Genomic DNA, 144,179 nt, shown 5'->3' on the forward strand with positions numbered 1-144,179 from the left:
ATTTTTGAGAGACATTATAACTAAGAGACTCATCTCTTAGATTCTCTCCAATTCTATATTTCTTATATTTCCTATCTTGTGTAGCTAGAGGGCCCATTTGAGTGGGAGGTTGTAATTCCTAGTCTCGGACTAGAGGACCTACTTGGTTTAAGTAGGGGGTTTTAGTGGATGGTTTGAAAAATCCTTAGTGAGGAGTTAAGGTAGTGGATTAGGCTTAGGTTAAGCCGAACCACTATAAATCCTTTGTGTTCTTCTCTTGTGCTCGTGTTATTTAGTTTGTTTATCATTGCTAGCTTTTCCATCAAAAGGCTTTCAAGTTTCTATCAATCTTTCAATATATTCTTATTTGTTTTGAAAAAGATTTCAAGATTTTCTATCAAGTTTTTAAAAATACCCAATTTACCCCCCTCTTAGTGTGTGGCATAGCACATCTCAATCTAACACTATCCAATGTGTAAAGTGGACATGGTAGATTTAATGCATGCTCATGAGTCGTATAGGTACTACATGTTCGGTGATGTGATCACTGGTAACAAAGACCTAGGGTATGGTTTTTGCAGAAGGAGTTAGACATGTGGAAGCGACTGAAGGACTAGGATGAGACCGAGCAGTTTCACCCGAGGCATACCCGTGTGGGGTCGACGCTTGGTGTAGGAATAAGCCTACTATGTGACCAGGTTGATGGTAATAGCTTGTGTGCTGACTGACAGTAAGTATAATGCCTAGTAAGGACAAATTTAATGGTCGTAAGCCGATAGCCAGATGTATCTGAAGAATGAAATACGAGAAGTAGTGGACTCTAAGGGAGTAAGAGAAAATGTATTCCCTAGGGGATTCTTTAGGATCCTTCCCCAAAAGGATTCTTTAGGATGCCTTGCAGAAAGGAAATGTCTTCCCTAAAGGATTCTCTAGGATGCTTCCCCAAAATGATTCTTTAGGATGCCTCATCGAAAGAAAATGTCTTCCCTAAAGGATTCTCTAGGATGTTTCCTCGAAATGATTCTTTAGGATGCTTACTCTAAAGGATTCTTTAGGATGTCTCCCCAAAAGAAAATGTCTTCCTTAAAAGATTCTCTACGATCATTCCTTGAAATGATTCTTTAGGATGCCTCCTCGAAAGAAGATGTCTTCCCTAAAGGATTATCTAAGATCCTTCCCCGAAATGATTCTTTAGGATGCCTCCCCAAAAGAAAATGTCTTCCGTAAAGGATTCTCTAAGATACTTCCCCGAAAGAATTCTTTAGGATGCCTCCCCGAAAGAAAATGTCTTCCATAAAAGATTCTCTAGGATATTTCGCCTAAAGGATTCTTTAGGATGCCTCCCTGAAAGAAAATGTGTCATTAGAAAACGTGTCAAAAGTTCACTCTTCTCTTTTTACAGTGCTATTTATAGGAAATAGTGCCATATTTTCCCTCGAACCATTTTACCCCCCAAACCATGAATATTTACATTATAAGGCTTATTAATTATTTTCTTACTATTTATTGATGATTAATTCTTGAAAAAAATGCTCTCACTTGAAATTATTTATTAGAAACACGCCTACTTGTATTTATTAATTAAAAACAGCCCCAGGTGGATGTTCTTTAAAAAATCTATGGCACAACAGTCACAAATTGTTAACACTTAAGAATTAGACTTTGATAGAGAATTTAAAGGCTTATTCATATGATTAATTAGAAAGATATGAATGAAGATATGATCTTAAAGTATGAAAATATATTTTATTATATTTGCAAGAATTATATCATTAGACAATTGCTAGATGTCATCTAAATCTAGTATTAGGCATTAAGACTAGCAAAGACTGTTTGTGGCCCTAGCCATGTTGTGCCCGCTTGCACCATGCATAGCCATGCATGGCCCTGTGAGTGCCCCAATGTGCTAGCGATGCCTCTGCCTTGCCCGCTTGTGCGCTAACCTCGGTTATGTCATGCCATGCATGGCCCTAGTGAGCCATACATAGCCATGCCGCCCCATGCGCGGCCCCAATGTGCTTCACGCGGCCCTCGCCACGCCCATGCAGCTTCTTGCCACTCCTCGCTTCATGTCACAAGTAATTCATTTATAGATATCCACAGATGACCTTTTTGGGTAGCCACACACATATTTGGTCAACCCTTTACATGTCAAGGCCTGGGCCTCACCCATAACCTCCCAACCCCAAGTCACTCTATGGCTTCGAAAGCTTTTCGGATCCACCTGGAGTATACTCATCGGGTAACTTTCACCCCGAGGGTACCTCCAGGCCCTTCGACCTCATCGGGATTCTATTTACCCAGACACTCACATTGGACACATCATACATACATACATCTACACATCATTTTCCAGATATCAGTATCTAACTTAGGCATCAGGCCCATGTGGGGAAGACCCCTACGTGTCCCATGATTGCCCTCTGTTTTGCAGACCCTATAGCTCTTGTGAGCCTCCGCCTCTCAGCTCCCCCCGCCAACGGGTCGAGCCCCCCACTGTTCGTTTCTTCCAATGGTACTTGGCCTTTGGCTTCTCGCTTAGACTCTGCTTTGGCTGATCCCAAGACAAACAAATGTTAATTGTTGTAGTCTAACAACAACACTTACCATATATCTTATTAAGATGGACTTGACATATCCTTAAGCAGTATGCTAAAGTGGGATAAAATAAATTCCTCATATATTAAAACTATCAAAAAATCCTTAACAAAAACATATGAAGATATTAAAGTTTTTACATAAAACAATCATTATCAAAACATTCAAAACATGAAACTCAACAGTATATATGGATGACATTATGGTGTCCGAGAATGATTAGTAGGAAAGGCAAAATCTAAGACAACACTCAAGGAAGGAATTTGAAATTAGGGAACTCGGACACCTTAAGTACTTCCTAGGAATAGAGGTAGCACGATCCAAGACAGAGATTTTTGTATCTTAACAAAAGTACATCATTGATCTCCTGAGGGATATAGGAAAGTTGGCATGCAAGCCAGCCAACTCGCCTATATATTCAAATCACAAACTCGAGGAAGCTGAATGTGACACAACCATAGATAGAGAAATGTATCATAGATTAATTGGTTGGTTGATTTGTCTATTTATCTCAACCATAGATAAAAAAAATTCATAATTAAATTTGTTTTTCTGATTTTTATTTAAAAATACTTAAGTATACTCGTTATATGTGCCTGTTGTAGCCCTTCCTTTGAGGGTAGTTCTCATAGAGAAGGTAGTATTTTTGGGAGAAACAATTCTCTTGGAAGGTCCTTCCAAAGGGCTTCGCAATATCTTTCCAAGGATAAGCTTCCTGAAATTGAATCTTGTAGAATAACAATCGTTCCGATCGAGCCTATCTCCTGAAATAAGCTTAGGGAAACTTGTCTCTCAAACATTTTTACCCCACATTGTCCCGCATAACGTGGCTCGCTTGCTTCAGGCTCTTCTTCCTCTAGGGGACCTTTTTTTCGAGGGGATTTCTCATGAAGACCCTATTCCAAGTTTAACCTCAGGACAACACCACATGTGTTAGAAGCGCTTCGCATTCTTACGCGTGTGTGTCACGTGTCTCAATCACCAAACAATGCTTATAAATAGGCCATGACCCTTTATATTCAGGGATCCTTTTGAGGACTTTTGGCCTCCCTAACTCCTAGTTGACTTTCTCTTTTCTCGATTCTTTTCCAGACTCTCTAGATACTATATCTCTACTTTGGGTGATCTCTCGCATCCCATACATCTAACAACATTGTTTCTACTGGAGGAACCTTTTCTCCTGGATACTTTACACAACATTACATTGCACTTTGCATATTGAACTTCACTATGACACTATTTGACTTAAGCATCGGATGGTTCACACAAGAAAAATCCTCACGTATTTTCTAACTTGTTCTTTCCTTGTAGATCATTCTTAGTGCATCTTTTTCCAAATAGCGGAGATCCTTTTAATTGACCATTACCACTCATTTTTGGCTAATTCGAATTCTCTCGATCAACGAATTGAGCTTGTCTCAGACAACTGCTGACTTTTCCTTATATAAGGTCCTCAAGCATAATTGATCTTGTTTTCTACCAAGTTTTGTTGACTTTTTGTTGAGACTCATTTGAAATAAACAAATTTTAATTATTGTATCCAACTAACAAAAGTGCTAGTGGTGGAGCCACATGTTGGCCAGCTAGGGCCTTGGCCCCAGCTGATTTTTTTATTTTTTTATATATATTAGTATGAATAATTATAATTTTTATAATTTGACCAGAGCTAAAATTAGCTCTTGGGCTGGACTAAAATTTTTCTTTAGTTCCGACATTGAAAAGTGCCATTACACCGTGATTAAAATTTTATTACCCCAATTAACAATTTTGAATATTAAGATATAAAATTATTATTGATAGATGTGACAAATGTTAACATCTGGTGTATCCATGTATTTTCTCTTAATTTTACACGCAGTTTGTTGGAGCTGACAACAAACCCTAAGCTGGAGCAACCACGGCTTCAGTTTAAGAAAACCCTAATTCCGATCCAAATCTCTCTCTCTCTCTCTCTCTCTCTCCAAAAACGATGACACCAATGGCTTTGCAGTCTACAGTTTCTCTCTAAACATACACAATTGTATACAGATTGCTCTCTCCAGAGTTATGTCTCTCGACGGAGCAATTGACAGGGGCACAGGCGCCGGCAACGGCACCGCAAACGGCGTCCTGTCTCCAGTGCTTCCTTCGTACTCGACGCATCGTCTGAGGCTGAATCCTAACACAGATCACAAGCCGGCCAACTATGAAGACCTGCAGGCGCAATTGGAGTTCAGCCCTTTGCTCTTTAGCTCTCTGGAGCGGTACCTCCCACCCAGCTTGCTTGAGAGACCCCGCGAAACCAAGGTCAACTACATGCGCGAAATTCTCCTCCGCTATTCGCCCGAAGGCGAACGCACCCGAGTGAGTGGATATGCTTTTACCTTTTATGTGTGTGTGTGTGTGGTTATAAATATTTTCGTAGAGAGAAATGTGTAATTCGATTTGGTCATTTCTGGCCTTTTGATTTTCGGTGTGTTGGTTTGCTGGGAAACTAAACAAAGGGGACGAATTTTGTGTTGGTTTGCTGGGAAACTAAACAAAGGGGACGAATTTTGAACATATTTTTAGTTCCTTAATCCAGTCGTTTAAATGGATGTAACAGAATGGGAACAGTAAGGCTAAGAAATCTATGTTAAAAACCTGCGGCCCCCTTTTATATCTTTTTTGACCGGTGATCAGATGGAGGGCTGGCCTATTCGTTTTGCCAATTTTTTCCTTTGAGCTTGATTAGTGGACGAGAATAGTAGGAAAGGAAGTATGAAATACAATATTGGCAGTGCTAGTCAGAGTGACATGTTCTCGGAAGTGAGTTTTTTTTTTTTTTTTTTTGGTAATTGCATTTTATTTGGATGGACTGTTGATGATGTTTCCTCATGGATTATTTATACTTGAATTATAGAAATGACCTCCTGTCTCTTCCTTTGAAATGCATGATGTGATGGGTATTATGTGTGGTGAGAAATGTGGTTGTTGTTACTAGTATCAAGGTTTCCTTCTAATGACAATTTGTGAGTTTTGATGCATTGAAAATTAAGATGCTGGCAATCAGCGACATGTATTTACTATGAATTAAAATTAATATAAATCTAGTTTTTGCATTATTTTTTAAATGAGATGAGATGAGGAATTTTTGATGCATGTGTGAAAAGCTAATATATATAGAGCTAAAATAATTACTTTGTAGGAATCTAAATAGATGATAAGTGTAACGACCCATTAAAGGGCCTAGAGTTTTTATTAAAGTTTATTTATATGTGTTTGGAATTTTTGGTTTAAGTAGAATTTTAGATTATGAGAAAATTTTGAAAAAGCATAAGAAGGGCAATTTTGAGAATTAGGAAAAAGAGGAATATGCATGTGATATGATAAAGGTATATTTGGAAAGATAAATAATGGGCCAAATACGTGAGAGATTAGGATTGTTGAAAAACAAATTAATTACGATTGAGATTAGGATTGAAAACCAATATAAGATGAGATTAGGATTTATGTTGAAAAGCGAAATTCATATGGGATTATGATTTATGTTAGAAACCAAACCAATATGGGATTTATGTTGGAAAGCCAAAATAAGATGGAAATAGGATTTATGTTGAAAAGTCAAAGTAAGATGGGATTAGGATTTATGTTGAAATGTCAGAGTAAGATGGGATTATGATATATGTTGCAAATCAAAGTGAGACGGGATTATGATTTATGAAAAGCCAAGGTAAGATGAGATTATGATTTGTGTTGAGAAGTCAAAGTAGGATGGGATTATGATTTGTATTGAAAAGGTATTTATATATATATATATATATATGTTAGATGTTGTATGATGGTAAAATGAGGATTACTACACGTATACATATTGGATAAGAATTAAGGTGTTAAGTAGAAGATTGGATTGGGAGAGGTGAATTACAATTGGAGTTGGAGAATGGACAACTATATATATATTTTACACGTAAAATAATGAGCAAGTAAGACTTTCAATTGGAGTAGGAGTCTGAATTGGACGAGGACTTAGGTGCATATAATTTTAAATTGTGAGGATAGTATTAAATGGGATTTAGATTATGTGGAATTTTGGATTTTAGGAAATAATAAATGGGAAGATAATTAGGAAAAAAATAAGAGGATTTGAAGATAAACCCGTGACAGAGGATACTAAGAGTTTGAAGTTTGAAATTGATTAAGGATTAGGAGTTTGAAATTGTAAAAGGATTAGGACTTATGGGTTTCTCCTCTATATATATACCCCTAGAGCTTATATTTTTCTTCACGCCACAAAAAGAAGAAGAGAGTCCAAGAAGTTGTAACACTGTGAGAATTTCAGTAGGAGAAGTTGCGTTGCAAATTTCGAATCCAGTCAAGAATTATAAGGCAAGTTCCTTCCTCCTTTTATTTCTTTTAGAGACAAGTTCTCCTTCCTCCTTTTATTTCTTTTGGAGGTAAGTTCTTTAATATTCATTGCAAATTCTTTAATGTTCGTTGCAAGTTCTTAGTTCTTTTAGTGCAAGTTCTTTCTTCTTCCCCTATGCAAGTTCCTACTACTTTTTTTTCTTTTAGAGGTAAGTTATCTTCCTGTAATCATTTTCTTTACAGGATTCACGTATGTAAGTTCATTCCTTTCGTTGATTTTTGCAAGTTCCTACTATCTCTTTGTCTTTTAGAGGCAAGTTCTCCTTCTGTAATCCTTTTCTTTACAGGATTCATGTATGTAAGTTCCTTCATTTCGTTGATTTATGCAAGTTCCTACTAGCTCTTTTTCTTTTAAAGGCAAGTTCTCTTCCTGTAATTCTTCTTTACAGGTTTCATGTTTAGCTTCGTTCTCAGATTTTTATCGCAGTCAATAGATATATATATATGTGTGTGTGTGTCTAGTGAGTTCTTGTTTTAATGGGTAAGTCTTGTATTTTTCCATACAATGATTTCTTCCAATACGATCTTTGAATCATTCTTGAGATTGTTTCATATCGATTGGGATTTGTTTTCCCAAGTTTCTTTCAGAATGGTGTAGCTATGGTAGGTTTGTATAAGAACAAGAATACTGATATCGTATATTTTATTTCATAAGATGGTTCAGGTATCCGGATGAAATCCCCCACATCCGGATGGTTTTGTTTGATGTTTGTGTCTGATATCCGAATGCATCTGCCAATATTCAAATATGCATATATGTGTGATATCTGAATGTCATATACAATGTCCGAATGTTTTCCCTTATATCCGAATACAAGATAATGATATTCGAATATGTCTCATAATATGAAGTATCTCACATCCAAATGCGTGAGCCATGCATCTGAATGCTAGCATATGATATTCGAATACCCTTGTAGCTAAAAGCCTCATATCCGAATACTTTATATAATATTCGAATGTGATCCTAAGTATATCCAAATGCAAGTTATTATACGAATGTAAGTCGTTATTTGAATGCAAGGATAAATATTGAAATCCCACATCAAAATATGATAAATCTCTCATGCTTATTCCATTAATCAAGAGTCCTAATAGTTATACAATCCAATAGTTTGATGAAGGTTATATCTTGTGCCTAGCATTGTTATGTGGTATGCATGATATTATGTGCATGCATCTTGGTATGAGCATAGAACACGATTTTATGTGGAGCACTTCATATTGTGTGCGAGCATGTCTATGTGCATTGCATTGTATGAGGTGGCTTAGTCTGCGGGGCGCAAGGCCAGATTCAGTTTCAGTTTTGCTCGCCTGGTGTCGGCTAGGGGGCTAGGGGCACAAGGCCCACAATACAATTACAGTTCAGTTTCGGTTTTAGATTATGTGCATTGATACACAGTTCAGTTTCAGTTTCAGATTGTGTGCATTGATACTTATCATATATGTGCAACTATACAGTTGATGATTAATCCCTCAGTGCAAGATCAGTTAACACTTCATGAATATCGATATTCCTTGATTCAACTACAGTTTTATTTCATGATTATTACTTGCTGAGCTTTGTGGCTCACCTGGTATTCTTCACCATTCTAGGTCCTAGTGGGGGAGTTCCTGACGTCGGGCTTAGCAGTGTTAGGCAGTAGATTGTGTATGGGGAGCCGTTCAAAAACAAAAGATTTCTGGGAGTTGTTGTGTCTTGAGATTTTTAGAGTATTTTATATTTTCAATTGAGGGATACCCTTAATCAATAGTATCAGTTAGATGTATGTCCCTTGAGGACCAATGATTTTTGTTTAGTTATGTCAGTTTGGAGTTTGTTACAGTACGATTGAGATGTTCTCAGATAGGATGTGTTTAGATTAGTCAATTTTATTGATGATTCAAGTTTTCAGAATTATTGTTAGTTTTTATTTTATCTTTTTCCAGTAACACCTCCTCATCGGTAGTTCTAGGAGAGGGGGTGCTACAATAAGTGCATGATCTATTGAAAATAATAGTAAATTAGAGATGACTTGGATGTGTACAAAATTGATTAGAAATGTTCCAGTTAGGAGAAGCAACAATATTCATATTCTTGGTAAGGAATATCTTGAGGTCAAAATAAACAAAAATTTAATGAAAAATATTACGATTTAATTGAAATTAGAGTCCTTGGTGGAACGATTAGAGAAAGAGGATCCATGTAGCCAATCACAATTAGTTGAAGAAAATATTTGGTTGAATTGAGTTCATAGAGGCTTTTCTATTATTCATTAGGTTGGAGAGACTTGCTCACTTTTTATGGAATTGGAGTTATTATTTATAGGAAGGAGAAACTCATCATATATATGGTGAACTGTTTGCATTTCTTGTCTATTATTTTTCTTGCCTCAATTATACAAGATGTTTTCGTTTGATTTGTTAGATTCTTTGAACATGCATATACTTAAATCTCCAGTGGTTCTTTTTCTCAATTTATACATAGATGAAACATCTAAAAGTTGCATGATCCCCAACCAAGTTGTGGTTAAGTTTTGTCGTGTACCTAGGGTTTAACCTAGGATTGGATTGGAAATTGGAAGAATGAAGGGGGGAAAATTTAGAAGAAGAATAGGGAGAATTAGAAGAACAAAAAGTGAGGGAGAGAAAGATAGAGAGAGAGAGAGAGAATTTGGAGGAGAGAAATCAAAACTTCATTTATCAATCAAAAACATAATTTCTCATCCTCAGCTGTGGCACATATATAGCCTAACAACCTCCCACATGCACCCATGTGCAATACAACAAATAGCCTAACTGCCTATAGCTAAGGACAAGGCCTTGTAACAGAAAATACAAACGGAAATTACAATTATTATATAATGCATAAAACTCCTATTATATTTACTAATCTATCCTTGAGGATCCTTAGGGTTATGACAATTTCCCTTTCCTTGAGAGAGTTCTTGTTCCCAAGAATTTGCAGCAATTGGGCCACTGCTCTTATCCAATGCCAGCTTTCTCCATCTGTGTTATTCCTAGCTTTCTCCATCTGTGTTATTCCTCTTTCTTTCTTTCTCCTTCTAGGCCTTTTCTTCTTTGTTCTTAGGTTTCCAAGATCAATTCCAAACATAATTTGGCCCAGAACTTCAATAGAAGCAACCTGATTGAGTTCAAACCCACTACAACCGCCTCCTACAATAGTTGTCCAATCAAGATTGGTCTCCACTTTAAGAACATAATCAACCATTAGTTCATCTCCTAATGCATTAGACAATAACTTGGATTTGCCAATGGGAGTAAAAACCAGCACAACAACGGAAGTTTTGTTCCTTTCGGCAAAACCTTTGGCTTCTTCCACTATATCCCTTAGCTTTCCTCCAACTAGTGCTGTCTTCACCTTCTCGTTGCCTATTTTAACCCAAGTCAAGGACGGCTTAGCCTGCTTCGGAACCAAAATCCCATCGAAAGAATGCCTTTTCTCAACCTCCAGCTTCTTTCTTAATGCCGGTCCAAGTTCATCAGCCTTATGATTAGTTTCTGTAGAGCCAATATAAGATTGTTCAAGTCCTAATTGTTCAATCAGACCTTCTTCAACTGCATGTGGACCTTTACAATCTTGACCCCGCCTAGGATAGATGTTACAGGCATTTCCATTCTCAACTTATTTAATGGATCCATGTTTTCTTCCAAATTTGATTGTTCCTTAGATTTCGATAAGTCCAAAATCTGAGGAAAGGCTCCAACACCATCATTCGCACTGATGGATGGTCCTTCAGTTGAATTTGCCTAATCCCATGCTGTTCCATTAGCATCTCTATCTCTCTGTTTCTTCTTCAGTGCTTCCAACGTTAGTTCATGGAGCCTGGCACTATCAACAATATGCTTGAGAGTCCTAGGTTGAAGCACCGTCACCATTGGCCTCAACTCTTCGTTCAAGCCAATTGTCAAGCTTGAAACGAAATAGGTCTCTGTCAAATAGGAGTTATGATTGAGCATCAAGGCCATCAGCTCTTCAAACCTCAATTGGTACTCCATCACTGACTCTAATTGCTTGATTTTGTTGAACTCTTCCACCACATTAGACAAGCCTCAATCTCCAAACCTCTCCTTAGGCTGCCCCATTTTAAGGGACTTCTCTTGGTTAGAACTTCTGCGAATCATCTAAAAGATTTATTCTCAGTTTATAGAAGAAGGCTGCATTTATTCCCCATTGTCGACATCTCACGAATAGGACATCCCATTTAAAATGCAGCACTTTTCTGCAGCAATTGAGACTCCCATTGTCTCATGCATGCATTGCTCCCCATGGCCGGTTTCTCATGAACATGACACTTCGAAGACCAAGGGGTAGGGGTTCTATACATACCGCTCTTCTTCGAACAAGTTAACCAAAATTCAAAGCCAAAATTAACCTTTGTTTCCCTTGACTCGCAGCCTAGAATTCGATTGGAATCACCTCCTGTGGAACTCTCTTCACTAATTCGCTGCTATTAGTCGTTGGACTTCTAATCATTGAAATTGATTGCCTCGGCCTTCAACTTGGATCTGTTGGAATTGCTGAAGTTCACTGGGATCTGCTTCACACTTCCACTTCGCAAGATTACCATATTTAACAACTGAGAGTCACAGAATTTGGCTTCGGAACTTGTTGTATGAGTCGTCGGAAGCACTGTCGAAGCCAATTGGCCCAGTCGCCTTCAAATTTCCAAGCCTCTGTTTTAGCCGACACTCCCCTCCTCTTGCATCGGAATTATTTTCGAGATTTAACCAAAAATCACTTGGTTGCTTCTCTGTCTTGAACGCTAAACTTCACCGGAATAATCAAAATTGCACACTGGAATCGCCTGGGCTGCTCGCCTCCCTTGATCAACTGTAAGGATGTTAAGATGTGCAGCCAAGAATTAACCTCCCACCTTCTTGAATCGCAACTGTAGCAACTGAAGTCCCTCATTTCTGTTGCGGCTAAGGAATTTTGCACAATTTGAATTGAAAGCCCAGATTACTCTTGTGACTCGATCGGTCTCTACTTCCCTTAAATCGAATTGAAACAACAATCGAGGGAATTCGCGCTTGCCTCACCTAGAATTGCTTATCACCGTTTGGGTCAGACTTGCTTGCTCACCTCACCCAATCATCGTTTGTCTAAGTTGGAATCGCATCCGCATTGATTTGCTAGAACCGCCTATGATCAATAACTCGCTGTTGTTCAACCGTCGCGCAAGAACTTGCTTCCCGTCGTCAACTTCCTAATTTGCGTCAATCGCCGAAGGCCACCTAAGTTCCCGCAGAAAAATGATTGGCTCATCTTCCGTCACCAATCACGAACCGATAGTTGTTTTGCTCTCTCGGTTATGACCTGTCATTTGATTCCTCGAATCTGATTGGAATTGTTGCTTGCACTTGCCTATCAAGAGCTGAGAACAACCGGTTTAGACCATTGCCAAAATTCTATCATTCGAACCATATTGCTACGAGTTTGTCGGAATCACAGTTGAGAATCGTTGGCTCTGATACCAATTGTCGTGTACCTAAGGTTTAACCGAGGATTGGATTGGAAATTGGAAGAATGAAGGGAGAAATTTAGAAGAAGAATAGGGAGAATCAGAAGATCAGTAAGTGAGGGAGAGAAAGATTGAGAGAGAGAGAATTTGGAGGGGGGAAATCAGAACTTCATTTATCAATAAAAAAACATAATTTCTTATCCTCAATTGTGGCCTATATATAGCCTAACATCCTCTCACATGCATACATGTGCAATACAACAAATAGCCTAACTGCCTATATCTAAGGACAAGGTCCTATAACAGAAAATACAAAAGGAAATTACAATTATTGTATAATGCATGAAAACTCCTATTATATTTACTAATCTATCATTGGGAATCCTTGGGGTAATGACAAGTATCTTCCTCATTTGACCTCCCACCGTTCTGAGTATACTGACGAATTACTAGGAATTAGAAATAAGAAAACTGTTATGGACTTTTTGGAGGTTTCGTTGACTGTCCTGGCTCTTTATATGTAAAAAAATCTATACTAGGGACAAAAAATATTTGGTGGTTCTTTTTCCTAAACTGACCATTGTAATTAGATGAAACTCCCAAAAATTTGCATGATATTGGTCATGTGTTTGACTATTTGCCTCATATAGACCTTACTATCGTCCCACATACAATGAATAACTAGGACATAGGACTAAGTAGCTATGGACTTTATTATTAAGGTCTCATTGATAAATGTGCATGGAAGAATCCATATTGTGGATGTAGAAAATTGGATCAGAAAGATGTAGGAGAAACAAGAACAATTCTACTATTCTTGATTGATAGAAACTGGTATTTCCTTCCCTATTAATAGGGAAGAAGAATACAACATAGGAAATATACATAAAAGGAAAGATATGCTGTACGCTATACAAAGAAAGTAAAAAGATATAAAACTAGAATAGGAAATATCTAAAACAAAGCTTCTTTCTAAATTCTAGAGATAGGATCTGTTCTGATTTAGGAAAGCTACATTGAAAAATATCACCAACCAATTCCCATAATTCAGATCATCCAATTTCCATAATTCCAAGAATAATCAACACTCTCTCTCAAGTTGGTGAATAAATATCTATCATTCCCAGCTTGCGTACAAGCTTTTCAAGCCTCTTGATAGGAGGATCCTTTGCTAGTAAATCAGCTCGCTGGTTTTCTGAAGTAACGAAGGGCATACAAATTTCTCTAGCCTCTAGTTTTTCTTTGATAAAATGGTGATCAATCTCAACATGCTTGGTACAGTCATTTTTTTTTTTTAAATAAGTGAGGACTAATATGATATTAGTCAAACCAAAAGAGTAATACAACAATCCTTAGAAAAACATTGGCCCCACCCACCAACGAACCAGAAAAAATAGAAACCCATAAAAAACCAACTGCCCCCCCTCCCTGGCCCCACTAGCCATTAGGGAAGCCTAATCAACCCAATTCGACTTCATAACCAACCAACTTAAAAGAGAGTGAGGAACTTATTGGCCAAGAGCCAAAACAGACATGATGACCTGGTCTGCTGAGTAAGGGAAAGATGGCTCCACCACTTTAACCCAAGCCATTGACTTGGCTAGCACCAAGTTAAAGATGCCAACTGCACTAGATCCCCGATCCTTAAAGACTAACCTGTTCCGTTCTAACCACACCGTCCATAGTGCTGCATACAAAAGAGACTTCTAAATCTTCCTCTGCACTTTACCCTGACCAAAAAAATCCCACCGATTAAATAGATCCCCCACCGAGCTTGGACAGACCCACACATCCCCACCACCTAAAAATCTGCCGCCACAAACACAAGATTGTCTCAAAGTAAACGAAGAGGTGGTCCACAGACTTCGAATTAGAGCCGCTAAACACACAAAGCAAATCATTCCCCTACAGAATTCCTTTCCTACCCAGATTATCCTTGGTGTTAATTTTCACTCAAATGACCAGCCACACAAACAACTCCACCTTTGGAGGAGCCAAACTGCCCCAAACATGAGCAACCACAGAATTGCTTGAGGGAACATTGGAATGATACAGAGAAGATTAAATTAGAACGATACAATTGCTGATAGCATGGAACGATAAAATTGGAACGACACAGGGAAGATTAGCATGGCCCCTACTAGGTGCGGTCATGTTGTACTAGATTATGTGCAATGCTAATTGTTAGAGATTTGTCTGTCTAGAGTATTGAGGCAGTGACAATAGTGTTTTTGTATAGGTTATTATGCGATTTTAGAGGGTAGACATAGGCGGTAGACTCTCTTGTAAAAAGCTATCAAGCTGGGGGTAAAATCGGTAATATCCATTTTTAAATAGCCTAGGAATTGCTGCCCTAAATATTCTATAAATAAGGAGGAGGGCTAGGCATTAGGGAGATAATTTTTCAGTTGTTTCTCAAGAAAGCTTTGAGAGAGGAAAGGCTGTGTTATAGAATAGTTTTTGTAGTCTTGAGAGAAGGCTTATAATCGAGGGGGTGCAACTGATGCACGATCATTCTTTATGAATCAAAGAAGGCTGCTCTTGGAATTCAATTGGCATGAACCAGGATAATCTCGGTGTTTTTGTGGATGTGTGGTTTGCGTTTCTTGTTTGTTTTAATTCTGTTTCTATTTATATTTTCTGTTGATTTTATTAAATCTGTTCCTAAGATCAAATCCGTGCATGTGTGAGAGTAGGTGTGGTAGAATTCCTGTCTAAGAAAATAGTTCCAGTGACTCTAGGTATTACACTAATTGCTGATTGATTGTCACAAAATAGTTTCATTGGACCATGACTTGGGATTTGTGGATCATCTAGCACAAATTTCAACCACAATAATTCACATAAACCAAGAGCCATTGCCCAAAACTCAACTTCAACACTAGACCAACCAGGCTACTACGTTTTGTTTTTTACTCCTCCAAGACACCAAGTTTTCTCCTAAGAATACACAGTAACCTGTAGTAGATCTTCTATCTACAAGAAAGCCTCCATAATCAGCATCTGTGTATCCTATAACTTCCAATTCCTTTCCTGATTTGAACAAAAAAGACCTTTTCCCGGTGTTGTTTTAAGATAACACAAAATTCTTTTCACTGCTTGCAGGTGTTCTTCAGTAGGATTATGCATAGATTGACTCACCAAGCTGTTAACCAATGCAATGTCAGGCCTGGTGTGAGATAGGTAGATTAATTGACCCATTAGCCTCTAATATCTCCCCCTATCTACCATTGGACTGTCAGTTTGTCCCAACTTTAAATTAGGCTCCAAGGGAGTATTTGCTGCCCTGCCACTTATCAATCTTGTTTCTTCTAATAAGTCCATGGTAGATTTCCTTTGGGAAAGAAATATACAATTCTTAGAGTAGGCAACCTCTATTCCCAATAAGTACTTGAGTTTGCCAAGGTCTTTAATGTCAAACACATGGGCCAAATTCTCCTTTAGTAGTGATTGTTCATCAACATCATTTCCAGTCATTAGCATCATTTCCAGTGACAATAATGTCATTTACATACACAAATAAAACTGTTAGAGTGTCTTTCTTTGAATGCTTAATAAATAGGGTGTGATCTCCCTTGCTTTGCCAATACCCCATTTCCTTCATAGCCTTTGAAAACCTATCAAACCAAGCCTTTGGGGATTGCTTGAACCCATAAAGGGCCTTTTTTAATCTGCAAACATGACCTGATACCCCATTAGTGAAACTGGGTGGTGGCTCCATAAAGACTTCATCTTCTAAATTACCATGTAGGAAGGCATTTTTGACATCTAATTGCATCAACTCTCAACCATAACAGCTATCCAGAGATAGGAGTCTTTTTTTTTTTTTTTGTTGTAAATTAGATAGGAGAATTATCACTGTAGTTAGTTTTGCCACGGGTGCAAATGTCTCTAAGTAATCTATGCCATAAGTTTGCGTATACCCCTTTGCTACCAACCGGGGTTTATACCTTTCCAATGTGCCATCAATATTGTATTTCACATTAAACACCCATCTGCACCCTATAGGTTGAATTCCCTTTGGTTTAGGCCCCATTTTCCATGTTTGCTTTTTCTCCAAGGCTCTTATTTCTTCATGCATAGCCTGCACCCAATTTTGATTTTGTAATGCCTCTTCTATGGACTTAGGAATAGCTATGGAATCAAGAGAAGACAAGAAACTTTTGTGTTTAGGTGAAAGCCGGTGATAAGAAATGAAATGTGCTATAGGGTGCTATGTGCAGCTCCTAGCACCTTTTCTAACAGCAATGGGTAAATCTAGATCACTGTGCATAGGATTAGAATAATCAGAAGGCTGAGTTAGTTCCAAACCTGACCTTAGGGCAGATGATGGTCCTTGCATGGCACATGAATTAGGTTGATCCCTCCTCTTGTACACATAAGGTGAACCCTTGAACTTGACAGGAGATGTCCTTGGCTGGAGGTGTTCCCATTTCTCTTGATTCCGTGGACTTGGGGTTAAGAGAAGTAGGTAAGGCAGAGGAGGTAGGATCTGGTAAGAAGGTGAAGAATGTGGCAGAAATTCTAGCTACAATCTCCCGCTGGAGACCAATAGTAGGAGGTTTAAAAAAGGATCGAGTTTCCACAAAAGTTAGATATTTAGACACAAGGATCTTTCGAGTGGAAGGATGATAGCTCTTGCACCCATTTTGGGTAGAGAGTAGCTAAGAAAGACACATCTAAGGGGTCAAGGATCAAATTTATCCTTGTGATGTTTAGAAGTATGAACAAAAGCCACACATCTAAATACCTTGAGAGGAAGAGAAGTATGAAGACCAAGTTCTGAAAAGTGAGAAGAGAGGCACTGAAAAGGGGTAAGCTGACTTAGCACTCTTGAAGGGACCTGATTGATCAAATGGGCTGCAGTTAGCATTGCTTCACCCCAAAAGGACTTAGGGACAAAATGTTGATGCAAGAGAGTTCTAGTTACATTTAGGAGATGCCTCATCTTTCTCTCATCTACTCCATTCTACTAGGGAGTATCAACACAAGAGGATTTATGGATAATCTCCATTTGTTGAAAAAATTGATTGAGTTAATGATTAAAGTAATTTCTTGCATTATCAATTTTGAACCTTTTAATGGAAACCCCAAATTGGGTGAGGATCATCCTATGAAACAAAGGTAGGATGTCACTGATGGTTGTCTTATCTTTTAGTAAGTATACCCAAGTCATTTTAGTGTAGTCATCGATAAATGAGACAAACCATTTAGCCCCTAAACAATTGGGAACTTTAAAAGACCCCCACACATCAAAATGCACTAAGGAGAAAGGAAACAAAGAGAGTTTATTGCTAATAGCATAAGGCACCGTTTAGATAATTCACACACATCATAGTGGAAATTATTGACATCTAAACCTTGAAATAGAGTTGGAAACATGGCCTTTAACAAAGAAAAAGGTGGATGCCCTAATCTAAAATGTTGGAGCCAAACATCAGATTGAGTAGAAATTGGCAGAGAAGAGCAGGCTAGGATAGGCTGATCTCCTGCAGGTGGCTCACTGATCCTTTGTATTTAGTACAACCCACTTAGTGCCTTAGCTACACCAATCATTCTCCCTGTGGCCAGATCTTGAAACACACAATCGTGAGGTGAAAAGATCACACGACAATTAAGATTTTGGGTAAGTTTATGAACTGAAAGTAGATTGGTGGAGAGGCTAGGCACATGTGCACATGTTGGACAGGTAGAGAGGGGTTCAAACACACATTTCCTTGCCCAACTATAGGAACAATATGGTTGTTAGCTACTGTAATTTTTCTGGAGCTGGTTATTGCTTCATAATTCTCAAACACTTTTAGGTTAGGAGTCATGTGATCAGTAGTTCTAGAATCTAAGATCCATAGTTCATTCCTAACTGTATATGAGGCAATAGGGAGTTCAGAATTAAAGCACATACCTGTTTGAGCCAAGGAACATGTTTCTCCTTGAAGAGTCTTTTTAAGAAAGACTTCAGCTTCCCGATTTCCTTTGAATTTAATTGTCACAGATTAGAGGAGACAATAGAGTCAACTTTCTCAACTGGCTCCTCTGGTTCTTTAGTTGAGAGGTATGCCTTTGCTTGATTTTTAGGCTTTAAGTTCTTAAATCCTCCCATTTTGTTTAGCACTGCCTCTTTTCCATGCAATTTAAAGCATGTTTCCCTCATATGCCTTGGCTTCTAGTAGTAAGAACACCATAAACTCTCCTTATTTTGCTTAGAGGAAGATTGATCTCTGCCTTGCAGAGACTTCATCCATGAACCCTGCACCTTGTTAGGCACCATAGCTGACCCCTCCATGTTATGATCATTAAACATGACTGTCCTCTTGTGCTCCTCACTCCTTACTATAAAATATACCTCATTTAATGATGACATTTTTTCCCTGCTAAGGATTTGTGCTCTCACCTGAGACCTGCTAAGAACTCTACTATTTTATCTCTCTCCAGCATAGAGGTAAAAATAATAGCATCCTCACTACACACCATTTTTATGTTTTGATAATGGTCTAATTCAAGCCAAAAGCCATTCATCCGATTGTAATAATCTGTTACAGACAAAGACCTTTGTTTTGTGCTACTGATCTTTGTTTTCATCTCATATATAACTGATGCATCTGGCACCTTAGAGTAGGTCTTCTTAACTATTTCCCAAATATCTCTAGTCGTAGATAAAAATCTATAGTTCTTGCTTACCTCGAGAAGCATTGAACTCTAAAGCCATGACATCAACATTGAGTCTTCTACATCCCAAGTAGCAAACGCAGGATTTGAAGCCTTAGGTACTGGTCCAGTGAGGTGAGCAATTTTCCCTCGGCTCTTCAGAAAAGTTCTCACCAGCTGAGACCACTGAAGGTAGTTCCCACCATCTAGGTGATAGGAATGGTGCATTCCTAGTAGCTCGCCAATCAGAGCCCCACCAGTAGATTGCTCAATTTGCATTGCTTCTCTCATTGAGATGGGAGAAGCTGTTTCTGAGATCTCTAACACTATAGGGAATTACAGTAGGATAATGAAGGGGAAAACAAAGGAGTAATTGTGGCGATAAAGGCTCACAACTGATGATCAGAGAGAATAGGTTCTAATACCATGTTGAAAATTGGATCAGAAAGATGTAGGAGAAACAAGAACAATTCTATTATTCTTGATTGATAGACACCAGTATTACATTCCCCCCTATTAATAGGGAAGAAGAATACGACATAGGAAAGATCCATAAAAGGAAAGATATGCTGTACACTATACAAAGAAAGTAAAAAGATATAAAACAAGAATAGGAAATATCTAAAACAAAGCTTCTTTCTAAATTCTAGAGATAGGATCTGTTTGATTTAGGAAAGCTACAATAAAAAATATCACCAACCAATTCCCATAATTCCGATCATCCAATTCCCATAATTCTGAGAATAGTCAACAGTGGATGACTATCTTTCGGCTGGCTTTGGTTGCCAGTTAGTTGGTGATAATCATGTCAAATGGCACCCTGGTAAAATGAAAAAGACAACACTCATGTTGGAGTTTAGTACTAAATGTTTTTTTGACTTCCTTATTCTTTTATCTTTTAGATAATTACAGTATATTAAGGAAGAAGAGTAGCCTTTATGATCACAAACACTATATGAAGGAAATCTCCAAACTTTCTACTGCTAAACAGACAAAAGTCTATAGATCTATGTGTACACAAATCATTCAGAAATAAAACAAAGGAAGAGTAAAATGACATTGTTCTCTAATCCATGAGAGAGAGAGAAAAGGGGGGGGGGGGATTGGGTTTAGGGGGAGGGAGGAGGGTGGGAGGGAGGCTCCTCTAAGACAACCAATGAGCTCAATATACTCCCAAAAAGTTGTTTGGTTGTGCCATAAGCACCACATTACGCACCAAGGAACAGTTTGGTAAAATTCTACTCAATCTGTGATCCAGGCAGCCTTTCCCCTAAGACAAAAGTGAAGTCATCAAAGAAGCTGATATCACCTATTGGATACAGAGGATTGAGAAAAATTAAGCACCATATATACCTAGCCACCTTGCAGTGGAGAAGAAAATGATGAACAGATTACTTCTAATGACTAAGGGAGTTTCTCTAGATTATCTTTCAGGATATATATTTTCTACTAAATTGATTTAGCTAACGATTGTCATTTTATCAATTTGATTTCTCGCTAGGAATTTCATTTATATTGGTAGGTTCTGTGATGCCTTTTCTATAAGCACATGTATTGGTCAGGGTTGAATCTCTTGATGGTATTAGCCATGTGGAATGCCTTAATTTATTGTTCTTATTTTTCTTGATTATCCATATTTGATTTCTCAATCTCTTAACTCAAGAAAGAAAAAGTACAGTCTATTTCAGAATTTCTTTTGAAATTTGAAATCTTAATTTGTTCATCATTGTTTCATAATTGGTTCTTACTTGCTGGGCTTCTTTTCTATCTTGCAATTTCCACTTTAGAGTGATTGTAACCTCAGATTTGAATCAGTCGTCAATTTTGAATTTTGAAACTTGCTATATCATGGTACTGGGGGAACACAAATTAAGAACTGGAATAGTGATATGTGTTCTGACTGTTACTTTGAATGAAGGAAAAGGGAACTATTGTCTTCTTGTTTATTCATGTATGTACCATATGGTGGCCATATGTGTGTTTAATGTTTTCTCATCTTTAGTCATATCATTGCATTCATTGAAGAAACCAAGACAGCATTTATTGTTGGGTTATCGATGGTTTATTTGTATAGTTTTGTTCTTTACCTTTTTGAACTGTTAATCAAGAAGGAAATTATCCTTTTCTGCTTACTCTATTTACCCCTCTTTTTTTATTTTTTCTTGCTCTTTCATCCTTTACGTGCCAAACCCACCCAAAAATTAGTCACATTTATTCATCTTCATAGTGAGGCCCTGCCTGTATCCTTTTCTTTCTTGATGGATACACGAACTCTTTGCTAACATGCTTCTATTTTTTTAATTAATCTCCAATCAGCAGTTATCTAATTTTTGACTTTTTTTTTTCTGTATTTTAACAGGTTCAGAGGCATAGAGAATACAGACAAAAGATTATATCTAACTATCAGGTATACTTAATGGTGTATTTGGATTTAGTAGTTATTCATTCTTCCACAATGAAGACTTCACAGATTTTTCACCTAAAAATCTTTGTCATACATAAGAAAAAAAAAGTTTCACTATTAATTTCATTTTCTAATTTTCCTAATTTCAGGAAAAGTGGGTGTGATAAACTCTAAAGAAGGCACTGAAACTAAAAACAAGTACTGGCTTGTAGTCTGGGTTGTCAATCTCTTACATGGCACTTTGTCTTGGTTCTAGATTTAAAAGCCAAAGTATTTGTGGTGGAGCGATAAGGGATTTGAAGAGAGATTAGTTTGTTAGAAGAGGCATTACATGCCTAAAGGCTATAGCCTTAACCCTGGATACTGTGCTTGCCTTGATTGCAAGCACCCTTTTAACTGTTTTTAGGTACATGTGCCTCTTTGCTAGTATTTTGTTGCTGTTGTTGATACGTTGAGAATTAATTTGTGAAGGAGTTCTAGGGATGAGTACATCTACCTTTTGATTAGTTGAGATAAGGTTTTTATGTGACTGATTGACTGATACTTTTGGTTTTACAAAGAAGGGGCAGCGTTTTTGAAGGCTCTAAGAGCACTCAAGTGCCAAAGGCCTTCTAGACCTTAAGTGCAAGCTCACAGTCAATTGAAACAAAGCACAAATGCTAGAAAAAATAAATATAATATACAATAATTGCAACCAAATTACTAGATAACAGTTTTTTCAAAAATGCTAAGTGCATTTAAGTACAGAAGGCCTACGGAGCTTAAACGTAAAGCAAAGTGCACGTTTAAGCGAAGTGAAGTGGACATAAATGAAATAAAGAGTATAAACTTCTATAAGCATAAAATATATAAACTATTAAAACAATAATCATTAAAAAAAACTAAATAAGAATGAGGATGCAAATTTAACACACGATGAGATACTGTTTTTCATTTATATTTTATATTAGTTTACAAGTTCATACAATCATCAAAAAAGCATAAAGAAAAAAACGTCCCTAATTTACACCTATCTCCAATAAATCGACCCCTAATTTGCATCCCCAAACAATCAATCCCAAATTTATAATCAATCAAGAATCAATTATCAATCCCTAATTTACGACAATCAAGAATATATTAACAATCCTTAATTTACATCTAATTACATGTTTCCATTAATATTTTTTTGTTCGGTAAATACAGTCGAGTCTTTTTTTTTTGTATAAATGTATATATGATTTTATCATATCTCAAACAACTTTTTTTGGAAAGGTTTCCATTCATGCAGCCACATTATTACAATAATTTAAACTAATCCAACCATTATATTGTTTGATAAAAAAAAAAGAAGTATATTTCTGAAGAGTGCTTTTTTGTGCTTCAAAGCTTGGGTAAAAGTGTGCATAGCTAAAGTTGCTGACAAAAGCCCGAAGCATGTTGCACTTTGTGCTTAAAGCACCCTTTTGAAACACTGCTAGATAATATTGTCAAGACAAAAATTCATGCTAAAAGAGAACAAAAGTGGCTCTTTTAATTCATTTTCAATGATTTTGTCCAGATTAAGAAAGTCATCTTCATTGAAAATGGCTAAATTGACTCCTTTAACCAAACTGGCTGTGAACTAAAAGTTTAAGTGGGTGTTCCAAGTGTTGCATTGCCTCTTTTACTTCTAATATTAAATCTACACTCTTCAACTCTAGCTATATTAGCAACAGCACCCATGTCAAAAAATCATTACCAAATACTAAATCATTCTCTTCTACAACACTCCAAGATATTTATATAATAGATGGATGTGCTTTGTTTGGTGTACAACACTAAGCTAGGGCTGTAGAACAAAACCCCTTCGATAAATTGTTGTGCACATTTTCTTTGGAGACAAGATGACCATGGGAAGAGGAATGGTTATGTAGAGGTTGTGGTTTTACACGGGAGTAAGGCTTTCTTAAGGGTGCGTATTATCATGGCAATATGGATTTGGGATAAGTTCTTTAGCTTTGTGTGAGTAAAAATTGGTAATGGTGTTACTTATCAACTGGGGTGGTTTCTAATGACCTCTTGTGAGATCTTTATGGACCTTTTTAATTGATGATAAGGATGGTGGTTAGTGATTGTATTTCTTCAACCTTGACAACATAAATTTGCAAGCATAATCTCCATGAATGCTTAGTAATCGATGAACTTACTAGACATATTTATAGAGAGGTGCCTCAGTGTCCCCAATCAATATTTAAAATTATAAACATTATTTTTATCAAATAGTATTAGCTACATAAACACTTTTGTCAATAGCGTCTTTGGCAGCTTTACTGTTACAACAATAAAAATAGATCAAGCCTCTATCTCACCATATGGGGTGGGGGCTACTACATGAATTTTAGATCTCCGTTCATTTTTGTTCATTACCTATTTTTTTTTAGTATGTCAAACCTAATTGTCTATCACCAAGTTTGTTTGGTCTTCCTCCACCTCTTTTGCTAACTACTTGTCTATGGCATCAACTCTTCTCACAGGGGGTTTCTATTGATCTTCTTTTCACATAACCAAATAATCTTAATCATATCACGTTATTAAGAATAATCTCATTTTTAGTTTTATTTTTTCTTATATGGCCACACATCCATCTTAGCATTTGCATCTCAATTACACTTATTTTACAAATGTTGGTACTTTACTACCCAACATTCTTTCCCATAAAACAAAGCTGGTCTTATAATTATCTTATAAAATTTTCCTTTAAGCTTTAGTGGGATCTTACTATCACATAAAATGCAGATGCACTTTTCCAATTTAACCAAGCCGCCTTAATTCAATGAATTACATCCTCACTAATCGCCGCATCTTTTTGGATGATTAATCCAAGATATCTAAATTGGTCTTTTCTTGGTATGATTTGATCTTCCAATTTTAGCATAACATCATCCACCCTTATATTCTACTAAACTTAAATTCTATATATTCAATTTTCACCCCACTTAATTTAAATCATTTAAATTCTAAAGTGTTCCCTTCATAACTCAAGTTTAGTATTCATGTCTTCTTTTGTCTCATCTACCAACACTATGTCATTTGCAAATAGCATGAACATGTTCAGTGAGTCCATCTACTAGGGAAAATAGGTAAGGACTTGATGCTGATCCTTGATGTAATCTTATTGTATTTGGGAAAACATCAATATCTCCACATGTTTTTGACACTTGTTTTTGCTTCTTGATACATGTCTTTAATAACTTGTATGTACATAATTTAAACTGCTTTTTTTCTTTAAAACTCTCCATAAGACTTCTCTAGGCACTTCGTTATAAGCTCTCTCTAGATTTATAAACACCATATATAAATCTTTTTGGTTATCTCTATATCTTTTTTTTAGGCACCTCAGCAAATATATGGCTTCTATTGTTGACCTAACAAGCACAAAACAAAATTAGTTTTCAGATACCTTAGTTTCTCTTCCTAATCTCTACTCAATCACTCTCTCCCAAAGTTTCATTGTGTGGCTCGTTAACTTGATTCCTCTATAATTTCCACAATTTTTAACATCTCCTTTGTTCTGGCATACTTTTTGTGGTAAAGATCACATTAAATAATTTCGTTAACCAAATATGCCCTCTTATCCCATGCATTTCCATGTTTTTAATGGTTTATTATTTGGTCCAATTGCTTTAATATTCATCATCTCTTTTAGTGCTTGCTTTATTTCATTTGGATATACATCCATAGAATATGTAATTTCTATCTTCTTCAAAGTTATGCCCCAACATAGCACTTGTTTATCTTTTTTCATTGAATAACTTCGAGAAATACTCTATCCATCTCTCCTTGATTGCCCCCTCATTTACTATTACTTTTTGGTTTTCATCTTTTATGCATTTCACTTGGCTTAAATCTCTAGCTTTAGCTAGTTTATATATATATATATCTTTCTCCAGCTTTTGTATCAAGTTATTGATTTAAATTTTCATAAGCTTTTGACTTTGCTTCTCTAATGGCCTGTCTTGCTTCTTTTTTTTGGCCAAACTGTATCTCTTTAGATTTTCCTTGTTACAACAGTTATGTAAAATCTTGTAGCAAGCTCTCTTACTTTTGATTTTCTCATGTACCTCTTCATTTGACCACCAATACTTTTTTTGATTTGGACTTTTCCCTTTGACTCCTCCAAGAACCATTTTTTCCTTACTTCACTTAGTAGTAGCCATTTCACTCCATATTGTTAGCTTGTCCTTCTACGGTCCAATCTCTACTACCACACCTTTTTCTCGAAAATGAATTGTTTTTCACCTTTAGAATTCCAACATCTAAATCTTGGACTTAGTTTTTTTTTTTTCTTCCATTTCTTGATATGGACATCTAGGACCACAAGTCTATTTGAGTAGTCAAGCATTCTCCCAGTATAACCTTACAATTCTTAAACCACAATGGCTCCTCTTGTCTCATAAGGAAGTGTCATGACCCTAGGGGTAAAATAAGTCATTAGGCTGCTAATGCATAAGCTGATTGTACCTTTTAGTTATTGTTGTAACCATTTGTACTTTTTCAGTTAGACATGACAACTCAAAGGAAGAGCCTATAAAAAGGCTAAGTGTAGAGGATGGGAATTATGTTGGAGTGATAACAAATTCTTTCCCTCTAAATTTCTCTTTCCCTCTCCTTTCTGTGAAAGGAAGTCCCTCTCCTTTCTGTGAAAGAAAGTGTTACTTGAAGCTGTGTCTCTACTGCTTTGTAATTATATTGTACTGCTATATGTTGGTAGTCTTAACTGGTTTTATTTCCTACAATAGTGTTCTGTTTTGCGTGCTTTATGTTTGTGCGCCTTGTATCTGCTGAGTCGCTGAGTATATAATCAGCGGCTCTTCTATTCTTTCTTATTCTTGATCATTCTAAATTCCAGATTTCAGTTCTCGAATTCCTGTCTTTGTTTTCCCTAGTTACTACCTCTGTGTATACTTTTACACTTTCTCTCTCTAAATTCTCCCTCCTCCTTTCAATTCTTTCTCCCTTTCTATTATCTTTCTTGGATCTTCCAGAATTTGTCCCAAGTCTGAGCCCCGAGACTTGACATTTGGTATTAGAGCTAGTGGTCCTTGGCCATTGGACTGAGATTGGGCGAGCAAGAAGGCACCAATTAGAAGCAGATCTGAGTGATCATGACTCCACAGCAATCTGGATCAGATCTGGAGGGTTGTTGTTCAGTGCAGTGATTCCTAGCAATCGGATTGGATTTGTGAATTGTTGATTTGCGTGGTTGGTGGTGGTGATCGTTTAGTTGCAGATCGGAGGTGTAATTCAGTTGTAGATCGGGAGTGGCAATTCAGTTTGAGGAATGGTAGAAGGAACAAGATTGAAGCAATTGGAGGTCAGGCTTGAGACAATGGATCTTGGGTTGCACCAAATTCAAGAGGAGGTGAGTCTTGGCAGAGTAGAAAGTGCCGCTGCCAAAGAGGCGGTGCGAGCACTGGATCAAGGAATGAAAGAAGAACTCTCCAAACTTCACATGGAGATTGCTATTGTCAATAAAAGGATCAACAGTGTCCTAGACATGATTTCTAGGTGGCCTCAAGTGAGTTTGCTGGCAGATTTTCCCTCTTGATCCATGGCAGGAGCAAGAATTCTGTCGCATGCTCCTGATTCACCAGCAATGGATGATTGGGTTGAATTTTAGCTGGAAGTCCAAGTAAGCGGCACTTACACTACGCATCACCACACCCCTGTGCCTAGGTTAGAGATATGACTCATTGAAGGAGACAAACGTAGGTGGTGGATTAGACGGCGTGAGAGATTCTTCCACCACTATCAAGTGGCTGAGAATTTGAAGGTAAACCTGGTGGCAACATATCTCAATGATATAGCTGATGCCTGGTTTCAAGGATGGAGCCAGATTAGGAATGTATGTAGGAGGCAGGAATTTGCTGAAGATTTTTGTGAGCGATTTGGGGAACGATCAATGGCAGATGTTATTGAAGAGTTTTACAAGCTAAAACAAGAGGGATTGGTCATGGAGTATCAAGTCAAGTTTGAGGAGTTGAAGTCACTCATGCTTAATTCCCATCCAACCCTGAGTCAGTCTTATTTTGTATCGAGTTTCATTAGTGGACTGAATGAGGAGCTACAACCTACGATGAAGATGATGCACCTTGTCACTGTACAACAGGTTGTGGAGAAGGCCAGGCTGCAAGAACTGGCATTGGAAGCCATATTTAGGAAGCATGAGCTTCAGCCTAAAATGTATCCTATGAGCAGCCTGTCAATTGGAGGTAATTCTAAAGCTGCTAGCCAAGTAGTTCAGAGAGGGACCTTCATTCCTTAGGCCGTACCAAATCCAGTCCCCGTTAAGCCTCTATCAATTGAGTAGAAAAGGCAGCTTGGGCTGTGCTTTAGATGTGGTGAGAAGTACAGCCCCAGCCACCAATGTAAGAGGCAATTGCTGAATGTGGAAGGGACAGATGAGGAAACAGAAGAAGTGGGAGGGGTTGTAGAGGAGGCTGAAGTTGTTCAGCAGGAAATGCAAGGGGATGAAGGAGGAGAAATCTCCTTTCATGCATTAAAGTGTCACGACCCCAAGGGTAGATTAGGTGTAGTATATTACACATATTAGTTAGTGGTTGTACCTTACTGCTTGATAGTTTGTACCTTTACCAAGAAATCCTATAAATATGGCTGTAACCTAGAGAATTAGCCATGTTGTTGAATGAATTGAATTCTAATTTTCCCTCTCAATTGTTCTATTCTCTCTCTCGATCTCCTTTGTCCTCCTCTATTCTTGCTGTGTCCCTCCATTTCTGTCTAATTCTTCCCCATACTCTTCTCAATTTCCCATCCAAACCCTAGGTTGTCACAAAAGGGGAGGCCCTACAGGGAAGATTATCAAGGTGAAAGGAATGGCAGGTAAAAATGATACTCATTGTGCTAATTGATAGTGGCAACACCCATAGCTTCCTGAATGAGACCACTGCCAAGGACTTGAGTGCAGACTGACAACCACCACTTCCCTCTCAGTGACTGTAGCCAATGGGAACAAGATGTACTGCCACTATAAGTGTGTTGATTTCAAATGGCTGATGCAGGGACAAGAGTTTATGACAGATTTAAGGATTTTGGAACTGGGAGGTGCTAGGAGTAGATTGGATGAGGTTAGTCAGTTCTCTGGTTTTGACTTCAACAAATTGGAAGTCACAGTGGAAATTGATGACAGGAAATTGACACTGGTTGGGAGTCTTGAAATTGGAGAGTGCAAGATGATAACTGGCAGGAAGTTGCAGAAATTGTTAACCAAAAAAGGGGGGCAGGTATCACAGCTGTACTCTATACATGCTGCGAAAGTGGATGAGGAAGAAGATACCGAGGAACACAACATGACTACAAATTTTGCTGTCCTCCAACTCCTTGCTGAGGTACAATTTTCTGATTCTTTGCAGTCACTGTTGATGGAATTTAAGGATCCATTTGCTGAGCCAAATTCCCATCTCCTATTAGACCCTTTGACCATTTCATCCATCTTAAGCCAAACTCGGAACCTGTAAATATCAGATCCTACTGATTCCCCCTTATACAAAAGGCTGAAATAGAGAAGCTAGTCAAGAATATGCTAGCAAATTCCATAATATAGCCTAGCCAAAGCCTATTTGCCGCACCCGTTCTTTTTGTTAAAAAAAAAGATGTTATATGGCGGTTTTGTGTTGATTACCTCCATCTCAATGCCATTACCATTAAAAACAAATTCCCTATACGTATTATTGAAGACCTGCTACATGAGCTAACTGGTGCCATCATTTTTTCCAAATTGGACCTGAGGGCAAGGTATCACCAAATTAAAATGAAACCTACCAATATCCCAAAAACAGCACTTAAAACCCATCAAGGCCTCTATGAATTCACTGTCATGCCCTTTGGGCTCACTAATGCTCCTGCCACGTTTCAAGACTTGATGGACCACATTTTCATCCCATACTTGACGAAGTTCATTCATGTTTTCTTTGATAGCATCCTCATATATAGCCCCAATTTTGATCAACACTTATCCCACCTAAAGACAACCTTTGAGATCCTTAAGTCCAATCAACTGTATGTTAAGCTATCAAAATGTACCTTTGCTAAGGGGGAGGTGGAATTCTTGGGTCATGTGATCTTGGGAGAAGGAATCAGCACTGACCCTAAAAAGATGACAGTCATGGTTGAATGGCCTAGGCCCACAACAATCAAGGAAATAAAGGGTTTTTTTGGGCTGACAGGGTATTATCGGAGATTTATACAACATTATGGTATGATTAGCAAACCATTGATAGAGTTACTTAAAAAGGACAACTTCCATTGGAATCCCAAGGCTAAAGTAGCCTTTCTAACACTAAAGAGGGCTATGACTTGGGCCCCGGTTTTGTCACTGCCTGACTTATCTAAATCTTTTGCGGTAGAAACGGATGCATGTGACAATGGAGTGGGGGCTGTGTTAATGAAAGAAGGAAAGCCACTGGCTTACATTAACCAGGCTCTTGCCCCAAAACACTTGGGATTAGGTGTGTATGACAAGGAGTTGATTGCTGTGTTGGTGGTAGTTGATAAGTGGAGACATTACCTCAAAAGGAACCAGTTCATTATCAAGACCGATCATGAAAGCCTTAGTTTTTTGTTGTAGCAAAGGCTACAAACACAATTACAAAGGAAGGGGGTTTCAAAACTATTGGGCTTGGATTGTTTCATACAGTACCAGAAAGGGAAGGAAAAAGTGGTGGTTGATGCTCTCTCAAGAAGGGAAGAAAAGGGGACTTCCCAGGCCATTACTGTTGTTGTGTTGGATTGGGTGAAAGATATATTTGAAAGTTATGAGAAGACTGAGTGGTTGAGGGATCTTTTAACTCAACTAACTATCCAACCAGTTGGAAATCCTGGTTATACACTCACAAATGGGTTAATCAAGTTCAAGGGGAGACTGGTAGTGGGAGATGATAAGTAGTTGAAGGACTGGATTTTAGAGACACTACATGGTTTGCCTTTGGGAGGCCATTCGAGGGTAAGGGCAATGTGCTAAAAGGCTAGACAACTATTCTTTTGGCCCGACCTAAAAAGAGATGTGGTTGAATTTGTGTTAACATGTGCAATTTGCCAACACTGCAAACATGAGCATGTTTCTTATTCAGGTTTACTACAACCACTGGCTATTCTTGAACAAGCTTGGGAAGGAATCTCTATGGACTTTGCAGAAGGGCTGCCAAAATCAGAAGGGAGAGATGGAGTTTTGGTAGTGGTGGACAGACTAACTAAATTTGCTCACTTCCTAAGCTTGACGCACCCCTGTACAACACAAGAGGTGGTTCGGTTGTTCCTAGACTTGGTGGTAAAGATCCATGGGACTCCAAAATCCATTGTATTGGACAGAAATAAGGTTTTCACCAGCACTTTCTTGCAGGAACTATTTAAGAGTTTAGGGGTTGGGTTGCATATGTCTACAGCCTATCACCTTGAAACTAACGATGGCTATCATTGACACAATGGTGGTACAATTCTAACTACCTTAGTGCTATTAAGAGGGCCCCTTTTGAGGCACTGTTTGGATATAGCCCTCCCCTATTAACAATTGTGATAAACACCCTCCAAACTCTATGGCTGTGGTGGAGTAGTATTTGCAACATAGGCAGGAGGTTTTAACGTTGCTTAAGAAGGAATTAGCTACAACCCAAAACCGAATGAAGCAAATTTCTGACAAGAGAAGAAGTGACATGGCATTTAATGTGGGAGATAGGGTGTATTTGAAGGTGAAGAGATTTCTACAACACTCTTTCTCCACTAATCATGTGTCCAAGCTGAGCCCTAAGTACTCTGGACCATTTCCCATAGTGGCTAAAGTGGCTTACAGGTTGCAGCTACTAGTTGAAGTGAAGACCCACCTGGTGTTCCATGTGTCACTACTAAAGAAATCGCTAGAACCTAATGCAGCCACCAGCCCTAACCTCCCATTTGTAGATGAAGGTCTTGAAGTGGAAGTTGAACCTCGGGCTATTGTGGATAAAAGGGTAATATATCAAGACACACTGCCCATTGCCCAAGTTCTAGTGCAGTGGACACACTTACACCCTGAACATATTCGACCCCTAGAGTAGAGAACCTAGAATTCAAGTCGAGTCTTTGATGAATGAACTCGATGATTTGATTCAATAGTTAGGAACCATTCAATAGTTAGGAACCCTACTTATACAAGTTTCTATGTTATCTAATCCTAGAAGTTAGGAGCTAATATACAACATAATTTTAGAATACAATAAGATAAGAAAACTATTATCTGTACTTCTATATGCTCTTATTATTTTTAGGAACTTATCTTTCTGCATCTTATCTTCTATCTTCATCTGCTGCATTGGCTTCTTATCTGCTTCCACTCCCGTGACTTCCTCATAAGCTAAGACTCTCCAATACCCCCCCCTCAAGCTAAAGAATAGATATCTCTCATTCTTAACTTGTTGATGAGAGTCTCAAAACCTAGTCTAGCTATGGACTTAGTAAATATATTTGCCTTTTGGTCTGTTGTGGGAATATAGATAAGTCTTATACCTCTATCTTCAACTTCTCTTTGGATGAAGTGTCGATCAATCCTGACATGTTTCATTCTATCATGCTGTACGGGGTTGTTGATGATGCTTATAGCTGACTTGCTATCACTGTAGAGCCGTGTTGGTTTAGTTAATGGCATTTGTAGATCTTCCATTAATCTTACCACCCAAATTAATTCACAAACTCCTTAGGCAATTGCCCTACATTCTGCTTTAGCATTGCTTCTTGCTACAACGGATTGTTTTTTACTTCTTCATATGACTAAATTACCCCATAACTTTGTACAAAAACCTGATGTAGATCAACTATCAATCACTGATCCTGCCCAATCTACATAAGAAAATCCTTTTGCCCCTCTTTCATCAGTCTTTTGAAACAACAGTCCGTTACCTGGTGTGCCCTTTAGGTATCCCAGAATGTGATATATAGCTGTCAAATGTTGTTGAGTTGGGGCATGCATAAATTAACTTATGATGCTCACTGAATAGGCTATATCTGGGCGTGTTAAAGACAAATAAATTAATCTCCCAACTAACCGTTGATACTTCTCCTTGTCTACTGGTGGATCATTATCCTTCTTCATATACTTCCAATTCCTCTCAAGTGGAGTTTGTCTTGGTTTGCATGCAAGCATTCCTTTATCTTTTAGAAGATCAAGAGTATATTTTCTTTGAGATATTACAATACCTTCTTTACTCCTTGCCACTTCCATTCCCAAAAAATACTTCATAGTCCCCAAGTCTTTTATCACAAATTCTTCTTTCAACCTTTGTTTTAGAGCTGCAATTTCATTAGTATCATCCCCTGTAATGATTATATCATCCATATACACAATCAAGATACACCTTTTTCCATTTTAGTGTTTAATAAATAGAGTATGGTCGGCCTCACCTTGCTTGTAACCAAATTTTGTCAGGGTCGAGCTAAACTTTTTAAACCATGCTCTAGAGGATTGTTTTAGACTGTAGAGAGATTTGTGTAGTTTGCATACCTTCCCAATCTTTTTTTCGTTTTCAAATCCGGGTGGAATCTTCATATATGCCTCTTCTTCTAGCTCTCTATTTAGAAATGCATTCTTGATGTTGAACTGAAACAACTCCCAATCTAAGTTAACAACAATGGATAGAAGTACTCTAATGGAGTTTAACTTTGCAACCAGAGCAAATATCTCTTCATAATCTATTCCATAGGTTTGAGAGTACCCTTGGGCTACCAACCTGGCTTTATAACGATCTATACTCCCATCTGATTTATATTTGATAGTAAACACCCATTTGTAGCCTACAACCTTCTTATCCTTAGGTTTGTCCACCAGTTCCCATGTGTTGTTGCTGTCCAATGCCTTCATTTCTTCCATTACAGCATTTTTCCAGTTTGCATCACCCAAAGCTTCATGTATATTGCTGGGAATAAAAGCTTCATCCATAGTTACAGTAAATGCCCTAAACTGTGGGGACAATTTAGAGTAATTTAGATAATTCGATATGGGGTATTTCACACAGGATCTTACCCATTTTTTGACTGCAATAGGCAGATCCAGATCATTCCTAGCTGTTGCACTGATTTCCTCATTTGCTGGACGGATCGCAGGTTCTAGCAACTGGCTGATTTGAGCAGGATTTTTAGGCTTTCTTGAGTACACTTTAAGTTGTTTTTTTGGACTCAATTCTTCCCTTAGATCAGTCTCCCCTAGTTCATCTGGTCTGTGATCAGATTTTGGGTTTGTAGCAGCTGATGATTGGAGATTGCTGGGTTCAAACGTTGCAGGCTGTGAACAAACAACTACAGGATCATCATCAGTAATAGAGGGGGATATAGGCAATGTAATCGGTATTGAAACTGTGGGATCCCAATAGTTCTCTTCCACCCGTGATGCAGTACTGGTGTGATAAAAAACTGTGTCATCAAATATTACATCACAAGAAACAAAGAATTTTTGTGATGTAGGACAATAACATTTATAACCTTTTTGGGTAGAAGAGTAACTAATGAAAATACACTTGAATGACTTTGGTTCTAGTTTGTGACGATTTAAGCTGGTTTGATAGACATAGACCACACATCCAAACACTTTTGGGGTAAGAGTATTAAGAATCCGAACATAAGGAAAGGTAGTCATAAGGTTGTGCAAGGGTGTTTGGTATTTTAGAACTTTGGTTGGGAGCCTATTAATCAAGTAAGCAACTATTAATATGGCCTCCCCCCAATACCTATTAGGAGTGGAACTAGTGAACATTAAAGATCTAGCCACTTAAAGTAAATGACGGTTTTTTCTCTTAGCTACCCCATTTTGTTGGGGAGTGTAGGGGCACGTGCTTTGATGAAATATTCCATTTGTAGTGAGATATTGGGTAAATGGGTAAGAGAAATACTCTCGGCCATTATCAGTCTTAAGGATGCAAATGGAGGACTGAAATACGTTTAGGACAAGTTTATGGAAATTCTGAAAAATTGCGCATACCTCAGATTTTTCTTTCACTATGTATACCCAACATACCCTTGTGTGATCATCAATGAACGTCACAAACCACCTAACACCATTCAAGTTTGAAACCCTAGCTGGACCCCATATATCACTATAGATCAAATGGAATGGCTTGGAAGGATTATATGCCTTTTGTGAATAGGAACTGTGAGTTTGTTTGGCAAGAATGCAATGGTCACACTTGAGCTCCAAATTGGCTTTATTGATGAATAAATTAGGAAACAAATGTTTCAAATATTGAAAACTAGGATGACTAAGATGTCTATGATGTCTATGCCATAACAAGATTTCTGAATTCAAACTAATTGAAAAGGAAAAACTACGAGTCAACTGACTAAGAAAAACCTTGTTGTCCAATACCCAATAGAGCCCATCTTTCTCCTTAGCACTGCCAATCATCTTTCCCATAGATCGATCTTGAAAAACACAATGTGAGGAGAAAAATGTCACGGTGCAATTTAGATCTCTAGTGAGTTTACTCACAGATAACAAGCTACATTTTAAATTTGGCACATATAAGACAGATTCAAGTACTAAACCAGCCACACACACTTTTCCTTTTCTCTTAACCGAGGATATTGTTCCATCTGCCATTAACACAGTTAGATCCTTATTTTCCAACTGAAAATTTTCAAACATAGCTATGGATCCGATCATATGATTGGATGCTCCTGTATCCATAACCCAACTGCTGTTGCTTGTCCTTCTAGTAGTTAGGGAAAAAACTGAGTTACCTCTTTGGGCCAAAGATGGTGCAGGGGTGGCTGGTGCTGGTCCATCTAAATCCTTTGGAATATGTGCACCATTCAATAATTTCTACAAGAAATCTACCTGATCTACTGCTAAATTCAATCTCATACCTCTTTCGTTGTTAGGAGTACCTACAGTTGTAGGCATACTCGTGGTTGTATAAGCTGGTCTTTCCTTCTCCTTCTTGTTTCTTGGTTGCCAATTCGGTGGCTTTCCATGAAGTTTCCAGCAGTTGTTCTTTGTATGGTGGGCTTATTACAGTATTCACACCATTATTCAGCCCTTAGATTTTCTTCTTTTTTTCGTTGTAGCAAGGGCAGATCTAGTATTCGGTTTTGCTGAAACAAGCATGACTATCCTTCTGCTTTCTTCACGTTTAACTTCCGCGAATGCTTCTCTAAGTGTCGGCAGTGGCTTGATACCTAAGAGGCGTCCCTGAACCTCATCCAAGTTTGAATTGAGGCCTTGAAGGAAGTCGAAAACTTGCTTCTTTTCCTGCATCTTGTTATATTTCTGGTTGTCACTTGGGCATTCCCACTTTGGATCATAATATAAATCCATTTCTTGCTATAGCTCCACTAAGTTGTTGTAGTATTTAGTAACTGAGAGTCCACTTTGTTTTGTAGTCCGAATGGTTGCTCAAATCTCGAAACAATGGACAATATTCTCAAGATCAGAATATAGCTCCTGGATTGCATCCCATATTTCTTTTGCAGTCTTGTAAAACAGATGGGTTCGGCCTATCTTTGGTTCCATTGAGTTGATTAGCCATGCCATGAGAATAGAGTTCTCTACTTCCCATCGCTAGTAATCTTCGGACTTTTCTTAAGGTGTTGGAACGGTCCCAATGAGGTAGCCAAATTTCCCTTTGCCCTTAATCACCAAAGTCACAGACTGAGACCATTCCCTGAAATTCCTGCCATTCAGCTTGTGCTGTGTGATTTGCAAGGTTTGGCTATCCATGGAGGGTGTGCTGGCAGGAATGACGATAGGTTGCACGCTCGGCTATAGGCGTTGATCCGAGAGAAGACTCCTCAGTTGTAGGGATGGCTGTTGGATTAGGGCTAGTCATATTGATTAGGATACTCAGCTATGAGAAATCGAGCTCTGATACCATGAACAGATTCGGCCCCTAGAGTAGGGAACCCAAAATTCAAGTCGAGTCTTTGATGAATGAACTCGATGATCTGATTCAATAGATAGGAACCCTACTTATACAAGTTTCTATGTTATCTAATCCTAGAAGTTAGGAGCTAATATATAATAGAATTTTAGAATACAATAAGATAAGAAAACTATTATCTCTACTTCTATCTACTCCTATTATTTTTCCTTATTTTTAGAAACTTATCTTTCTGCATCTTATCTTCTTTTCTTGATCGGCTGGGGGCCTATCTTCATTTGCTGCATTGGCTTCTTATCTGCTTCCACTCCCGTGACTTCCTCATAAGCTAGGACTCTCCAACACACCCAAACCATACCACTTGGGAGTATTTTCCAGGCATGCTGAAGTAGTTCCCAAAGGCAGCCCAATTGCTATAATTTCTTAGGGGCAAGAAATTTTTCAAGGGAAGGGGATTGTCATGACCCTTGGGGTAAATAAGTCATGAGTCTGTGTCATGACCCTAGGATTTAGCTAGGGTCTTAGAAGGAATTGAAAGGAATTTGGGGAAGAACAAAGAAGAAATGAAGGGGGAGATTGAACAGAATTAGGGAGAAAGTTAAGAGAAATGAGAGGGAGAATGGAGAGAAATTTAGAGAGAGAATAAGAGTTTCAATTATCAATTTCAGCATATTTTTCTCCTCTTACAATTGGCCTTTTTATATGCATAGCTAGATGTTTAACTAATTTCTAACAATATCCTACCAGCACCCATGTGCTTCTAACAACTTGTAAAATATCTCTAACTAACTATTATACCCTATTACAATAATGCCTCTTTATTACTCCTAAGGTCATGACAGGCTGCTAACACATAAGCTGATTGTACCTTTTAGTTAATGCTGTAACCATTTGTACCTTTTCAGTTAGACATTACAACTGAAAGGACCAACCTATAAAAAGCCTAAGTGTAGAGGATGGGAATTATGTTGGAGTAATGACAAATTCTTTCCCTCTAAATTTCTATTTCCCTCTCCTTTCTCTCGCTGAATTCTCCCTCCCTTTCTATTCTCTTTCTTGGATCTTCTAGAACTTGTCCAAGTCTCAACCTCGGGACTTGACAGGAAGTAGTCTATTTGGGTTGTTGATATGCCATTTTTATATGCGATCACGTCTTTATCCTGTTTCTTAAACATAATATTGGCCATGATGAGCTCATATGCCATGGCAAATCCAAAATAGCTTTATTCTTAGTATTTATTTCCTCAAATTACCTCGATGTACATCTCTATATCCATTGCCCTCTCTACCCACATGGTCATTTAAGTCACCCTGTCACCCTCTATAATGACCTCTCCTGATTAACCCCACTCTAAATCTTTCCAACATATTGCTTTTATCTCCTCTTCTAACCCAAGTTGCAATGCATATGTACTAACAATATTCATAGTTACGTCTCTTAGAACAACTTTAATTACAATAATCTTATCTCCTATTCTTTTCACATCCACTACCTAAGTCTTATTGATAATAATCCTCATTCCATTCCTTGCCCCCTTCCCTGTGTATGAAAGTTTATATCCAGATTTTGTTAATATTTTTGCCTTATCTCCAACCCATCTCGTCTCTTGGAGGCACATAGTAGTAATCTTTCTCCTAATCATTACACTTATTACTTCCATAGATTTACCTGTCAAAAGTCCCAATATTCAATGACTCAATCCTTAATCATGATTTTGGACTAGCTTTACTCGCATCCATCCATGAAAAATGCAAGAATCCTTGCAAGTTTAACACTAGATCTGGGTGCTGATGTGGCAGCTGTAACCCATTTGTCACTACACTCTAGCAGGGTAGCGTGTCACTATGAAGGGTTACACCCCAACGGTTTTTCATTTGTCTTGAATTCATGTTTGTTTTATTTGATTTGACGAGTTTTTAGGTTGTATATTGGCTACCTAACACAACCCTAAGGCATTTCTCCAATGGTTTGGCCAAATGCTAAATTGTTTTTTCCTTGAAAATATTCTTATAAGGGTGTTCTTTACAGAAATGATTCTCATGACAACAGAAGTATACACAATGCCAGATGGGCACTCAATCGGCTAAGATAACATTCAGTTGACTAAATTCATGTTCCAGTCAACTGTGTGTCCAGAACACAAACCTTGGTAATCTGCCAGGTTTCAATTTTCTGTGTTCTTCTCCCAGTTGACTGGATTACTTCAGTAGATTAAGGTTTTATTCTCTGCAATGTTCTTGTGGTCGACTGAACCAAGGCATTTTGTAAAAAGTCATTACTTTTAAGGCCAAAATTTGTGTCAAACATCATCCAATCACATAAGACCAAGTAAAAGTTATTTTATTTAATTATTAAGTTGTATTTTGTGAAAGCATTAGTTTGGACAAATTGATTGTAGATATATCCTTGAAAACATTGAGCCTTATTCATTTTAAAACATGCATCCAAGATCTTACCATGCTCTTGGAGGCTGAATGATCTTTATTTTGCTTCAATGCATCAATGCTTCCACTTTGAGTCTTCAATGCATTTATTGATCCAATATCTCAGTTGTTTTTCTGTCTTTTCAGCCTCTTTACAAGGAGCTGTATACTATGCATGCTGCAAATTTCTTTGTACCCTCATTTCTGAAGGCAGTCAATGAGAACACAGAAGAGAGTTTTAGAAATATAATGGCTGAACCTGCTCCAGGAGTTTTTGCATTTGAAATGCTTCAGCCACGTTTTTGTGAATTATTGCTTTCTGAGGTATTGCCTGGCTTTGTTCTTGTCATCTTGCGTGTTAATTTTTCTCACTCTAGTTTATTGTTTATGTTTTCTTATGAGGTTTTAATTGCTTAGGTAGAAAACTTTGAAAAGTGGGTACATGAGACAAAATTCAGAATTATGCGACCAAACACAATGAATAAGTATGGTGCTGTTCTTGATGATTTCGGCCTGGAAACCATGCTTGACAAGTTGATGGAAGATTTTATACGCCCTATATCTAGAGGTAGTGGTTTGGATGACTTTTAGGTCAAAGAATAGACAAAGTTGAATGTTGGATTCAATATTTACTTTATCCTTTTGTTCTTCAGTCTGATGGATATTCATTTGTTGCAGTTTTCTTCACTGAAGTTGGAGGATCCACATTAGATACTCACCATGGTTTTGTAGTTGAGTATGGAATTGATAGAGATGTTGATCTTGGTGGGTATTCTCTTTAACGCCCCCTTCCCCCTCCCAAAGAGTATAAATAAAATCAAATAACCTTATCTACCCAGCCTTTTATTATATATTATAGTGGTTTATTTGCTTGCTTTTTTGCATATAATTGTTGTGCAAGTTTTGGCATGAAGTTCTTACACAGAAACAAGATTAAGGCATTTTCTAGCCAATTGAAACTTAACAAGGGCATAAATTTCATTGCCGATTTTCATAATGCTATGTCCTATTTTCTCTTTGATAATATTATTAGATATTTTTTGAATTAGACATTTTTTTTTATAGGTTCTAATGAGGAATTATGTAATTTGGTAAGTGCTGAGCCAAATGACAGCTTGTTGGTGACTGTATGAATGTGGTGCAAAATGGCTAGTTTTTTTTTTTGGTTAGACATGCATGTAGTTTTAACCTGTTGGAATCTCGGGTAAAAGAGGGCTGGATAGACAGCTTATACAGCTGTAAACATATGGTTATTATGGAAAGGTTGACTTTTGTGGTGCAGGACTGTAAATGGCAGATTCTATGGAGGCAATTAAGGAAGACAACAAAGCCATCAAATCTAAAGAATTGTGAATGTATATGAGCTGTAATTAGGATGATTCTTGTATATACTTTCCTTATGTATTATTTCCTTTTGTTTAAGATTTCTAAGCTGTAAATTATGAGGTTATAAATAGAGGATAATCCAAAGGGCCTAGGTGTCTTTGCCTATAGTTTCAAAACCTAGTTGCTGCTATTCTTACATAACCTTACCTTTTTGTTTTCCTATTTTCAGTTATAATTTTTTCATCTATGATGCACAAAATTCTGTTTTTTATTTTTGTTTGGTGCTTAAATTTTTTATATGGACATTAGAATGGGGATGGTTTTACCTTTGTAGGTTTCCATGTGGATGACTCAGAAGTTACTTTAAACGTTTGCTTGGGTAAGCAATTTTCTGGTGGAGAATTGTTCTTCCGGGGTGTTAGATGTGATAAACATGTAAATACAGAAACACAGTCTGAGGTATGTTGTAAAATTTGTGATATTCAACTGTGACAAAATTGATCACATTTAGCAAAGGCTTTTATTTTACATGCAGTTATTTGATTAGTTTGATGGCCATTTTGTTCTTCATTAACAGCTTCAAGGACTACAAATGTTTTTAGAAATCCTTTTTTGTTTTCCTGCATGTGACTGTTTATTGAATATGGTCCTAGGAGGATGCTCCTTTATTTACACTGCATGGAGAAACTTTAAGGTGTTCCTTCTATTTTCTTTATTCTTTATTCTATATTCTAAAGTATGGTACTAGTTACTCATATGGCTATTTGTTGCCATCTACTGTTGATATAAAAAATGCGGCTCCTTACTTTCACATGCATTGATTTGTACAATAAAAGGTCATCACATAAACCATAGTGACTTCTTCAATGTAATTGAAATTTAAAAATGAAAAAAAAAATTGAAGAATGATGTTGTGAATAAAATAATGTGTGTATTCTGTCAAAAGTGTAAAATACAAGTATTTTAAGTTAATTATACTAATACCCCGTACTTTTTTTATTTAACACTTCCCCTCAAGTTGGAGCATATATATTGAGCATGCCAAACTTGGTACAAATGTAATTCATACGAGAATCTCTAAGTGACTTGGTGAGTAAATCAACCAATTGATCGTTGGAACCCACATATGTTTTAACTACCTCCCCAGAGAGCACATTTTCTCTAACAAAGTGACAATCAATTTCAATATGCTTGGTTCTCTCATGAAACACAGGATTGGAAGCAATATGCATTGCGACCTGATTGTCACAAATCAATTGCATAGATTTGACATGTGTAACTCCTAACTCCTCAATTAATTGTTTCGCCCACATTAGTTCATATATTGTCACGGTCATTGCCCTATATTCATCTTCTACACCGGATTTGGCGACAACAGTTTGTTTCTTATTTTTCCAAGAGACTAGGTTTCCATCTACTAATACACAGTATCCAGATGTGGATCACTTGCCATTAGCTGATCTTGCTCAATCAGCATCTGTATATCCCACAATTTGACTGTGTCTATGATTTTGATACAAAACACCTCGACCAAGGGCAAACTTAATATACCAAAGAATACAAATTACTGCATCCTAGTGACTGTCACAAGGTGAATCCAAGATTGACTTTCCACACTCATAGCAAATGAAATATCAAAACGTGTGACTGCGAGGTAATTAAGTTTCCCAACTAGTTGACGGTGGTAGCGCCCAAGGTCAGAAAAGGCTCCCCCTGTCTTGGTAATAGTCTGATATTTGGATCTGTAGGAGTATCTGTTGGCTTACATCCAAGCAACCCCCTCTCCTCTAACAAATCCACGGCATACTTTTTTGAGAAATATAGATGCCTTGCTTAGACCGAGCTACCTCAATACCCAAAAAATATTTCAAGGAATCTAGATCCTTAGTCTGAAATTGTTGGTGAAGATGTGCCTTCAATTTAGTGATGCCAACATTATCATCCCCTATAAGTACTATATCATCAACATATACGACTACAAGAATATAGTGGCTAGACTGAGAGCGATAAAAGACAGAATGATCAGCTTCATTGCGAGTTAACCCAAATTTAAGAATAACTGAACTGAATCAACCAAACCAAGCTCAAGAAGACTGTTTTAAGCCGTATAAAGATTTTCGAAGGCGACACAGTAGCCTAGACTCCTCCTGAGCAACAAAGCCAGGAGGTTGCTCCATATACACCTCTTCTTGTAAATTGCCATGAAGAAATGCATTTTTGATGTCTAGTTGATGAAGAGGCCAGTGAAACATAGCAGCAAGGGACAAGAAAAGGAGAATATAGGAGATCTTAGCAACAATAGAAAATGTATCGCCATAATTAAGGCAAAAAATCTGAGTGTATTCTTTGGCAACAACGTGGGTCGTAAGGCGATCAATTCGGTCGTTAGGATCAACTCTAACAGTGAAAACCCAGCGAGAACCAACAGTAGACTTACCTTTGGGATGAGGTCCCAAGTCCCAAGTCCTAGTGGAATGTAAGGTAGACATTTCTTCAACCATAGCAGCTCGCCACCCTTCCACAAATGACAATGGTAAAGTAGGAAGGGGTGATGCTATGCCAATACCCACAACTGAGGTGTGAGAATGCTCATTAAAATTAGTAATAGTCACCCAAATAGGTGGTCATATCTAAATTAGCTTGTTATAGATTGAACAAAGCACCAATCACATCGTAAATACGAGTGATGTCACTCGTATACAACTGACGAGCCCAAGTCCATAGAGCACTACACTCATGAAAATGTTGAAATATAGGCATTAAAGTCAGCTTAATAGTCTGCCTTAGTAAACTGAGTAACTGTGTATCTACCTGTTGAAAGAGGTTGATATCCCTTTGGAATATTTTAAATGATCGTTGATAAATGAGCCAGAAGACCATGTCCAAGAAACAAAATTTCAGTTGCGGATGACCAAATAGAATAATTTTGTCCATTCAATTTCTCTGTGGTAATAACTGGTGTGCTAAAAAAATGGGGAATAGTCACAGTTGTGGACATGGTGGAGAGGCTTGTGGATGAAGAGTGTGTTGTAGATGAAGACATGGTACAGAAAGAACAACCCACTATTTTGGCTGACTAGATCTGGAGTAGGTCGGATCTGGGTGGGTCGGATTTGGTCCATATTTGAGAAACTTGAAGATCTGGGTAGCTAGCTTGGTTGTTGCTTCAATGGTTGAAAATTTGATGGAGGCTGGGAGGCTCGCGGATGATGGCAACAACGGATGGCAAGGCCGCTGAGTGTGTCGACGGTAGGAGGAGAAGAAGCCCGACGAAGGCAGAAAGTGGCGATGGCAAGTACTTGGCGGAAGGTGAAGTGGTGGCTATGCAAGAATGAAAGTTACATGAAGCAGGTGGTGGCGATGGCAAGTGCTAGGCGGAAGATGAAGAAGAAGTGGCCACGGAAGATCGATTGATAGCAGAAACCCACAACTGGAGATCCACAACGGAAGAGACTGAGTGGCAATGCGCGACATTGGATTGGAAGGTGATGGTTGACTACAACAAAGGCAGCAATCGGAGAGCTGCTTGACGACCGATGATTGCGTGGGAGATCGACAGTGATGGTTAGATCGATAGGATGAAGGCAGTGGCTACGCAAGAACAGTGATCGTGTCTTGAACAATGGATAGAGACGATGCGGTTGATGACAGGAAGAAGGGGTTGACAGCCGCAGTGACGGCTAGATCTAGGGTTAGGGTTTGTCTAATAGCTTTGATACCATGTGAATAAAATAATTTGTGTATTTTGTTAAAAGTGTATAATATAAGAGAATATATGTACAAGTAATTTTAAGTTAATTATACTAATACTCCGTACTTATCTTATTTAACACATGTAAATATATACGTAATATATTCCAATAGCAATTAGAAGACGGGCAATGAATAACACGCATCTACTAGTTCCATAAGATGGTTGGATTAGATGCCAAAAGATTGTAACATTTATATTTTCATATCTCCCTCTTTAACATGATAGTGATCATGAAGGGTTTTGTTTTAGGCTTAACAAGCTCAGACAACCCAAGAGTTGCTGTCTTTGTATCATACACCAATCCTTGTCCAAATGCATCCACTTTTCCAGTTATTGAGAACCTCATGTTTATCGTGGGTACACATCTCCTTTGCTTGCACGTATAAGTTGAGTTGCCGAAACTGTTTTTCCCTCTTCTTTTGGCTTCATAGTTTTTAGAATCATAAGACCTAAACTTCTAATTACTTATGTATTAGAGATATTTGGAATAGAGAATAAATTTCTTTTCTTTCCACTTACTTCCCAATATGTAGTGCCAAATTAATTTCTTTAATATTTTTGTGTAATATAAATGATTTGTAATGTAAACATTTGAAGTGATAGTGTTTTCATATATTCATATAAAAAATGGTTGATGGTACTTGCATAATAGTTATATGGCCTCTTTATATCCACCAATTTTGGAAGCATGAATGTTGGTTTATCAAAACAAAGAATACAGAAGCTGAGACTTAAGTTATTATATTTCATTAATCAACTGGATTTATACAAGTGCAAAAAACAAACAAATTGTAATTGTTTCCTGAAAATCTTGAACCAACTTTTGACTATTATTCAAATTTAAACAGAAAATTCAAACTGAAACAGAATAACGAAATGATAAGACTTCAAATGCTTGCAGCCTTGCTTAACAACTTTGTAGACAACCTGGCATTGACCGGGTCTTCAATTGCAGCCACAGAGGCATCCTTTAACAGTCGTCCTTGCTTCTTTCACTGCAAATTCTCAAATTCTTTCTCAGTTCTTCAAATCTGGCTTTAGACAAAGCCTTTGTTAGAATATCAGCAAGTTGTTCCTCAGTCCTGCAGTGAACCAGAACTATTTCCTTGTTTTTCTGAACCTCTCTAATAAAATAAAAGTTGATTTTAAAATGTTTGGTTCTGCCATGGAATACTGGATCATTGGAAATAGAAATAGCAGTTTCATTATCAATAAAGATTCCAGTTGCTTTATTCTGATCATGCTCCAAATCTGACAGCAGGTTCCATATCCATAAAGCTTGATTCACAACTGCAGTTGCAACAACACTTTTTGCTTGTGCTGTTATTGAGCAACAATATCTTGTTTCTTTGAACTCCAGGAGAAGCAACTTGAACCAAGACTGAATAAGTATCCAGAAGTACTCCTCATATCATCACATGATTTAGCCCAATCACTATCAACAAAACCATGCAAATTCAATTTCTCAGATTTCTCAGACCAAACTCCGAGATCAAGAGTGTCTTTGATCTAAGCATCCCTTTTGCAGCCTCAAAATGCAAGCAACTCACTTGCACAATAGACAAACTTGTGAGAAAATAATTATAAGAGAAAAACCTAAATGATTAGCCTCTCTTAGCTTGTTATTTATAATAGGCATAACGAGCCTTAAACACCTATAGACTTATCCTAATTACAAAATAAAACATAAACATATAATAATCACAATTATACTAATAATTCTAACACTCCTCTTCAAGTTGGAGCATAGATATCATATGCACCAAGCTTGTTACAAATATATTCTATTCGAGAACCCTTTAGAGACTTGGTGAAGACATCTGCAAGTTGATCACTGGAGTTATAACAAACTCTATAACAATAACACCTTCAACTAGATTTTCTCTAATAAAGTGAGTTAATTTCAATATGCTTAGTTTACTCATGGAACATTGGATTTTAACCAATGTGTAAGGCAGTCTGATTATCACAAATAAGCTTCATAGGGGACACTCCACAAAACTTGAGTTCCTGCAAGAGTTGTTAAGCCAGATGAGCTTACAAGTTGCATTAGCCATAGCCCGATACTCTGCCTCTACACTAGATCTAGCTACTACATTCTGTTTCTTACTTTTCCAAGAAACCAAATTTCTTCCCACAAGAACACAATACCCAAAGGTTGATTGACGATCAGAAGGAGATCCGGCCCAATCTGCATCTGTATAACAACAAATATATGTGTGTCCCTTATCTCCATAGAGTAACCCTTTACTTGACGCTCCTTGATATATCTCAGAATCCGAATAACAACATCCCAATGAGAATCACATGGAGAACTGAGGAACTGACTAACTACACTCACAGCAAAAACAATGTCGGGACGAGTGACTGTGAGATAGTTCAACTTCCCTACCAGTCTCCTATACCTACTAGGGTTTGAATAAAGCTCCCCCTGTCCCGGCACAAGTTGAATATTCGGATCCATTGGGGTGTTAACTGGTTTGCAGTTCACCATATCAGTTTCTTCTAGGATGTCAAGGGCATACTTCCTTTGAGAAATTGAGATACCATCTTCTGATTGAGCAACTTCAATACCTAAGAAATACTGAAGTCGACCTAGGTCTTTGGTCTGAAAATGCTGATGTAGATGTTCCTTCAACTTTTGTATTCCAACCTGATCACTCCCTGTGATAATAATATCATCTACATAAACAATAAGGTAGATACATAAAGAAGATGAATGGCGATAGAAAACTGAATGATTAGTTTCACTTTGAGTGATACCAAAGGCTTGAACCTGACAAACCACGCCCGTGGAGATTGTTTCAGACTATAGAGAGACTTCTTGAGTTTGCAGACTACATTAGACTCTCCCTGAACAACAAAACTAGGTGGTTGCTCCATATAGATCTCTTCCTGCAAATCACTATGAAGAAAGCCATTTTTAACATTGAGCTGATAAAGTGGTCAATGACGCGTGGTAGCCAGAGAGAGAAAGTTCGCAATAGGAGAGAAGGTATCACTATAATCCAGCCCATAGATCTGTGTAAAGCCTTTGGAGCGGGTCTTAAGACGTTCCACTTGGCCATTAGGACCCACTTTGGGAGTGAATACCCACCGTCAACCAACAGAAGTCTTTGCTAGTGGTAAAGACACCAAATCCCAAGTACCATTCGAATATAAGGCGTCAATCTCATCTAACATAATCTGGTGCCAACCAGGATGAGATAGAGCTTCACCTGTGGTTTTAGGAATAGAAACAGAGGAAAGACTTGAAACAAAGGCACTATAAGAAGGGGATAAATGGTCATAGCATAAAAAGTTCTAAATAGGATGTGGATTACGAGTAGACTATGTACTTTTGTGAAGAGTAGCGGGGAGACTTTCGGGCTTAGGATCTGAAGCAGGAGGGATCACAGACGAAGAGAATGAGTCAGGAGAGTCCTAGGATGGAGGAATGCTGGCACCGGTAGCAGGATGAGGACGGCATTGATATGTAAGAAGTGGAAGAGTCGTGAAAGGTGGACCGAAAAATGGTAGGGTAGGCGCTACAGAGGAGACAAATGGACCTGATGAAGATAGCGGAAAAAAAGAAAAAGGAATGGGCAAAACCTGGTGAAGACTATGAATCAGGTTGAGCAACTGAAAAGAAAGACTGTTGTTCAAGGAACGTGATATCAGCAGACAAAAGATAGCGGTTCAGCTCAGAAGAGTAACACTTATAGCCTTTCTGCAACTGGGAATTGTTGAGGAAGATACACTTGAGAGATTTTGCAACAAGTTTATTCTGTACAGGTGAAAAAGAATGCATAAAACAGATATAGCCAAAAACACGAAGAGGAATAGAATAAAGTGGCTGTGTAGGGAACAAAAGGGAATGAGGGATTTGGTCCTGTAACGCTAAAGATGGCATGCGATTGATTAGATAACATTTAGTTAGAACAACATCCTCTCAAAATTTGGTGGGAAGATTAGCATGTAAAAGGAGCGTCCGGGCAGTCTCAATAAGATTACGCTCAGCAACACCATTTTGTTGAGGTGTGTAAGGACAAGAGAATTGATGCAGGATGCCATTAGCAGTCATAAAGGTAATAAATTGAGAAGAAAAATACTCAAGGGCATTATCACTACGTAAGGCACGTATAGAAACTCCAAATTGTGTTTTTATTTTAGCAGTGAATGTCTGAAAGATAGAAAACAACTCGGACTGACTCTTCATAAGAAACAACCAAGTGTAACGAGAAAAGTTATCAATGAAAGTAACGAAATATGAAAGACCAAGAGTAGAATTGACGCGATTGGGCCCCCATACATTAGAGTGCACAAGGGAAAATGGAGCCTCAGTCCTATTATGGACTCAACGAGAAAAAGAATTACGAGCGTGTTTACCATGTTGACATGACTCACAATTAAACATGGACAATGACGACAAACTAGGAACTCACTTCTTTAGTTTGGAGAGGCTGGGATGACCGAGACGATAGTGGAGAAGATCTGGGGAAGTGGCACTGGTGCAAGCTACCAGCGAACTAGGCACAACAAGATGATAGTGACCCTGTGACTCACACCCAATGCCAATCGTCCGCCCCATACCCTAGTCCTAAACACAAACAAAGGTAGAAGTAAAGATAACATAACAGTTAAGGGTTTTGGTGAGTTGGCTAACTGAAATCAAATTAAAAGGACTATCAGGAACATATAAAACATAATTTAATGAGAAATACGAGGTGAGTGTGATTTGGCCGATTCCTTTAGTTGCAGTTTTGGTGCCGTCAGCCAAGATAACAGTAGGCAAGGTATTAGAATAGGTGAGGAGAAAATAAGTTCATTACCATACATATGGCCATTGGCGCCAGAATCTATAATCCAAGGACTAATAGATAAGCCTTGAGCAACACAAGCAACGGGATTACCAGGATGAGATTGCTAGGTGGCCTAGAACTTCAGGAGGGCATCATACTCAGCTGCAGACATAGGTACCAATTGCGAATCTGGTGGAGATTGAGTAGGATTAGGATTGCTCTAAAATACATGAGCTGCATTGGTAGATGATACAGGTGGAATAGCTGGCTGACTATGTTTCTTCCAGCGTTTGTCCTCAAGATGACCCACTTTCTTACAAAAGGTACATTGTGGACGTAAGCGATTATTATTACGTCCTCTATTTCCTCCTACGGTGGAAGCCTGAGACACAAGAACTGAAGATTCGACTAGAGGAACAACATGAGAAGAAAAAGACATACCATGTGCACTTATCATATTCAACAACCTTTTGAAAGAGTTCTTCATGGTAGGGCTAGCGGAGCTGGTCAAGATTTGATGCCTAATGGCGTCAAACTCTGGTTTCAGATCAGAGAGAGCAATAACCATAAAAAACTTCTCTCGTTAAGCAATCTGTTCAGTAGTGAGAGGAAGAAGAGCATCGAATTCTTGCATGAGAGCTCGAACCTGCCTCAGATAAGATTCCATAGACGACTCTTGCTTGAGATTTTTGATATTAGAAACCACAATATATATATATATATATATAAATGTTAGATGTCGTTTGTATAACACTCTTCAGCTTTCTTCCACACATCAACACAAGTTTCAAAGGGGCGAAAGAGCTGCATGATGGAAGGATTAATAGACTGCCATAGGAGGCTACATAACTGGGCATCAACTTGTTCCCATCTTGCCCGATTCGCTTCTAGCACACTTTCAACCTTTGTGGTAAGATGATCCGCTTGGCCTTGCCCTTTGAACCGCATTTTGACAGAGGCTGCCCATGAGAGATAATTGGCTGACCCTATCAACTTGATAGTGGTAATATTGCCTGTCCCAAGATTGGAGACAATAAAGGATTGAGAGGCAGTAGGGGCAACAGGTGCTGGAGCGGGAATAACATCGACAGAAACGGCGTCACTGAAATCAGACATAGCGAGGGTTTTGACATCAGAAGTGGCTTGAGGGGTCGCCGACGATCAGATCTGGAGAAGCTGGAAAATATTGGTTGGCGGATGCGCTATCACGCCGCCGGCACGTGGAACGGAGGCAGGAAGTGGCGGTAGCACGTGGGGGCTCGTGGGTGGTTCGGCGGCAGCGAGTCTTCGGCGGTCGGCTGATTTAGTGGTGGCGAACCCGATGGTGGTGGCAATGTTATCCAATGGTGGCAGGGTAGTGGGGTTTTGGTATTGGGCAGCGACGTTAGGGTTTGACAGTCACTGGAAAAAGATATACAGCGACAGCTAGGGTTTTTCTCATCTGTGGCTCTGATACCATGTGAGAAAATAATTATGAGAGAAAAGGTTAAGAGATTAACCTCCCTTGTTATTTATAATAAGTATAATGGGTCTTAAACACCTACGGGTTTATCCTAATTACAAAATAAAACATAGACATTTAATAATCACAATTATACTAATAATTCTAACAAAACTCACAGCATACATAATGTTAGCCCTTGTAGTCAAATACATTAGACAATCTATGAGACTTTTGTACAGACCACCATCAATCTTTTCAGCCCCATCATCTTTACTTAATTTTTCATTTTGCATCAAGGAGTACTGATGGACTTACAATCCTCCATGCTAATTTTTTAAGCACCTCCCTTGCATATTTTTGTTGTCCTATAAAAATGCCTTGCTATGATTGCCGAATTTCCATGCCAAGAAAATATGGCCTCTCTCCCAAATCAGTCATCTCAAAAACTTCCATCATCTGTTGTAACATCCCGCATCGAGCGATAGGAAGGACCGGAACAACTTACCCTGATGGGCCTACACGAACTTCCCAGGGAGGTCACCCATCCATGGATTACCCCAGGTCAAGCACGCTTAACTTGGGAGTTCTTTGCCAACATTCAACCCAAAAGGTATCCAGCTGGTGTTGTTTCATTCCTTACACTATCCTCGATATATACTAACTTCTCTGGGCTCTCGGGGTATTACATTCTCCCCCCCTTGAGCACATGACGTCCTCGTCATGCGACCTTACAACTGGTCCCAGACTTTTTCCCCTTGGGGGCTGCCATCCTAGAAGCCTGCCAGAAGCCGCTCCTTGTACAGGCCCTCAAGCCCCGGCGCCACTCCCCGCCCTCATCGGACCGCCTTCGCCAAGGGTTGGCTCTGATACCATTTGTAACATCCCGCATCGAGCGATAGGAAGGACCGGAACAACTTACCCTGATGGGCCTACACGAACTTCCCAGGGAGGTCACCCATCCATGGATTACCCCAGGTCAAGCACGCTTAACTTGGGAGTTCTTTGCCAACATTCAACCCAAAAGGTATCCAGCTGGTGTTGTTTCATTCCTTACACTATCCTCGATATATACTAACTTCTCTGGGCTCTCGGGGTATTACATCTGTTCTTTAAATTGATGCACCGATCTTGCATTGCTTCTTGTAACAAGTAGATCATCAGCATATAAAGAAACAACAATTAGACACTGTTAGCAACTTTCACATATAAGGTTGATTCAATTTAGCTTTTTTTGTAACCAATCTTCAATAAGTGATCATCAATTACCCAAATGAGTCACCTCAAGTGCCCTCAGCCCCTTGAGCATAAGAGAAATAGAAAGTCCATGTGGCAGAAAAAGCTAGAATTCTCGGGAAAAATCTCTAGGAAAAGGTTGGTCGATAGTTACTCTTCCCTTTGGGAAACATAGAGAAAAGAGTGAGGAACAATTGTAATGCCCAAATAAATAAGCCCAAGTATGACAAAGGGGGCCTGCAACACAATGGGTCGGCCTATCTCAGGATTAATTGGAAATAAGTTAAGGAAAGGTTTTGACTAAGTATGAACCGAGAGACTAAGGCCATGGGATTTACTAAAGCCATGAGACCACCATGCCAAAGGGGTCGTGAGGGACATGTAGCCCAGTGGGCCGTGAGAGGCACCAAGCCTTGCGAGATTTGTGGCCTAGAGACATGCGCAAGGCTACCATGTTGCATAATCGAGAGACCTACCGTGTGGGGGCACCAAGAGACTCGCTCATGTGGTCATGCGGGTGACCTACCATGCAGCCATGCGTTGCGAGAAGTTGTGCCACCCACAAACCATGGTTGAACCGGTCAAGCTAACCCCCAAGATGCTTATCGAAAATTGTGGGTTTCCTACCACTTGTCAATCTCCTCCTTTTCTATAAATAGGATGTCATGACCCCAGGGGTAAGAAGGGGATTTGTCAATAAATAACAATTGTATCAGTTTGCAAGCTAGTTGGTAGTTGTTAAGGGGGGTAGATAGTTGGCAGTTGGTTTGTTAAATAGTTAGGGAGTTGAATAGCTAAAATAGCCTAACCTCTTCTGTTATATCTGTTAAGAGGGAGGCTATATATGTAACCACAGGTGATGGAGAAAGGCATCAAATAATAGAAGTTTACCCTTCTGTCCCTCTCTCTCTCTCTCTTCCCATTCTATTATGTTATAACGACCAAAATTCCATATCTGTCCAAGCCCAATTCTTGGGGCTTGACAAGTGGTATCAGAGCCAACGTTCCTTGGCTGTAATTCCTATAATTGGTTGCAATTGATTCCGATGACTCTCGACGGAATTGATAGAGTAGAGATTTCGGGTGATTCCAGCTAATACAAGAACTTTGACGAGTTCAATTGGTGACGGTGTGATTGGCGAGTGCAAGCATCCGAAAGGAATCAAGAGCGATTGAAGAATTCAGGTAATCAAAAACGATTCAAGAATTTAGGTGAATTCCAATCAGTGGTCGGTGATTGGGTGAGCAATTCTCTTAGGCGACTGATGTGAGGCAATTGTCGCCTGTGAATTTTGGCATGTTTGTTCGAATCTTGAAGGCAAAGTAGGTGGTAGCCTCGTGGTTGTGAATTTCGCTAAGTCTCGCCCCAAATTTGAAGACGTGTGAAGGTGAAACTGACCCAAGCAACTTTAGCTATTGTTCCAAAACAATTGGATCTTGGTCGTTGCATGTGGAAGGGCGATTTAGCGAAATTGAGATAAGGCGACTCGAAGTTTGAAGGCGAACTCAAAGGTGGGATTTCGATGATTGTTGATCATCGACGATAGTTGTTTCTTGGTTGTGATTCTGACAACTCTAACAGCTAATCCAGGCAGTTTCTCGCAAGTAGATAGCGAATAGTTGCGGGGGTTCAGCCAATCGGTTTGGATTGGGGTGTGGGTCACGACCGTTTTCAATCTGGATTGGGGGCAAGTCCAATGATTCTTGGCTGTGAATTCCGGCAATCCCTTGCGGTAATTTTGATTCGACTTCATCAAAGTAGACTGTAATAGAGTAGTGATTTCAGGCGATTTTGACGCATTCAAAAGTTCCGACAATTTCAATTGGTCTCAGCTGTACAGTTATTTGAAACTGCTCAAGGCGATTGATAGATTGCTGTTTTAGAGGCGAATTTGCAAGGATTTGAACTGAGAAGGTGGGTAGAGGAATTGCAAATACTTGGGACAATATTGATAGCAAATTGAAAGGTCTATCAAGTAAGTTTGATGAATTTTTGATTAAGTTTATCAAGAAAGTTGGAGACGAGAGTTACAAAGAGGAGCTTAACAAGCTGAAACAAGAGGACTCAGTTATAGAGTACTTGGTCAAGTTTGAGAAATTGAAAGCACTAGTGCTTAATTCCCATCCAACCTTGAATGAGTCTTTATTTTGTATCAAGATTCATGAATGGTCTTGATGATATGTTGAGGCCTATGGTGAAAATATTCTATCCTACTACGGTGGAACAAGTGACGGAGAAGGCAAGGCTGCATGAATTGGCACTGGAAGCCGTTTACAGAAAGTATGGGCTGCCACCGTAAAGTTATCTTAAGAGCAGCTCACAAGTTTGTAACGAACCACATGTAGCTAAAGGAGTTTTGACAGAACAATCTAGACCAGAACAATTTTACAATGGCTCTAAGGAAGCTGATACTGAAGTTGAGGATGGATAAGCAACCAATGAGGACTCAGACCAAAGAAAAAAACTGGAGGCTGAGGGCAAGAATGGTTATGAGGGTGCAGATTCTAAGAGTATGGCTTCTTTGCCTTGGTTTTGGAAAAGACTGAGGAGTCACAGGTTAAGATAATTCTAGCCGAAGAAAATCTCCCTGCTATTTTGAGCAATTTTGATTTCGGTCAATATGACAGTATTGTTGTGCTGTCATGTCTCCTGGTGTAGACCAGATTCGGAGGATGAAGGAAGAGAAGGTTGCTGGCATTTGGTTTGGGAGATTTGACATTGGAGAAGAGAGCCTTGACATGATCCTTGGAGTATACATTTTATCTTTGCAGGAAAAACAAAAGCAATAGAACGTAAGAGAAGATGGGACAAAGCTTAGAAGGAGAAAGAAAGGAAGGAAAAAGAGGAGAAGAAATCAGATTGTGAAGGCTGGAATTGGATGAACAACAAGGTCAGCAGCTGCAAGTTCTTGGGGACAAGAACTCTCTTGAGGAGGGGGGAATTGTCACGACCCTAGGGGTAAGAAAGGGGATTTGTCAATAAATAACAATTGTATCAGTTATCTAGTTAGCTGGTAGTTGTTAAGGGGGGTAGACGGTTGACAGTTGGTTTGTTAAACAGTCAGGGAGTTGAATAGCTAAAACAGCCTAACCTCTTCTGTTATACCTGTTAAGAGGGAGGCCATATATGTAACCAAAGGTGATGAAGAAGGGCATTGAATAATAGAGGTTTACTCTCGTCTCTCGTCTCTCTCTTCCCATTCTATTCTATTCTAACGACCAAAATTCCATATCTGTCCAAGCTCAATTCTTGGGGCTTGAGATAGGAGAGCCATCCTCCTTGTTCAGGTATACTCACTACACCACACCACTGAAACTATAATTTCACTTTGGGCACGAGACTAACTTAAGCATCGAATGGTCCATGGGTGACCTCACCTATGCCCCTAACTTGCTTTTTGCTCAGCAGGTCACTTGTCATCATCAAGCATCATTAGGTCTCTTGTCACCAAAAGGGTCACTTGCACCCCATCGAGATACTCTCCCGCACTACAAATTCATTGTTGTATCTTGGCAACAACACTTACCAAGTAAAAGATCTAGTTATCACCGAATAGCCTTACTAGGTCTTCATACGATGAAAACTTGCATTGATATAGAACTTGCATTTTTGTTTAACAGTAGTACTCTTAATGAAACTGGCTGTCAATTGTTAAATGTATTGCTGTTTGCCAACTTGTTATCCTTTTGCTTGTGGCTTTTTGCCAGTTCTATTAATTTTTACCCACTGCTTGCCAATAACTTTTGCACACATCTTAGAAATTTGGATTTCAATAAATGATGTCCTTTTTAATTATTATAATTAGTTATTGTTTGTGGAACCACTCTTGAGAAACATTAGCTCAACTTCATGATAGGTACATTAGCATATCATAGTTTGCTGCAGATTATTTTTCTAAGTGGTTGATGGAATTCCAATGGTGCATTCGTAGGAAATCTTTGATTATTCTCATGTTCCGGGACGTGCCATCATTCATCGTGGTCGCCATCGTCATGGTGCTAGAGCCACAACGTCTGGGCATAGGATTAACTTACTGCTATGGTGCAGAAGGTAGCCCAGTTCCTCAAATTTGCTTCTCTAGTTGTTGAATAAGTATTTACTTCTTTTTTAACCCCTTTTACTTCCTGCTGTAGTCATTGCTCGGTAAATTGTAAAGTTTAATTACCAGACTTGGTCATTCATTAACTCACCATACAATCCCATAGTTAACTGTAGGAAAGAAAAAAATTCCTGTTCCCCCCAAGCTGAAAATAATGATGAAAAAAATCTGGGGATAATTGACCTAATAACAAATGCTTCCACACAATTTTGAAGGACAGGAAACCATGACTATAATTCTAACTACCAGATAATGTATGGGAAGATGGTATACCAATTCAATGTCCCCTTCCCTCATGGAATGACAGTTAACACAAATCTCTGTGTCTTCATCGAGGATGATACCCTTCTTTGCTGTCTTTTAACTCAGAGGCCTGGACCTTTAGCCTTCTGTAAAGAAAGACCATATAAGGTTCTTGTCATTTCTCAGTGGTTCAAAAACTCCTTTGTTCAGGAATTACATTTCCTTCTTCCTGTAAAGACTGAAATGAAAACTTGCTTGCCACTGATGCAGTGTATTGGTTCATGCCAGTCGTGAACTTGGGATTGATCTCTTTTCAAATCCTTCATCCTGTTCTTACACTACCCTCTTTCTGTTAGTGGGAAATTGAAACTTGCCTGCCTTACACTTTATTGGTTGGTGGAAATGCATAACCTGTTTGGTATCGCTGTCTCTGTATCTTACCTTAATACGTGAACCATTGGCGTCTTAGGAACTAAACAAACCTTTCTAACAGGTGGGTTTGAAATAAATGTGACTTGGTTTGTCAACATACGCAAGATGAACTTGTGAGCTGGTAACTTGTGGGGTGAAAGAAATATATAATGTGAATCAGTAAAAATATCCACCACCCCAACCCCCAGAAATTCTTAGTGATGTTTGTTAGATTACCTAGATCTGAGAGTAAGGTGTCCCCTGGACTTTCGGTTAAAATGGACAAAAATTGCCGAATAGACCTCACTTGCAATTCGGTGTCAGAGTGAGATACTTTTATGGCCTTCTATTTGTCCTCAGATTCATTTTTAACAGAGTTGCTATCCACCTGTGAGGATGAGAAAAAAGCTTATAAAAAAAGGTACAGATCTGGAACTTGTAAAATATTAGAAGCTTCCAAGTCATTGTTTGGGTTTAGTTTTGGCTAGATATTCCCAGGTTTCTTATTGGGAAATCATGTCTATTTGTTTACCAACGTCATGGGCTTAATTTTTGTTCATATCCCTGTGTTTCTTGGAAATTGTTGAATACTTACCCTTTTTCCAATTTTTATTTTTGGCTCACCCAGCATTTCTGCAACTTTCACTTTACAGTTCTGTCTTTAGAGAGCTGAGAAAATATCAGAAGGACTTCTCCAGCTGGTGTGGAGAGTGCCAACGTGAGAAGAAAGAAAGACAGCGCCAGTCCGTTGCAGCCATCAAACTGGTATACAATGAAAATAAATCCTATATCCTCTTTACTTCAAAATTTGTAAAAAAAAAACCCCTACAAATTTAATCCGGAACATACATTAGATTGCAGTCTACTTTTACTTAAAACTCATCAGTAGGTGGTTAAAACTATAAATTTACTAAAAAGAAATAAATTCGTTTTGGTTGTCCAGGAATTACTGAAGAGAGAGGGAGAGGCCGCAAAAGAAGCTGCATCTTGAGCAGTTGGATTGCAGTTTTCCGCATGCTGATACTGTACGACACAAAAATTGTGGCGGTTGGTGGTTAGCTAGCTTGAAGTAATCTTGTTGGTACAGAAGGGTAACGTGACAAGGTGTTAAATGAATTGCCCCAAGTCCTTTTGCAAACTACCTAGTGTACATCCATCTAAGTCAAGAGTCGTGAGTGTCGCGCCAAGTAGGACTCTCATGTCCTAATTTGTCAGCTGTGATTACCAACAATATCATTTTTGTACTTAATTGCTCTTTTTGTTAATGAAATGATAACCTTGCATAGCAATCATAGTCAAACTGGGTTTATGTTATCTGTAGAAGCTTTGCTTCAGTGGTTTGGCTTGAGTAGTTTAAAAGGCTGCTTGCTTTTGTTATATATAAATAATCAAAAGAGATTCCATTTGAAAATTTTGTTTTGATGAATTTCCTCAGGAGAGAATTAATTCTATATACATTTGTTTGGGCACCACACCATTAATAAACTCTGCAATGCAGTGTGCTCCCATCGCCCTGTCGACCATCGGGATAGAAAGGCTATTGCAGGTTTGAGATTCAAATGAGGCCTTCATGGAAAGAGGTCGAAAGACTCGGGGGGTGCAAGATTAGTGGTAACGCACTTTCATCCCTTAAATAGGATCAATTGATGATGGGATACCCTCGCTTTCAAAAGCATTAAAAACAAGCTAAAAAAGATCTATGCGAAACGTGGAACACCGAAGGTAAGGTTCAACATAACAATAATTTGGGGGCCTTTAAGATGAAGAATTTCACTTTTGCACCCAACATAGCAATAATTTATGCTACATTTTAACTCTTAATAGAAAGTGAAACTGGAAAGTGGGATCAATTTCATTACACACACCATTACCAGCAGATAAAAAGTCGAAGTTGAGAGTAGAAAAATCTATCTACTAATCAGAGGGTCTCCTTTTTCTCCCAAGAACAGATGCTTTCTGAAATCTGGGTCCACCCATTCTCCACTTCTTAAATGCAGCCATTGAGGATTGGGCGGCTTCATACACTTTCAAAAGCACAAGCATAACATTAGTCAGCATTTGATGAGATTAGACGCTTATATATATATATATATTGTTAAAAGTGTCAAAGTACTTAAGGCTCACATTTCGTCTCCTCTTTTGTCAAGAGTGTCAAGAATTTAGGAGCCACTGCCAACGCTGCAGGTTGCAACCTGATTAGGACTTCCTTATACCGGATCCTAAATGCAGCTAAGAGCAGCAATGCAATGGTTTTATCTCCCACTCTGTCCATCAAAAGGAAACATGCATTAGTATACAACATTTTGCCTCTCAAGATAAAGCTATATCAGAAGAAGTTACACTACTAGCAGCAAAAATTCCGAAAATTATTATTTCTTATTTTTAAATTTGTGCAGGAGACCTCCTCCAGTAGGTGAGAAATAATACATGTCTTTTTAAGATATGAGCTGAATTGAAGAATTTTTATGCATGGTAACTTCCAAGGTATCATGCATCAGATGAGTGCCAGAAGATAGGTATAAGAAGGGACATTGCTGGTACTATTCACAATAGCAATCCCCAATATTTAGCCAAGATATTTATCATGAAACGAGTGAAAGTAGACCCTCCTAGCTATGACAGTAGATCTGTCCCCCAATTTTTTCCTACACCTGCTAACATAGAAAACTATTTTGACTAGCATCACATTGTCAAACATTGAAAGAATTAATTGGCAAGGTGAAACAGAAATTGAAAAAGAAATAACCTCTAACTTAATATCAAGAGATCAAGAGATAATAACATGATTAATGGAAAATTTGAGACAAAAATCCTTAAGTGTAACTGATTAATTAAGCAAATTTGAAAAACTTTTTGCAAGAAAATAATATTAAGCAAAGCATTTCGGTTATAGTCTGGTGAGATTATGGAGTTCCAAAGGTTTGTGAGGATGTGAAACGAGGAGTTTACAATAGGTCTCCTGTTGAGACCTACTATGCCAGAATGGCATTACATTCTTGGACCTATATATTATGGGTAATGATAACCAATGCCCTAAAGGCACAACTCAAGGTTAAGGTGCAAATTGCAATAAATGCCCCATCTTGTTAAAGTGCAAGACAATGTGCATTTATTGTACCTTGTTTTAAAACAGAAAAAAAAAAAAAAAAAATCTATTGATTGATGGAATGCTTTAAAACACAATACATTTATCACGAAACAATATGAATGTTTTGGGTGCAAAAAAAAATATTATAAATGCATTTTGTCTCATCTTGCGCCTCTCGTTAATCCATATATTATTTATCTATGGTTTGTGGAGACCAATAACTTTATAGTTGGCATCAATTCCTGCCTGGTAGTGTATGTACATGCCTAATAATGCAATTATTACTTGTGGACAATTATAAGAATTCCACAAAATGGTTTGAGTAACGAGGAAACACAATGTGTCAATCATTTCTAAATAGTCCAAACATACTTCACACAATCAGCTATAATTAAAGTGAACAGAAATAGTTTAAGAATTTCCACTTGCAACTGAAGTTATGCCACGTATCAGATAGGAGGAAAAAACAAATGCCTAAAAGAGGACATTGTTGGTAAATATAAATTTATTTATTTTGGTGGATATTGGAAATTTATTTTTGGTTGCAAAGAATAACAAGCAGGGTTAAAGACCTTACAGTGAATATAACTTGCGTCCCAATTCATAGAAGTATTGACATCGACTCCTTAAATCCACGTGTGCAGCATCAGCTGCAATTTCCTCTCTTGTCCTGGCATTCGAAGATATGATGTAAGGAGAAATGAAAAAGAAACAAGAGCAATTAAAATTTTCAACAAAGAACAAGAAATTCATGTTCATATTTTGCCATGGTTCTCTCAGGACACAGGAATTCAGAGCCATGTTTTTCAATCTCACCAAATTTCAGATAGGATTTGCAAACAGAGAGTTGCTTCACCTTAGGAGATTGCAACGGGTCAGTTGGGCAAGTTCATTCAATTAGTTATGAAAGATGGATGCAGCTAACAAAACATGTTCTGTATGAAATGAAATTTAAGAAACTAGGCATGAAGACCAATTAGAGATCCTCCATTACTGTTTAAATTGGGCATGAACACCAGTTAAGACATATATTGAGCTTTACTTTTGGTTGAAACATGGGGGAAGACTAATAGATGCTGCTTGTCTTAGGTGCAGCTCACGGGCAAGCCAAAACGGAAGCTCTACCTTTGAACCTTGTTCTACCTGAAATAGTAAAACACACCCATCAAGCTTAGGGCCAGCAACGTGTTCCTTGGCCTTCCACAATGACGCCTTAGAACTTGCATTACTTATTTCATACATTGAACTCACCTTATTCATTTCATCACTAGAATCGAAGAGCCCAACTCCATTAGCTGCCACTTGAAACACAGCAGGGACAAGCTTTGAGCAAAAGCAAAGACCTCGGCATATTAGAAGCAGAATTCCAAAGAAATTTTGTGAGACCTTCAAGTGAGAAGTGTAACATACCTTATCTTCTGCTATAATATCATCAATGTCATAATACTGTGGCATTTCTATAAGAAGAAACTTCTATTCCTTATATATTCTTCCTTGCCTTGACCAACACAATCTGCTCAGTGGATTAATGCCATTTGAACATTATACATCAGCTCTTAAGCTTTCAACATCCTGTACATCAATAGAAAAGAACACAGGCAAGTATTATCAAATTTATACACTAATTTACAAACAAACCATATATACAAATTGCCATCATAGAACTAGGAATCAGTACCCAACAAAACAATTAGGTCCTGTTTGATTGTCCACAATTTCTATGGAAAATGACTATTTTCTACCCAAATTCCAGGTTTTGATTTGTTTGATTACCCAAATTTTCCATGGAAAATGATTTTCATCTTTTGGTCATGTGATGGCCAATTCCCACTTTTGCTGGAAAAAATTCTTGCCCGGGGGGGGGGGCGTGTGGAGAGATCAAATTTTCCAGGCAATTGAAAGCAGCCGGCCCTTCCCCTTGACGTGCAAGGCTGCAGCTTAATGGCAGGTGCAGTGGCCAGCAGGGGGGGCGACGGAGCGAGAGAGAGAGAGAGAGAGAGACTCACTGAAGCTTGGCGGATCGAGCGGCGGTGAAAGGGAGGGACGGCGGGAGCGGCAGCGGAGGAAGGGATGGACAGATCTAGCGGCGAGGAAGGGAGGGAGGGCTCGAGCGGCGGTTTTGGGGGGCGACGGCGGTGCAGCAGCGTTGACGGTGGGGGACGACGGCGGTGCGCAACGTTGGCGGTGGGGGTCGACGGCGGTGGCGGGAGGGGGAGAGAGAGAAAGTGAGAGGGTGAGAGATTGAGTGAGTGATGAAGGTGGGGTGTTTTTTTTTTTTTTGGGGGGGGGGGGGGGGGGGGGAGGAGGCGCGCGCCCGTATTCAGAAAATATAAAAAAATTAAAAGAAAGTTTTTGAAAAAAAATTAAAAAAATTGTGTATAATATATCTAAATGTAATGATAAAATAATTATATATAATTTATTAATATATACACAATTATTTTGTGTATTTGATTTTTTTTAATTTTTTATTTATTATTTTGTGTATGCGTATCTGATTTTTTATTTTTTTAATTATTTTGTGATTTTTTTATCTATTACTTTTTAAATATATCTATATTTTCTTATTTTTTGTATTTGATTATTAATTTGTATATTTTTTTAATATTTTTAAAGGAATAATTTTCATGAAAAATAATAACTATCAAATAACAAAAACTAAAAAAAATAACTATTTTCATAAAAAATAATAACTATCAAACACCAAATGTTAAAAAGATATAACAATTTTTAAGTAGAAAATTAGGTTAATCAAATATTTTCAATTGACATTTTTTTAGACAATTTAATTGTCTAGAAAATATTTTTTTTCATATAAATTCCATATTTGCAATTAAATGCATCATTATGGTGAGCTTGATTGGCATGGAAAAGAAAATATTTTCTAACTAAATTCTAACTTTGGGTATTTGATTGATAACTTTTTTCATAAAATTTATTTTTCACCTAAGTATAAAAATACTATATTTTCCACAAAGGAAAATCAATTCTTAAGGGTGGGGGGAATGGTTTTGATTTTTCATGAAAATTATTATTTTTTTTCACACAATCAAACACACCCTTATAACATTAACCTATTTAATTCCTTATAACATTAACCTATTTAAAAAATTAACAAATCTCTAAAATGAGTAAGAAATCTTGCAACCAAATTTGATTATTGATCACACAGAATAGCTCGCATGTGGATTAAATGGATGGTAATTGCACCCGAACCGAAACCGAATCGGTCAACGCGATTAAAAATCATTTGACTGGGTACTGGTTTAGTTTTGAAAAAAATTAAACACTGTTTCAATGGGTATGGTTTGGTTATGGTTTTCACTAAAACCAAACCAAAACCCGAACCGAAATCGAAATCGAAACAGAACCGAATGGTGGGTAACCGAACCAAACCAAACTGAATCGAATATATACATAATATAATATGTATATATAATATATATTATATACAACCCAGTCCAGCTGAGCCTAGCCCACCCCAACCCAATTGCCTTGCTTGCAAACTCTTTTCCTTCATCTCTCGACCTCACTCTCGCTCTCTCTCACCCTCGCTGCCTCTCACTCGTCCGCGCGTCGTTGCCCTTGCTCTCTGCATCTCTCTTATTCATGCTCGCCCTCAATCTCTCTCACCCTGGCTGCCTCCTTTCTCTTGCTCATCCGCGCGAGCTCACCAGTCGCCCTTACTCTCTACATCTTTCTTGCTCTCGCTCGCCCTCGCTGGATCTTGTTAGAACGGGAGGTGCTATGGCACACACCAAGAGGGGGGTGAATTGGTTATTTTAAAAACTTAATTGAACTTGAAAAGCTTTTTAACACAAATTGAGGTTTTATGGAATAAAACGTGAAGTATATAAAAGTGACAGATGAAAGTTTACAAAAAATAAATATGTGAACCAAGTGAGGAAAAACGAAATGCTTGGAAAGATAAATAGATCAAAGAGTACAAGTACAAGAAACACAAGGATTTATAGTGGTTCAGCTTAACCCAAGCCTAATCCACTACCTTAACTCCTCACTAAGGATTTTGCAAATAATTCACTAAAACCCCCTACTTAAACCAAGTAGGTCCCCTAGTCTAAGACTAGGAATTACAACCTTTTGCTTATACAAGCAAGCCCTCTAGCACCTAACTAGGAATTATAGCCACTTGCTTTAACGAGCAAGTCCTTTAGCACAAAGCTAGGAAAATAAAAGTGATACAAATGTAAACGAGATGCTAAGAGTTGGCACTCTTAGTTACAAGTTCTCTCACAAAGAAAACAAGGCTTGAATGAATTAATACAAGTTAAAATCAAAGCCTTGAAGAGAGAAAAAAATTGAAGCCCAATCACTGTAAATACAAACGAGAGTAACAGTAAACTCAAATTATTTCATTCCCGTCCATTAGCCTTCTCTTAATCATCCATGACTTGTATTTATAAGATTCTCACAAGATTGAGGAGAAATGAAGCCGTTTGTGACCGTTAGAGAATGAGAAACTAGCCGTTGGAGATTGAAAAACTAGCCGTTGTAAGTTTCTATGAAACACATAGTCGACAGATCAAATGGGTTAGTCGACTATTTCTTCAAATAAAACTAGGCATAGTCGACAGATGAGAAAGCATAGTCGACTATTTTTCAACCAAAACTTCTCATAGTCGACAGATCCTTTTACATAGTCGACAGATCAAAAATTACAAAGAAAATTTTGAATATCATGTACAAACATAGTCGACAGAATAAATAGCATAGTCGACTATCCTTTCACAATAGTCGACAAGATGAAATATAGTCGAAAGATTCCATACATAGTTGACAGATTAAACAAGCATAGTCGACTATCCTTATGCATAGTCGACAGCACTAAACAACATAGTCGACTATTTTCTTGAAAAATCTGGAAACTTAACAGATAACATGTAGAAGCACACTTGATTAATACAAAACATCACCACATATTTACATTTTGTTTAATTTATATTTTACCTTCCATTTACTTTAATACATAAATGTAAATAAGAAAGTACCCCCATTTGGATTCAATAAAAATATCAAAAAAATCAAAATCCATAAGAATAAAAAAGTAGAATTTGGATTTTAGTAGGAATTTAGGATTTTGTGATTTTACCACCTCTAAGATATACACTTTCTATTTCTTGAAAAATTCGTTAAAAATCATTTTATCACTAATGAATGTTAACTATTGAATTACTGGGAGTTAGTTTTTTAAAACTAAAACATTTTCATATATGTCTCCTTATAAGGTGCTCTAACCTTCCAGACTTAGAAAAATATGACTTTGAATTCTCGATACTTGAAATTCATTTGCTTTTCATTCTCACAAAATAATACTTGATATTGAAATTGATTTATGTTGAAAACCACAATCTTGATTCATAACTTAGGGATTAAATAAAATATTATTTTTCATCATCAAAACTAGGTATATAAAAGTAAAACAACAGATCTCTCTTGCTCTCGCTAGGGCTCGGCCCCTGTTCTCGCTCACCCTTGATCTCTCTCACCTTCTCTGCCTTCTTTCTCTTACTCCTCCGTGCGAGCTCGCTAGTCGCCCTCGCTCTCTGCATCTCTCTTACTCTTACTCGCCCTCGCTGGATCTTTCTTGCTTTCGCTAGGGCTCGGCCCCTCTTGCTCTCGCTCGCCCTCGATCTCTCTCACCCTCGCTGCCTCTCGCTCTCTGCCTTATCTCTTTTCATATTAATTTATTTTTTATATTTATAATTTTGTTAGATGGAGTTGGCTCATTCATTTCAGATAGATATGCATCAATTTATGAAGAATATATTAATGTTGTTGATAAAGGTATTAACTTTCGTAGCTAATTTTTTTTAGCTTAAATTATAATTTAATTATGCAAATATTAATTTATTGATCTTAACAATTGTAGGTTTGGAGATGTGATTTTATATCCAAGAAGTTTTGTAACTTTATGCAAGAATAAGGTAACTTTATTAGAATTTATCTTTGTTTGTTGTGAAATTATCAAAAAAATTTATGAATGCTATTTGTCTTTGTTTGTTGGTATGGATTAAACTAAAAAAACCATGGTTAAACCGAAACCGAATGGTTTGATTATGGTTTTTAATTTTTAAAACCAAATGGGTAATGGTTTGATTTTGGTTTTAGTAATTTAAGTTTGGTTTGGTTATGGTTTTGGCAAAAATCAAAATCAAACCGAACCATTGCCAACCCTAGATTAAATGCTAAATTCTATATGAATGTAAAATCACAGTTGTTAAAACCCCAACAATTAACATGGTAATCATAAAATTGGCAGTGAAAACATCAGTCTAGGAAAACATGAGATACAAACTTTTGGAATTAGGCTACTAAAATCAATATCATTAATCAATGTCAATTATCAAAGCTAACTTCAATTACAATCTAAAAGAACTACTTATAAACATTTAATAGATAAAATCTACTCTAACAAGGATTTCTTGATGCAATCTAATTAGCATTCCTTCTAGGTTTGTTAGTGCTTGATTCCATAGTTTTGTACAAACCGGCGGTAGTATCCGGTTAAACCTAGGAATCCCCTTAGGGCCTTAACTGAGGCCGGCCTTGGCCAATTTATCATAGCTTTTATCTTCCTTGGATCAGTGCTAACTCCTTCATTTGATATAATATGCCCCAAATACTCAACTTGTCCTTAACCAAACACACATTTAGATTTCTTAATGAAGAGTTGATTAGATCTAAGGATATTAAGGGTAGCTCTAAGATGGTTCAAGTGCTGCTCAAAGGTAGGACTATAGAAAAGTATGTCATCAAATAATACAAGTATGAATTTTTGAAAATGTGGTTCAAAAATTCTGTTCATGAGGGATTGGAAAGTAGCTGGGGCATTGGTGAGCCCCATTGGCATCACCACGAATTCAAAGTGCCTATGGTGGGTCCTAAAGTCCGTTTTATGGATATCTTCAGGATTCATCCTAATTTGGTGATATCCCAAACACAATTCCAGTTTAGAAAAGTATTGGGCATGATGAAGTTCGTCCAAAAGATCCTCTATCAAGGGTATGGGAAATTTATCCTTGACGATAAGTTGGCGATAGTCTACACAAAATCGCCATGATGCATCATTTTTTTTAACTAAGAGAACAGGAAAGGCAAATGGACTTTGGCTAGGTCGAATTATGGCTTGTTGAACCATGTCCCTAACCATATTTTCTATCTCATTTTTTTGAATTGGGGGGTATTGATACGACCTACTGTTGACAGGTTCCATGTTGGGTTTTAGATGGATGGAATGGACAAATAATCTGGTTGGGGGTAGAGATTTGGGTTCCATGAAAAGATCCTCATATTTTATCAACAGTTCATTAATAATCTCTTAGTAATGTACCTGGTTTGGACCTCTATGGGCTGTGCTGACAGTAAGGCCAATCTCATTCTGCATCGTTTGATCTTCTAGCCCTTCCTCTATGGCCACCATTGAGAAAAATTGTGCCAACTGATTCCATCTTCCTTTGAACACTCTTTGTAGTCATTTTCTAGAAATCATTTTACAAGTTGCTGCCTCCTTATTCCCCGATAAAGTCATCCTCCTTCCTTCCTTCTTGAAGGATACTTCCATTTTGTTAAAATCGAAGCTGATGGGGCTTACCCCCTTCATCCAATCCACCCCAATGACTATATCGCAACTCCTCAGCTGCAATAACCTTAAATCTGCCTCAAACTTTTTTCCCTTGCATTTCCCAACAAAAATTGCTACAAGACAACCTGCTCAACACCTTTTGGCCGTTGGTTACTGTCACACTCAAAGGAAGTATCCCTACCAGCGGACACTTCAACCTTCTGGTAGTGCTTTCATCAAGAAAGTTGTGGGTGCTCCCACTATCAATCAGGATCATGAGGTTACCCCATTTGGCTTGTCCCTCCACCTTGATGATTTTGTTGTTAACTACTCCCTTTAAGGCGTGAATGGAAATCTCCCCATTATCTTCCTCTTCAAGGTCCTTGTAATCTCCTTCCTCTATCACCTATTCTTCCTAGTCATCATCCCCTTCTAGTAGTAGGACTTGTCTTTTGCATTGGTGCTCGACGTGGTATTTATCTCCACAACGGAAGCAAATGCCAGCTAATCTCCTATGTTCTCTCAATTGATCCTCGTACGACAGTGAACTTGTGCCTACTCCACCTCTATTCCCATTGCTTACCTTTACTGGCTCTCTAGCGTAACCCCTTCCCCCCGAGTTAAAGGCTCCCGCAGCCATTCCCCTTGTTTGTTGCCTTTATTTTTTTAATAGCGCCTCCACTGCTAACTTCTATAGGTAAGCACTCTCTGCTGTTTGCTCTACCGTTTGAGGCCTCAATACTTTAACCATCGGCCTAAGCTCCTCGTTAAGCCCACTTAAGTAGCTGGACACAAAGTATGTCTCGAATAGATGGGGGTTATGTTGAATCATGAGGGACCTTAGCTCCTCAAATTGTACCTGATATGACTCTACACTTTCGGTCTGTTTAAGCTTATTGAATTCTTCTATGACATCCACCATGCCCTTTTCTCCGAATCTTTCACACAGTTTCTCGAAGAACTTCGCCCAAGTACAATCCCTTATCTGCCTTATGCACCCTTGATACCAGGCATCAACCACCTCATTGAAGTAAGCTGACCCCAATGACACCCTCTGCTTGTCGGGAATGTTGTACCAATCAAACATTCTCTCACATTTTCTTAGCCACCATCGGGGATTCACTCTGTCGAATGTGGGAATGTTTACCAGGGGCATGGGAAATCCTAGTTGGTGGATATTACCCGGACCATTCCTTTCCCACATGGAGTAATCCTTCCAGCTCATCCTCGGGTTCACCCTCTATCTCCATAGCACCTTGTCCTTCGACTCCCCGATTCCCCTGAAGAATTGGCTTTGTTTCTCTCCCTAGGAGGAAATTCGGGAGATATACTTACTTGATTTTGGCGGCCGAACATTAACATAAACTATTGCATTTGGGCAGCCAGATCCTCTCACACCTGCATTATGGAGCCTTCAAGTCTTCGTTCCAATCCTTCCATGAAACTCTCTACCTTCCGATCCATTGCCACAATCGCTTCGTGACTCTGTTTAGCTCCTAACTCCGATTGCTCTATCTGATTATGGGTGTTGGTCATAGCCGAGCTGAACTGTTGTAATTGCAACTAAGGCCTTCATTTGAGTTCCCTCCGCCATCGTCATTATCCTAGCTTGATCGAGGATGGTGGCTCTGATACCAATTTGTCACAACCTGATTGTGACAAGTTAAAAACTAGTTCTGGAGTAATAAAAGAAGAGTAAGAATAGAACGAGAAAGGTAGAAAGAACGAGACGAAGAGGGAGAATAGAGAGAAATATAGAGAGAAAATGAGAAGTAGGAAGAAATTCTTATTCTATTTCTTGATTGTCTCTCTAGAGAACCTTACTAGCCGGAGGTAGGGTAAGTTTGCCATAGCAGATTCCTTCCCTCTTGCGGTTGCAACCAACCTTTTTATCCTATTCGCCCATTGCATGTGGGGCCTAAAACTAACTCTTAACAGAAAATTACAGCTAGATAACTAAGAGTTACAACAATAAGAAATAACAGAAATTCGGCTACGAAGGAATTAAAAATCTCGAAGCAAGCTGGTTCATCTCGTGACATAAGGGTTCTAATGAAGAGGGTGAGGAAGAAGAGGAATGGTTAAAAGAAAAAGATGTTTCCCATGAGGAAATAAGAGAGTGCAGGGTGATCATCGAAAAAGAATTATAACTATATTCTATATAGCCTAAAGTGTTTGAAAGAAAGGCTGGCGTAACAAAGGAACAGCCAAAGGCGGACACTGCTACACTTCTACTACTCAAAGGGGAAAACAAAAACAATAAGAAGAAGAGATTATTTATTCATACTTTCAAGGAAAAGATCTTGGAGGTAACATTTTGTATTAAATACCAGAAGAATGCCCCAAGAGAGATTTCCCGAAAGAGTCTCTCAAGACCTCATTCTTGGGTTTACCAAGGGGGTTCCTCGGGAGCCCTTCGTTCAAGATGATCTCCTGGGTCCTTTCACTCAACATATTTTTCTAGACTTGTGGGTTTTATCTTCTTGTGGATCTCTTAATCCATGTACCCATCAAACTCTTTTTAAAGTACAATAACTAAATTGATTATCAACGACAATTCAATAATTTGTTCAACACTGCAACTTTGTTCATTTAATAATTTATTCAAAGAGGGGCGGATCCAGGAATTTAGGTTTAGGGGGGGTTGAAATTTAAAAAGTTAATGTAATAAAATTCTTATGTAACCAAAAAATCAGTACAATAAATTTTCATTAAACTTGTGCTCGACTAGGTTTTGAAGCAAAAAATTCATTAAACTTGTGCTAAATTGATTTTACTCACTATGAATTGAAATACTTTCACTAGTGTGATGATCTCTCTTTCTGAAAAAAGATAACAATGTTTTTCCTTTCTTCACAGAATGTTGTTGTTTCATCCTAAATTCTGAGATACACAAATACAAAATAGCACAATTCAATAATCGAACAATTAAAATATTTAATTCAAAATTTGAGGCAAATACAAGTCTAATACAACAATTGTATTTCTAGAGTTTAAAAAAGAGAAGACAAAAGTATGGTCGATTCAAATATTCAATAACAGATTCACAATAACAAATTCCAGGCTTCCAGCCACGTCAATTCCTAAATTCCTAACTAAATGCAATAGTCAAATAGACAAGCAAACACAAAGTTACCAGAAAATCACTTACTTGCTGAAAAAAGGTAGCAATTTCGTTTCAACAACAAATCAAGCATAAACATGGAAAAAAATATGGGTGAAAAATAGAAAAGCTATCTAGATTTAGCTGTCGAGAATCAAAGAACTGAAAGAAGAGAAAACATACTTGGGCTCGAATGAAGCAAATTTGAAAGTTTGGGGAGGGGGGAGGGTAAAACGAAGACCTAAATCAGAGGCAGGATAACGAGCAAGAGGGTGAAGCTGACTGTCTGAGCGAGTGTGGGGGTGAGGGTGAGCAAGAGCAAGAGAGAGACAGTCAGGCAGAGAGGGAGAGCCAGAGAAAGACAGCGAGAGCTGGAGGACGAGCAAGAGCGAGAGAGGCAAATAGCAAGGGCGAGTGAGAGGCAGATAGCAAGGGCGAGTGAGAAAGAGACAACGAGGGCGAGCGAGAGCAAGAGAGAGGCAGAAAACGAGGGTAAGCACAAGCGGATGAGCAAGAGAAGAGGAGGTAAAGAGCGAGAGACAGCGAGGGTGAGCAGTGAGCGAGAGCGAAGTCGAGAGAGGAAAGAAAAAAGAAGGGTTTGCAGGTAAGTGGGCTGGGTTGGGAAAAATTGGGTTGGGAAAAATTAGGATGAGCTAGACTAAGTTTGGGCTGGGCTAATATTAAATAATCAAAAAATTTACTCTACAAGTAGGCTGGGATAATTTTTGTTGTGGAAGCTCATGGCAGCTCATACATAGATCCACCCCTACAAGTTTATGTAACTTTGAGCCCAGAACTATAAAAATAATTGATTATTTAACAACAATTTCATCAGATTGTCACCCATAATTCTATTCTATATATCATATAACAGCTTGTGTCTTAAAGAAGGATAATTATTGTGTGTTAATTATTCTATATATCATATATTTAGGGGCTTTTAGTGCAATGCAATGGAATTGAAAGGATGTGCGGTGTAGAAACAAGGTGAGAAGGTACCAATATCCCTTGGATATTCTAGATTTCACCCTAATTTTATGATTACGTCCATATTATAATTGTCAAATGTATGTATGTTTTTTTTTTTAAAAAAAAAAGATGTATAAAACATAAATTCCTCCTATTTGCTTTTAGCGACTAAGGTTCTTGTGCTTTATTTCTTTTGTAATCTTTTCAATTAAGGTTTTCGTTGAGTCCGTATGATTTTTTTTGTTTTTCTTTTTATCATGAAAATTGAGAAATCCTTGATACACAAGTAGCCTTCTGCCCCAGATCGTCACACCTTTCTTATAAATCACATTCTATCCGCTCATGCTAACGAGTAGGACGGTAAGTTCGGCTCAAAACTCAAGCCCTAATCTCTTGAATAGAAGTAAATTAATAATACATTGTCTACATGAATTTAAACTCAAACCCACAACCTTGCAACACCCAAACTCTCGAACGTGTGCGGAGAATCGTCTACGGTACCTCAAGGGGTTGAGCATGTATGATTTTACTTGTGGTATTTTGAATTTCCATGAATTATCTCAATTTTTTATACTTCAAAAACAATTTGTTGGGGTTATTGACTTAATAAAGGGGGTTTGAGTGAAAATGGCCTAAATTACATTGAATTTGAATGGAATTTACTAAAATAAAAAATGTAAGAGTTATTTTGAGGTCACTCATCAGAACATAAAGAGATAATGAAAAATATTTATTTTGTATCTTGACACACTTGATTAGCTTTATACTCTCTTAAGATCTTCAACAATGTCACTGAGCTCCCGACTTAAACATGAGACCATTTAAGCATTATTAAGATTCGAATACACAACTTTATCGAAATATTTTTACAACTAAATTGCCAGGTCAATCAATTATATGCCACTTTTGATGAATGGGGATTTCTTCATCAATTCAAATCAGCCCTTGTGTCTATTTGATGAAAAAAAAAATGTAAAATTCTATGTTATTGCATTCAATGACAACTCGAGCAATAACCCAACTTTTGCTACACACACGAGGTCATAGATTCGAGCTTTTTCATGTCTTTTAATGTGAACTTTTTTGTAATTTTTAATTACTAAACGATATAAATAAATATAAAAAATCATTTATCTATATTTTTTCCTAATAAAAATTCGTTATTCTAAATCATTAATCACTACAAAAAGTGTCACTAAAACTTGTGTCTTCAACCATGATTCAATGGCGCTTCTAAAATCTTGTCATTGTTTATGAATTTTTATGATTATTTTCAAAGAAACGTCATTGAAATAATGCCACTAAATAAAAAAAACTATTACATTATTTTATTGGTCATTTATAAAAATATTTAAATATGCCTAAATTTAGTTTTTAGCCAAACACATCGAACACCTGCGACAACATTGGCTAAATATTCTCTATCGAGTTTACTCTCTTTGCCATTAATGGTCGTTGGACGAAGGCGATGGAGAAATCAATAAAAATTTATTTTTTATTTAAGCTTTTTTACTTGTTATTTTGGGAACAAGAAACAAAGTCTTTTTTTGATTGCACTAGATTTGCTTTTTCTGTTTTAAAAAAAGTTTTAAAATATTAAGAACATTCTAAAGAAATTGAAAACAAAATATGTATCAATGATGGAATAAAAGACCAATCATTGTGTGCTGCTTCAGAATTGACACCTCGAGAACTATACCATCAAGAGAATGAGGTAGGGTTACGTTCTTCGGTTTGGCTTCAAACACTCAAAATAGTAATGATACTTGGAAAAAATAAAAGGCAGGGTTAAGCTCCTTAGTTTGCTGCCGATATGCAGGGCAATGACGAGTTTGTTACTATGTCACACGTGTCTAAAAAAAATCTCTCATATCTCTTATTGTCTCTCGAGATAATGATTCAATTAGATAAATGATGTATGAAAAAGCCCAAAATAAGTTTTTGGGTTAAAATGTTTAAATTTTTATGTACATGTTGGGGGAGTCACACACAATGAGCAAATTAGATAACTATAAGATTTAATTTTTTTTAGAAAGATAAATATCATTTATAAGAGATAGATGTTATTTGAAAGAATATAAATTCTAGCAGAGGTTAAGAAAAGTTAAAATAGATATTATCTGTAAAAATTCTAAAATTTTTAATCCTAACAGAGTTAAGAAAAGTCAAAATAGATATTATATGTAAGAATTATAGTTCTAAAAAAGTTAAAAAAATTTAAAATAGACGTTATCTATAAGAACGTTAATCCTAAATTACTTTGGATTACTTCATACCCCTCTATAAATAGACAAACACTTATTTTAGAAAATATACGTCTCTAATATTGATTTCAATACAGATTTTATTATTTTTAGTATCTGATTTAAATAGTGGACTGTTTGTGCAGGAACTTTCCTGCATCCCTTGACTATTTCTTTTCTTGTAAACTCAAGTAACTTGATAATAACGTTTTTAGTCAAATAAATTTATTATTATATTTTGAGAACAACAATTATAATTGAAAACTAATATATATATATAACCATTGGCGACAGAGACAATATTATGGCTAAATAGAGATGGGTTTTATTAGGATAGAGATTAGAAATTTGAAGTAATACACATATATACATATATACATACATAAATACATATATATTAAGAATTTAAAGTGAAGAACTGCAATTGGTCGAGATCTTGGGGATTAAGAAAATGGAATTGGACACTTATAAATTTTACTTCTTGCTATCTATTTTCCTTCGCAGGAAGATATCTTTAAAAAGTATGTGCCATTTATTACTTTAGATAAAAATTAAGATTCTCAATTTTTTTGTGAACTAGTTTAACAAATACCTCTTTTCAATTCGATTCGATTCGATTCGATATTAATAATGATAAATTATACTCACACCCACTGAGATTAAGTAAAATTCAAAGGTAATCTCTTTAAATTTGAGAAATTACATTAACCTGTCTAATGTTAAAAAATATGAAATGGAAAATTTTCTCATTTCTATTTCTTTTTCTCTCTCTCTTCTAAATGTTTGTCTTTCTTCTCCCAATAATAAGAAAAAACAATAATATAATTATTAGCGGTCAGCCATCAAACCCTAGGATCAATGGGTGAACCTATGTTGGCAGTGGTTAGCGTTTGATAATGAATAAGCATGAGTTTTTTTTTTTTTTTTTTTTTAAAGAGGGATAAAAGTGTTGATGAAAACTAAGAAAAACTAAGAAATGTGGACCTTAATAGATATGGCTTCGTTAGTTTCTTAAAAAAGGAAAAATTAGCAAGATAGAGAAAGAGAGCGAGAGATCAATGCTAGCGAAAGGTAAATGTTTAACATTTCATATTGAATGATAGGAAGGATCGGAACAACTTACCTTGATGAGCCTATGCGAACTTCCTAGGGGTCACCTATCTTTAAGCTTTCTTAGCTCAAGCACGCTTAATCCAGGAGTTTTTTTTGCCTTCATTCAGCTCAAAAGATATCCACATGGTGTTATTTCTTTTTTTACTTATTCTCGATATATACTACCATTTTCTAGACTTTTGGGGTATTACAAAATGTGAGCACAACCATCTCCTCTAAGGTAGTGTTTGTTAAAATGAGTAAGATAAGATTCTATCAATATAACTTATATGTAAAATTCAAGATAAATTATCCAAAGAGGGAAAGGGATAAATTTATTTTAAAAGTTCAAGATAAGAAATCACGTGACTTTTTTTTAGAAAATTTAACAAACACAATGAAAAATATTTTGTTTAGAATGTTTTTCATATCCCACTTTTTCTGATCTATATCTTGATTAACAAATGCTAAATACGAGAATGGGAGACAGAAAGATAGATAGGACAGGGAGAAAAAATGAAGGGCATTTTCTTCTTTACTTATAATTTAATGACAATTAATTAATGTTAAAGGACTAAATTATTTGCATTGTTAATCTCAAAGGAAGTCATAATTTCTCAAAATCAATGAAATGTCCCTTGAGTTTCACCTAATTTCATAACTTCGCAAGTTTAATTTACCTCTTTAATGATAATCCACTCTAATTGCTTATGGGAGGAAGAGTAAGAAATGGAAAAAAATAAATTCAAAAACATAAAACAAATCATAATTATTGAAACACAAAAATTTAGTTTCATCTAAAGTAAAATTTGAGCCAAAGATAGACAATTAGAGTAAAAGTAATAAGAAATATTTTTCATTTATTTTTATTAGATAAATTATACTTGAACCCTATGATTTAAAATATTTATAGGAAGAATCCAAGAGATTCTTATCTTACCGTCTTTTGCAATGACACCCTTTTTTTTTTTATAACTTTGTTGATTCTTGAATTTTATATTTTGTAATAAATTAGTTTTTATATTATAATTTATTTTATAGCAGTTATCAAACTTTTAATCTTATTACAATTTAATCATTTGTTAAAAGTTCTTTCAAAAAGTTGAGTTGTAACAAATACATAAAAAAATAAATAAAAAATAAAAAATATAGAAGTAGTGATTGTCAGTAGTAGGGCTGGCAATAAGCCGAGCTGAGCCGAGCTAGGCCCAGCTTGATTGATTTTAGCTTGGCTCATAGCTCGGCTTGAGCTCGATATGAGCTGATTTTTTTAGCTCGAGCTCGGCTTGATGATGGCTACAAGCTGGCTCGGTTTGGCTCAGCTCGAAATTGACTATTACCTTACTTTTATGTATATATATATTTAAATAATATATGCGATATATATAATATATATTTAAATAATATATTTATAAAATTATTAAGTATATATTTATATTATTGAGTATTAAGTAATAAATATTTTTTTATTTAATAAATTTATAAAATTAATATATATATATATAAGTATATCGAGCTAGGTCACGAGCCAAATGAGTCGAGCTAATGGTAGTTCAAGCTCAACTCATTTACTAAATGTGCCAAATATTTGAATTCAAACTTGGCTCATTTGTATCATGAGTTTGCTTATTGAGCTAATTTTCGAGTCGAGTTTTGAGCCAGCTTGCGAGTAGCTCGGCTTATTGCCAGCCCTAGTCAGTAGCCATTGCTAACAATCCCTGCTACACCTAGTAGTGGAAGAATCCATCATTTCATTCTTTCTTGTTTTTAAAAATTTGTTAGATTTTCTTCGAAGTTACTTTTCTTTTAATTTCTTGAAAAATTACCACCAAAATCAAAGAAAATATTCTCTTTGCTTACCAAAATTTTTATGCAAATTTCATATATATGTGCGTGTGTGTGGTATTATGCATATTTATGTATTTATATAAAATTTTTAAAATGTTAAGTGAAGGGCTGGCAATTGTTTCTTCTTTATTATTATTTTTTATTATTTTCATTTTATATATCTACAACATAACAATTTTTGCCCGAATCTAACAAAATTTTTAAAGAGAGATTAAATCGTAACAAGATTAAAGTTTAATGGTTGTCATAAGACAAGTTGAAATATAAAAACTATTTTGTCACAAAATATAAAATTGAGGGACTAACTATATTATTTGCCCGCCCTAATGTAATTTATAACCCTAGAATTTGATATCACATTCCAAAAGTAAAGTCTTGTCAAAATTTTGAAACTTTTTAGAAGCCCGTTACTACTAAATTTGCAAACAATAAGGCTGCATTCTCTTGTTTTTCAATTTTCAATTTTGAGTTTTGAATTCATTTTTATTTTTCTGTTTTGATAGTCTATTTTTAGAGAATTGAAAATGCGTTCTCTTTGTCATTTTGAAAAACTATTTTTCAAAACAGAAAATTAAAAAATGCATTCTCTTTGAAAATTTGAAAATAATTTTTTATGATATTTTATTTAAGAAATTTGATTATTCAATAAATTATAAATATTTAATGTTAATATATTATTAAAAAATATATAAATTTTAGAGTTAATGAATTTTGTAATATTTTTTCCCATTACAATAATAAATATGAATAAAGAAATAAATAAATGTGTTTTGAGTTTAGAATTTGTTTTGAATGAAAATACTCAAAATAACTTTTTGTTGTTTTGAGTTTTCTTTATATATATTTTTTGTTTTCAAAAATGTATTTTTAAAAACAATAAAGAGAATGCGTTTTCATTATTTTAAAAATTTGAAAATTAAAAATAATTTGAAAACAGTAAAGAGAACGCAACTTAAACTTTTAATATATAAGAAAACAAAAGTTTTTGCAGTAGTAAATTTAAAATTTTTAATAGGAAAACTTTAGTAAAAATAAAAAGACCTAAAAATATGTTAGTAAACTTCATACCACCTAGCCATGGTTTGGTATGATTTATGATGGAGTTTAAACTTAAGCTTATGAAATGTTGTAACTAAGACATGGGCCAAGTCCAAAGAAAGAGGCCCAAAAGGGAAGAAACCCAAAATGAATAGGCCTTAAAAACTTATTGGGAGACTTTCTTAAGAAAATTGGTCTCCAGTGACTTCGAGTGACCCTTAAGAGGACACGGGCAAGTTCTCCAGGCCAAATTATTCCAAAAAGCCTATCCAACTCATATTGAAGAAATACCTTGAAAAGAACAAGTAACCATTACGAGAGTCTCTCATGGGTTACCCAATCTCTGAAGTTTTCTAACAGTGGGAGACCTTTCTAAGAGACTCTTAGGTCAAATAGATGTGATCTTTGGAAGACTATTTATGTCACGATGCCACTAGACTATGAAGAATGGGTTAAATTTACCTCCGATGTGTTCGCTTGAAGACCATAAAAAGTAATCTCAAGAGATTTAGGTATTTCTTTACTTGTCAATTTCACTCTTTATAAATAAGAAAAGATCCATCCGGTTGAGATATCTTAAGAACTCTAGTTTAATTTTATTTCTATTATTATTATATTTTTTTAAAAAGAGACTAACTTAAATATTAGAAGGCTCACATAAGAGACATATCGTGAGACAACAATGCATACTCAACCCAAATCGATGTTTAGTTTTTACTTCAAGAAAATTGGAAATCTTCTTAATATTTATATTTTTATTTATAAATATTTTAATAACAATTTGAAAAATGAGACATATAAGAATATTGATGTTTTGCCTTTAATATGGTTTTGATAATGAAAAATAATTTTATTTTGATAATGAAATTATTTTGTTAATGCCTATTAACTTGGTGCACCAAATTACTTAACAAAAAAATAAAAATCAATTTCATCATGTAATTCAATGCAAAAAATTTTGTAATAAATTTTTTTTATGGCATTTGAAATACTATGTTTTATTTGATTAAAATGTGCAAAAAATTATTTAAAAGACTTTTTATCGTTTGCTAAAGTGAACAATGAATAGTAAACAATATTGAACTGTTATAAACAGTAATCCGACCATTGTGAACAGTAACGACTATAAAAATGGATAGTTTCTTTTGAAACTCTTGAGATGCCTATAAATATCATTTAAGGATGCTCTTAAGACCACAAAAAAGTATGAATAAATTTATTTGAGCTAACATTTGTATTCTTACTTCTCCATTATACTTGTGCTTTTTTTTCTCTTTCAAAAGACTTTGATTATCATTTGTTCAAGTCTTTATATTTATCTTTGAGAGATCATTGTAACTGAGAGATTCTTCTCTCAGATTTTATTTTTGTACATCTACCAAGGCCTGCTCTCGAATTTTTTCGCTAACATAGGAAGTCCAAGAGAAGGACCATTCAAAACGGATATAGACACAAAACCACTCATAATCGCCAAAATTTATTTTCATTTCCATATTTGCTTACTATCAATAGAAACCAAAATAATATTATAACATTCTTTACATCATATCTCGGGCTTACCACCCATACATTTTCAAAATAAAAGGGCACTAAGACTTTAAATACAAAATGAAACCCTCTACTTATGCCCTCAAAATTTACACGCATAGATCTTGAGGCCAGGACATCTCTATACACATCTAATCGGGAATCGCCCCAAATAACTATCTTTTCCTTTCTTAAAATGACAAAAGAAGTAAGGGTAAGCCACAAGACTCAACAAATATATAGCAAATGGAAGCATTAATAGATCGATATATGAAGGTATGAATAACTCGGAGCCAAAAGAAAATCACTACTCGACATCTAGACAACAATTAGGTTCATGCTTTTTACACTTGACAACAACATCCTCAAAGAAAATATAATTTATTACATTTTATCAAAACACATTTTTAAGGTGAGCCACATGGCTCAACAAGTGTATAGAAACAACAAAAAATGGATACGATCGGACTTTCTTTGAACGTCATATATATCATGTCGTATATGGGAACACATGACAGTCTCATATACATAAATGGCACACAATCCATGCCATGTGGTTATATAACACAATACCTAAGCATAACATAAATGTATAGATGCACACATAGGGTCTTTGGAGCCCACATAAAATGCAGACATTGGCACCTAAGAACCGGTATACAATCCTGCCAGCAGCCACGAGCAGGCTACCAAGGACTCCTAAGGTATACACTAGATCATTCCCTGGAGTCTCAAAGAACACTCGCGGAGTATACACCAGATCATTCCCCACCAGGCCCAAACAATTTCAGTATCCAAGGACTCATCGTTATGCAATGCCACACATAAGGAATGCAATGGTTCTTGCAACATTAATGTGATGACAAGATCCTCATAAACCAAGTATCAGGCTATGCTATGTCCACATAAGAATCCACACACACTAATGTTTTAATGCAAATGCTCGCCTAACATACACAAGTCAGCATTCATAAACTATTTGTGTCATGCCAATGCTCACACTCCCAACACATACAAAGCATAACCCCCCAATGAATGCAACCCATGACCCAACATCATAATGCGAAACAATATAGTAACACGATGCTATGCAAAATAGTCACAAATAATGTTATAACCAGTGACATTCACACACCCTCAATTTTTGTCCATTAAGGTTCTTTACTATTTCACATAATTCAAAATTTAAATAGGTTTCACCACATAAATCAAGTGCAATTATTTGATAATATTTATAATTAGGTCAAGGAGGAAGCATTTGTTTCCTGAATTTAAGATTAAATGAATTTTAAGGAAGGAGAAACCTACGAACCAAATATACATTTGAAAGGAATCTCACAAGCTCAATATTTGTCCAAATGAATCAAATACTATACCAAATCAAAGCTTATCAAGTTAGGGTCGCAACAAAAAAATGGATCTTAATTATGATGTTGGGACAAAAAGTTATGGTCTAAAGAGTACAAGGTGCACAATCTGAAATGGAAAGTTGACTTCTACATCAACTTAGTTGACCCGGTCGAGAACTTAACGTACAGAATCGACTTTTACACAAAACAATTGACTCTTACCCTTACGAAGTCGACTTTAAAGAACCCAAAAGCGAGAAATACAAACAACAACACACAAAAACCCCTATGGATGATTTTCCCCAAATTGCCATTCCTTGAAGAAAATATGGGATGAACAAGCCCAACGAGACCAACAACAAAACCTGACAAGAACTTTAGACAAGGTAAAAGATTTGAGGGAAAAATGAAGATAATCGCACAACCAATACAAAAATAGTTTTAACAACAAGGATATGAAAAATAAAGATATATTTTGACATTCCAACTGAAAGAAGGGAAAACTTGCACAATAAATAAAGAAAAAGTGCAAGAGGAACTTGCCTTTGATGATTATTGGAAGAAGAAGAAGCTTGTCCCTTCCAAAATCTGGAAATCCTTCCTCTTAAAGTTTCAATTTAAGAAGATGAAGAAAATAATAGACCAAAGAGAAGAAGAAGAAGTAAAGTTTCAATTTAAGAAGATGAAGAAAATAATAGAACAAAGAGAAGAAGAAGAAGAAGAAGAAGAAGAAGAAATGGAGAGCAATGAGAGAGAGCGAGCTTGGAAATTAAAGAAGGAAACAAGAAGGCATGGAGAGGTGAGGGGGAAGGAATGGGTTGCCAACCTCCCCCTTTGCTTTTACCCTTTTGTCCCTACTTCATGCGCGCGCGCACACACACACAAATATTCAAGCCTCTTTTAGTCTTTTGCCATTTTTCTTATTTCTTTTCTCTTTTCTTTATATCCTTATTTATGTATTTCCACAATTACCCTTAACTTTTTCTCTCCTCCAGTACATTCATGAAACCCACAATGGTCATTTTACAATTTATTCAATTTCATTTTAATTTAAAACATTATTTTTGCAAATGGGCTCAGCCCAACCCATCACTCCAACTCATTTTAATTAGCCCAACTCACTTAAGGCCCTAAAGGGTTTATTCTTCAACATGACCCAACCCATTAATTAAATACACAACACGCTAATACATGGCTTAGGCCCAAATGGGGAACCCAATCCATTTTAGCCCATTTTTGTCAAAGACTTATTCATCCCCTTAGCCCAATACATTTGAGCCCTTTAACATTACTTTAATTAATTAATTTCCCCCTTCTACAATGCAAAATATTTTTCACTTTAATTCACATAAATACCAAAATTCTCACACAACATAATCATAATTTAAATAATTATTTTAGACCCACTAACAGATCGTTACAACATCATTCTCGTATTTTCTAGCTTGTGAGCTAGAATGCTTTTTGGGGTTTGGTAAGAGGTTTTGTATTTTTGGTGTATGCTAGATGGCCTATTAGGTGTTGGTAGGAGGTTGTAATTTCTTAATTTGTTGCTAGATGACCTATTTTTGATCAAGTAGAAGGTTTAGTGGATTGCTTTAAATTCTTTAGAGGGAAGCTAAGAGAGTGGATTAAGATTGGTTTAGTCGAACCACTATATATCGTTATATCCCTCTTATATTTATTTTTGTTGTACTTTATTATTTTCTTACTTATTTTTTCAAAACCTTCAAAAAAAGTTTTAAATTTCCAAACCCCCCAATTCATTCTCCCTCTTGGGTTGTGATGCTATTACTATATAATTATAACAAATATACGTGAGAAGTTAAAATAATTTTTAGAAATATATTATTTATAAAATTTTAAATAAATTATTTTTATTTTTAAATATTTTAATAACAATTTGAAGCATGAGACATAAGAATATAGGCGAGAACCCGATGACTTATTATCAATTCTAAATTCGTGCCACGGTGGTAAATTAATTATTTGGTCTCAAGACGACCCTATTGTGTGTGCCTTTTGTCCAGAATGCATACACGTGAATTTGGTGATTCCGATTTGTTTAGATCCAGCGGTGGCCATTGCAATGTGCCAAAATTCCCTACAAATCAATCAAATCTCTCCACAGCAGCAGCTTTTAAGTTACATCTAATTAATTAAGAGCGAGCTTGTTGTATTGTATGCGCACTGCGTACCTACCAACAGCCAATTGTTTGTATATTATACCCACGGAGAGAGAGAGAGAGACTGTCTCTTTAATTTGCGACATTTGTTGGACCATTAATTAAACAAACTCCCAAAACCAAGTAAACGACGCGTTCAGAGGCGGTGGATGGGACGTCTGAGATAGAGATTTGCCGTGATCTCCACGATTTCAACAAACAATTTTAGATTCTCTCTAAAGTCTTGAGGCGGTGGTCCAATTGATTCACGGTAGATGGAAGAGTTGGAAAATGTCTTCGAGTGCTATTTTCACTTTCTCTTGTGGATTGGTGAAATATAGAGTGCATATATTTTACAGATTTAACGCTGAAAAATATTATTAGTATATTTTTGTGTATATTTTAGGTTACGTAAAGGTGTATTAATGATAAAAAAGTTTATCATGAGATGCATGTGAGGTAAAGAGTATTTTGATCATAATATCCCCTTATATAGTCTAAGATATACAAAAATGATGTACATCTAACATAATTCTTTAATGATATAAGAGTTTATGATGTTATTGAGAGAGTCGTGATGATGGATAATTTTGTATTTGAATTGAATTCTTGTGTGTGGAAACTTGTACACGCACCTGTTTAGACAAAGTTTGTTAAAATGAGTAATATAAGAGAATATTAAAAACTAGTGTTAAAATGAGTAAGATACTGGTTCTTGCTTAAGATAAGTGATTGTATGTTAGTTTTATCTTCAATTAAAAATTAGTATTAGTTTTAGTTTCAATTAAAAAATAAAATTAATTCTCCTCATTAGAAAAGCTAAGCTTTGAAAATCTTCAAGTTTAATCTTAAAAGAAAGGATTAGACTCTAACTAAATCTCTATAAAAATTTTTTTGTTTCTTGTGGTTGATTGTTTTAGGCGAAAAAGTTCAAAAATATCTTCACATGCTATTTTCAATCTCTTGTAGATTGGTGAAATCTCGAGAACATACATTTCACAGATTTGACCGTATCAGAGTTAATAATGTTATTGAGAGTCGTGACAATAGATAATTAACCACATTTTGAGAATTTTTCTTTTTTTTTTTTGGGGAAAAAAAGTTTTATAAAATATCAAAAAAAATAATTAATGTGAAAAGAGATTAGTTAAGATAAGGAGAAAGAGAGGAGTTGGAGTTGGAAGATTGGGATGTACACGAACGAAGATTTGCGTATCCACCGACCATGCGACTGGGTCCTATATAAATCACAAGTTGCCATTATTATTATTATTTTGAATTTTTTTTAAAAAAAATGTTTGCGATTGGGGGTGGGGACCTCATTGCCAGATTTGCCCAATTGCCCCTCTTTGCCTTGACAGCTTCTTCCTTTCGATTTCCAACCCTACGTGACACTTGACAACTCCCTCTCTCTCTCTACACACACACACACATGGGAGCATCTTAAGGCTTTGTTTGGTAAGGACATTTTAATTTGCTTATATTATTGGTAGTCGCAAATAAAAACAAAATAAACTTGAAGTAATTGGTATAGCTTTTGAAAAATTATTTTTTTAGGTAGTGTTTATTAAAATGAATAAGATAAGATTGTATTAATATAAGATTGTAATGCTTTCCGATCCAAAATATAGAATGTTTAAGATAAGACTGAGAAATATTTTAAGATTTTTAATAAATTGTTTGTTAAATTTTTTGGAATGTATTGAATGACACAATCTTCATTTTTTTCTTATCTGTAAGGATAAAAATATACTTATCTTGAGGGAGAGGGGGGAAAGAAGAGAGATAATCATATGTGAAAAAACTTAGATAAGAAGTCACATGATTTATTTTTCAAAGATCGTCAAATAAGTTTAACAAATACATTTGAAAGTATAAAAATCTAGAATGCTTTTCATATCTTATTTTTTTCGGTCTATATCTTAGTTAACGAACACTAACTTAACGATAAACTCAACTTATTTTTTCAACTTATAAGGTCACCTTTTATTAGACTTTTAACTTCTAAACTTTTTTAAAACTAGATTTCTAAATTAATGACTCAAAACACTTAAAGACTTGCTTATGTTGTTACTTCAATATAACATAGAATAAAATAAAAAATGTCTAAATATATGTGGATGAATTTTTTTTTTTTCTTTCATTCATCTCCCTCCAATGAAGAATTGCTTCGACCAAACATCCATTTGAGACGACTAGGCATTGTTCTCTCTAGTTACATCGAATTCTTCTATTCCCAAAGAAGATGGAAAGGAAGGTACTAAATCCATTAGACTCCAAATTAATGGAATGAGTTAATTAAAGGAATAAAAAAACAAAAAAGATTTCAAATGATTTAAACTAAAAGAGTGTTCCCAAATTGTTGCAATTTAATTATCCTAAATTTTATTATTAAAATTTTGTACCAAAACGCGGATTAGATTTAATTAGCTTAGAAGTCATTTTCGGAGACAAAATGTGATGGTCCAATTAAATTTGTGGACGAAACGGACAGGTGCTCTAAGAGAAATTGACTTGTCCTCACATGTAGAGCCAAAGTTAGGTCACAGTCCTTTTTCCCTTAATTTTGTTTTTTTTTTTTTTACTAAGTTAAGGAGATATGTCATATATCAAGCGATTTTTATTGCATGATGAGATTAGACTCTCTCTCACTCTATTCATAAGATTATGCTCGACGATAGGGACATCCAGGGGTTAAAGGTTGCGCTAATCCTCTCCAAATTTGTCCGTAGATGAAATAATAGGAATAATGGACCCATTTGGCCATTGATTATATATATATATACATACATGCATAAGGGTTGAGGCTGGCACGGGCTGAAATTTGTGCCAACCCTCCCCTAGATCTGCCCGTGCTTGATGGGTGTCTATATGATCGTCCATAAAAAAAAAGACTACCTTTTTTATTTGTATCTAAGAAACACCCATGGTATTAACTAAATAATTGAGGAGTCAAATTGCTCCAATTTGGATGGGAAAGGTTTGAAATTTTCATATTAAGTACACTAGAATTAGTGTTGCCTGATGAGTCATGTTTATTAGGGTAGGTTTAACTTGACACTTTATTTCTTAAGTTGAAGGTATAGGTATTGAAATAATTATAGATAATTCTCAATTACCAACTAATGAATATATCATCGATTTTTTTTTGTCTTCAAACTCTACGTAAGTATAGTAGACAGCCATCCAAAACTTCTCTAGTCCACATTAAGACCTAATGATATGAAGTTCAAACTACCCCTTCATAAATATTTTTGGGTTTGAGTCTTGTTATATTTGAATTTTTTATTTATAAATTTTAGTGTAGTAGCACACTAAAACTTAAATTTAGGTAAGTAATGTTAGACTAGGTCTTGTCTTTCTCATGCAATGATACAATGTATGCCATTTAATGCCTCAAATAGTCATTTTCTTTCTTCCATTTTTGTTTTCTCCCTATCAAAATTCTCAACCATCCACCAATAAGAGTCATATTAGGTCTTGATATCAACACATCTAAAAAGGGTTATTAATACATTAAAATAGTGTAAAAATACATAAATACTCTCAAAAAATTATCCTCAGGACAAAATAAAAAATAATTTTTAAAGGTGTTTGTGTATTTTCACTCTATTTTTATGTGCTAATGAAGCACTTTTAATTATATTAATATCTCTAATCAAATTGCTTCCACTTGGGCGGCTTAATAGTGTTGAATGGCACTTCAACAAACGCCGCCCAACGAAGTGAAATTAAACTTCATTTATTAGAATGGTTTCTAAGGTAAATTAATTAATTTGATCTACCTGACACGTACGCGGAACCATTAAGACACTAATAATGATCAAAGTAGGTATAGTCGTCTACCTTACTTGACTATTCCCATAGAATGATTTGTATTGAGAGATATGCAAAAGGCAGTATGATATCTGATCTTTTTCTCTTCTCGCCTACACCTTTTGAACAGGCAACAATGAGATTAACATTATTGTTAATGTAAAGTGGAGAGAAGATATAGCTTTGTATTTGCAATGATCCATACATGTCCTGGCTCACTTATATTCGTCGTCTATCTATATTTTTTATTTTAAGCGCAAATCTTATTTAGGGGTGATGGGCATACTAAATCGTAGATATCTTTATCAAATAGCCTAACTTATAACTATATTAAATTCATGGTCTTTTTGATCCTAAAAAAAATTAATCATAGCCCAATACTTAATTTCTAACATGATCAACCTATGTTAGAAATTTCTAATAGAAAAGGATATGTAATTATCTATAAAAAATTTTAATTCTGAAAGAATTATGAAATATGGAGATAAATATCATTTATAAGAATTTTAATCATAACGGATTAAGAAATATCGAGATAAACATTATCCGTAAGAATCCTAATCCTAGACTACTTAGGATTACTCTATACCCCTCTATAAATAGGCAGCCACTTATTTCAAAAAAGATACGTTATTGATGCTAATGAAATTTTGCTCTATAGTTTTCTACATCTTTAGTGTTTAATTCAAGTATCAGAGTGTTTGTACGAGACCTCCTTACACCATTTGACTATTTCTTTTCTTGCAAACTCAAGCGGGTAGATGACGACGTTCCTATTAAAATAAATTCATTGTTGTATTTTGCTAATAACAATTGGCGTCATTTGTGAGAATCATACAAAAAGCCAACGAATCAATTTGCAATGACCCAAATGAAAAGAACCACTAATCAACAAAGTCAAGAAGGAGAAGAGGCTCATTGCCTAAGGCGTTAACTTGGGGCACGAGACAGTATCTCATGTCCCATTAGATCACTACTAGATAACCCGCTTCACATCACTCAAGATCTTCAGCCCCAAGGCCCTCCAGTAGCCTCCTCCTAGGGCCATATGGGAAATCACTCCTAAGGACCTTTGGGAACCTCCTTCCAAGGCCATCTGGGAATCCACTCCAAAGACTAGTTGGAAATTAACCCCTAAAGACCTTTGGGGGCCTCCTCCCAAGGCTAATTGGGAATTCACTCCGTGGAACCGCCAAGGGCCTTATCTTAGGGAAATATTTACCCTCAGTGACCACCAAGGGCCTCCTTCCATGGCCAACTAGGAATCCACTCCTAGGTCCATCATGGAATTCACCCCTAAGGACCTCTAGGACCATTAGCGTGGTGATACTCTACTCTTATATAGCACTAGGGCGTCTAATAGATGCTATCATGTTCATCTGGGGCCCGACCTTTCTCAAAGAGACTTTATGGGTTTCGGTGTCCTCCCTCTCGCATTCAGCCAGGGCACACATTGGATGGATAAATTCTTAGGCTCTTGTAGCGACGAAAAAAATGAGGAATAGTGGATACAAACGTCAAACCCCAACAATATCAATAGTCTAAGGCGATCTCAAAAGTCAGGATAACTTCATCCCCTTAGCTACGGTAGTAGCAGTGAAGCTGCTCATTGGCCACAAAATGCGCAGGTATCCATGACGCAAACAAGGCTGTTAATCCTTATGCATATAGGTAATAATTGGTAATCAAGTATTATTTCAAAAACATTTAGTTCTTTATTGCATATATACCATCAATTCGTGGCAGTCCAAGTCCCAACCTTTGGGTATGAGGCACCCATGTTTTACTATTCGCTTTACCTTGCATCCAAAGGAAAGAGTGGGGAGCCATTGTTGTGGGGTGCCCTAGAAAAATTAAAGTAAAAAATCCCAAAAATTCATAGAAATATTCCAAGTAGGCTGAAGACCCATATGACCCCAAAGAGTCTTATAGGATCAGAGTCCTTTGGAGCCTCTGGAGAGTCTACAAGGAGGTTCAGACTTAGCATTTCTAAGGTCCACGACTCATTCAGAGTCTTTCAGGCCCAAGCCATCTGATGGCTTCGAAGAGTCTTCGGACTCATTTGAAGGATACTCATCAGGGGACTTTAACCTCGAAGATACCTCTAGACCCTCTGACCTCATCCGATGAATCTATAAGAGGGAGACTCGTGTCAGCATACCCTACTACTAAGTGTCTATAAATACTCGCCCATTCCAAAGCAAACATACCTTTTTGGATCCTTTGAGACATCTCTCTCTCTCTCTCTCTCTTACATATACTCTAAACCTGAAGACTTGGACTTTAAACCATATAGAACCTTTCGGGAGACAACTCATCAGAAGACTCCCATACAGAGCATACATACCGCATACGACATACATACATTCACACTCATTCTTCAAGACATCTTTATCTGACTTAGGCATCGAAAAGCCCTTGTGTGGAAGATCCCCATGTGCCTTTTAACTGTCTCTGTGTTGTAGACCCTTCTGGGGACCTTCTGGAAGATCATCCATCCAAAGACTCTCCGGGGAGTAAGGGCCCTGGAGACTCCCAGAAGCCATCTAGAGACTACCATCGTCCCCTTGGCTCTTCTGGACTGCGGATTGAGCCCGACACTTGTTGACCCTTCTATAGACCTTGTGACTCTGCTTGAGTTGTTCCCTAAAACAAATAAGTTTAATTTTTGTATTCAAGAAACAACAATTAGGGACTCCTAATAATGTCCAATAAAATATAAAAATCCATGTAGGATAAGTGACAACATCATTAGAGCCATGTTGGTTAAAGCACAGTTTAGACACAGCTTGATCTCGAGTGACCCAATAAGCCGAGGAATCTAGATTTTGGTTAGATTATACTCCTGAAATGCCTAGAGATAAGTAAGCTAATGGAACTTAGTCTAGATACCATTTAAACTACACTTCTTAAGATATCCAAAGATAAGTAACTTGGAGAAAACCCAATTCGTATAGGAGTTGGCCACTAAAGTAACCTCTAAGCTAAGATAGGAATAGTCTTCAAAAAAGCATAGTTCAAGTAGAAGAGAGTCTTAGAGAACCTCTTTGATATGCCCTATAATAGAGGCAATTATCAGAAGATGAGTTCTTAGCATAAGGCAAATCCTATAGTCCCAAAAGTGGGTAACCCCAAGGTTAGTAAGGAGAATTACAAGATGGGCATTTCGAGCCTTCTTGGTGCCAAATGTCTTGACCTTCATGAACATGGGGTAGGATATTTCACGCTTATCCATAAATCACAATCCAAATTATTTCTAAAGTCACAAAACTGAGAGAAATCAACTAATCCTTTACGATATGGGTGGGGTTGACTAATTCTTAACATAATCCTTATCACAAAGCTCAATCTAAAAAATATATAAAGACCTTAAGGGGTGAGTCAAATGTATGTAATAAAAGACTATTCTTGCCATTCTATAAGGTACTATTGTTGCCTAAGTAAAACAATTAAATTTATTTATCTTGGGATTAGCCAAAGTAGAGTCCTTCACCACGTTAGAGGGTCTAAGATACCACAACCGAGGTCAAATGGATCTAGAACGGGTCGGGGCCAAAACCCAGATGGGTCCTCAAGGCTTCAAGATGTGTTGCCCAGATGAGCCTTTGGGGAGTTAAGAGGAAGGGATATCGATGGGTTTTCGGGAGAAGGGGCTTCTTGTCTTTTGGGTGAGCTAGGATGGAGCTTAGCCTGCAGTCACAAATGAAAGTTAGAAAGGCATGCAAGAGAGTCCCCCACTCGAGCCCTCCGATGCCTAAGTTTGATAATAGTCTAAAGTATGATGTATGATGTATGATGCAAATGTATGTCTATTACGTGTCTTGAAGGGATACTCATATTTTTGGATGGGTTTTAGAGAGAGATTAAGTGTCAGGACAAATATATGAAGTGAGTCTAAAAAGATCTTAGAGTCCAGAAAGGTTTGTTTGTCCAAAAAAGTTTTTTGTTTGCCTTTGAAGAGGAGAGTATTTATAGACGAATTGGTGGGACCCACAGTTGAGCTGAAAAACTATTTCAATGAGTGTCTTAAGGAGGCTAGAGGGCCTGAAGAAGTCTTCAGGAGGGATACCCCAATAGCTATCTCTGGGTGGCCTCGAAAGGGCTTCAGGCCACCATGTGGCTTAGGTCTGCGAGACCCTGAAGGGTATCCCTGGACTTGGGTAAAAATGATGCATGTTAAGCTCATCCTGGGGGACCCATTGGGTGTCCGAGAGGCTTTTATCCCAGAGACTATCTGAGGAATAATGTACTAGAAAATCACTTTGAAACTTAGGAGAATTTTAGGGTACCCCATAACAATAGGTCCCTACTATTGCCTTAGGCTAAAAGGTGAAGGGAAGAGTAAAACATAAGTGGGTGCCTGAAGACGAACTGACTTGGGATAGGTTAGCAGATGGGACTACTCTTATTCTTGAGGCAAAGGGGGATGAGGGTACCAACCTTTCGAGATTGTATTAGACTTATGAGAATTATCAGGATTGGCTGGACGTCGCCGCTATGCCCCAGATTGTTCAACGCTAAGGAGCCTGAGAATTTGTACGTACATGGCGTGTCCTTACAGATCGTGGGAGGGAGGACGCCGATATCTGTAAAACTTCTTAAGAGAGATCCAATCCTGAATAGGTGTGGTTACAATCATTAGGCACCCTAGAATGAAGGAATGGAGTAGCATTGCCTCTGTTAACTACTGAAAGGGAAAGAATGATGATGCATGATGGAATGTCCTAATTTCAAGGCTATTGGGGGAATGGATCACGTTCTGAAGTGGGAATTTATTCACACATTTATTGGAAATTGGAGATAAGAGGCAGCGGGGAGCACAAGAAATAAAGTGATGACCAAGATAATTGAAAGCGACACAGATCTAGCACCCAGCCATGCCAATCACCAATTTTAGAGAAGAATTACGAATTAATTTCCTTGATTGTTAATTCTTTAGTTCTTGAATTAATTCTTGGTTTTTAATTATGTTTTTCTAGAGTTTAATTATGATGATTTCTATTATCATGGTTGGCTGAATTTCTTGTCGTGGTACCTTGTCTCCCCGAGAGAGCCCTCTCGGAGATAGCCCCTCTGGGAGGGTCAGATCCTCTCTTGGAGAGATCCTCTCCGGGAGAATTGAGGTCTCTTAGAGAGATCTTTCCCTAAAGGGTAGAGCGCCCTCTCGGGGAGATCCTTTCAGGGAAGATAGCTCTCTTGGAGAGATTCTCTCTGAGAGACAAATCACTCACCTACAACCAGACTTCTATAAAAGGCAAGACACAACAAAATGGAGAGGATCAGAACATCTGGTAACCTATTCCTATTGTTTAGAATTTTTCTTTTCGAAGTCTTTACATTCCTTTCCGTGGCTTTTTTCTTTATGTTAGTTGACTTGCTCATCAGAGGGTCTTCGCGGGAGATTCTTCCTGCAAGCCTTCTAACCTTCATTTCAGGTAATAACCCTTCCGAAAGATGAGCCCAAGGCATCTGTATACTCTCCGTGAGAGAATCTATTCTCTTTGAGGCCATCAAAGCACCTTCATGAAAGAGAACCTACTATCTCCAAAAGCTGACTTCCCCTCTCCGAGAGGTGTATCAAACCCTCTTTGAGAGCTCGAGCTGAGCTAGACAACCATCCCTCCAAGAGTTATGTCTCTCTCTTCGAGAGAGCCATCTCTCCGAGTGACCGATCATTCTTTCTGCAAGGACCGCCTCTCTGTAAGTTTGCTTTCTCCATGAGGCACCTCTCTCCGAGAGGCCCTTTCTCTCCGTGGAGACTCCTCTCTGTGAGAGCTCACCTGGAAACTATACCTTCGGTCATGGACATCGAGCATGACATCAGATGATGGTTTCCAATGTAATACCTAGGAGGCTTTAGGGTACACTATCGCAGTCTTAAGCAACCAAATCGATCGAAGGGAATACCCCGGACCCTAGATGATTAAGGAAAATATATTGGTATTAACGAGTAATTTGAGGCATGATTTTAGGTGATAAAAGAAATTGGATCGGAAACAGTTTTCGGTACAACTGTCGACCTGGTTTAGAAAATTGAATCGACGAAGGGAACATCTGGAAAGTCAATGGAGCATCTTGAGGACTTAGATTTTGTATATGAAACAATCCTTGAGCAATTTCGGGTTGAAACGAATGATTTTAAGGTCAAATCGACCAGCTGGGCCTAAGTGCAATTTTCTAAATTTGCCTGAGGGAGGTCAAAATGATAGTTTTTTAGAAATTTCAAGGGTGAAATGAGAATTACTAAACTTGTGGGTCTTAGTGGTATTGTTAGAAAGATCAGGGGTGTTTTTGAAAGGGGCCAAAATGACATTTGAAGAAACCAGGGGCTAAAGTGAAATGAAAGCAAAATGTGGTGTGAACACACAAAAAATGGCAGCTGCATTGCTCTACACGTGGCTAGCAATTTCGATGATGGGATGACCGAGGGAGGCTTGGGGGAGGTTGTATCCGGTGCTAGGATGCTTGGGGACCAAGGTTTGGCCGTTGATTGGCCGAGATGTGGCTGATTTTTGGGTATAAATAGAGGCCAAGGTTTTGGAATTTTGTCATCCAAATCGGCCATGTTTTTGGATGATTTTGAGAGAGTGAATAAAGGGCTATTGATCTTTGCATCAAGAGGAAGGTTTCTAGAGCATTTGGAGGATTTTTAGCAAAGTTTGAAGGCTGTTTCGAGCTTCGCCGGAATCTGGAGGCGGTCCGCCTACCGCCACCTACAATTGTTGATTTGGGGCACATTCCGGTGTTCTTTCGGCCAGCTAGTGGTGCCGTTGGGATCGACTTGGTGAGAGCTTCAAGGGGGTATCCTTTGTTTGGCCATCGGAGCTGTTGTTGGCGGCTGGAGAATCGAGAGAGACAGTGGCACGTGAGCTGCATGTGCCACACTCCACACACAGGGCACGTGAGGGCGTGTGACAGAGAGGTAATCTTGGAATTTTTTCCCAGTATTTTTCTATATTTATTTTAGGATTTATCATGTTGAAATATTTGGGAAAATGTTTGAGGAGATAATTATTTTGAAATTATCGAGATGAAAATTAGGAGAAAAATAGAGAAAAATATGGAAAATTGAGAAAAAATGGATTTTGATGCTCTTTAATTAAATATGGTGTTTAGGAAGTATCGTGGCTCGAGGTTGAGTATAAGCACAAGTGTTTGTGATTTGACACGCAAATAGAGGTAGTGCACAAGGATTGAGGCATTCCGAATAAGTTTAGGTGAGTGGTTTGATCCTAATCTTACCTTGTATTGAAAGTGCCTTGGATGTGTGTAGTGGGTTCAGGTGAGCGGTTTTATCCTCCTGAGCTTAGGATACATGTGATTGAACCAGTTAGAGTCAATGGTTGTACCCTCTAGAACTTGGGATTCTATGCATCGGTGTTTTACTCATGTACATGTGGATTCATTTGCATATTGAATATGTGGTAAATTGCTTCAATTGTTTTTACTTCCCAAAGAGTCAGTGCATGGCGTGTGATTTTCATATCATCGGGGTATTGATTTTCATGTTGGTGTTATGTTCATGGGGGACGGGATGGGGTCTTCTTGAGAATGGGACAAGGTTAATCCAGGTGAATGAGTGACACGGAAGGGCACTCGAGGATTAAGTATGTCGCGGCAAGGTCAACCCCAACGGTGTGTGGAATGGATTTTCCACAGGAGGTTGAGTATGTCAGGGAGATTTCTCAAGTTAAACGTGTTGCATGTTGTTGTCTGTATATGCCATGCTCGTGTGTCTTTCATGCATTTAGTAAACCATTTCATTCCATCACTTAGATGTTTTATCATCTAACCTGGGTTATGCCTCTGAAACATTCAACGTTCCAGCCAGGGACTGCTGCGAGAACGAGGACGTGGCCAGTTGAGGGCCAATGGTGTTTAGTATGATAGTCTTTGTATCGTTTTGGAGGCATTAGTACTTATTTTGATATATGTATGAACGGTTGCACGATAGTATTGTAATCATTTTGTAACGTTGAAATATGTGTTTTGGTGTGAAAACACTATGTATGAACCTCGTGGTAGGCCATGGTATTTGATGTTATTATATCCGCTGCGTATTTCTATGTCTCGTCTAGTTTAAGATTATTGATCTTGTAAGTTAAATGGGCAAGACTAGGGTTTTCGGGATCTTGTCTGCATGTGAAGATTGTTCTTGAAATCACCGTGGGCATTGGCCATTGTATGTGACGGGTGTCTTATCTGCATGTGAAGATTGTTCTTATGGCATCGTGCGTGACGGAATTGAAAAAAAAAAAAGATTCCCAGGAATTCCCTTATAGTGACGCTCTTGTGTAAGGCGGGGTGTTACACCCCCATTCTTAACAAATTCTATTATCATAGTTTTTGGGGTAAAACAATTGGCGTAGTCTGTGGGAAACTAACAAAAAGGAAAAATGACTAGAAATGCTAGATCAACTTGCTCCCAAATGACGGTTACTAGGAAACCCAGCCTAGTGTCGCAACCATAACCAATACAAGAAGTTCGCTCCAGACACTTACCCCAGTTGGAAGACGGTCAGGCTATCAGACTAGGGGCAATTAGTTTGCTCGTTTAGAAACAGACCCTATAGTTGAGATCGGGGTCCGAGGATGGTCAGAACAGAGAGAAGTACATGTCACTAATTTGGGTGTAAGGGCTATAAGCCAGGGGAGACGAGGCCCACCCCTAGCTGGTGTGATCCTTGAGTCGGGCTCTTTGGGTGAGTCATCAATTCCCCGGGAGAATCTGACCCGATCTCAAAGGGGAATCTTAGGACGTTCTAGAGTGGCATCTCCCATGGTACAGCTTGTCGACTACGAAAGACTTCAAAAAAAACTATGAGGAGTTAAGAAATCAAAATAAGGAGCTGCAGAGGAGTAATGAAGAGAATACAAGGAGAATGCAAGGGATTATTGCCCTCCTGCAGGAATTGATGCCTAACATACACATCCCCTATGTAGAGCGTGATGAGATTAGAGGAAATAAATCTAGACCACGAGGACAAGCCCCAAGAGTAGTATGACCAGGGATAAGGATTGGGACGCAAAAGCAAGGTGATTACGCCCCTAGACTGACAGACCCACCAGAAGAAAATGGTAGACGAGCAAGGAAGGCCCTAATATACAAAGAAACTACCCATTCCAGGGCCCTCTGTCTCCCTCCTCCTCAGAAAAAAGATGTAAGACAGGGAACGTTAGATGCGACAGGCATTAAGAAGCTTCTAAAGGAAGTGTTAGAGTAGAAGCAGGTAACGATGACACCCAAAAAAACCCCTACCAAGGGATTTCCCCTATCAAAAGAGCTCCAAAAATAACCAGTCCAGCTTGGATTCAAGCTACCGCAACTCCCCATTTACTTTGGGAAGGAAGACCTTGAGAGGTACTTGTAGCATTTTGTGGCCATGGCCGTACTACATGATTGGAATGAGGTAACCAAGTGTCAAGCCTTTCCCCTCTTCCTGGTAGGACAGACACAACGGTGGTTCACGGATTTGCCAGTAGGGCACATACAATCATTTGGGCAGTTGGAAAAGGGATTTTTGGAAGCATTCTCAGCCTATGTGCCAAAGAAAAAGGGCACAATGTACTTAATTAGTCTACAATAGAGACCGGGCGAACAGTTGAAACAATATATGGAACCATTCGCAACAGCCACTCAAGAAGTGCGAGATCTCTCGGTTGGGTTGGCGGCATCAGCCTTACTCAATGGGACTACTTACACACTGCTTAGAAGATCCTTACCCTTTTCTAAGTCCAACTCTATAGCCGATTTATTCGTCCAAGCAGAATAATACAGCGTTCAATTGGAAATTTTGGATGCTTGGGAGGTAAAAGGAAGAGGATGACCGAAAGACTCAGAGTCCAACCGGCCGGTGAAAACATAGAGAAGGGAAGAGCCCGTAAAGACGTAGTTTTGAAGTTTCACCCTTCTTAGAGAGCCCAGAGCGATGATCCTCTTAGCTATTGCACACACGGGGCTCATCAATTTCCCTCCTCATTCCAAAGAACCCTTAGGAAGAAATATGAAAGCTTGTTGCAAGTTCCATGAGTCCCCAGGCTACATACAGAGTAGTGCCGGGAGTTACGTAACCAGATCGAGCATCTGATTCAAGATGGGAAACTTGATTGATTCATATTGGACAAGCCGAAAAACCAGCAAGGCAGGGGAAATGGGCAAGGGAGAGGTAACCAAAAAAGACCCCCTCGTCCTAGAGATGATGGCCTAAATAGGAGGGATAATCGGCAACCTCGTGAAAGAGAAGGAGAAGAGAGCCCCCTAAGAGAACATACATGATCGTGTACTGGAGCAGTAGATAATAAGCCTAACATGGATAAAATCAATATGATTTTAGGAGGAGAGAACATGGTTGGAGACTCTAATGCGGCTTGGAAGACTTACGCGAGTTAGGCACTGCACATGAACTCCATGGTGAAGGTACTTGAGGACGAAGATCCCATTATTTTCATGCCTGAGGACCAAAGGGGTGTACTCTTTCCCCATGATGATCAGCTAGTGATCTCTGCGGTTATTGCCAAACACCCTGTTGAATGCATTTTGATGGATAATGGAAGTTATGTAAATTTGTTGTATTGGAATTGTTTTGAAAAGATGCACATCGCGCATGACTAATTAAAGACTGTCGCATCACCTCTATACAATTTTACGGGAGAAGTTGTTTCCGTTATAGGGTCGGTCATGCACAATGTGCATATGCTCAAAGCAGTTCCTATAGATCAAATTGATGGAGCTACCACTATACTGCTGATTGTCGCCTCCCCTGGGTCGCCCCCTTATCGGACCACGGTTTGCCTTGAGTAACCTATCTTGTCGGGGTAGATAATAAGGTTTTCTCTGAGGAACTTGGCTAAGTTGGCCTTCCCTTGCCAATCTCCCTACCTTTTCGTGGGAAGAATGGTAATTTTCTGTTGAATGACCTAGGTGTTGGTAAAATTAGTAGAAGGGTTGAGGTCCATTTCCCTTTGGCTCCTCAGAAGGAGCTGGAAAGCTAATAAGTCTTGATGGCATGATGGTGAGAACTAGAGGTGGTACATACGTCTGTTGATGGTGTTTAAGAAAATCATCGGGTTTAGGGGCTTTCTTGTCCGTTCGCTTGCTTTCGTCACCTATGAGCTGTCCCCTTTTTTCTATTTCCCTCTTCAAAGTGCTCAACCAATCCACAGGTCTGCAGATTGTCTAACTACACCACATACCTATTGGCATGGGAAAATAAATCAGCTAAAGTGGTGGGTTGCTTAAGAGCAAGAGACTCTTTGAGAGGCGTGAGTGTGGTTCCTTATATAAAAGATGAAACGACCACCTCGATTGATAAGTCCTACACCTCTAACATTGTATTCCAAAAGTAATCAATATACTGTCTTAGTGTTTTCCTAGGACCTTATCAGACACTAAGGTAAGTGGGGGCTTTTTTCCATGAGGCATGGGCAATAAAGGCTGTGATAAACTCCGTTCATAGCTATTCGTAAGAAGAAATGTATCTAGAGGGAAAACCACTAAACCAAGCATACATGTACTTTGTTGATGATTGTGGGAAAACCAAACACATGGTAGCGTTACTCCACTTGTAGAGATACACCAAAGACTCAAATCGTTACGCATGAAGAATGAGATCCTCCCTCCCACTGTACTCAGGTAGATACGAAAGTTTAAACTTGTGAGGAAGCACATGGATGAGCATGTCTTGGAAAAAAGGTACGTGTCATGATGTGCGTCCTCTGAAATAGCTCCAACGACCTTGCTTTCAAAAACTTCTTCAATCAGTTTCTTAATTTTCACTCCCATAAGCTTGGAAGGGATCTAGGTTGTACATTCATTTTGAGCTTGTGGGCGGAAGCTGTGTTCACTATTATTTCTTTTTACATAGGGGCTTTCCTAGGGTTCTTTTGTCGTTCTTCATATTGGGTTCCCGATAGGGTTTAACTACTATGATTTCAACTAGGCCAACGGTGGTTACTTAGGAGGTGCCAAGGCACTAATGCAAATACCACCCAAAGGGGTCTGAGCTTCTGGGGTAGGTAAGAACATGCACAATAAACTAGACAGTTGCTGCAAAGTCTTTATCTTCTTTTTGTCACTCTTCTTTAACTCCTCGTATCTTTGCTCCAATTTCTAAAATTTCTCAAAGGAAACCATAAAGGATTTCTTGGTTCTGGAGGGACCTGGTATGTTAGTCGGCATTCAATTGTAGTTAGAGCCTCTGGGGTAGGTTGGCTTTAGGATTCAGGGCATGAGGGTTGTTTGTGTAAAAGGTGCTGGAGATGTTTGTTCGACAGACTAGTCTTGTGCTATGGGGTGTTGATCGTTGGCTACCTAGCTTTCTTGTCCTCTTTGGGGTGTTGTTGGCTTTGGAAGGGGGGGGGGGAGGGGTTTGACAAATGATCATTTGTGGTTACTTCACATTGAGATCCTCTAGTTTGGACATACCTCATTCCCCTAGCCATGGATCAATACCTTTTTGTTTGATTCCCACAGATAATGCCAAATTATTGTTGCTTAACTATAACAATTAAATTTATTTATCTTGGGATCATCCAAAACAGAGTCCTTCACCACGTCAGAGGGTTCAAGATGCCATGAGCAAGGTCAAACAGATCTGGAATGGGTCGGGGCCGTAACTCGATGAGGCAGGAACTGGGATGGGTCCTCGGGGGCTTTCGGATATGCTACCTGGATGGACATTCGGGGAGTCAAGAGGAAGGGACCCTGATGGGTCTTCTGGAGAAGGATCTTTCGGGTGAGCAAGGATAGAGCTTAGCTTGTGATCGCAAATGAAAGTTAGAAAGGCATGTGGGAGACTACCCCACGTGGGCCCTTCGATGTCTAAGTCAGACAGTAGTCCAAAGTATGATGTATGATGCAAATGTATGTCTGTTATGTGTTTTGAAAGGATACTTGTATTTCTGAATGGGTTTTAGAGAGAGATTGAGTGTCGCGACAAATGTATGAAGTAAGTTCAAAAAGGTCCGTTTGTGCAAAAAACGTTTTTGTTTGCCTTCGAAGAGGCGAACATTTATAGACAAAGTGGTGAGACCCACAGTTGAGCTAGAAAACTCTTTCGAGGAGTGTCTTAAGGAGGCCAGAGAGTTTGGAGAAGTTTTCGGGCTGGGATACCCTGATGGCTATCTCTGAGTGGTCTCGAAAGGTGTCCTTGGACTTGGAAAAAAATAATGCATGCTAGGTTGGCCTTGAGGGATCCATCAGGGGTCTGAGAGGCTTCTCTCCCATAGACTGATTAGGGAATAATGAAATAAAAAATTACTTTACTACAAGTATCTTTAATATTTTTGCTGACTAAAGCATTAAAGTGGCATTATTATCCTAATTAAGCGTCAAGGCAATTAATTATTCTTGTTTCACATGTGTAAGGAGCGCAAAGCTAGATCATCTCGGAACAAGGTATGAATCTCGTAAGAGTCTTACAAAGTCAGTTGATGGTTGATTCCGACATGATCATTAGGCCACCATGATCATGTTGAAATAGAATCTTCAATATCAGTGGTCATTTGTGAGTAATAAGTTGGCAAATTGTGCTGGGCCCGCACATGTTGACTCATATTACCACGTCATCTATGGCAAAGGGGGCTCGAGCTTCAAACCATGCCTATCTATCACCTCCCAAACGCGTGGGTCACCATTGGAGTCCACTGTAGATTTGGGTAAATACCTATCGCCATGAACTTCGCACCAACTCTCGGCATTATCAAGGTATATAACTTAGCTGATTTTTCTTGAGGCCACAATAATTCCCTTGGTGGGGGGATCCACATGTGGTAAAGTAGGATTTAGTTCAACCTAATCACATTAAAATTCAACATCTCATCTCTGATCATGAGGATTGATCTATCCATCTCGAGATATAATTATTAAACAGGCAATGAAAACATCAAATAATAATCATGCCAGACAATCACAACTAATTCAAGCTCTCCTAGGGAACTCATATGTCAATCACAACAATCTCAAGATTGGCTAATGGCTCCATATCCCTTTTGAGAAATCAACCTCGAATGAGGCATCTCCACAAATGCGTATTGCCCCATGTCCTGACGATTTTTCAGTATAAAGACTTCAACCATGGTGGTAAAGAAATTTAATTAACTTTTTGTTATCTAATTATACTTGCAACTTATCTTCATTTTAACATAAATTATTGACGAAAAAGTCTTGAGAGTCAGAAAGACTTATCGACAGGATTACCGAATGGGGGTAAAAAGATAAAATTACCTCCGCGCACTTTGTAATTTTACTAAGTGAGCCATTGCTCTGCTTTCTCCTCTCCCCTCCCATGGCCGCTGCCTCATCTCTGCTCTCGTCTCGCCGACCATCGCTGAGGCGACAACGGCATGACAGTGAGGTGAGGCGACTAGGCGAGGGCAGCGACTATGAGAGCAGAGAGGAGAGAGTAGGGTAGTGGCTTACTTTGTAAATTTATAAAGTGGGCGGAAATAATTTCACTTTTTCTAACTCGATAGAAAAATTCATTATTGACATAAACATTAGACTTTTTCGAAAATGCCCTTGGGTAGTCCTAGCTATTGTTTTGCAGAGAACAAGTGTATCTCAACCTAGGAAATCTGACCAATGACTAGAAAGGGGTAGTCCTAGCGATTGTTTTGCACAAAACAAGTGTCATCTCAACCTAGGAAATTTAAGCAAAGACTAGAAAGGATTTAGCATGTAGTGTCCAAATCTTATTTGATGCAATTCTCATCTGCGTCAAAATAGTTATTATGATTTGAGTTTAGGTTTGAAAAGATAAATTTTAAATGATATTATCTTTGTTTTAACAAATTTTTATATTATCATCCATTCATTATCCACATTATATTATGTTGGAGTTACTTATTCCTAATTCTTTTTTATAAATTAATGAAAATAAAAAGACAATGACACAGTGGATATATCTATTCTAAAATTTAAGTAAGCCCATATTTTGATTTAAAGTCTTGAACTTTTTGAAATATATTTTTTTAAGGTTTTTATTTTAAAAACATCTACCAGTTATTTTTATTAGATATTATAATAAATTTAAAATTTAAACAAAAAACTACCATTTGCATTTTGAATTTAAATAGTCACCAACTTACACAATCATGGGTGGAAGGGAGTTGTATGGTACTTGCATCTAAAATATCTATATGTTCTATTACTTAAGATAACATTAGGATTATTATAATGGTACTGATAAGGCATGAAAAATTGAGTTTTCCAAAAACTCCCTTCTTGTAGGTGTTTCCAAGGCCAGCTTAAGGCATAAACCACTAAAGTTTATGCCTAATGTGCATTTGTGGTTACTTCGTGTTGGTATTTTATGAAGAAAAAAGAAAAGGGAATGAAAAAATATCAAAGCAAAAGTCGTATATTTTATTCAATCGTAGACTCCAATTTATACAACTAAAATGTAAATTGAAATGAGCATAAAGAGGAGAATAATATGGCATAATATCTATCCAAAACAACTAACAAACAATATCAGATATTTGCTAATTTATTAGTTATGGATAATCCTATTTTATTTTGACTTCTTCAAACCACATCAGTAGCTACTAAGTCAAAATTCAACACTCCTCCTTGACTTTGAGGCTGCAAATGCAAAGCATTTTAATTTTAGCATGACTTGGATATAGCATATGGGGATTTTATGATTTTATAGTTATGAGGCATAGGTATGGTTATGGGTTTTGGGGCATAGGCATTTTTTTTTGGGTATAGGCATTTTTTTTTTGGGCATAGGCATGGATATGGTTTTTTTAAGTAGAGTTAAAATAACTCCTCCTCCTCATGTTGGTCAGTAGCAGCTCTAGCTTCGCCTTCTTATTGTTGTGATTTGCACACAATTGTGATGTGACCTAATTGACCACATTTGTTGCACTTTACATCGGGCCTCCACCAACACTTGTGTTGTGGATGATTGGTTTTTTTGCAGTAAGGGCAAGGTGGATAATTTCCACTATTGTTGTTTCCAGCATTTGCAAGCTTCTTGTTGTGATTCCAAACCTTTTTTTCACCGGTGGGCCTTGTTTGTGCCTGAAAAGCTCCTTCAACGGCTCCTCCTATTCTCACAAGCCTTCTTTGTTCTTGAGCCTGTAAAGCATTAAGTAACTCTGCCAAGGAAATGCTTGACAGATCTTTTGCATTTTCTAAAGAAGAGATGGTGACTTCATACCTCTCTGGAAGTGTAACAAGTATTTTTTCAATGATTATTTGATCAGGAAAATCCTTACCTAACAACCTCACTTTGTTAGCAAGGCTAAGCAACATGTCAGTGTACTCCTTCACAGTTTCTGACTCGTTCATTCTTTGCATTTCAAACTCTCTGATCAAGTTTAATACTTGCATATTCTTCACTCGTTCATTGCCTTGGTATTCTTCTTTGAGATGATCCCAAATGGCTTTTGCTGAAGACAGGTTCATGATTTTTGTGAAAATATTAGGAGAAATTGCAGCATACAAGTAGGCCATGGCTTTGGCCTTTCTTGTCTTCCTCTCCTTGTGAATCTTTATTTGGTTCACAGTTGGATTGACCGACAAATCAGTGACTACGTAATCTTCCTCAACTGCTTCCCAAAGATCTAGTGCCTTGAGATGGACTTTCATTTTAATAACCCATACTTGATAGTTGTCGCCACCAAATATTGGTGTTGCCGGCATTCCGTGACTTGATTCTGCTTCTATCTTTGCAGATTGTTGGCTTGAGTTTGAGTGTTTGTGAATATGATTTTTTTTGTTTCTCTCAACTCACAGGTCCCTTAAGAAAAAGGGCTCTGATACCATTTGTTGGTATTTTATGAAGAAAAAAGAAAAGGGAATGAAAAAATATCAAAGCGAAAGTCGTATATTTTATTCAATCGTAGACTTCAATTTATACAACTAAAATGTAAATTGAAATGAGCATAAAGAGGAGAATAATATGGCATAATATCTATCCAAAACAACTAACAAACAATATCAGATATTTGCTAATTTATTGGTTATGGATAATCCTATTTTATTTTGACTTCTTCAAACCACATCAGCAGCTACTAAGTCAAAATTCAACACTTCGCACTGAGATCCTCTAGTTTAGACATACCTCGTTCCCCTAGCCATGGATCAATGCCTTTTTGTTCGATTCCCACAGACAATGCCAAATTGTTGTTGCCTAACTATAACAATTAAATTTATTTATTTTAGGATTAGCCAAAGCAGAGTCCTTCACCACGTCAGAGGGTCCAAGATGCCATGAGCGAGGTTAAACATATCTGGAATGGGTCGGGGCCAGAACCCGATGAGGCAAGAACCGGGATGGGTCCTTGAGGGCTTCCGGATATGCTGCCTGGATGGGCCTTCGGGGAGTCAAGAGGAAGGGACCCCGATGGGTCTTCTGGAGAAGGGTTTTTTGGGTGAGCTAGGATGGAGCTTAGCTTGCGATCACAAATGAAAGTTAGAAAGGCATGCAGGAGACTCCTCCACATAGGCCCTCCGTTGCCTAAGTTAGACAGTAGTCTGAAGTATGATGTATGGTGCAAATGTATGTCGTATGTGTCTTGAAGGGATACTTGTATTTCTGAATGGGTTTTAGAGAGAGATTGAGTGTCGCGACAAATGTATGAAGTGAATCCAAAAAGGTTCGTTTGTGCAAAACAGTTTTTTGTTTGCCTTCAAAGAGACGAATATTTATAGACAAATTGGTGGGACCCACGGTTGAGCCAGAAAACTCTTTCGGGGAGTGTCTTAAGGAGGTCGAAGAGTTTGGAGAAGTTTTTGGGGTGAGATACCCTGATGACTATCTCTGGGTGGTCTCAAAAGGTGTCCTTGGATTTGGAAAAAAATAATGCATGCTAGGCTGGTCCCGAGGGACCCATCAGGAGTCCAAGAGGCTTCTGTCCCAGAGACTGACTAGGGAATAATAAAATCAAAAATTACTTTAAAACTTAAAAAAAATTTAGTACATCCAACTACAAGTATCTTTAGTATTTTTGCTGACTAAAGCATTAAAATGGCATTATCCTAATTAAGCGTCAAGGCAATTAATTATTCTTGTTTCACATGTGGAAGAAGCGCAAAGCTAGATCATCTCGGAACAAGGTATGAATCTCGTAAGAGTCTTACAAAGTCACTTGATGGTTGATTCCGACATGATCATTAGGCCACCATGATCATGTTGAAATAGAATCTTCAATATCAGTGGTCATTTGTGAGTAATAAGTTGGCAAATTGTGCTGGGCCCGCATATGTTGACTCATATTACCACGTCATCTATGGGAAAGGGGGCTCGAGCTTCAAACCATGCCTATCTATCACCTCCCAAAGGCGTGGGTCACCATTGGAGTCCACTGTAGATTTGGGTAAATACCTATCGCCATGCACTTCACACCAACTCTCGGCATTATCAAGGTATATAACTTAGCTGATTTTTCTTGAGGCCACAATAATTCCCTTGGTGGGGGGATCCACATGTGGTAAAGTAGGATTTAGTTCAACCTAATCACATTAAAATTCAACATCTCATCTCTGATCATGAGGATTGATCTATCCATCTCGAGATATAATTATTAAACAGGCAATGAAAACATCAAATAATAATCATGCCAGACAATCACAACTAATTCAAGCTCTCCTAGGGAACTCATATGTCAATCACAACAATCTCAAGATTGGCTAATGGCTCCATATCCCTTTTGAGAAATCAACCTCGAATGAGGCATCTCCACAAATGCATATTGCCCCCATGTCCTGACGATTTTTCAGTATAAAGATTTCAACCCATGGTGGTAAAGAAATTTAATTAACTTTTTGTTATCTAATTATACTTGAGACTTATCTTCATTTTAACAGAAATTATTGACGAAACAGTCTTGAGAGCTAAAAAGGCTTGCCGACGAGATTATCAAATGGGGGTGAAAAGACAAAATTGTCCCCACCTACTTTGTAAATTTACAAAGTGGGCCACTGCCTTGCTTTCTCTTCTTCCTTTCCATCGCCTCGCCGCTACCCTTGCCTTGCTGCCATCACCTTGCCGCCTCACTTTGCCAATCGTCTCTGCATCTTCAAGATGTAGCAACGATCAGTGAAGCGAGGCAAGGCGGTGATGGTAGCGAGGTTAAGGAGGTGAGGTGAGGACAACGAGGCGACAACGACATAGTAGTGAGGCGCGACTAGGTGAGAGTAGCAACGAGGCGACGACCATAAGAGGGGAAAGAAGAGAGCAGTGTAGTGGACCACTTTATAAATTTGCAAAGTAGGCGAGGGTAATTTTATCTTTTTACCCTTATTTTGTAAGTTTCTCTATCACCCTCTTTGACTCCGTAGAAAAACACATTATTAACATAAACATAGAGTTTTGTTGGAAAATGCCTTGGTAGTCCCAGCGATTGTTTTGCAGAAAACAAGTGTCATCTCAACCTAGGAAATCTGACCAATGACTAGAAAGGGGTAGTCCTAGCGATTGTTTTGAGAAAACAAGTGTCATCTCAACCTAGGAAATTTAACCAAAGACTAGAAAGGATTTAGCATGTAGTGTCCAAATCTTATTTGATGCAATTCTCATCTGCGTCAAAATAGTTATTATGATTTGGGTTTAGGTTTGAAAAGATAAATTTTAAATGATATTATCTTTGTTTTAACAAATTTTTATATTATCATCCATTCATTATCCACATTATATTATGTTGGAGTTACTTATTCCTAATTATTTTTTATAAAGTAATGAAAATAAGATGACAATGAGACACTGGATATATCTATTCTAAAATTTAAGTAAGACCATATTTTGATTTAAAGTCTTGAACTTTTTAAAATATATTTTTTAAGGTTTTTATTTTAAAAACATTTACCAGTTATTTTTATTAGATATTATAATAAATTTAAAATTTAAATAAAAAACTACCATTTGCATTTTGAATTTAAATAGTCACCAACTTACACAATCATGGGTGAAAGGGAGTTGTATGGTACTTGCATCTAAAATATATATATGTTCTATTACTTAAGATAACATTAGGATTATTATAATGGTATTGATAAGGCATGAAAAGTTGAGTTTGCCAAAAACTCCCTTCTTGTAGGTGTTTCCAAGGCTGGCTTAAGGCATAAACCACTAAGACTTATGCCTATAGTCTCCAAAAAGGGAGGGCCCCAAAAAAAATTTATGGCCCAACTTCAGCTTTCGGGAATTAATAGGCCGTTGACCACCCAAGAGGAAGAGGTAGGCGCCGACGAAGATTGGAGGAGATGGCGATCGCCAGAGGGGAGGGTGATGACAGCGGACGTTGGTTGATTCATGTAGATGTAGAGCAGAGGCCAACGAGAGAGAGAGAGGGTCACCTTACATCTCGATTGCATTACTGCCTGTTGTCGATCACCGACCTCCTACTTACCTCCTGTCGCCAGACTACCATCTCCTTCCCTATTGGCTATTGCTACTAACCTGTCACAATAAATGTATGTGAGGTGAGTAAGGTGTGACTTGTGAGTGATTAGTGAGGTGACTTTACCTTTTGACTTTTGAGTGGGAGAAAGAGATAAGCGTAGAAATAGAAGAAAGAAATGGATAACCTCTCCTGCTAGCTAGGCTGACACGGGTTATTTTTAACTTTCAATTTCATTGTTACAAGTATTCTCGATAATGGGAAGAAATCTGTTAGGTTTTCTTTACGTATTCTTAGTTTTATATCAATTAGCAGAAACTGGTGAGGATTCTAAAACAAAAAGTGAAATTACTTATTTAGTAACATATGAAATTAAAAGTTTTGAATTTCTATTAGGCATGATTATTTGGTATGATATGTTGTTTGTAGTTAATATGGTTAGTAAATATTTACAATATAAAGTTATGGATATTACTATTGTAATAGATCACTTAAAAGGTCTTTTTATTTAAAAAAACATTATAGAGAAAATAGTTTTAAATCTTCTATGATTTCTGTTAAAAAGATTGCAAAGTAAATGAATATAGAATCAAAATTTCATGAAAAATATACAATAAGGAGAAAAAAACAATTTGATGAGAATGAAAATGAGGAAATTAAATTATCTATTGAAGAATATTTTATAATTAATTATTTTACATATTTAGTTGATCATACTATTTTCTCTCTTTAAAATAGATTTGAACAATTTAAAATTACAAAGATAATTTTGGTTTCCTTGTAGAAAAGTTAAAATTACTTGATGATGATAGTTTGCAAAAAAATTGTTTAAATCTTGAAATTTTTCTAAAACATGATATGCTTTTTAATATTGACGATTTAAATTTATTTTCAGAATTAAAAATTTTAAAAGAAATTATAACCATAGAAATAAAAACACCACTTGCGATACTAAATTTTATAAAAAAAGGTAAATTCTTTTCCAAATGCATGGATAATTTATAGAATATTATTAACTATTCCTGCTACTGTAGATTTAACAGAAATAAGTTTTTCAAAATTAAAATTAATAAAATATTATTTACGTTCAACTATGTCTAAAAAAGATTAAGTAATTTGATTATATTGTCAATTGAAAAAGATTTACTTTCCAAATTAGAATATAAAAATTTAATTAGTAATTTTATATGTCAAAAAATAAGAAAAATAATTTTTTAATAATTTTTATTATTTTTCTGAAGGCCCCTAAATTAGTAATCGCCTAGGGCCCCGCAACCCTTTGAGCCGGCCCTGAGTGCTTCTACCATATTTATAGGTGACTAAGTGTAACACCCGGCATTAACGGTGTTAAGAGAATGAGACGGGAAGTGAGAAACTTTCAAAAATGCCCTTGAGAAGGTGATGGATCCTTGAAAATGAGGTTGCCCTATGAGAGGGGTATTTTGGTAATTTGGATAGTGAAGTCCAATAAAGGGTATTTTGGTAAATTGAAAATAATTTCTATGTGGAGTTAGGTGTGTAAGTGAATTAAATCCCAATTTTGTATTTATGTGGAGATATATGGGATTAATAATTCATAAAGGGTATTTTGGTAATTTGGAAAGAAATTCCATAAAGGAATTTAATTGTGAAAAATAGGAAAATGGAGAATATTCAATTATATGAGAAATAATTGAATTTCCCTAAATTTGGTAGATTAAAGTGGTGAAGCCATATGGATGGTGGAGATGGAAACTTGGGAGCCAAGTATGGGTTTAAAAGATGAAACTTAACAAAGTCTTGTTCAAGTATAAATGGAGAGATTTAATTAAATGCAAAAGAAAATGATATTAGTCTTTCAAGCATTCAGTGAAGAGAATGATTATGGTAAATTAAATAAATCTAAAAGAAAATGGGAAAATGGTCTCCCATTAATGCTTTGAAAATATGAGATTTATTTAAAGGAAAAAGAAATGATTTATGTCATTCATTCTTGATGTGTGAAAATTGTCTTCATTTAGTAAATGTTGAGAAATTAATAAATCCAATGGTTGGGATTAATCTTTTAGTGGGATTGTGATCCAATGGTGGTGGATGGAAGCTTGTGGTTGGCATGGATTGCCAACTCATTAAGAGTGTGTTTTCTATTAAGGGTGAAGATTAAATCTTTCAAATTGGATGGATGAGATTAAAGCCTCCAAAGCACATGGATTGTGCTTGTTATGGAAGGCTAGGATTTCCTCTCCAAAAGAGAAAAGAATGGAGGGTGGAGATGAAGTCTTGCATTTAAAATATCAAGACTACGAAATTAATCCAAAAAGAAAGAAAGGAAAGGGAAGAAGTATATAAGGGCAAGAGAGCTTTATGCTGAAAATTTTCCCATTTCAAGAGAGTAACGGATGAGACACTAGATTTTAAAAGGCAAAACTGCCAAAGATTTCGCGCGATCCTACTGTATTCTTGAGTCATGGAACCCAAGGGGCTATACAAAAAGGGAACTTATGGCTACTGTTAAGGAAGAATGGATAGCAATTCATTTAGATAGTTTATGAGTAGGACTTAGGATTCCATTGCACCCTTTTAAGATGCAGTTTTTGAGGGAGGAAATATTAGTGTCGGCCTAGTTACATTCGAATAGTTGGGTCGTGCTGGAAGAATTTTGAACTTTATGCAAGGAACAAGGGATGAATCCCACCATGTCCTTATTGTGCTACTTTTATCGCACTTGCACTATAATAAGGGAGAAAGAATTTGTGTCCTTTCAAAGGACACCAATTAAGGTTAAGTTCTTTTAGGGATGAACCTCAAAATAGATGATTTTGAGACTAGGTGGTTAGTGGTAACACTGCCTGTGGGATGTTAGAGATCATTGCGATAACACACCGAGCGAATGAGGAGCGTGAGATGCGATTGGTTAGATGTTGATTTAATGGTGAAGGACCACCAGGATGAGAAAAACAAGCTGGTCGAAGGAGGTCTAGTATTTTGATTGTATTTAATAAATGACGCATGCCTTATTGAGGCAAGATGGGTGGTTGTTAGAGGGGGCGATGGTGCTGGCCCTTTGGAACTGGTTGAATCTCAGGAGACCGTTTCCCCCGACATCCTCTTTATTGGATGAAGAAGAAAAGAGTGAGAAAAATGAGGGTGACGATGAAGTGGTGGATATTATAAGGGACTTGAATGCGATTGGAGAGGAGGAAGGGGGCGAAGGGGAGATGAGCCCTGGGGGTGTTCACCCTAACCCTTATCTTTTTACTTTGAGCTTTGCTACTTTTGATACCGATATTTTGATAATTGCACTAATGATTTGATTGTGTTTGGATGCGTAGATATGAGGTGGTTTTAGAGGGGTTCTTTGGGCAAGTAGAAAGAATCAGAACAACGGAATAGGAGGCCCTACAAAGGACACAATTGCAAGATGCCCAGGCTCTTTCTTCATTAGGAGAAATTCCGTAGGCCCAGAGTAGAAAGAGGGCTAGAGCGGATGGCGAGGGGCCCAGCTCAGTGGGAACTTCTATGGACCCACTTTTGGATGATTTTTTTGACTTTCCTTTCATAGACCTTCTGCCATCTCCTACCCCCACTGGTGGGCTTTTTGAGGAGGGAGAGATTCCACTACCCTCAGGGCTAAGTCTGGGGGCCCAAGCAACTATAGAGGTTGGCAGGTCCTAATTGGAAGCAAGAAAGGAGGCAGAGACCTGAGCAAAACTGGAAAGACACCATGGCAAAAATCAGTCAATCAAGAGCTTGCCTTTTTCGCAACCGATAGAGTGGTCGGGATAGAGGGAGCTGGCCTCAAAGTCTAGGAGTCACCCGCCCTTATTTGCTGACTTGGCCCTTATCCACCAGGGAGTGGTGCTAGTTAGGGACCAAGATTCGAGGGGGCACAAATTTTTGGCTCACCCAAGGCTCCTAGATATTGATTCTATTTTAGAGCTGATCATCGTGATAAGGCTTGTGTATACCCCGATAATACCACACAATGAGCCGAGGTATGCATGGAGCACTAGGAGTCAGCTAAATATGGCGAAGCAATATTTGGCTGAGGTATGGGGACTTTGAATTTCTCTTTAGTGATTGACTTATATTTATTGAGGCTTCTAATATTTGGGCTTTTACTTTGCAGAGATTGTAATGCCAGGTAATGGCCAAGGCGAATGCCAGCCAAGGCCGATGCAAATAGAGCCTGGAAGGTTCACTGCTCCTTTCGCCAAAGAGACAAGATGAGGCACCTGGAGCAAGAGGTTTGGGACCTCAAAGAGTATAACAAGCAAGCTCTCCAACTCGAACACGATGTTGAGATGGTAAAGAAGGAGAGAGAATCCTTAAAGAATGATGCTGAGCGTAATAGGGAGATCGTGGAGACACTTATGGAGGCTAACTCTACTCTATCTGCTGAGCTTGAGTAGGCTTTGCAAGAGAGAGATAGTGTCCGCTTCCAATTTCAGGAGGATAGAAGGCGAGTTGAAGAGCTATCTAATCAACTTGAGGGATAAATATTAAGGCCATCAAGGTCGAGACGGTTAAGGAATATCGATTATCTCGGGTGTCCCACCAAGAAAAGGAAAGGTATGCCTCAGGATTTGAGAAATATGGATTTTATTTGGCCTGAGGATACTTGGAGAGAATGCATCTAGGCACCGATTTTCTGACGTTGTCTACACGATCGATAAGATTATATAGGGTATTTTTGACTGATGGGAGTAGGTGGATCCCAATCCTATAGCACCAAAGAAATGTTTGAATGAAGAGGCAAAGGATCTTGCCAAACCTACCTATCCGTGGAGCCCATATGTATCGGAGCTAGTTGATCATGGAGCTCTCCAAGGGACAGAGGCAATTGATGCCTTCGAGGATATTGAGTTTACCAACTTGGATTTCACAAAGGGAGCCCTTGCACAGGAGGATGGATAGGTGCCTAATTTAGAATAGACTTATTCACGCCCCCCATTTTGTCTTTTTAGCTCATTACACTTTTTATATTTTGAGAACTGAACAGATACTAATAGAATGAGCATTCTTTTGGATAACAAATTGGTATTTGGTTAACTAAGAAGGAGTATAACGTGTGCATGAATGCAAGAAGCATAAATGAAAATAATTAAATTGTTACCGATAAAGACGTGCCTTTCTTTGAGGAATGTCCATGTGCTTTACAAGTACCTGTGTTCCTACATATTCATAGGCACACCAAGAGAATCTATCCTTTCTATGCAATGGGGATACTGACTTCCTCCAACACGTGGAGGGAAAACAGTTGTATATATAAACTCATGGAAAGAGTAAAGTAATTTCAAGGGTATCAGTATATACTTGTTAGGGCAATATGAGATATTCGACCTTGTAACATATGATATATAATTCGAAGTAAATATTCAGAATAAGACGTCTCGCATTTGACATCAACCGGGAGTACCACTGCCACTACTTTTGACTAGGGGTGAGATGTGTGCTCGAGTCCATCGACCGTCTTTGACCTGCTGATCTTGTTAGTAGCTGGAATGTCACCACTATTCCTCGAGGCTATGCGGGAGGGAGGTTACCTACCCATAATGTAACGAGCCTTCCGTTGCATGACCTTATTCTTGGGATTTCTTTTTTTTTTTTTTCATAACAAATTCCTTAATATAAAATCCCCATATATAAATACATTCAGCATTCCTATGATAAGCTAAGGAATGGTAACTTAAACACTTGCGAAAGCTAGAATTGAAACTTGAAAGATATCGTAATTCCATAAAAGCACAAACGTACACTACTGTTCTCAATAGCTAATAAATTACAATATCTGGTAGGTGAGATAACATATAAAACTGTGATTGAAATATAGGAAATAACATGAATTGAAATTAAATTACGCTTTGGCCACTCTTTTTCCCTTCTTACTACTCAATTTACTTGGAACGTGGAATATTCCAGGGACAAAAGTCCAAATTAGAAGATGAATCTTCAAAGCTAAGGTATGTTCTCACCTTTGACGTACTGATACACTGCCTCATCTTACTCTCTTACTCACTTGACCGTCAGAGTGCTTGCAGGTGCCAGCCACCCCCCAAACGGACCCATCGCCAGAGCTTGCCCTCGCACCCTGCCTCCGATCGTCCCTGTTTTGGTTAAGAAGGAACATGTAGTATTCTGTAAACTTTTGTGTTAACTTATCCATTTGACAAGGAGTGTACTGATTTTGTGAGTCGGTCTATTATGACCCAACTGGCATCATCATTCATTCGATTCTTTGGAAATCCCATCACGAAGTTCATTTGTGACATGTTCCCATTTCCATTTAGGGATGTCTAGGGGTCGCATCAACCCTGATGGTTTATGATGCTTGATCTTCACCTTTTGGCATGTATCACACTATGCCACCATCCTAGCCACACTAACCTTCATACACGGCCACCAATAGATCTCTCGAAGATCATGATACATCTTCATGGCTCCTGGGTGCACTATATATCAAGTCTTGTGGGCCTCGTCTAGAATCCTTTATCTTTATTCCTGAAGATTAGGCACATATATTCTTCCCTGAAACTTGAGAATTCCATCTCGCATCTCAAAGTTGGAATTCTTAGGCTGGCCATGCTCATCTATCCATAAATGTATACACTTGTCACCCACATATGGCTTCCGTATTTCATTCACTAGATCCAGCTAAACTACCAGGCCAACAATAAGAATGGGCAATCCCCTTGGCACTACATGAAGGATCATTACGAGGATACATAGCATGTAACGGAAGCGTTTTTAAATAAAAACTTTCCTCGTATTGATTAAAATCTAGGAAACTTACTTTTCCTTCGGATTACCGGACGGAATGAAGCAATAGGAGGAGGATGGGCGGGAGCTTCTTGTCGTGGTGGAGATGACGGCTGTCCTGCAATCCTTCGGCTCCTTCGCATTAGAACTTGAACATTCTCTTGATCTTCCAAAGGTATGACTCAAACTCGTGGCCTCTCTTTTGGTGAAGAAGAGTAAAAAAAAAAAAAAACCCTTAGATGAAAAACAACCAAGGAGAGAATATATATAGGGAGAACCCTAGGGTTAAAACCCTAGTGGGCCAAACCCTAGTGGGCCAAGTTCATTTAATTAATTTTCTAATTGGGTTAGCCCAATTAATTAATTAAAAAACTAATGAACTATTATTTTATTCTAGCCCAATTAATTATGGACCATTCTGAATAAAATAATTCTCTCTCAATGTAATTCACCCAACAATCCAAATGTATTAAATAATACATGAGTTATATCGAGCTACCTCGGGGACCAAACGACAAATTATTCACGGCTACTAAAATGACCAAAATATCCTTGCTACCTAGTAGCTATATTTTGTCATTCTAAGTGTTCCAACTATCACCATATGGTAACACTGACCCCACGAATAATTTTGCATATGCAATGTCTTTGACCTACTAGTGTAATGACGAAAATACCCCTCTGCGTAACACCCATCATTTAGAAAGGAATAATGTACTAACACATCTCTAAATGATTTCTACCATCCTTAGATCACTAGTCCAATAATCCGTGACTACTCGAATGTACTTGCTTATCACTGGGAGCTACCCAGAAGCACACACTCTTAAGTCACGTTCCCAAGGCCCTGGATTATTTGATTATTTTTGGACAATCACAAGGGGGTGAATCACAGAAACTATCTTGTATTAGTCTGTCTTAGCTAATTAGAAACCATACTCCCAACTTAAAAGGTTATTGATCTTTGATAGACCTCACCTACAGTGAATCTAAGAATATAGCTCTAGGTTCACTAGACCACCAACTAATACTCAAGTATTAGAGTACTCGTCCACGTAGTAGCAGTAATAGACTAGCTCCATGATAATTAGTACTTTGTCATTAGCTTCTATCACAGGTCCACTCTACGCATTCCAAATGCGCTTGTACAATTAGAGTAAACGGACTGTTTACTGGCTAAGGCAAGCCATCATCCATTAGGATCTATTGCACAATGATCTTATCATGATAGAATGCCCAGTTCTATCAAAAGATCAAGAGTAATATTTTCTTGCTTATTAAGTACCCATGATTCATGCCTAACTGTGAAGAATGACCCATCACATGAATCACTTAATAGCATGGACACTTTTCTAACAATTAAATGCAAATAATATATGTGCCATAAACTGACTAAAAGAAACATTATTACCATAAATTAAACAAAACGTGTCTTTAGGGCATACATTTCCAACACTACACTCATAGTCAATAGGCTAAAAGCCTCAAATAACTGCCGCTCACGGGCTATCCACTCAGTCACAAGAGTAGGCACACTCCTACTCAAAGCGTCAGGCACTTCTATCTGATAGGCCATTCTAACTTGACTCTCCTAACAAGTCTTGTCATGGATGCAACTATTCCAGAGAATTCCTTTACCTGATAATAGCTTGCCAATCTCACAAAGCTTCTCACCTTTGTCACACTAGTTAGCTGCCTCTTTGCTGGATCCACCATTATTTCTTCAACCAAGATTACATGTTCCCGTTTCTCTTTTAACAGTTATAGTGAACATATCAAATATCTAGGTTAGGTTATCTCCAAAGCTTTCAACCATTTATAGACAGTTGGGGATCCTATCACAGTGCTTTGATCCTTTGGGACTTGGACTCTAGTCTACACATAATAGCCATGGTGCTGCCCAAACTTTGGCACCTGACCATCTCCGCAATCCACTATGTTGCTTTAACCTATGAGTCTCACACCCTTATCGTGAGCCAACTCATAGTCCTCCAACTATGCCAACCATGCTGCTCCAGTCATTAATCATCACGAGCCCATCACTAGTCTTCTACCTCGATCCCTCCACTCAAGTCTGTTGTTATAGGCCATGTACCTATGGTGTTATCATTATGCTAGAGCCTCTTATCCCGTCTTCGAGAGTAGCAATTGTCCCTATTTGTGTCACTTCTTATACATCTTTCAATACCAGCCCTAACTCCAAATCTCATGGATCCTCAATCCTTTTCAGCATTACACTTACTCAAGTTACCCATCTTTACTCTGACCAACCTCTTTCCAAAGCTTTGAATCCTTTCCAAAACCAATTTAATTAGGACACCTGATCTTGTTGAAATCCCATACTCATGGTGAATATGAAAATCAATTTAGATTTCATGTTCACAGACATGGAGCCTCATACTCTCATCATTTCTTTTACGGCTATTACGACCTGGCAAGCAAATCTCGGTCACAAAATCCATCGTGATGTGTTCCAAAAAATGCCACTCAGGATAGCTAAAACTCACACGTGAAGAATTTGGCGTACAATTGGTGCTCCCTAAGAGTTCCCAACACTATCCTCAAATGTTCCTCATGCTTCTCCCTATTCGATCAGTATACTAGTATATTGTTAATGAGCACAATTATGAATTTATCTGGATAAAACTTAAATACCTAGTTCATGAGATTCATAAATGCAGTTGGTGCATTAGTTAAATCAAAAGGCAACATTAAATCCTCACATCTTCCATATCACGACTTAAACGTCATTTTAGGAATGTCTCATTCCCTTATCTTACCCTTGACTGCATATCAATCTTAAAAAATATCCCAGCCTTTTGCAGTTGGTTAATAATTGAAAAATTCAAGGTAAAAGATACTGACTCTTAATTGTCACCTCATTTAAAGCCTAATAATTTATACACATTTTAAACTTTTGATTTTGTTCTGCACAAATAACAAAGGAACCCCCTAAGGTGATACACTAAATTGAATAAAATCCCTATCTAGCAAATCCTACAATTGCACCTTAAACTTTTGTAACTCAATCTCTTTCAATTTTTTTTTCTTCCACACTTTTTCCACAATGAGGTTTCATATACACGAATTCCTTGGCTGTCAAGCCAACTCATGACCCAATTTGCACAATTGTCTCATCACATTAATTATAGGTCCCATATGTTCTTTAAAGGAGTGACCCTAGTCTTTGCATCCAAAAACAATGGAACTGTATGAATAGATATGTATGTTAGAACCATAAAAAGAATACCAGCTGGAAATGACAGGGGCTTTAATGGCATAGAGGGCACCAAGAGGCACTCTATTTTGTTGACACGATTCGATAGTCTACATCCATGGATATATTTTGTATTAGCGGTTCGATGGGATTTTTCCTAGGCCACCTACATCCACAATCATGATATCAACATTTTGCCAAGGTAGTTCAATGGAGTGCTTACTTTCACAATCATAATGTTTTGTAGAAGCGGTTTGGCAGAGTGCCTAGTTTTGCAATCATAATGTTTTGACGAGGCACTTCAATAGGGTGCCTACTTCTGCAATCATAATGTTTTGTCAAAGTGGTTTAGTAGGGTGCCTACTTCCGCAATCATAATGTTTTGTCAAAGCGGTTCAACAGAGTGCCTACTTTCACAATAAGATAGTAATTATTGGACAGGGCATCCTCGACTATGATCATGGAGTAATTGGATGTTTTTATTTTGGCGATTTAGCCTTTCACTTACATTCACCCTTAGAGATTGCCTTTAACAAGTGGTTGTTGGCATATCAGAATATCAGATGACTTTTGGTGCTGCTAGAATATTTCTGTTCCAAAACCTTGCTCATTCATAACTGTCCATCTTGGAATTCGAGATTACAAGAGATTGATATTGGGCCAAGCTTAAGGGTTTCCATGCCCTTAGCTCCCCAGTCTGGCTCTTAGTCTTTCCCTGAGTTGTTTCAAAACAAAAGATACGTGCATATATGTTACCTTATATCTTGTTTACATCATAGGTGTGTTTTTTTTAGGCGGTTCGGTACAAGCACTTACTTTCGCGATTTACAAGATGCTAGTTTTAAGTTAGTAATGTCTTCACTTGGCAACTTCTGTTTGTGAGCTAACGACTTCTAATATGCGATCTAGAATAACTTGATTCTATGTCTTCAGATAGGGTGTTCAAGAAGCGATCAATATAATGTTGCAGGCACTTACAACGATCCCTTGACTTTGAAATATGACAAATCATAAAAAACTCTCATCTTAACGAATCGCGAGGCTTGAGTGAGCCAGGGTGGAATGCCAAACATCTTTCGATAGAGGGGGATATGGCTGTGACAGGAGTGGGTGTAGAAAAAGGAGCTGCTATAGAGAGTTATCTTCTTGGATCGATAGTCCATATAGGGCTCATTGCTGCCAAAGATGCTGATAATTTTATTTTTCGCTTCGGTATTTCATGCAACTTTAGAGCTCTTGCCTCCACTTGAGTTAGTAGGCCACTCTCTACTTTTGAATCTCTTCGGGCTTGGAAAAAATATATCGGAGAAAGCTAGGAAGCCTAGGGTACTCTCTTTTGGGTTCATAAAACGCTCTTACTGACACATCCCAAGAGGAGTCTTCCCCGTAGAAGTGATTTTCATAATTTTCTTCTTCCATGCAACGCTTTTTTGTGGGGGCTAGGATTGCTAGGAAGGATGACCCCATCATTAAATACAAGTTTGGGAAGAGACAAACTCCCAAACTTGTTCTTTAGATATCCTCGGGGGGTTCATCCTTACTTCCCACTAGCCTAGCCTGAATCCTTGCTTTGAAGAAAATCATGGATACCTAACAGAGATACAAGGTAGGAAGGTGCACTTTTCTCCCGAGGGTCGACATAAAAGCGAGAGAAGAGCCTTGGAAGGCTCATAATAGCAGGAGAAAAGCCTCACAGAAAGGTCCTTGGTGCCTGCTTAGAGGATTCAGAGCATGAGTCATTGGGAGGCACTACAAAATAAGATGGGGGTGCTGAGGAAACATCTTCACATGACTATTCAGCAACTGAAAAAGGATGGCTTTTTGCTTGTTTCCCACAGACGACATCGAATTGTTGTTACCAAAAATACAATAATTATATTTATTTGTTTGGGACAGGCCAAAGCAGAGTCCTTCGATACAATTGAGGGTCTGAGATCTCACTGGCAAGGCCAACTGAGTCTGGACTTAGTCAAAGTTGGAGTCCTAGAAAGTTAAATCTTCAAGAACCCGGATGGCTTGGGGCCTTCGAGACTGAGCGCCTGGAAGGGTCTTTGGGGTAATGATGGATGAGGGGCCCTAATGGGTATTTAAGGAAGTGAGCGTTTGGGGTCTTTTGAAAGATGGGCTTACCATAGCCTGGGAGCACAAAGGATGTCAGAAAGGACGCGAGAGACTTCCCCACATAGGCCCTTTGATTCCTAAATCAGAAGATAGTCCAAGAAGTATGCGAAATGTACAAGGGGTTTTAGAGAGGGAAAGAGTTAGGTCCAAATGGTTCCAAGAAGTCTTGTTTGCCTTGGAGGAGGTAAATATTTATAGGCAAATAGGTGGGACCCATGGTCGAGTCTTCAGACTCTTTTAGGGAGTTTATGCAAAGAGGCCAGAGGGCCTGGAGACGTTTTCGGCGTAGAGCCCCGATGGCTATCTTTGGGTGGTCTCTAAGAGGGCTTCAAGGCCATTGGGTGGCTTAGGTCTAGGAGACCCAAAGGGTGTCTTTGGACTTATGTAAAATAAATAGGTCAGACCATTCCTAGGGGGGAGGGGGGGGGACCCGTTGAGGGGCTTGGGAGGCTATTGTCCCAGAGACTGTTCGGGGAACTATGATTCATCGAGGGGATACTTAAGACTTAAGAAATTTTTAAGGCACCCCACAACATCCCCATTCTTCTTTACTTTGCTCATCTTTTTCATATTCCTCTAACAAGATATCCTCATCCACATACCCTCTATCTTGATCAATGCATTGGTGTTTCCTTTCCTATTTGAATTTTTTGTTTTTGTTTTCTCATCGTGGTATTGGTATTTTAAATCAATAATTAATTCATCGTACATTTTCATCATGGATCTTAGAGCTTTATGCATTTCTAAAACTCTCCCTTCCAATGCATTATGCCCATTGAAGGATCTAATTTCTTCTTTGTCTCTTTTCTCAATTTTTTCTTTTTTATAGCTCCTTATCCATTCTCACAATTTTGCTCAGCAACATCCAACAAACTAAATTCCAACACCTTCTTACTTGTTTGAGGTTACCTTTTTCCTCGCACAACTTTTGAAAGAATAGTACATGCAAGGAATATAAGAGCCCCACAATGAGTGCCAATTGATGACATATAGAAATGTCAAGTCTACTAAAAAGTTCCTTCCTCTAAATGCTTTTACCTTATTTATAGGTGGTTAAGTCAATGAACTTTTTTTTTAGGGAGTCCTTATTCTTTATTTGATTTCATCATTGCTTATTTCTTCTTTTCCACTTACTGTTTCAACACTATTTCTCCTCCTTTCCCCACATTAGGTACTTTTTCATTTTATTTTCTTAAACTATGTGGCCTATGTAAGAAATAATATACACCCAAGAGGGGGATGAATTGGGTGTTTAAAAAACTTTTTCAATTTAATGTCGTTTTATGCAAAGAAAACTTTTTGACCTTTTAAAGCCCTTGAAAGATAGTTATAAAAGATTTAAGTCTTGGTGCTTAAAGAAATAATGATGCAAATATGACTTGAATGAGAATGAGTTTTACAAGATCAAATTATATAGTTGTGATTGCCAACTTTGAATGCTGGAAATAAAAACTTGACTTGCTGAAATGAAATGTAAAAATAAATAATGCAACACACACATATTTTATAGTGGTTCAGCTCACATAGCTTATTCCACTACTTTGGTTCCTCACCAATGATTTAAACCAACTCACGAGATAGTTTTTTAATTGGGATCATGTATAACCACTTTATAATAGTTTTTTGAGACTCAATTGAAACCCTTTCCTTTCAAAGGATGAGGCGTAACTATTGTCTTTTTAAATATTAGGCGAAACATCTTGTCTTTTTGGGATCAGGCGGAACCACAGAAAGCTTACAAGAAGTAAAGGTGAAAATGATACAAGAAAAGCTTATAAAGAAAGCTCACAACAAAAAAATAATACTTCTCTCAATCAATAGAGATTTAAGATTAGGAAACTAAGATTGCTCTCTTTATTTTTATAGCTAATTGAAAATAAAATCTTAAATGGACTTCTTTGGCTTAAGGCTGGAGTTGAAAGAATTAAAATTGCTACTTTTTCTTTAGCCTCTTTTCCCTTTTATATTTGCTAATGGATATTTGCAAAAAAAAAAAAAAATTATTTTCTCTCCAAAAAAATAAATGCATTTTCGAAAATCAAGATAAAAGAATGAGAGAGTATTTAGAACAATTTTATAGCCTTAATGGTAAAAAATGTGAATTAAATGCATTTGGAACTGTTAGTTTAATGGCTATATTTTTCAGATTCAGCACAACATTATTAGAATAAATTTTATTTGTACTTGAGTATTTTTTATTATTACTCAAGTAAAAGTTATTTGTAATCGACTAATTCTAGAGTACTATTTTTTTTTTACTTGATTAAAATTGCAGAACCAAAGATCCATTTTTTTCAACTAATATTTACTTGAGTGGGCATTTTTCTTACTCGATTACCAAAGAATAATACTTGATTAATTTTTGCATTTACTTGAGTGAATCAAAACTATAATTGATTAAACTTAAACTCTTACTCGTTTACAAAATTCTCTTAGTTGATTAATGTTGTAAGTCATGTTTGTTGAGCTAACTTGCTCATACTAATTAAGTTTTAATGATTAACAAAAAGAGTACTTTTAAATATACTAATTGTAGTACCGAATTATTTTTTATTAATTTATAAAATATTTTTTCATAGAATATGTATTTCCAAAAATATTATTTTTCATTAAATTATCTTACAAGTAATCTTAAAATGCGTACAAAATTTTATATAAAAATATATTTTCAAAATTCTATAGTGAATAGTGATCGAACTGTTGTGAACAGTAACGCTACAATATTTTTCAGAATGCCTGTAAATAGCCCCAAACTCATTTTGGAGATCAATTCATTGCACATATTGTACATTCAAAGCGTCCACAAGCTCCCAAACGCTCTCGAAGAAAAATCCAAGCAATTCGAGGCTCTCAAAACTATATTACATGTGCACCGAAGAGCCACAAGGCAAGAGGAGAAAAAGAGATCGTAAAGTCAAATCCAATCTTCTCCATTCAAATTGAGGTTACTGAATATTTATATATTTGCCTTGTATATTTGCTGTTAATTGTTTATTTATTTATATCCAAGTGTGGGCTGTTGAGCCAAATTGCTCCAATTAATCTATTTTGTATTTTGATATTTAACAAAACACAATTTTAGCAAAACTATTTTTGGTATAATTTAAATCTCCTAATGGATTTTTGATATGTCTTATGGTGGATAACATATTTTAAGTATTATAATATTTTGTGTATCAAAATGAACTAATAAATGCTATTTGTTCTAAGTGGAATATTAGCAAATTATAAGAGGACATATAAGAAACTATTTTCATTTTGGAAAAGTATTTCTCTATATTTCGATAGCTAATATTCATTGTTATTAAAATGATTTTTAAGGAATTTTTCAAGAAATAGAAAGTATGTATTTTGGAGGTGGTAAAATTGCTAAATCTCGAATTTGTTCTAAAATCAAAATTCTATTTTTTTATTATTATGGATTTTGATTTTTTAGATATTTTTATTGAATCCAAATGAGGGGTAATTTCTTTTTTACATTTATGTATTAAAGTAAATGTCCACATTTTCCTTAAACCAAAGAAATGTAAATATGTTGTAATATATTCATGCTATGGATTCTATCATCAAAGTAAATCTAACTTTTCTAAAAATCTGGAATGAGAGTCGACTCCTGATGAGGGATAGTCGATTGTTGGTTATACAGAGTAGAGGTAGCTGAGAGCAGGTTTTGGTTAGTCGACTGGGAGTCGACTATTTGTAAGCAATTAGCTGTGGGTGTCGCAGAGTCGACTGTCGATTAGAACAATCGACTGTCAAACTCCAACGGTTGAATTTTTCCAACCGTTGCAGGTTGTTTGGGAGCTCCATTATAAATATCAAGAAGGGATTATTGGAGAAGGCTAATACTCTATCAAGTCCTACAACTTTAAATCACACCTAAGCTCTTAAGTATCCATTTCAAGTAATACAAGGCTCAAGCTTAAAATAAAATCTTTGGAGCCCAAGGCAAAGGAGATATTCTCTCCAAGTGTGGTAAAAATTGTATCATTATATTTGTTCATTTGACTTGTATATTTTTATTGTACTTATATCCATATTTCTCCAAGATTGTTGGACTTAGGATTGCATTGTAATCACTTTAATTGTGGATTGTAAGTGGCCTCCTAGAGCTTAACCAATCTAGGTGTATTGTTGTATTAGTTTTCGAGGTGAACTAAGGGGAAAACCTTGGTGTTATGTAAAAGTTTCCTAGATGAACTTGTTGGAAAACCTAGGTGTGGTTATAGTGGAATCTCAAGTGTCGGGTTGACCTTGAGAGAGTGGAGTAGATGTTGGAGACACTGAACCACTATATATTCTTGTGTTTTTATTGTGGTTTGCATATTTATATTGCTATCACTCTCAAACAACATATATATTTATAACAAGTATTTTCTTTGTATAAGAAAAGTTCAAGAGTTTTTAAAAGGAAAGAATTCGATTTAATAGGTTTTTAATCCTCAATTTACCCCCTCTTGAGTGACCATCGTGTGTTAAGGGACCAACATGGACAAATATTTTCATTCACATAAACTTTTATTATGGATTGTATTGGTTTCCTGGAACATTAAAATCTAGGTGTATCTAGTTTCCAAAGTAAACTAGGAAGAAAACCTTGGTGTCAGTAGTTGTCTAGAACTCGTTTTGTTTTAAGAGTATATATAGTTTCTAAGGTAAGCTAGGGTGAAAACCTTGGTGGTGGTTTTTCTAGAACCCGTTGTAATCTAGGAATGTATCTAGTTTCCAAGGTGAGCTAGTGTGGAAACCTTGATGAGATTAATGGAACCCTAAGGGTGGTTGAGACCTTGGGAGAGTTGAGTAGGTGTGTGTGGAGATACCGAATCACTATAAATTGTCTTGTGCCTCATTTATTTATTTTAGCTATATCTTGTAGCTTGCAATTTATTAATCTCAAACTCACATATACATGGTTACAAAATCTTAATTTGTTTAAAATTAAATAGCAAGAATTTTAATTAAGTAAATTGCCAAAACTTTTAAACACTTAATTCACCCCTCCCTTGAGTGGTCATATCTTAAGGGACCTACAATAGTTGGACCCCACCAGGAAACTTCAGGACTAAGCACTTACCACCGTGCTAAAAGCTATAGCTGTTAACGAATGTGCAACTCTTTATCTCTATCCACACTGTGGGTGTAACCTTCTCCCTAAGCCTCACAAACAGGCAGTCCTACGAAGCAGTTGCTGGGGCATGGGCTATGAATCAACAACCCTCTCCCCCCCCCCCCCCCCAAGAACTGCGTTGGGCCATGGGCTATGGATCACGAAAATCCCCTCACTCCCCCAGAACTACCTCGAAGGAGACTTGAACTTGCGACTTGCTCTGATACAAGTTGGACCCTACCAGGAAACTTCAAGACTGAGTGCTTACCACCGTGCCAAAAGCTATAGTTGTTAGTAAAGGCGCAACTCTTTATCCCTATCCACACTGTGGGTGTAACCTTCTCCCCAGCCCTCACAAACATGAAGTCTAACAAAACAGTTGCTGGGGCATGGGTTATGGAGCAACAATCATTGCTCACTTGACAACCTTCTTGCAAATCATTACTCGAGTATATTTTAAACTTAGTTGAGTATCTTTGGAACTTACTAGATTAAAAAATTTACATAGTTGATTAATATTTCAAATACAAAGACCTAATCTCTGTCCAAGCAAAATTACTCAACTATGGTATGGAAATACTTGACTAAGATAAGATTTTACTCGATTATAAATTTAAGCACTCGATTGCAATTGGTATTCTAGAAACTTAAAAATTCTTTTGAAATTAATTACTAGATTACAAAAATATATTTAGTCGAGTATGCTCTAGCATTTACTCTATTACAATTTAGATTTACTCAAGTACATTTAGATATTCACTTGATTATAAAGTTTAGTACTCAATTACTTTTGCTTTACCAGAAACTTGCAATAACTACTTGATTAGAAAAGTTTATTTAGTTGAGTACAAACTTATACTTACTTGAATATTTTTTAACTTGTAATTGATTATAGACTAAGTAGAATTGACTTACTAGATTATAAAAGGATTTTACTCGATTGAAAGTGTTGTTTCTCAATATAACAATTAATTTGTAGTGTAGGAAAGTGAGCTTCAACTTAGAATAATCTCGAGAGTTTCAAGTCTGGATGCAAGTGATACTGAGACTTGCATGTCTGAGCACAAGTGATCAGGAGACCTATGAGCTTGGATGTTGATAATTAAAAGACCTATAAGTTTGAGACAAAGGATCCTAGGTCTTGTGGTGATCAAATGACTTGATGACCAAGTACCTTGATGATTAGGTGTCTTTTTTGATGACCAAATACCCCTTGATGACCGATTGATGCCTTGGTGACTGAGTGCCTTGCTGAGATGAACAATCGATTAGGGGCATGGGTGGATGTCCTCGCACAAACCCTTTGATGCCTAAGTTAGTTTTCAAGTGCTTAAGTACAAAAATGGAGTCTAAGAGTAGAAGTCAACTTACCTAAGAGGGGACATGGCTCTCATATTCATAGAGAATTGGGGGGGGGGGGGGGGGGGGGACACATGGCAATCAACCCACATTTTTAGGATGGCATTTTCTTGGCATATTTTGTGGAATCTTATAATATTCTTGTGGGCCCCAGTGAGGGTCTTGGAAGGAGGCTCCCAAGTTTGGCTCAAGGGATGCCTTGAAAGGGTCTCCTAGATATGAGAAAGGCTCTTGGAGATGGTAGAATACATGGTCAAGCTTGGGGAGCAATGGTAGATGAGATTTGGAGAACATGATCAGGTGGGGTGCACCCTACTTGGTCATGACCAAGTGGAGTGCACCCCACCTGATCATAGATTTAGTGGAGGCTTTTCCACTTGGTTTTGTGGTTCTTTTGTCCTTCTCCTTGCTTGGTTTGCTTGATAATGTGTTGTTTTGAAAAATTTTCTTTGAAAATGGGTCAATTGTTCATTTTTAGAGAATAAGGAAATTCATGATCGAGTGAGGGTGCATCCCACTTGGTTATTGCTTGATTCTTAACTTCTCTCAGCTTCCTTTGGGATTTTGGCCCTCTTGTTCTTGGATCTTCCTGGTTTGGATGGTTTTGGCTTGTAAGCCACCTAATCATTTGCAGACCACTTGATCCTTTATAAACCACCTGATCATTTGTAGCTCTGCAACTTGGATACTTGTTCATTTGCAACTATGCCATTCAAATTTCATGGACCTTGCTTGATTACTAGGCATAACAAAAAGATAAGAATACATAATTAAACATTAATTTGGCTCACTTGCTTATTTCAAATGAGATTATTAATCAATTAAAAAAATATTTGACTCAATTATAGGATCAAGTACAGAGATGTACTTGATTATCTAAAAGATCTACTAGAAAAAAATGAGATACTCTAATACACATGACTTTGATCAAATGATAATAAGTTGAGCACAGTTTTTACTACTCAACTGAAAGTATTCCTTTCTTGATCAAAGGAAGATCACACAACAATACATATTTTGTAGAAATACAGTTACCCAAATAAGATCACACATAAGTCAAATGACTTAGAATATATTTGATCTCTTAAAATACATCATACACATATATGAATATTGCATATTTCAAATAACATTTTAAAAGATAGATAATCCTAATGTTATCACTTGAAAGCATCTACTCTCTTATTTGAGTGATTAACCATCACTCGATTATCAGTATGAGAAGTTGGATTTTCAGCAGCTTAACCAAATACTGCTTGATTAAAAAAACTTTAAATCCTATAAATACTTGAATGATTTGTATCAGTGCTACAAACATTCAACTAATAAAATCTTAAATGTTCTTCCATTAAATTTCAAAAATTGAGAACCTTAAGAATTTAATATCAAACATTAAATAGGTAATTTAAACTCTATGAATCAAAACTCAAGTACCATCACTTAAGTATATGATCATTTACTCAAAGATATTATGTTTGACACTTAAACATCAGATATGAAATATAAAACCCATTACTCTTAAACTTTGAGTAATGCTGCCACATATTTTGATCACTTAGAATATCATGAGCTCCATATACCTCTCATGCATTATCTTTAGGATATCCTTAAAGAGAAGCTATTATAAAACATATCAATAAATGAAGCATATGGATAAAACAATTTCAACACAAATGAGAAAGGCAATCTTAGCAATCTTTAACACTTATTAATAGGCAAAACAAATTTAACACATATGAGAACGTTAATAAATAAATCATATTAAAAGATAAACCTATCAAGGTTCCTTGAGCTTATATATTCTCAAAGCAACCTTAGCTTATATGCTATCAAGATAATCTTAACATATCCTTAAGCAATATGAGGGTATAACAATATGAGAACATTAAAGTTTTGCCATAAAACAATCATCATCAAAACATTCTTAACATCAAACTCAATAGCCTAGAATAAAACAAGAAGAATTTACAATTATACCAAGACTCATCATCAATTAAGATTTATTTAAAAAGTTAAAATTAAATTACAACCACCAAATACCACTTAAAAGTGAGTATTTATTTTATTTTTTATTTACACATGCATAATACAATTAGCATAATAGCTCTTGAACTCCTATGACTTACCTTTGTTTCTTTTGCCAAGTAGACTTAATAAGCTAAGTCTCCATTTCTACCTATTTGGAGAAACATGAGATAGAAAAAGAGAGAAACATATAGTTTCCTTCAAGGGAAACTTTATCCTCCTTGAGTTGTATTAATAATTGAAAGAAAAGTCACCCCTAGTAGGAACAACTTAACAGAAAGATGTCCACAAAATTGTTAACTTTTCATTTCTTATGTGAACCTAGCCAAAGTAAATTCAAGAAAAATGTAGGACAATTTGGATTGAAGTGAAAAAATAGATCAACCACAAGAACAATAGAGTTTATGTAGAAAACCCCCTCAATGCTAGGGGTAAAAAGCACAGGACCACAGTCCATCGAAATCTTTCGCTATCAAAGAAATAATGGGAATACATGAGGGTCATCTCTAGTTATCAATAAATAAAGGCATATAATAATATCTTAACAAATATATCTTCAAGAATAACCACTCTTAGAAACCAAACAAATTCAATAAGACAAATAGGAGAGATCTCACCAAATAGAAACTTGGTAAACTACCACAGAAATCTATTGACAAAGAACTCCAAAACCAATCTCCACGATTCACATTGTAGAGTCATGTGTTGTGAACACATTAACCAAATTTTAGCCAAATTGAATCATGATCGACCTTCAAACAACCTCTTGATCAAAATTGGACCATACCTCTTCAACACTAATTATGCACCTTTTGATCTCCAATCTTTCCAAAACAACTAACAACTAAAATGGGTAAAAAAAAATCTTTTAGATATTGCAATCTTGTAGGAAAAAAAAAAAATGCCTTTTGGGTCTTCCATATGAGCCAAACTCAAATGGTCTTAACTAGTAAACTAATATTTTCGGCCATCTCCACAAGGAAGGGATCCCAACCTGACAAAATCTCCCCCTTCCTGAATATGTTTTGTAATACCCGGGAAGTTATTAAGAGTATAAATGATTTTTAAGGAAGGGTATAACTGGAATTAGCAAAAGAATAAGGCTATATGGCACATTAACGCAGTTTTAGACGATCAAATCAGTCAGAGGGAGTAACCCGGACCTTAGATAGCTAAAGATAATTGTACAGTATCGACAAGTGATTCGAAGTATGATTTTTAGTGATGAAAGAAGTGGGATCAGGAACAGTTTTCGGTACAACTGTCGACCGGGCTAAGAAAATCGAATTGACGTAGGAAATGTCCAAAAGGTCAACGGAGCACGTCAAGGACTAGTATTTAACATGTAGAACAACCCTTAAGCAATTTTGGGTTAAATCAAATGGATTTAGGGTCAATTTGACCAGCTGCGCCTAAGCGCAGTTTTCTAATTTTGCCCGAGGGAGGTCAAAACAGTTATTTTTCAGAAATTTTGAAGGTGAAATGAATAATGTAAATCTTGTAGGACTTAATGGTGATATTGGATAGTTCAGGGGTGGATGGGAAAGGCTAAAATGGGATTAGAAGAAATTATGGGGGGTCAAAGTGCAAAAAATGGAAAATTGCATAGTGTGAACACGACACCTGTAAATCGGCCGCCGCAAATCCTTGCACATGGAGGCCAAATCTGGAGATTGGACGGTCGAGGCTTGCTTGGGGGAGGTCGTAGCTAGCGGTAGGAGGCTTGGGGACCAAGCTATGACCGGTGATTGGCCGGAAGAAGCTCGGTTTTGGGTATAAAAGAGAGGCCGAGGGTTTTGATTTTTTTGGCTTGAAATCGATCGGGTTTTGAATGGTTTCAGGAGAGTGAATAAGGGGATTTTAGTCGCGAGGCATCAAGGAAGATTTTGGGAGGCTTTAGAAGCATTTTCGTCAAGTATAGAGGCCGATTGAAGCTCGGCCGAGAGTTGGTGGCGGACCGCCGCGAGCTGCCTGCAACTGCCACTTTCGGGCTTTTTCTGGCGAGCTTTTGGCCTAAAAATGGTGCCAATGGGATCGACTCATCGAGGGCTTGAAGGGGGTGTGCTCAGATCGGTCATCGAAGGGGTCGTCACCGGTCGGTCTTGAGGAAGAAGACGACGCGCGTGGCTGCACGCGCCAGCCTCCACGCGCAGGGCGCGTGAGAGCGCGTGCGAAGGGATATTTTGGTAATTTTAATTCCAATATTTTTCTTTAATTATTCTAGGAATTATTGTGTTGAAATATTTTGGAAAATAGTTGAATAAATAATTATTTTGGAATTATTGAGGTGAAAATTGGGAGAAAATAGAGGAAATTATGGAAAAATTGAAGAAAATAGATTTTAATGCTTCCTTAATTAAATATGATGTTTAGGAAGTATCTTGATTTGAGGTTGAGCACAAGTTCAAGTATTTGGGGTTTGGCACGCAAACCGAGGCTGTGTACGAGGATCGAGGCAATCCAAATTCATTCGAGGTGAGTGATCTGATCCTATCTTTACCTTATCTTGAAAACATGTTGGAAGGTGTGTAGTGGGTTCAGGTGGGCGGTGTTACCCTCCCGAACTTAGGTTACACGCAAATGGGACCAGTTCTAGTGAGCGGTTTTACCCTCCGGAACTTGGGTTGTACTGCGAAAGCATTTCATTTATGTATTTATGTCATCATTTTCATATTGTACATGTGATATATTACATCAACTGTTTTTACTTACAAAAGAGTCGGTGCATGGCGTGTGATTTTCATATCATCGGGCTATTGATATTCGTGTCAATGTTGTTTTCTATGTTGGACGGGTTGGGGTCTACTTGAGAAATGGACAATGTTAATCCAGGTGAACGGGTGTCACGACGGTGCACTCGAGGGATTAACATTAGACCAGGTGAACGGGTGTTACAGTGGGGCATTCGAGGGATTAAGTATGTCAGGGGAGTTTCTCAGGTTAGACGTGTCTTGCATATTTATGTTTATCTGAGTATGCCATGCTCATGTGTCTCTCATGCATTGTATAAACTGTTTTATGACGTCACTTAGATGTTTATCATCTAACTTGGGCTATGCCCCTGGAACGTTTAATGTTCTAGCCAGGAACTGCTGCGAGGGCAAGGATGTGGCCGGTTGAGGGCCAATGGTGCTTAGTTTGTTAAGTCGTTGTAACGTTTGGAGGATTTAATATGCATTTCAGGTTGTAAATGAACAGTTGTATAATAGCAATTTTATCATTTGATATGTATTACGTATTTTGCTATGGAAGTACAATGTAAGAACTATGGTGTTTGGTATTAATGTATCCGCTGCGTTGTATTAAGACTCGTTTAGTTTAAGATTATTGATCTTGATAGTTAAACGGGCAAGGCTGGGGTTCGTGGGGTTTTGTATCTGCATGTGAAGAATGTTCTTAATATACCGCGCGTATTGAACTTGAAGAAAAAAAAAAGAAATCCCGAGAATACCCTTATAGTGACACGCTTGGCGAGACGGGGTGTTATATGTTTAGAGATTTATCATATTGGTAATAAAATGATAGGCCTTCAGCTTTTCCCTTGTCAGTGCTTTTGTCAACATATCTAATCTATTGTGATTAGCATGAATTTTCTCAAGTTTAAACAACTTGTCATTAAGAGCATCTCGAATCCAATGATATCTTATATCAATGTGTTTTAATCTTCCATGAATAGTAGAATTATTACCAAGGTGAATGACACTTTGATTGTCAAAAAATTGAATATATTGGTTTTGCTTCAAACCAAACTCATGAAAAAGATTCTTCATCCATAGTAACTCTTTGCAACCTTTAATAGACGTAATAAATTTTCTCTCGATGGTAGAAAGTGCAACACAATTCTATGATCTCAATTCCCAAGCCACAACTCCCCTGAAAAAGTGATCATGTAATCTGACGTAGACTTGCGTGAGTCAATATCTCCAACTATCTTTGCATATGTGTAGCCAACTAATACTAGTTTCTCATTACCAAAGCATATACATATTAGAAGTACCCCACAAATACTTCCTAATCCACTTGATTACATCACAATGCTCTCTTCCTGTATTGGACAAAAAATAACTAATAACAGCAATTGCATAGGCTATATCCATCCTCGTGCCTACCATTGCATAGATTAAACCTCCAACAACTTAGGCATATTTTACTGTCTTCCTTTTCTTTCTCTATAGAAAGACTTTTGTGCTTAACTTAAAATGTGTAACAAAATGAGAGCTAACTATTTTACCCTTGTTCATATTAAAGCGTTAAATGACCTTTTTAATATATTGATCTTGTGGCATATATAATTTCTTGGACACTTGATATTGATTAATTTGGATGCTAAGAAGTTTATTTATTGGCCCTAAGTCTTTCATAACAAATGATTGACTCAATTTGCTTTTTTAATTTGTCACTGAATTATTTTTTGCCAACAACTAATATGTGATCTGATGGAATTCACGTATGATGGTGTGGGTAAAATTAAAAATTTTATGTGCATCAGACATATACTGCGAAAGCAATAAATACACACACAATACACAGCTTGCATATTTAAGCAATACTTTATTTCATTATATGAAATACAATAAATAAATACTTGATATTCGATGTCAGGTTGGATACAGAAATTGTTTTTGTACCGAGACCAATTCCAAATCAAGTCTTGGTGGTCCCAGTTTGTCCACACCTAGTGGGCAGTTTGGTATCACTCCATGCACCTCTTCTCGTGCTAGCTTGAGGATTTCGTACCATTAACACCCTTGTGTCACTTTCACCACGTTACAATCATGTTTTTGTTAATTAGAGACAGAGGTAGAAATGGATAGAAGAAGAAGAAGAGAAGGAAGAAGACAGAACAAAAGTGTTGTTGTTTTTAAAATACAATAATTGATATTTATCATGTGGTTATGGTTGTTAGATATCTGTGGTTGGCTCCGGACGGTGATGCTCTTTGAGAGGGTAGGAAAGTTAGCTTTGGGAGGTCAAACTCCTAGAGGAAAATTGACTCCGAGAAGAGGGATTCTTGGAGGAGAATGCTTCCCAGAGAGAGGAAGACAACCCAAGTAAGGGAGGCGTGCCTGGAGAGAAGATAGGGTTGGGAAGCAAGGCTACTCCAGAGAGAATATGACCCCGGGCACGAATGTGACTCTTGAGAGAAAATTGGCCTGGGAAAAAGAAATGTTTGGAATGAAGTCTTGCTCGGGAATGACATCTCACTAGGAAAACTACCTTTATGGGAAGGACATCTCTCTGAGAAAAGCCTCTTTGGATGCTTAGCTTCTGAGAAGAACGTGAGTTCTTTTGGGAGGGATGGCCTCTAGCTTTTGAGAAGAATGCGGGCTCTTGTGGAAAGGATGGGTACTCCCTTCTAGTAGCTATAATCACGAACAACCATTAAAATAATCACAAGGATCTCTTACCCGCGATGACCCTCCAATGCTTAAGTCAGTACCAAACGTAGACAATAAGAGATGAAACATAGTAAAAACATATAAGTATGTATGGATATTACCCAATGTCCAGGTCCTTTTCTATGTCTTGTAGCTGCCTATTTATAGGGCGTGATTCTCTAGGATCTTAGAAAAACACATGTTTTACATCCTCAGGAACTCAGAGGGTAAAGTGTCACCTATCCCAAGAAGAAGGGTCATCCTAGAAGATGACTTTTTTTTGCAAAGAAATAGTGTGCTAGGAGAGGATCTCTCTTCGAAAAGGAATAATGCACCTAGGGAGAATATCTCTCAGGGGAGAAACTGCAACCCGAGAAGAAACAACCTACCCGAGAGGAACAACATACTCGCGGAAAATCTCTCTTTGGGGAGAAATGGCTACCCGGGAGGACTTTCTCACCGGGAAGAAATATCTTACCCAGAGAGGACCTCTCTCCGGGGATGGATAGTGTGCGTGGAGAGAACTTGTTCTCAAAAAAGAAACAGCTTGCCCAGAGAGGTTCTCTTTCCAGAGAAAAACACCTTACCTGAAAAGGATCTCTCTCCAGAGAGAATCAGCCTTCCGAGAATGGATCTTTCTACCTTAAAAAATTTTCTATTCCTCCCCTATTCTAAGTGGTACAACAATTCCCCCCCCTCACTTTTCCTTTTTACTGTTGGGTAAAATGGAAGAGTAATTTCCCTCTCCTTATTTCTTTGCATGCCTGCGGAGAAACCACTACCTCACTCTTTGCCTAGGGAGCAACGTCTCTCCTGGGATAAGGCTCTCATCGGGAACACTGGTCTAAGCTCAACAAGAACAACTCTTCGAAAACAATGCCCCTGTTCTAAGAATATTGTCTCTTTGGGTTGGATCTTTCTGCGACTGTCTACCTTTCAGAGAGAACCCTTATATAAATACTAGGTTTTATAGTGGTTATTTTCATGCTTTCATCTTTTGTTACCATGCTTGTGTCTACGGAATTTTCTCTCAAACTTTTTTGCTTTCTGGAATAGTTCTCAAAACCCAGCTGATTCAAGTTTTCTATTTTTTTTCCTTGACTCTATTTTAATTTATTGGCATTCTTGTTACGTACGCCCTTTTGGGAAAACAACCTGTTCTTTCCAGGTTACACTCTTTCTTCCCAAAAGAACTTCGCTCTCTTTAGAAAGAATTATTTCTTTCCGAAAAAACCTCACTTGTCTTCAGAAAAACTGACCTTGTGTCAGGGAAAAACTCCTATCTTCCTAGAATAAGCCTCTCATCTCTTTGAAAAAGCTCTTCATTTCTTCGAAAAGAGCCCTTTGTCTCTCCGAAAGAACATCCAATTCTCTCCACATTTCAAAATTTTCAATGACCTTTTCCTTCCCTTCATCTTAAGCCTTCACCATTTTGTCCATAGTAGGCAGGAAAGTTTACTTTTGAGTATATGCCCTTGATGGTAGCTCTCACCAATTTTTGATGGGCAAATGCTTAAACTTATTTGACGATGACATTGCCCAGTTATCCCAAAACTATGGCATCCCTTCCACTTATCGTGCTAGGGTCCTTGAACCAGATGAGAAGTGCATCATGTCCGTATGCAAGGAGGAATTCACAGTTCATGAAGAGAGCTTTCATCTTGGCTTCTGTCTTCTCCTTTATTCATTTGGTGTAGAATTTCTTCATAAGAGTGGGATAAGCTTGACCTAGCTACACCCTAATGGCTATGCCTAGCTGGATTTTTTCGTTTTGTGTTGAGAGAGGGACACGATCCCCACAGTTGATTTCTTTTTCTATTTTTTTTCATTTTTGACTGGGGGACATCATCACCATTTGTACACACTCCATAGGACACGGGTAGAGGACCTTCTATTTATAAAATCTACCTAAGGTGGATTACTTTGACTCAAAATGGATATTGGTGAATCCTCTGGCGAGAGTGTGGTTCGTGCCTCAAAGCTGGGGTATAGATGTTCATAGGATGGCGAGGCCAAAGATAAGACAACCAGTTCAAGAGCTCCTGGAGAAGTTCAAAGATGAATGGGCTAGACTTTTGCATGGAGGTCCAATGAACCTCTTAGACCTTTTTTTTTTAGGATAGGTTAAGGAGGGTTGGTTGGGTACTCCACATAGGAGAACCATTGCAGCATGAGGGGCCGTCCACTTTACCTCAGTAGCCTGTGTTCTTGCAAAGAAAAGGGCCATCCTTTCATAGGAGTAGCCTTCTCCTGAGGGTTTGGATATCCCTAACTGCTTTCTTTTTCTCTTTTCTTCTTCAATCTTCATCTCTTTCTCAAGCTTTCTTGCTTTTACTATTCATTTAGGTTTTTTCAATGTTTTAACCTTAAGGGTTCTTTCTTCTTGCAAACATTAGGTGAATGGTACGGGCTGATTGATGCTCAAAAATGTCAAAATTTTGTCATATTTTTATCACACCCTAATCAATTTAATGAGTTAAAATGTTAAAAATACTTGTTTGTAGACCCAATGGAAGGTAAAGATCATAGGTCAAGATAATTCATTCAAAGGTATGATCAAGTGTATTCAAATTAGGATGAGTAACTAAAGAAAGAAGAAGCAGCCAAGGAAAAGCCATTCGAATGTCTAGGTAAGCCATTCGAATGTCAAGGCTACCAGTTAATCATTTGGATGAGTTTAGTATAATTCGAATGAACATTAAGAAGGGAAACAAGAAATGAAAGTCATTCGAATGGTTCCAACCCATTCGAATGAAAGAAAACCTATGCGGATGCTGCAAAAGTCATTCGAATGCATAGAAGAAATCTGAGAGCAAAGTCAAAATTCATCCGTATGAAGTCATTATTGCATTCAGATGACTAGAGAAAATCAATAAGGAAATGAATAGTAAAGTGAAATTCATTTGGTTGAGTAATGCACATATTCGAATGACATGAGAAAATCAAGGAAATCAAGCTTGACATTCAAATGTCTTAACCACCCATTCGAGTGTCATCCCAAAGATAGTACAAATGCATAAATCAATGTGGTGGCACAAACAGTAAATTCAAGCAACTTTCTGGGCAATATTTCACCAAGTGGTCCCCCTCATCCATGCACAACAAGTTTAAAAAGGGATGATCCTCCTTGGAATTAAGGAGGAAGGACGACAACAACAAACTCTTTTTTTATGCTTAGAATTAGATAGGAATCAGTAGAAAATAGATAGTCTTTTCCTTTACATTCTGCTTTGTTGTCTTATCTTCAGTATTAGTCTGTACTCTTAAACATGCACTTCAGTTCTCGTTCTTTGTTTGCTTTTTACTTATTTCACTTCATACATTGCAAGTTCAATACCAATAGTAGTTCAGTTCAGTTTTCAATATAATAGTAGTTCAACTTCCTGTTATCATTTATTGCTCGTTTTCATTCTATTCATTACCTATCTGTTAAGTTTAATTTAAGTTGTTCATTTTACCTAAAGATGTGTGGCTAATCCTAAACTTGGGATAAGGAAAGGATAATGTCCAATGCCACTGATTTCCCAAGGTAGCTGATGTAATACCCGAGAATTTTCAAAGGACTCAAGAGTAATTTTAACTTGGGCCTTAGGTGAAATTTTCAAAAGATTTGGGGCTTAAATATAATCTTTTACAAATATCAGTACTGAATCGATTGTAGGGAGTGCCTTGGAGCCTAGATATCTAAGGAAAATGATATGGAATTGACGAGTGTTCTAAGATAAGATTTATGGTATTAAAAAAAAATCAGAATTGAGATAGTTTTCGGTATAGTTTCGGTTCAGGTTGAAAAATGGAATTATTGTAGGGAACCTCCAGAGAATCAACGGAACCATGAGGGGCTCCCATTTTTTTGTAAGGAATAACCCTGAGGTGGTTTCGGGATGAAACAATAGCCCGGTGAGGACATAGGGGCAATATCGTCCTTGTCGAGTAATCTTGGAGTTATTAATTTTACATTTTCAGTATCGTAATGCAAATTAATTTGAGGTTTGAGGATGTAATTACAATTAGGGAATTACCCAAGTGAATTGAAGATGAAAATTGGCGTTTAAATGTGTAAATTCTCTATATTATAGTGTAATATATATAATATATATATGTACACATATAGGTGCAAGGTAACCTTCTGTGAAGCTTCGAGATGGAGCTTTTGCCAGTTGAGGAGCTAATGTGGCTTCAAGAAGTGATGACTAAGGCCGATTTTGAGGCGGTGGGTCTCCTATAAATAGGGGGTTCATTTGAGAGCAAAATGAAAATGAAGGAGGAAGGTGGCTAAGAGTTGCAGTGAGGGAGAGAATGGTTGAGAGCTTGAGGGATCAAGGAAGAGTGCTGGGGGTTGTCGTTGGAGACCGAAGTCAACTGCAAGGATGGCCGAAAGTAGCTGAAATTGGCCGCATCAAGTGGATAGCAACCATGGCCACAAGTCGTGGCCATGGAAGCATGGATGAAAGGCAAGCAATGACTAGAAGGAGCTAGGCAGTGGTTGCGCGGGGTCTAGGGCGGTCGGTGGTGGTCGTAGTGAGCGTTGGAGGCGGATGGAGATTGGCTGCACAACAAGCTGCGACCATAGCCATGAGCTTGCTGCAGCTAGATAGCAAACAGGGCGGCCAACTAGTGGCTACGGGCAATAGCCAACGAGGTCGGAGGTCGATGCTGCGGCCGACGAAAGTGACAGCAGCTGGCGAGGGTAACGACAAGGCCAGAAGGCACGCGGGTGGCGGCGACTATGCGTGTAGGTCGCATAGGAGGAAGAAAGGAGAAGGAGGGAGAAGGAGGAGAAAGAAGATGAACACAGAAAAAGAAAAAGGAAAAAGAAAAGAAAAGAAAAAGGAAAAAAAGAAAAAGAAATGAGGAAAAAATAGAGAAAAGCTTCCGAAAAATCCAAAAAAATTCTATGAATTTATTTGGGGCTATAGGAGCATGCCAAAGTCAATAAATTATTCAGGCTCGCATTTCGAGGTCAAAGCACACATATTGAAGAAGCCTGAGAGGCTAAGTTAAGTTATTTAAGGTCGGGCACGCAAATCGAGGTGATATGCATTTTTTGAGGTGTTCCAAACTTGGTGTTAAAGGTGAGTGGTTCTATCCCAAAAGCTTAATTTGGTTTTGTATAAATGTTTTGCCAAAATTACTCTTGATTCATTAGCATGTTGTGCAAATCAGATTTCTTGAATATTGCATCAACTGGTTATGTTGATAAAATACATGGCGTGTGGGTTTTTCATGACATTATTATATCCGAAATCATGTCATTGTTATGATGTCTAGTGGGATGGGATGTGATCTTCTTGAGAATGGGGAAAGGTTAATCCCAGTGATCTGGTGACATGGGTGGGCACCCGAGGATTAAGTATGTCGCGGCAAGGTCAATTCGAACGGTGTGTGGAATGGATTTTCCATGGGAGATTGAGTATGTCAGGGAGATTTCTTAAGTTAAACGTGTTGCATGTTGTTGTAGTCTATATATGCCATGCTCTTGAATATACATGCATTCTGTAAACTGTTTTTATGCCATCACGTAGATCATTCAACATCTAATCTGGGTTATGCCCTTGGAATATTCAAACGTTCCAAACGAGGGTTGCAGCAGGGGCAAGGACATGGTCAGTTAGAGCTGATGGAGTACGAGCATGACAGAAATTGATTTCATTTCTTAAAGTCATGTAATCTTTATTTGATTTAAATTCAGTTGTATGAACGATTGTTGTAATCTATGATAATAAGTTTGTTATTTTCGCTGCGTAATGATATGCCTTGTTTAGCTTAGGTTTATTAACTTGATAGTTAAAGGGGTAAGACTGGGGTTCTGGGATTTTGTGAGCATGTGAAGATTGTTCTTTGAAACAATGCGTGTGTTGAACTTATGTATGGAAGAAAAATAAGATCCCTGTAAATTCCTTATAGTGGCATGGCTGTACTCCTTACCCTACAATTTAAATAACCTTAATCAGTTTGGATGTTCAGTGTTGAAATGGTGAGGAGGTTTAAACTCACTAGTGTGTGAGTGTAGTTGTAGCACAAATATAAATTCCGGACAAGTCCGGGTCGATTCATTGGGAAGTTTATTTAACAAAAGAATTGTTCATTTGGGTTGATTTATCCAAAGAGAGCTAAGTTTTCTTGATTGTGAAAAGGTTTTTTTGGAATGTTAAAAAGGTCTTGGGTTGAGGCGAGTTCAGAACCAATGCCTAGTAAATCTCTTATAGCAATTTAAAAAGCAACCTTAATCTGAAATAAACAGAGGATCATTTGGTAGTTATAATTCAATATATGAATGATTCTCAGCTAAGCAACCCTCATACATGATATGAGGGTTCTAGGTTAAGATGTCACTATAAATTGTATTATACTACAAACTATGATTTGATTGTCTGAGCTTGGGTATATCTCATCTCCAATTCTAGCAACTCTCATACATGACGTGAGAGTTTTGAGTTAGGATGATGACCCAATCCAAACTCACAAAATCATTTACACACTCAACTCAAGTTTAACTCAGATAAATCTTGCATTCATGGAGGTTTGGCTTATCTTGAGATTCAAGAACATTGGACACTGTACTCGCCTTAACCCAAGATTAGATTTAGCTACTCATTTCCATTTAAAAATTAATTGACAGGAATTTAAATGACGTAATTTAAATGACAGAATTTAATTGACAGGAATTAAAATAGCAGAAACTAATCGGCCATTTAGGCGGTGGATAATTTAAATGACAGGAATTAAAATTGCAGAAATTTAAAGTCAGAAATTAACCAGCCATTTAGGTGGTGGATAATAAAGTAACAATAAATGACATAAGAATTTAAAAGAAGAAAGAAAGGAAGTAAGATTACAAGAGAAAACAAGAGAGAGAATAAGAGCAATTCTCTAAGAGAAACTTTAAGAACAAAACTAAACTTTGATTCAAGTAATAACAACCTCTCACAAATGCACCAAAGTGAGCTATTTATAGCTCACAAGATGCAATACAAGCCACACAATTATTCAACAAAACATTCACCTAACTAGTGGAAGAAAATTAGGTAAAAGACAAAAAATACAAAAGACTTTGTGTGGTGGACTTCTCATAAGAATACAAAAGACTTTAGGTGGTGGACTTCTCATAAGAATACAAAAGACTTTAGGTGGTAAATCACTTATAAAAAAAAAATACAAAACAAAGAAAAGTCTTCTACAAATTGGGCTTTGTTGGGCCTTTGATTGGTCTTGGGCCTTTGGTTGGATTCCATTTGATAGTTGGGCCAAGTGCACTTGAAACATCCTCTAGACTCCATAATTGGCCTTTGAATTTGAGCAATAAAAAATGGGTAATCCAATGTCTTCGATTATGTCCCTAATTAATTGTAGAAGCCAACTTCCTTGCTTCATCCTGTAATAATATGTAATACAAATAATTATTTACTTTAAGCATAAATATAAAGCCAAAATAGGGATATAATTCATTAGGATATAGGAAATATTGACCCTTATCATGGCATTCTCGATGAGGCGGGGTGTTACAGCTAAACTTTAGATGTTCAATAACAGAAACTAAGATAGCTTGAGAACTGTTCTTCATTAAAACTTTAGGCTTGGATTGGTTCATATGCCTAACCTAGAATCTCCATGCCATGTATGGAGGTTACTTAACCTGAAAATGTCCTCATACCCAAGCACGAATAACCATTTTGTTAAATGTTATTTACACACTAATTTATGATAGCTGCTTAACATAGAATCCTCCATGCCATGTATGGGGATTGCTAAAACAAGAGTTATTATCATCTTGGTAGTGTATTTAAGACTGAACCTCAAGCCATTTGAACTTTCTGTTATTCTTAAGAAAGCTATATGGGAATTAGTTGGGCTTGGCACTCGAATTGTCTTGACCCAAGATCTTACCATATCCAGACAACAATTAATTTCCATTAATTCAAACCACTCCCATATTCTTTAAGCTAATTAATCTGGTGTGATTATCTCATTCCATGAGTAATCTCCCTATGAATCAACCCAAACTTACCCGAAAAATATAAATTTCTACTACAACTACACTCGTGCACTGGCGAGTATAAACATCTCACCCTTTTCTAAATAATTTAACTACTTCATAAACTTTTTTACAACCTAAAAAGAAGATAAAAAGTGACAATGCAGGGTGAGTGATGCAGCACGGGCCATGGCAAAGGCTTGCTAAGAATGTGGTAGTAGACACACCTCCACTTCCTCCCTTAGGGATGCCTGAAATTCTTCCCCCTCTTCCTGAGGCACCCATGCCTGAGTCGAAAGGAGTTGGCAAGACCAACGGGGCTTTCTAGCATAGAAAAAGAAGTAGGCATCATCGCTATGAGGCTAGCACCTCTATCCTGCTTCCCATGATCGACTTAACCCTTCCTGAGCCTGCCCCAAAACCTGTGCCAGTTCTAGTTACAGATCCTTCCATTATCCTCAACCTATCGGGTAGACAGGCTCCGTCTACTACGTTAAGGGAGGCTAGTCGTGGTACGACCCTAAACCCTTTGCATGTGCTGGAGGTTGAAGTTACATCGCAGTTGGACTAGGTAGCCATTAACACCATTTAGACGAGTGGCCGGGGTTAATTCTGTCATGGTGTTGTCAACCCTCAATGGGCCAACGCCACATTTTGCATACTAAGGAGTGGTTCGATTGAGGTGGGTTGGCTACTCGATTCTATGTGTGTCCTTCGCCTCATCAAGGTGCGATCAATTTGGAAGGCCATTAGCTCCATAGCGAGGACTTTCGTGTCTATCCAAGAGTATTAGATATTAACACAGTAGATATGCTTGGCATTGGTGTGCGTTTTTTCTATTCTACCATCCTCCCTCATGATGAGGCTCGATACTTCCGGAATCCTCCCGAGGACATGGATGAATTTGAATGCCATCTTTCCATAAAAAGCTCATGGTCATGCTTTTATTATGAGTTAATGTCTTCCTATGCTTTTAGTATGCCAATTTTTACCTTATTTTCTCTTTCTGGAAGGGTGCCAGGGCACTGTAGTTGCCAACGCAATGAATTGCCTACATGCTGCTCGTGCTAAGGTAAAGTTGGTTAGGTTGGTGGAGGAAAGATGGAAATGGAAGGAGGATGAACAGGTATATATCAGCCAGATCCAGCGGTTGTAATCAAATGTGACGGTTCTTAAAGCCCAGCTTTGTAATCTAACCATGGAGTGTGAGGTGGCAATATCCAAGGCTTAGCAATGGGGGGGACCTTGGAACAATGAAAGAAGGATTACTAAGAGATGGAAGCCTCTTTTTTTGCCTTTCGGGAGGATAGTTATCTCCAGAGAGACTTATTGAAAGCAGTTGAGGAACAGGTGGCCAAGGCACGTCAAGAAGCTGTTTAAGCTCACAAGGATGCTCAACAGGAGCTCACCAAGGTGGAAGAGGCCAAGCAGTAGGAAATCAAGAAGGCAATAAAGAAGGCTATTTAAGAACACCGACTCTCCAATGACTACTTTCGACGCAAGGAGGCCTATGCCAACGACTACATCAAGTTTGGGTTCTACTTGGGCCACTGCCTTTTGGAATCCAAGTACTCGAGAAATTGCTTTTCGAAAATGGTGCTCTTGGATGCCTCTAATTTCATGCCCCATGACTGGAGAGCCTACGAGCTAAATTCTTGAGGTTTAAAGGAGTATCTTAATGCCTCTCTTAAAGATGACTTGTCCAACCTTTCGGGGCCTTGGAGTCCTTATAGGCCCGAGGCTCCAGAGTCTTCAGGGATTATTGAGGCTCTTCGGGAGTTCGAGATCAAGTTGCATGGAGCGAGCGAGGCTCTTGACAATGTCCCTCTAAGCCCCTTTCTTGACAACCTAAGGAATCTCCCCCCACCGCCAGCTAACTAGCTTAGCTTTTTACTTTCTCTGGCATGTAACTTTTGAAACGTTGCTTTGAATTTTGTACATTTTTAGGTTGTCTGTGTGGATGATTTACACCTTTTGTGTGATGAATGAATGTATTTTTCTTTTGGTAATTTTTCTTTCACATATATATCTTTACTATGAATGTTGACATGTTGTGTGTTAGATAATTCCTGTTATCTTGTACACATGGCCCTCTTATTTATTTATTTATTTTTGGGGGCATTATCTTCACAACCACTTTTATCTGATCTCGTCATGATAAAGTTAGGGAAAAATAAGTAACCAAACATCAATACCAATAACTTGGCACATCCTAGGATCACCCATGTGGTAAATGTGGGTAACTTATAGATTCAACCATATAAGATGGAGCAAAGGGATTACCTTGTTGGCACTCAGTACTATGATGTGTTCCTTCACATAGTTTAAAAAAGATTTGCAATTGCATTGCTACAACATTCATATAATCCATCTTTCGATTAAGTGCTAATAAAGTTGTGAATGGATCTAGCTCATGGACTCTCGCAACTCTTCTTTGTCGTAACCTCTTAGTAGGCCACTGATAATTGTTAACAACCATCTATTCTAACAATTCATAAGCTGCTTCAAGGATTTTGCTCATAATGGTGCCACCAGTTGTTGTGTTAATCATGGTACGGGTAGTGGCATTAAGACCATTGTAGAAAGTCTGAACTTGCATCCATATTGGAAAACTATGGTGTGGGCATCTTCAGAGCAATTCCTTGTACCTCTCCCAAGGTTCATACAAAGATTCCATATCAAACTGCATAAAATTTATGATGTCATTCAGGAGCTTTGCAGTCTTACATGGCGGGAAGAATTTGCTCAAGAATTTATGTGCCATCATATCCCATGTTGTTATAGATCCAATGGGCAGTTAATTAAGCTAAGCCTTAGCTTTATATCCTTTAGTGAGAAAGGAAACAACCACAAATGAATGGCATCATCAGTAATGCCATTCTACTTGAAAGTGTCACATATCTCCAAAAAGTTGGTAATGTGTGCATTTCGATCATCACTACGTAGCCCATAAAATTGCACCTTTTGGTGGATCATTTGTATTATAGTCGGTTTGATTTCAAAATTGTTAGCTTGAATAGGCGGCCTCAAAATACTTGTTGCTACCCCATTGATTGAAGGTACTACATATTCATACAAAAAACGTGTATTTTCAACCATCTCGCCTTCCATATTTGATATATCACAATTACCTTGTAAAATAGAAAATAGAAAAAATTAAAAATACTAAAAAAATAGTTTAATCTAAAAATAGGCAATAGAATTCCAATATTAAACAAAGAATTAGTTCCCTAGTAACGACGTCAAAAACTTGATGGACAAATTCACAAGTATACGAAATTGCTCAAGTAATATAATGGAGATGAGTCCAAGTATTGATCCCTCAAGGACTAACCTATTTATTTACTAAAATGGAATTACCTATTTTAAGTTAAACTTATTAAATATTAAGAATTAAATTAAACTAATTAATTAAAATAATAAAATAAAATCGATTTAGATGGCAAGTCAAATAAGAGAAATCAATGGATTTTAATAATTAAGACACATGTATGAACCTAACTATGCAATGCAAAATATGGAATTTATGTGAATGAATTAGTAAATTGAGTATGCCATAATGAAATCTCCTAATGTATTCATTACCCTATCTCTAGGTTATAACAAGTCTACAATTGGACCCCACCAAGAACCTTTAGGACTAAGTGCTTACCACTATGCCAAAAGCTATAGTTATTAGCAGAGGCACAACTCTTTATCCCCATCCACACTGTGGGTTCAACTTTCTCCCTAGGCCTCACAAACAGGCAGTTCCACAAAACAGTTGTTAGGGTATGGGCTATGGACCAATAATCCCCTCGCCAGAACTGCGCTCGGCCATGGGCTATGGATCACGAAAATTCCCCCACTCCCTTAGAACTAGTATCGGAGTAGGTCGCAGGTTTGAGTCTCCTCTGGAGTAGTTCTAAGGGAGTGGGGGGGATTTTGGTGATCCATAGCCCATGGTCAAGCACAGTTCTAGGGGGGGATTGTTGGCCCATAGCCCATGTCCTAGCAACTTCTTCGTGGGATTACCTGTTTG

General features: G+C 37.5%; 3 protein-coding genes and 1 non-coding gene across 6 annotated transcripts; 2 read left to right on the plus strand and 2 right to left on the minus strand.

Annotated features, from left to right (window-relative positions):
- Window positions 1-4,424: 4,424 nt before the first annotated feature.
- LOC127806104 (2-oxoglutarate and iron-dependent oxygenase domain-containing protein CP2-like) lies at window positions 4,425-57,480 on the plus strand. Its single transcript, XM_052343127.1, has 9 exons — window positions 4,425-4,920; window positions 21,433-21,480; window positions 38,925-39,101; window positions 39,195-39,345; window positions 39,456-39,542; window positions 40,438-40,562; window positions 55,248-55,366; window positions 56,723-56,834; window positions 57,013-57,480. Exons 1-9 carry the CDS (start codon window positions 4,624-4,626, stop codon window positions 57,058-57,060), a joined length of 1,164 nt encoding a protein of 387 aa, XP_052199087.1. The 5' UTR covers window positions 4,425-4,623; the 3' UTR covers window positions 57,061-57,480.
- A 377-nt stretch (window positions 57,481-57,857) lies between these two features.
- On the minus strand, window positions 57,858-61,377 carry LOC127806105 (DNA replication complex GINS protein PSF3-like). Of its 3 annotated transcripts, none has more exons than XM_052343128.1 (7): window positions 61,164-61,377; window positions 60,568-60,729; window positions 60,409-60,480; window positions 60,200-60,300; window positions 59,735-59,827; window positions 58,194-58,333; window positions 57,858-58,093 (listed from the first exon to the last, which is right to left on the minus strand). In XM_052343128.1, the coding sequence occupies exons 2-7, from the start codon at window positions 60,610-60,612 to the stop codon at window positions 57,984-57,986; spliced, it is 561 nt and encodes a 186-aa protein (XP_052199088.1). In that variant the 5' UTR covers window positions 60,613-60,729; window positions 61,164-61,377; the 3' UTR covers window positions 57,858-57,983. The 3 variants fall into 3 exon arrangements, with proteins under 3 accessions (XP_052199088.1, XP_052199089.1, XP_052199090.1); XM_052343129.1 differs by lacking the exon at window positions 61,164-61,377 and adding an exon at window positions 60,931-61,150; XM_052343130.1 differs by lacking the exon at window positions 61,164-61,377 and having other exon boundaries at window positions 60,409-60,452; window positions 60,568-60,707.
- A 40,326-nt stretch (window positions 61,378-101,703) lies between these two features.
- On the minus strand, window positions 101,704-102,540 carry LOC127805549 (uncharacterized). Its single transcript, XM_052342302.1, has one exon. The coding sequence runs from the start codon at window positions 102,538-102,540 to the stop codon at window positions 101,704-101,706; it is 837 nt and encodes a 278-aa protein (XP_052198262.1).
- A 40,227-nt stretch (window positions 102,541-142,767) lies between these two features.
- On the plus strand, window positions 142,768-142,874 carry LOC127807041 (small nucleolar RNA R71). The gene has a single exon (XR_008024578.1). It is a non-coding gene; the product is annotated as a small nucleolar RNA R71 (small nucleolar RNA).
- Window positions 142,875-144,179: the final 1,305 nt, after the last annotated feature.

Source organism: Diospyros lotus, chromosome 7 (assembly GCF_014633365.1).
Source record: "Diospyros lotus cultivar Yz01 chromosome 7, ASM1463336v1, whole genome shotgun sequence".
In the NCBI taxonomy this organism is placed as follows: Eukaryota; Viridiplantae; Streptophyta; class Magnoliopsida; order Ericales; family Ebenaceae; genus Diospyros; species Diospyros lotus.

Bases quoted from the DNA above. Each gene is read 5' to 3' on its own strand.
- LOC127805549 (XM_052342302.1), bottom strand. From the start codon at position 102,540: ATGCCGGCAACACCAATATTTGGTGGCGACAACTATCAAGTATGGGTT.
- LOC127806104 (XM_052343127.1), top strand. From the start codon at position 4,624: ATGTCTCTCGACGGAGCAATTGACAGGGGCACAGGCGCCGGCAACGGC. The intron at 39,102-39,194 runs GTATTGCCTGGC...TTAATTGCTTAG, and splicing joins GTGAATTATTGCTTTCTGAG to GTAGAAAACTTTGAAAAGTG. The intron at 39,346-39,455 runs GTAGTGGTTTGG...CATTTGTTGCAG, and splicing joins TATACGCCCTATATCTAGAG to TTTTCTTCACTGAAGTTGGA.
- LOC127806105 (XM_052343128.1), bottom strand. From the start codon at position 60,612: ATGCCACAGTATTATGACATTGATGATATTATAGCAGAAGATAAG. The intron at 60,481-60,567 runs GTATGTTACACT...TTTTGCTCAAAG, and splicing joins ATATTATAGCAGAAGATAAG to CTTGTCCCTGCTGTGTTTCA. The intron at 59,828-60,199 runs GTAAAGCTCAAT...TTCGAATGCCAG, and splicing joins CCCCCATGTTTCAACCAAAA to GACAAGAGAGGAAATTGCAG.